The 144,179-nt window shown below is 36.6% G+C and overlaps 4 protein-coding genes and 6 pseudogenes across 5 annotated transcripts; 3 read left to right on the top strand and 7 right to left on the bottom strand.

Moving 5' to 3' along the window:
- Positions 1-9, bottom strand: part of LOC110218086 (olfactory receptor 8B3-like) — a 956-nt pseudogene extending 947 nt beyond the window's left edge.
- A 17,269-nt stretch (positions 10-17,278) lies between these two features.
- LOC110218087 (olfactory receptor 8B8-like) lies at positions 17,279-18,238 on the bottom strand (annotated as a pseudogene).
- Positions 18,239-28,541: 10,303 nt separating this feature from the next.
- On the bottom strand, positions 28,542-29,504 carry LOC110218089 (olfactory receptor 8B3-like). Its single transcript, XM_021000626.1, has one exon. The coding sequence runs from the start codon at positions 29,496-29,498 to the stop codon at positions 28,542-28,544; it is 957 nt and encodes a 318-aa protein (XP_020856285.1). The 5' UTR covers positions 29,499-29,504.
- A 12,681-nt stretch (positions 29,505-42,185) lies between these two features.
- LOC110218173 (solute carrier family 52, riboflavin transporter, member 2 pseudogene) lies at positions 42,186-43,575 on the top strand (annotated as a pseudogene).
- Positions 43,576-49,050: 5,475 nt separating this feature from the next.
- On the bottom strand, positions 49,051-56,096 carry LOC110218100 (olfactory receptor 8B8-like). Of its 2 annotated transcripts, XM_021000634.1 has the most exons (2): positions 56,082-56,096; positions 49,051-49,986 (listed from the first exon to the last, which is right to left on the bottom strand). In XM_021000634.1, exons 1-2 carry the CDS (start codon positions 56,094-56,096, stop codon positions 49,051-49,053), a joined length of 951 nt encoding a protein of 316 aa, XP_020856293.1. The 2 variants fall into 2 exon arrangements, with proteins under 2 accessions (XP_020856293.1, XP_020856294.1); XM_021000635.1 differs by lacking the exon at positions 56,082-56,096 and having other exon boundaries at positions 49,051-49,992.
- A 16,194-nt stretch (positions 56,097-72,290) lies between these two features.
- Positions 72,291-75,193, top strand: LOC110218102 (olfactory receptor 8G50-like; annotated as a pseudogene).
- A 1,983-nt stretch (positions 75,194-77,176) lies between these two features.
- On the top strand, positions 77,177-92,073 carry LOC110218090 (olfactory receptor 8G50-like; annotated as a pseudogene).
- Positions 92,074-104,771: 12,698 nt separating this feature from the next.
- Positions 104,772-105,737, bottom strand: LOC110218091 (olfactory receptor 8B8-like; annotated as a pseudogene).
- An 8,838-nt stretch (positions 105,738-114,575) lies between these two features.
- On the bottom strand, positions 114,576-135,036 carry LOC110218092 (olfactory receptor 8B8-like). The gene is made up of 3 exons (XM_078146181.1): positions 134,968-135,036; positions 122,964-123,026; positions 114,576-115,217 (listed from the first exon to the last, which is right to left on the bottom strand). The coding sequence occupies exons 1-3, from the start codon at positions 135,034-135,036 to the stop codon at positions 114,576-114,578; spliced, it is 774 nt and encodes a 257-aa protein (XP_078002307.1).
- Positions 135,037-137,301: 2,265 nt separating this feature from the next.
- LOC110218099 (olfactory receptor 8B8-like) lies at positions 137,302-138,243 on the bottom strand. The gene has a single exon (XM_021000633.2). It carries the CDS (start codon positions 138,241-138,243, stop codon positions 137,302-137,304), a length of 942 nt encoding a protein of 313 aa, XP_020856292.2.
- Between the last annotated feature and the right edge of the window lie 5,936 nt (positions 138,244-144,179).

The raw sequence follows: 144,179 nt of genomic DNA, 5'->3' as shown, positions 1-144,179 counted from the left end.
CAAAGCCATTCTCTTCTTGAGGGAATCTATGAGGAGAAGATAAAAGTCATACTAGTAGAAAAATAAGTACAATGAACCCTCTTCCCCATTTATGAAAAAGGAACAATTCTGGAAATGTCTGGAAAGCTCATCACCATGCTATGCAAGTTCTGTTCCCAAGATATCCAGAGATTTTGATTGGTCTGAGTAAGTCTCCATGAGCTTGATAAATGCAGAAAACTGTTCCTGATTTCCTCTGCAGAATAACAGTTGACATTCCTCAGACTCCAAAGCACAAAGAAATCAGGAAAAGGACAGTATTTTCCCTCCTCTTCCACAACATCCAGTATGGTGGCCACTTTGGGTAAATATTTTAACCACTGTCCTCATTTCAGAAGTGATGAAGTAGTACCTCAAAGAGTTCTGCAAATGCCTATGGTTCAAATATTACTATTAACATTAGTTATACTTATTATTGGCAATATCACTAATAATGCTATTTGTAATAAAAATAATAATTGGCAAGCATTTCCATAGGACCGCTTATGTGTCAGGTACTGCCCTAAATCCTTTACAAATACATCATTTGAATCTCAGAACAACTGGGAAGTATTATTATCCCCAGTTTATAGTTAAGGAAACTGAGGCAGAGATTATATGACATTCTTCAAGATCACAAAGGTAGTAAGTGACTTAACTAAATTTGAACTCAGGTCTTTCTGACTGAAAGCAAACTGTTCTTTCCATTGCACCACCTAGTTTTTGGCAGACTGGGTCTAGAGTCCCTTTTTCTAAGTATAGGGTCCTAAGGAGGTAGGAGACTAAGGATCAAAGGACAACATTTTCTTTGCATGTTCTCTTCTCCACTCTCACCAAAAGACCTACACATGAGTCAGTGAGAGAGGACAGGGATATGATTTTGTGGAATCCTGATATCTGCTGGTTGACAAGGCAGAGAAGAGAAAATAGTAGTAAAAATCAAAATGTGTTGCATACTCACCCTTCTCCTGCCCAGACACTTCACTGTTGGTCCTTACTACTTTAAAGCCCCTGTGTCCCGAAGGAGAAATTTTTCTGATAAGGGTGATCAGAAATTCATCCTTTGAGACACCAATATTAACTTTTCCACTGAGGCAATCATAGCACACTCCTCAGCCTCTGAACTGACCTGGGAGATATTTTGAGCTATAGAGATCACAGGTTCTTACTGTGACTTCACCTGGAGAATCTGCTTCAGCTACTGGGGAGGAAATAACACCTAAAAATGTCAACCAGAGTCAACAGGTGATAGCAAACTGAAGGTTTTATTTTGCGTATGAAAATCTCATAGACCCAACTGGAAACAGAGTGGATCCAGCAAGTTCTCTCCCTGGGAGCACAGACTCTTCTGGGAGAAGGAGTTACAAAGTCCTTGTTTAAATGCTATACCACAGAGGTTATTTTTTCTCTTAAGGGATTTAATCCTCTACTCAAACTTTAACTTCACACAAGGGATTGTTGATTCCCAGACTCTTTCACCTCCTTCCCCAATTTTTTTTTTCTAATCTTGGTTCTAACTGAGAATTTCTCTCATGAACAATGTCTTATGCAGGCACCATTTCTAGGACTTTCCTATATGTTTCAGAGAATAGAGGGAAAGTATGAGATCAGAGTATAAGGGACCCTAACTTCACTCTCAGGAGCAGTCTATATGCTCCTGTCAACATGGAATCAGGATAGTTAGAGAAAATTGTTCTACTTCTTTATTCAGTGTCAGATCAATGAAACTATCAAAGGATGACCTCAATAAGAAAATTCATGTGGAGGAGCAAAAGGTAAGTAATGACAAAGGAAATCATGAAAGGGGGATATAGAAAAAGATATAGGTAAACCAGATCTCAATCTATACTACAAAGTAGTAATTATCAATATGATTTTGGATTGGTTGATCAGTGCAACAGATTAGTTATTCAGCATATAGAAGTAAACAAATACTATAATAAAAGAGCAGCATAGTTTTTGATCAATCCAAACACCCCCAACTAAAAGGGTAAGAATTTACAACAAAACTTCTGTGAAAACTGGGAAGTAGTTTGACAGAAATGAGCTTAAAACCAATACCTCGTGTTCCGAAATAGATAAGCTCCAGAGGGATATGACTTAGAAAGAAAAGGTAACATCATCAGCAAAGTACAGGAACAAAGAAGGAATTAATATTTTGGATCTATGGATAGAGGAAGAGTTTGTTACCAAATGAGGGATAGAGAGGATCTAAGATGATAAAATGGGCAATTTGATTACATAAAATTGAAAAGATTTTGTACAAATAAAATCAATGCAGTTAAGATTAGAATGGAAATAGTTAACTAGAAAAAAACCTTTGCAGTAAGGAGCTCTGATAAAGATCTAAAATTCCAAGATATGTAAAAAATTGGTTCAAATTTATAAGAATAATAGACAGTCAACTATTGATAAAAGGAAAGGCATAGGAAGATAATGTATTCAAAATTCATACTATCCAAAGCCATGTGGAAAAATGCTTCAAATCACTAAGAACTAGGGAAATACAAATTAAAGCAACACTAATCAGACTATCATATTGGATAAACTGACAAAAAGGGAAAATGACAAATGTTGTAGAGATTGAAAGAACAGGCACATTTAAACACTAATGGTAGAATTATGAATTGGACTAACCATTCTGGAAAATAATTTGAAATCATTTCCAAATATTACTAAACTGTGCATACTTTTCAAACCAGCAATGTCTGTGCTAGGTATTCCCTGAAAAGAGATCAAAGAAAGAAGAAAATGATCCATAAGTATAAAAGTATTTAGAGCAGCCCTTCTGTGATAGTAAAGTAATGAAAACTGAGGGGGCTCCTATCAGTTGGCTAATGGTGGAACGAAATATGACATTCAGATATAATGGAATAGTATTATGCTATAAGAAATTATGAAAGGGACAGTGTCAAAGAAACTGGGAATGATTTGTATCAATTGATAAAAGACTGGAGTGAGCAGCACCTGAAGGGCAATTTTTACAAAAATAACAATGTAAAAATAAACAACTTTCAAAGACTTAACTCTGATCTTTGCAATGATTAACCATAATTTCAGGGGACTGATTAAAAAAAAATTCTACCCACTGCCAGACAGAGAGACGACTGACTCAAGAAGAATTTTGATATAGCCCATATGAAATTTGTTTTGCTTGACTGAATATTTGTTATCAAGTTTTTATTTTTCTTTCTTCTTTCTGAATTGGAGGTGGAACAATGTAAGAGGGAGAGAAAAATAATGCTTATTCATTTTTAAAAATTCATTTTAAAATGAAAGTTATGCCTCAGTGATAAAAATAAAGCCATTCACTATCTTTGAATGGAGTTGTAGAGACAAGGAAGTATAAGAGGGGAAAACAGATGACATAAAAACAAAAGATATCAAGAAAAATCTATTATCAAAAAATCACTTAGGAATCTGCATTTGCAGGTTGCTAAATAGGCTCCTCAAATGTTCACACACTTTGTGTAGAGACCATGTGAATGGAGTGGGAAATCCTTGGTCTGTCTTTGGTTTGGAAGAATTATTATTATTCTCTGAAATGCTAATATGGAAAAATAACACAAGAAAAATGGCTGCCAGTTACACTTTGTGTAAGTTACCACCCCATCTTCCTCAATTTCCTCAACTTTAAATAGAGTAATTGATCTACACGTTCTCCAAAGCCACTTCTAGGCCGGATATTCTATTATACTCCTTCCCTTTCTCATATCCTTTCATTCACCAACTTCTTGATATCACTTTTGATTCTTCTACATTTCCTCAGAAATGATTTTCATCTAAAGTTAATTTTTTAGTTTATTTCCTTTATCTTGTTGGGGAACCTCTCCTGAGCATACAAAGGCTTATTTGAAAGTCTGTCATCAGTTAGATGAATGTGACAGAAAATTATTGTATGGTCCTCTAATACCATGATATTTTTATCTTTCTCTCAAAAAAATCATTTGGCTTATGCCTAGCTGGTAAATGACTTCATCAAGAAGAGAAACATTGCAAAAATTTTTCATGTCACTGGAAGGATCCACTTGTGCTCTGAATTTCCTGGATCACAAGTGGAAATGTTTCCTTTTGTATCTTCCCATATTGATTTACATTGTCGACTGCCACCATGAATGAACCATGCCTTTTTGGAACACTTGACTTTGCTTCCAAATTTCTCCCAGGCCCCTAGGAGGCTGCTTTCAAGTCCATCTCTTAATTCTCTTCTCAGCTATCTTTATTCTCTTGATTCAATTCAACAAGCATTTAATAATTCTCTACTATGTATCATACACTGTGGTTGATGCTGAGGACTAAAAAAACAAAAATGAAACCATCCCTGCCTTTGAGGAGCTTACATTCTACTAGGTGGAAAATAACAGGTCCACAGAAAAATATAGATGAAAGTAATTTGAGAGAAAACTAGAAAGGTCAATAAAAGGCCTTGTACAAGAGGATTCTTTCAAGGTCCTCCTAATTGCCTATAGGTCTCAGTGTGGATGAAGTTCAGGATGATACAGAGGTCCAAGACAAGTGATTCTTCATGAAGGAAGTCCCTTGGCAGATACCTTACCTGAGCACTCTAGGGTATTTCTTCAGTGAAGATCTGGTTGTCACACGGAAATTCTCCATGTCCTCCTGGCTGGCTCACCCGAACTGTGAAATGAAGACACTGAATTATATCCAGACAATTTATTCAGCAAGGCATGTGATTACAAAAATAATTTTGTTCTTGCAAAATTAAGATTTCAATGCAAGTGTAAACATCTACTGGTAGCATTAAATATGAGATCATGACAGCAGGAATCATTATTTGTTTGTTTTTATTTTGTTATTAATTGTTTTGCCTCTTTGTATCCCTAACACTTAGCACAATATCTAACACATAGGAGATACTTAATAATTATTTATTTAATTGAATTATCTTGAAGTAAACATTTCTAACTTCAATCTTTTTACTTTAACCTTATAACGTATCTTTTTTATATCCTCACAGTGTCATCCAGTGTGCTAGTTATGCTTTGATAAGCATGCCAATAATGTCTTTATCTTTAAAAAATATGTGTTTAATAGCATTGGACTGAGCCTACATGTTGTTGACCAGTGAGTTCCTATAAAATTGACATTGAAAAAAATAACAACTGCTCTTTTACTCTGGCTATTAAACCAATTCTAAATATAGTTAATTGCAATTTGTTTATCTTATATATGCCTCCATCTTTTGTGGTTACATGTCTTTTTATAAATCTGAGAATATTTAACATACTGCTTTTCCAACAATTCATGGCATTTATAAAGAAATGTTTCATCTCAAAGGTTCCTTCCTTTCTCTTTCTTTCTCTTCCTTTTGCTTCCCTTCTCCTTTCCCTTCTTTTCACATCTCTCCTTTTCCTCTTTATTTCTTCTTTCCATTCCCCTTCTTTCCCCTTCCCTCTTGTCTTCTCCCACACCTTGCTTTCCCTTCCCCTTTTCCTTTATTCTTCCTCCCTTTTATATCTTGCTCTTTTCCTTTCCTCCCTTATTTCTTCCCTTTCTTATTTCCATTCCTCTTTCAGGAAAGGAAACATGGCTTGCTGACTTAAGTACTATATCTATCATATGTTTATAATTGTATTGTTGTGTGGTATTAGTGAATAAAGCTAACCTCCCTGTCTTCTCATTTTAGGTGTTTCACTAATACTTATCTATTTGATATAACATGTATATTTCCTACTCAACAATTATGCAAGTTCCAAATGTAAAGTAAGACATAATTCTGAGGTGAATATATGTGGATATATACATAATGATAAGAGATTTTCTGACAACTTTCTTCCACTATTTATTTAAGATAAGCATGCCATATAGTTATCTAGATTCTGCAAATTCAAGCATGAGATAGCAACCCCAGGTCTGGGTTAACCAGCTAGTTTCTTATTTTACCTAAAAAAAGATCTTCCCTTTGCCATATGTTCTTTGATCTATAAGTCATTATCTTCTCTTATCTACTTTTTGAGTTGAATCTTAAAAACAACTAGAGATTCCATGAGGTGGAAGATAGAAGGATAAGTATTACAAGCATGATGTACAGCCTGTGCAAGGGACTTAGAGATGGCAGATAGAATGATATCTATAGAACAGCAAATGAGCCAATCAGGTTGTAACACAGAGTGAATGAAATGCAGTGATGGAAATTAGTCTAGACAGGATTTCTTTTTTGGGCCAAGGATCCCTTTGGCATCATTATGGTGCCTGTGGACCCCACTTAAAACTGACATTTTTAAATGCATAAAATAAAATACATAGAATTACAAAGATTATCAAGTATTTTGAAATAAAGTTATCCCAAAAAAAACTCATAGACCCCACCTTAAGAACTATTTATATAAAGACAGTCTGGAGCTAGATTATAAAGGACTTCAAATATTAAACAGAGCTTCAATTTTAACCTAGGATCAAAAAGAGCTACTGATACTTCTCAAGCAGCAGAATGGCATTGTTATGCCTATGCTTTAGGAATATCAATTTGAAAACTGAGGGATGGAAAGGGAAGGGACTAAAGCCAGGGAAATGAATTATTCTAATTTGGAGACTATTTAGAAAGAGGTGCGGAAATTATGAATTCATTAGGTTTCTTACTGTGTGTGTAGAGAGAAGAGGGTGAATTTGACAAGTACTATAAATATGAAATTGTTAGGACTGATTACATTGGGAGGAGGAAGTAAGGTGGAATTGATCTGAAGGCTAAGGGTTCAAACCTGAGTAACTAGGAGAAGAGTGGTACTTTCAACCACTATTAGAAATAGAAAAGCAAGAAAGAAACAGTAGATTTTGGAGAGAGGGTAATGAGTCTTGTTTAGTACTTCTTAAATTTGATATGCCTCTGGGACATCCATGCAGAGATGTGCAACAGACACTTGGTGATTTAGAATTGGAGTTCTAGAAAGAATGAGGACTAGATGTCAATCAACAAATATTTATTTAGTACATACTATGTGCCAGTCACTGTGCTAAGCTCTTGGGTTTCAAAGACATGCAAAAATGAAGAGTCTACCAATGAGGAGCTTACATTGTAAAGAGGATGTAAATAAATAAGTAGACAAATAACAGATAACAAGACACATGCAGAATAGATAAAAGATTACCTTATAAGGGAAGACTCTAGTATCTGAGGGTACTAGAAAACTCTTCCTGCAAGAGTAGGTATTTGAGTTAATATATAGATATATAGATACAGGAATTATCTGTGCAGAGATGATAATTAAGCCCACTACCTATGGTATTCCCCAAAAAACAAGTATAGAGAGCACAAAATGCCCAGGAAGAAGCCCTGAGATACAATATGGAAGGGGATATGGATGATGGCTCAGTAAAGGAGAGTGAAAAGTATTAGTCATATAGGTAGAAAGAGAACCAGCATAAAGCAAAGTCACAAAAATACAAAGAGTAGACAACAGGAGGAACAGGTGATTGAGTTGCAAATGCTATACAGAAGTCAAGAAAGATGAGGAGTGAGGAAAAACCATTGGAGTTTGCTATTAAAAGATTGTTAGTAATAGTGGTGGATGCTATTTTAATAAAGTAAATGGCTCTGGAGCCAGATTTAAAGTGGTTGACAAGGGAACAGAATACGAAGAAGAATCAATGAGAATACATTTCCAATATATAGACTAAATGAGATAAGAAGGATAACAGGAGGAAAATTGGACAATTTTGATTAGATAAAAGTAAAAAGTTTGTGTATAAGCAAAACCAATTCAGCAAAAAGTAGAAGACAAAAAGGAATTGAGAGGTTAATCTTTGCAGAAAATTTCTCTAAGTCTTATTTGAAAGACACATAGGGAACTACTTCAAATTTATAAGAATAAGAGGGGATCATCTCCAGTCATCCTGATCAATGTCTTGCCACTGGACCCAGATGGCTCCAGAGGAAAAGTGAGGCCAGTGACTTTGCACAGCTCTCCTCACTTAAATCCAATTCACTTGCATGTCATGGCATCACCTTCCTGATGTCACGGTCTTCTTCTAGAATGAAGGACAAACAACAACAACAATGAGAATAAGAACAATTCTCTAGTTGATAAATGGTTGAAAAATGTGAAAATAAAGTTTTCAAAGGAAGGAATCCAAGCTTTTAACAGCTATATGAAAAAACTCTAGATCACTAATATTTGGAGAAATGCAGATTAAAAATAACTCTGAGGAATAAACTCATACACTTCAGAGTGGTAAAGCTAACAAAAAAGGAAAATGACAAATGGAAGGACTGTGGGAAAGCAGTTACATTAATGCATTGTCAGTGAAACATTTCTCTATGACCACAAAAATATTTCTGTACATATGAGTCCATTTCCCTTTTCTTTGATCTCTTCGGGATACAGACTTAGTAATGGTATTGCTGAGTCAAATGCTATATACACAGCTTTATAGCCTTTTGTGCATAGTTCCAAATTGTTCTCCAAAGTTATTGGACCAGTCCACAATTCTACTAATAGCACATTAGTGTCCTATTTTTTTCCATATCCCCTCCAGCATTTGTAATTTTCTTTTTCTGTCACATTAGTCAATATAAGTGTGAAGTGAACCTCATACATATTTTAATTTGCATTTCTGTAATCAATAGTGATTTAGAGTATATTTCATGTGACTACTGATTGCATTGATTTATTCTTCTGAAAACTGCCTGTTCATATTCTTTGACCATTTATCAATTGGAAAATAACTCTTTTTTATAAATTTGTCTCAGTTCCTTATGTACTTGAAAAGGAGGCCTTTATCAGAGAAACTTGCTATAAAATTTTATCTCCATTTTGTTTCCCTTCTAACTTTTGCTGCACTGATTTTGTAAAAGTTTTTTTTTTAATTTGATGTAACAAAACTATGTATTCTATCTCCCATGATCCTCTCTATCTCTTATTTGGTCATAAACTCTTACCTTACCTATAAATCTGACAGGTAAATTTTTCAGACCATTCAATTTCTACACTAATAGACTAGGACCAAATTTCTTCACCACTTTAGTGAACTAAAATGAAAGGTTGACTGTGAATCTCCAAAATGTGATGAAAATGTGGTTGGAATATTTTAACAAATGCTAAAAGATCATAGTAGGTTTGAGGTGTTGTGGCCCCCTCATACTAAGGCACATACAAACAGAAGAACCCTCTGTCACCCTCTCTTTCCTGGATAATGACAGATTTATTTTTTTAATGGAAGGGAAGAAGGTGATTTCACCAAGTAGAGAATATAAGAACTGAAGCTAGTTTGAAAGTTTTACCAGTGAATTCCAAAAGTAAATTAAGGGGGAGAAAATGAAATATTAATCCTTATCTGGTGTTTAAGAAACACATTATGAAATCAATGAATTCAGTTCTCTGACTTGGAAAGGAAGAAGCTTATTTAAATCAGGAAGCAAATAATTTGAAAATAACTAAAATTTAATTTTAGGGGAATGTTTACTTTACCACTATATTTTTCTGTGAATGATTTCATAGAATTTAACTGTTTAGGGAAATCAGAAGCTAAATCTAAAAGGAATTGCAAAAGACTATACAATTGGAATAGGCTAAGCTAAAAATCCCAAGGTAAAAGTTTTGCAGTTAATTGGTATTGTATAAGAAAACTTGTGCCAACTGGCAAATGTGAGATTCAATAGAGGGAAGAAAACTAGTTCTGTAGACAGAACAGGATAGGATTGGGAAATACAGACATGAGAGACTGAGAAAGTAGTGAAGGTAAGTGAAGTGTTGAATTAGAGTATGGAAAGAGAAATACAGTTTAGAAGTTCTTGGGGCTTTAATCACATTTCAGGGGGGGGAGAAAAATAAAGTCTGAAGAAATTGAGATAAGAGGAAAATGGCAAAAAAAAACTTACAGAGAGTTGGAGACCATTTGCATTGGTACAGCATGAACATGAAATTCAATTAGTGGGTGATTTGAAGTAAGAGTCTTGATTTCCTGAAGAATAAGAGTGTAGAGCTGGTGATTTTTTTGAATACCAAAATTGATAGATAATGGAATTATTTTTCTATTCAAAATAATTCAGAAATGCCTTCAGCTAGATTATTATTCTTTGACTACAATAACTATTGTGTCTATGTTTAAAATCCATGATAGTGGATTTTTAAAATATTTTAATTTTCCCCAATTACATGTAAAAATAACTTTTAATATTTTTTATTTTAAATTCCCCTACCCTTTTATTGAGAAGGCAAGCAATATCTATTGTGTGTGTGTGTGTGTGTGTGTATATATATATATATGTCATACACATAGTCATAAAAGACATAATTCTATATAGTCACATTATGAAAGAAAACACAGACCAAAAGGAAAAATTAAGTTTTAAAAAGCACATTTCAATATATATTCAGACTTCCTAAGTTCTTTCTCTGGTGATGGATAACATTTATCATCGTAAGTCCTTCAGAATTGCCTTGGATCATTGTATTGCTAAGAATAGCAAAGTCATTCAGAGTTTATCATAATACAATACTGCTTTTACTGTGTACATTGTTCTCCTGATTCTGCTCATTTCACTTTGCATCAGTTCATATGTCTTTCCATGTTTTTCTGAGAACATCCTGGTACAATAATATTCTATCACAATATTATGCCACAACTTGCTCAGCCATTCACCAGCATGTGGGCATCCCCTCAATTTCCAATTCTTTGCCACCACTAAAAGAGTTTCTATAAACATTTGTGTATATATAAGTTCTTTTCCTTCTTGTTTTTTGTCTCTAGGACACAGACCTAGTACTGGTATTTCTAGGTCAAATTGTATGCACAGTTTCATAGCTTTTTGAGCATAGTTGGGCATATGCAGCTTAGGGGTAAAAGTCTTTGGTAAAACATCTGTTTCATTTAACAACAATGTATGCTAAAATTTAAAAGGAAGAATTCAGTGAAGTAAAGATTAGAGCTATAGTATGGGATGCAATTAAAATATAGATGATTTAGAAATTGAGCTAGTAAAAGAAAGGTTAGGAGAAGAATATTAAAGAAATAAGGAAGGTATGGTTTTTCACAACCAATGGAAGGATAGATAGATACAGATATAGAGAGACATATATATGTGTGTATGTATATATACATATGGAGAAATGTTAGGAAGAAGTTTAAGTATGTTGGAAATAGAGGTTTAGGGGTTCTTCACTGAAATAAAAAAGATACAAGAAACTTTATGTGGTTATTCCTTATGATATGGGAAGTATAGTATTATATTGGCAATATGAAGTTTTATGAAGATGGTTTACCAAACTTCTGTCCTTAAAGGACCATTGGAAGGATATGTCTTAGTTATCATGTGAGGAATATACACTACAGAGGAGGACAAAATTACAAAACTGTTGCTTTAAATATTTGGCAGTAGACTTATCTGAGAGTGCCCTTGGGAAAATTAGAATTTTGATTTTATGATTTTAATTCCAAATTTGCTGTGGTAAAAGTTTGTCCCAGACTCAAAATTATAATGAATTTTGGCATTAAGATAAAATGCTGAAAGATCATAGATCTGAAACATATGAGTTAAAAATCTGGTTTTTATAAATGTGTTAGCTGTGTGATTTTTAGGCAAATAATTTTGTATCTATTTACCTCAGTTTCCTGATCTGTAAGGAGAAAAATAATACCATCTATCTCCTATGATTGTTGCAAGGATCAAAAATGATATAATGATTGTGAAGTGCTTAACAGAAGACTTGGCATATGGTAAACCTTGTATACTTGTTAATTATTGTTATATCTTTAAATGCAATTATTCCATACTAGAAGACTATATTGGATTTTAAATGTGATTGTTATAAAATGCTACAGTTGATAAAATGAATGATTTTCTGTATCATTTGACTACTTATAATTTTTGTTTCAGGTTTTAAATTCATGATATTGTGAATCTTATTATTTGGGTTTCTAAATTCTTTGGTATTATAAATTCTAAGAAACCACTGTATGAAAAATGCTATTTAGGGAATGATAAAAAGGTTGTGTCATTGGAAAATTGTAACTCCTTCTGATTCAGATACTGTGAAATTATTAATTGAGTTATTAGAGGATATGGTCATTATGTTAAAATTATGTATTTAATTAAATATATTTTAAAAGGAAGAATAATAATTGGTTATTTTATTTTAAAAAAGAAAGAAAAGGAGAAAGACCTCGTAAAAATCTCTTATTTATAAACTTGCCAAGTTTCTTCATATCATCTGATTGAGCAAAATCAGAACATTTTATCAGCTCTGTGAAAGAACTTGTTGAATATAAAAAATAATTGGTTTTTTATGAACATAAGATTCCCCTCTTCCATTTCTTGTAAAACAAAGAGGGGAAGAGAATAAAAAGACTTGATAATATTGATGATCATTATTGTACTATTTTAGCTTTTGTTACATTATATCCATATTTGCTGAGCTTTCTTTCTCATCTTGAGACATGTAAATCTCTGCTCTGAACTTAATCCATGATGTCATATATTCTTGTTATGGTTTGTGCTATGTTTAATCTATCTTCTTGTTCTTACATTACTATTTTGTTCATAAATTAACTGATCAGGAAAATTGTAGACAAATGGAATCCCATTTCCTGGGTCATTTGGCTGCAGGGAAATAGCCTATTGCCTATACTTGGTGAACAGGCCCTTCTTGCCCTCTGTCTTATTATTCTTTTTAGACTTTGCATTAGTTACTGCATTGAAGTCTATTGCGAACTTATACTGAAAAAGCTTGTGCTGTGCCCTACAGGTAATGACTATATTGAAGATCTTATAGGATTAGCTTGTAGATAAGTGATGCATGAAAGACATATGTATCTCTCACTGATCAAAGGGAGAATTAAGAAGATTAAATTGATTCTGTATCATTTTTGTTGATCTTATTTACAATTAATTGATTTGTCCTATAACTACCTAAGTCATGGTTCTTTGTCTCTGAACTTAGTGCAGAAATCCAATTGGCCTGCAATAAATTTTGTAATCCAGTTCTCTTGCTTATCTCTGTCCTCTTCTTGTCTCAAGGAATTCTGTTATCCTTGAGAGGCATGGGGAGGCTCACCAAAGAGTCTGGTCCAGTATCTTTACATTACAAAACTATGGAAAGAAGCCTGGCCCACTATCTTTCAACCTTGCAGGTGAACTCAAACAATTATTTTTTTTCTTGGTTGCAGAAGGTAAGAAGGGAGTTTATTGCTATCCCCCCCATTTCCAACTTCCAAACAATTATATTGTTCCCCATGGCTCAGCTATATAAACAATCATTTTGTCCTTAACCCCCTGATGTCACCTAAGCTGGTCTTTTTTTCCTAACTTAGTAAAAATGAGTTAAGTTTTCATCTCAGCAGATTTGGCACAAATTGAGGCAAGCCATTGACATATTTATTAACAGGTTTGCACCTTGTTAATAAACTGTTATATGGCTAGGAGAAAATTTTACTCAAAACAAGGGCCTTGGAAACATAGATTAAAAATTAACTGGAAACTAAATAGCCTAATCTCAAAGAATAAGTGTGTCAAAGAACAAATTATGGAAACAAACAATAACTTCATTAAAGAGAAAGACAACAATGAGACAACATACCAAAATCTATGGGATTCACCCAAAGTAGTACTTAGGGGAAATTTTGTATTTCTAAATGTTTACATAAATAAAATAGTGAAAGAGCAGATCAAAGAATTGAGCATACAACTGAAAAAAAACTAGAAGAAGAACTTAAATCTCAAATAAACACCAAACTAAAAATCCTAAAAATCAAGAGGATTAATAAAATTGAAAGTAAGGAAATCGTTGAAATAATAAATAAAACTGAGTCAGTTTTACGACAAACAAAACAATAAAATAGATAAACCATTGGTTAATTTTATTTAAAAAAGAAAGAAGACCAAATTACCAGTAACAAAAATAAAAAGGGTGAATTTGCCACCAATGAAGAGAACACTAAAGTAATTATTAGGAGCTATTATGCTTAATTATATGCCAATTAATCTTACAATCTAAGTGAAATGGATGAATAATTACAAAAATATAAATGGCCCAGATTAACAGAAGAGGAAATAGAATACTTAAATAACCCTATCTTAGAAAAAGAAATTAAGCCAAAAATAAGCTCCCTAAGGAAATATCCCGCAGAACAGAAGGATTCACAAGTGAATTCTACCAAACATTTAAAGAACAATTAATTCCAATACTGTGGTATATAAACTATTTGGAAAAGTAGGCAAAGAAAGAGGCCTACCAAATACCTTTATGACTATGGTGCTGATACCTAAATGAGAAAGAGCAAAAACAAAAAAGAAGATAATAGACCAATTTCCCTATTGAATATTGATGCAAAAATTTTAAATTAAAAAAATGCTAACAAGAAGATTACAGCAATATAACACTAAGATTATATACTTTGAGCAGGTGGGATTCATGTCAGGAATGCAGGGCTGGTTCAATATTAGGAAAACTATCAGCATAGTTGGACATTTCAATAACAAAAAATTACATAATTATCTCAACAGATGCAGAAAAAGATTTCGACAAAATACAACACTCAATCCTGTTTAAAAACAGAGGAAAGCATAGGAATAAGCGGAGTTTTCCTTAAAATGGTAAGAAGTATCTATCTAAAATCATCAGTAAGCATTATCTACAATATGGATAAGCTAGCAGTCTTCTTAATAAGATCAGGGGTGAAGCAAAGATGCCCATTATCACCACAATTATTCAATATTGTATTATAAATGCTAGCTACAGCAATAAAAGAAGAAAAATAAATTGAAGGAATTATATAGGCAATGAAGAAACAAAACTATCACTCTTTGCAGATGATATGATGGTACAATTAGAGAATCCTATAGAATCAGCTAAAAAACTAGTTGAAATAATTACCAACTTCAGCAAAGTTTCAGGATATAAAATAAACCCACACAAATCATTCGTCCTTCTATATATTACCAACAAAATTCAGCAGGAAGAGATAGAAAGAGAAATTCCTTTTAAAATAACTGTTGACAATATAAAATACTTGGGAGTCTGTCTGCCAAGAAAAATTTAAACTATACAAACACAATTACAAAACACTTTTTACACAAAGTCAGATCTAAAGAGCTGAAGAAATATTAGTTGCTAAAAGGTAGGCGAAGTTGGCATAATAAAAATGACAATTCTACCTAAATTTATTTATTAAGTGCTATAACAAACCAAAGTTGTTTTTACATAGCTAGAAAAAAATAACAAAATTCATCTGGAAGAACAAAAGATCAAGAATATCAAGGGAATCAATTAAAAAAAAGGTAAAGGAAGGTGGCCTAGCAGTACCAGATCTCAGACTACATTACAAGGTAGTAATTATCAAAACAACCTGGTACTGACTAAGAAATAAAGTGGTGGATCAGTGGAATAGATTACGTACACAATACACAGTGGTCAATGACCATAGTAATCTCGTGTTTGATAAGCTTTCAGGATAAAAACTCACTAGCTGACAAAAATTTCTGGAAAACCTGGAAAGGATCTTGGCAGAAACTAAGTATAGACAGAAGACCTCACACCATATACCAAGCTAAGGGGGAAAATGGGTACATGATTTAGACATAAATGGTGATATCATAAGAAAATTAGAGGATAATGGAATATTTTACATGTCAGATTTATGAATAAGTGAAAATTTTTTGACTAGACAAGAGATAGCATTATGGATGCAAAATGGATAATTTTGATTATATTAAAAATGGGAACTCAAAACTTTTAAAAGTGAATACTAAAAATGTTTTACACATAATTGAAAAAATATAAAAACTTTCAAAAATAGAAAAGAAATGCTGAAATCTGTGACAAGCATCATTGCAAGATTTAAAAGTTTAGCACCTATGAAATATCTACCGACATGACCTGGTGGCTTTACTTAGACATCAGAGGCCCATTAACTTTTATTAATTGAAAAATGACATTTAAGAAGGAAGTTTAGATGAAAAACATATCTGCAGAAATGAAAGAGAAACAAAATGTGTGTGTGTGTGTGTGTGTGTGTGTGTGTATACATACAGCATACATACAAAATAAATATAAAATGCTTTTGTGAGAGGAGGCATAAATTGCTAGGAAGATTAGGAAAGGATTCAATTAGAAAGTGGCACTCAGAATGAGTTGAAGGAAACCAGGAACTATGAGAGTTTGGGGTAAACATGGAATGCATTCCAGGTAGCTTGGATAGGCAATGCAAATCACCAAGATGAAAATGGAATGTCATGCATAAAAGACAAGTAGGTTATTATGGTTAATCCATGGTGTGGGGAGAGGAGTAACATCTAAGAAAATTAGAAAAGTAGGAAGGGGCCAGATTGTTAATAGATTTAAGTGACTAACATATTTTCAAAATTTGGTATCATCCAACGCTTCTAAGCAGCTTGTCATAATAAATGTCATAGGACAGTAAAACAAAAATACCTTTTAATCCTAGGGGCTCAGTACATTTGACAAGAGAAAGGAAACTTCCCTCAGGAAAGGTACATAAGTCAAATCAGCTTGCTCCAATCTCTCACATATTGTAACTTTTATAAGAACCTTTCCTACCACCAATTGTTTTCAGAAAATAGAAAATGTTTTCCCTCAAAACTGGTATCTTAGTTGTCAATTTCTAAGCATATTCTATTTGTGAATAGACTGCCATTAATATTACACTGAAAATGCATAATTACTGTTCTGAGGCAGAGGAGCAGTATGTCTATTGTGAGTCAGAAAATATCTGTATCACCTTCCAATAGAGGCAGCTATGCCTAGAAGCATAAGGGATTCAGTTGGGAAAGAAGTGAAAGGAAATTATTGTGGGTTTTCATATTGTGGACAAATTAAGCTTTGTGTCGCTATCCAATTTTTATTAAAATCTTGAGAAAGAAAAAAATTAACAAAATCGCAATACCAAAAAGGACTGTGAGATAAGTTATGCTTAATTTGCTGGGGGGGAGGGGGCGGAATGAGGAGGTTGTATTAGGTCTACATCGTTTGTACATTTTATTACTATTTCCTAGAAACCCACTTTCATGTATTGTCTACGTGTTTAAAATGAAAAAAATTGAAGCCCAAAAAGGTTAAGGAATTGCCTAAGGTCACAGAGAAAGAACGTCCAGAATGAAAACCCTGATCCTCTTACTCTGAAGCCAGCACACTTTCCACTGCATCTTTAAATGAAAGGAACTAAGTCCTGTTGGTAGAAAGTTGGGCAATAGAGAACAGGGAGAAAAGAATTTGGGTGGATTCTTCCTAAGAAAATTTTAATTAATCAAAGGGAAAAAGGAACTTTAGGTCCTTGAATTCAAATCACATCAGGAATATCTTGTTCCTGTCCTGGAAAACATTCTTCGCCTCAAGGTTTTCCTCAAGGCAGCATGAACATCTTTATTCCTCAGATTATAAATGAGGGGGTTTAGCATGGGCCCCACATTTGTGTAAAACACTGAAGCTACTTTACCCTGGTCTACAGACTCTGATGAAGAGGGCTGGAGATACATAAATGAAGCTGACCCAAAGAAAAGAGTAATCACAATTATGTGGGAGCTGCAGGTGCTGAAGGCTTTGGACCTGCCTTCAGTGGAACTGATGTTCAGGATACTGGATAGGATGAGACCATAAGAGGTGAAGATGGTGACAATAGTCACTATGACATTAATGCCCACAACAATGAAAACCACCAGCTCATTGACACAGGTGCTGGTGCAGGAGAGCTGGAGAAGAGGGAGTACATCACACATGTAATGGTTTATGATGTTGGCATCACAGAAGGACAGCCTCAGCATGCATCCAGTGTGAGCCATGGCACCAGCAAAACCCATTACATATGCCTCACCCAACAGCCATGAACAGACATGATTGGACATGATTACATTATGCAGCAATGGATTATAGATGGCAACATAACAATCATAAGCCATTATTGTCAGCACATACCATTCAGAAATAACAAAAAAACCAAAGAAATAGAGTTGAGCCATACACTCTGAATAAGAGATGATATTTTTTGTTAGGACAAAATTCATCAACATTTTAGGGGTAAAGACAGAAGAGTAGCAGAGATCTATGAGAGGTAAGTTAAAGAGGAAATAGTACATAGGAGTTTGAAGCTGAGAATTCATCCTGATTAAAATGATCAGTCCCAGGTTTCCCATTATGGTGATCACCTAGGTCCCCATAAACAAGAGGAATAGGGGTAGCTGGAGCTCTGGTTGATCTGTTAAGCCTGCAAGGATGAACTCAGTCACTGAAGAGGCATTTTCCAAAGCCATTCTCTTCTTGAGAGCTCTATGAATAGAAGAGAAAAATCAGACTAGAAGCAAAGTAAGCTCTTCTCTTGTTATGAAAAAAGAGCAATTCTGGAAGTCTTTGGAAATCATCATCACCATACCATGTAGATATGGTTCTTATCATTCCCCAAGATATCCAGGGATTTTGATTGGGCTAAGTAATTGTCTTGATGAACTGAACAATTGCAAAAAAAACTGTTCCTGATTTCCCCTGCAGAATAACAGTTGAAGTTCCTCACATCCCAAAGCAAAAAGAAATCAAGAAAATAACAGCAGGTTCCCCCATCCTCCATAATACCCCTCTGCTGGTCAACTCAGGCAAATACTTTTAACTACTGTCCTCATTTAAAACGTGAAATGATACCTCAAAGATGTTCAACAAATGCCTGTGGTCAGTATATTATTATTAGCATGTTATATTAATTACTAGTAATATTACTTATAATGTTATTAGCTATAGAAATAATAACCACAAGCATCGACACAGCACTAATTATGTGTCAGAAACTGCCCTAATTTGATCCTTACAACATCTCTCTGTAGGTGCTATTATTATATACAGGTTATAGTTGAGGAAATTGAGGCAAATAGAGATTAAGTAACATTACTCAAAGTCACACAGATAGTAAATACCTTAACTAAATTTGAACTCAGATCTTTCTGACTCAAAGCCCAGGGTTCTATTTATTATGCCACCTAGCTTTCTGCAGACTGGGTCCAGAGTACCTTTAGGAGGTATGGGACTAATGATAACAAGGGCCCCATTTTCTTCGCATGTTCTCCTTTCCACTCTACACAAAAAGACCAATATATGAGTCAGTGAAAGAGGACAGGAATATGATTTTATGGAATCCTGATATCTCCAGGTTGGCAAGGCAGAAAGGAGAAAATAGTCATAAAAATCAAAATGTGTTACATACTCACCCTTCTCCTACCTAGACACTTCCCTGTTGGTCCTTACTGGTTTTGAGTCCCTGTGTCATGAAGAAGACATTTTTTCTGATAAGGGTGATCAGAAATTCATCCTCTGAAACACTGATATTAACTTTTCTACTGAGGCAATCAGAGCACACACCTCAGCCTCTGAACTAACCTCAGAGATGTTTTGAGCTATAAAGATCACAGGTTCTTATTGTGATTTCACCTGGAGAATCTGCTTCAGCTACAGAGGAGGAAATAATACCTAAAAATGTCACCAGAGCTGATAGGTAATAACAAACTGAAGGTTTAATTTTGTGCATGAAAATCTCATAGACCCAATTGGAAACAGAGAAGATCCAGCAAGTTCTCTCCCTGGGAGCAGACTCTTCAGGGAGAAGGAGTTACAAAGTCCACGTTTACACGCTATACCACAGAGCTTATTTTTTTCTTAAGGGATTCAATTCTCTACTCCACTTTTAACTTCACACAAGGGATTGTTGTTTTCTGGACTCTTCCATTTCCTTCTCCAATTTTTTTTTCTAACCTTGGTTCTAACTGAGAATTTCTCTCTTGAACAATTTCTTATGCAAATACCATCTCTAGGACTTTTCTACATGATTCAGAGAATAAAGGGAGAGTATGAGATCAGGTGGTAAGGGATCCTGAGTTCTCAAGAGGATACATGGCAGATTGAAAAGTCTATATGCTTCTGTCAACATGGAATCAGGATAGTTAAAAAAACTTCTTCTTCTGTTCAGAGGAAAACATTCTCTACACCATGTGTAATACTAAAAACACGCTCATTCAGGTTTTAAAAAATTAGACCCTCTACACTTGTGCACCATTTGGATACATGAGAGTTTATGTTAACTACATGCACGTGCGCGCGCACACACACACACACACACACACACACACACACACACACACACACATTGAACTTGCTTCTCTAGGTATATTTTACATACATCCACCCCCACACTCCAACAAATTGTAAGTTCTTTGAGGACTACTCTTGTTTTGTTTTTTGAATAAATAAAGGAATGCATAAATAAAGGAAGGAGTTACAGCTTGAGATATCAGTTAATCATGCTCTTTGGTAAGAGTAGGATAGTAATAATCCCCATATTATGATGCGACCTCTCTTACTATGCACCCCATCATGGTTCCTAAAGAAAACTTTTAAAACACTTATTTAACCTCAGTTAAAGATCTAAATAAAAATCCTGAAAAAAACAGATTACCAAAACTGAAAACAAAAAAAAAACTCACTGAATTAATAAATGACTAAGAACTACTGAAGAAAAAATAGATAAACTAATATCTAATTTTTTAAAGAAAGTAGAAAATTCAATTACCAGCATCAAAAATGAGAAGGGATAAATCAAAACAAATTAAAAGGGAATAAAGGAAACTATTAGGAATTATTGGGTCGAACTATATGCCAATAACTGAAAATTTAAATTAAATGCTTTTAAAATATAAAATGATCAGATCAATGAAATAATGGAGAATTTAAATAATGCAATATCAGAAGAATAAATTGAATGAGCCAAAAATTAACTCCAAGAGAAAAGCTCCAGGATTAGGTGGATTCATAATTGAATTTTATCAAACATTCAAAAAACAATTAATTCTAATAATATACAAACATTTTAGAAAAATAGGAAAAGAAAAATCCTACCAAATTGCTCCTATGAGAAAAAAAGAATATGCTCATGATACATAAATCAGAAAGAGTCAAAACAGAAAAAAAGCAAAAAATAGACTAATATCTTTAATGAACAATATAAAAGTTTAGACAAAATGTTAGTGACAAGGAAGACTACAACAGCATATAAAAATAATTATATGTTATCAACAAGTGGGATTTATACCAGAAATGAAGGTTGGTTCAACATTAAGAAAACTATAAACACAAAATATCATATTAATAACAAAAAATTATTATTACATAACTTAATGAAGAAAACACTTTTGACAAAAGACAACACCCCTTTCTAATAATACATGGTAATAAATAGATTCTTCCTCAATATGGTAAGTAATTCCTATCTAAAACCAAGAGGTCTAATTATATATAAAATAAGAACAAACTAGAGACTTTTACAGTAAGTTCAGGGGTAAAATAAGGATTCCACTATTTACCACTACTCTTTAATATAAAAATACTAGTCTTAGCAATAAAAAAAAGAAAGAAAAAATATGAATTAATGGAAGCAACAGGAAACAAAAGTATCACTTTTGTATAATATAATGGTTTATTTAGAGAATCACTGAGTCAAATAAAAATTTAATCATAACAATAAGTACCAGAACGTAAAATGAAGGTCAACATTTCTTTATGTTACCAAAAATCTCAGCAGAAAGAAATAGAAAGAAAAATTCCATTTAAAATAACTACAGAATTTCTAAAATAATTGGAAGTCTACCTCTTCCCTGCTCTATGCACAGGAATTATATGAATATAACTACAAAACACTCCTGACAGAAATCAATAAGGGCCCAAATAATTGGAGAACTATTAATTGCTCATGGGTTAAATAACACCATATAACAAAAAAATTACCTGTTTATTTGTTTCAGTGTCATATCAGTCAAACTACCAAAGGATTGCTTAATTCATAAACAAAATTCATCTAGAGGAGAAAAAGGAAAGTAATCTCAAAGGGAAAAAATAAAAAGGGGTATAGAAAAGACTGTAGCAAAACCAGATCTCAAATGATACTACAAAACAGCAATTATCAATATTATTTGGGACTAGTTAATCAGTGTTACAGATTAATTATTCAGCATATAGAAGTAAGGAAACATTATAACAAAGAATAGCATAGATTTCGATCAATCCAAAGACCACAACTAAAGAAGTAAGAATGCACTATTTAACAAAAACTTCTAGGGAAACTGGAAAGCAATTTGACAGAAATGAGCTTGAAACCAATACCTCATGTTCCAAAATGGATAGGCTCCAAAAGGATATGATTTATATATAAAAGGTAATAGCATGAGCACATTACAGGAGGAAAGAAGAAATTTATCCTCTGGATCTAAGGATAAGGGAAGAACTGGTGACAAAACAAGTAGTAAAGAAGATCTAAAAAGATAAAATAGGCAGTGTGATTACATAAAATTGAAAAGAGTTTACACAAATAAAAACCAGTGCATCTAAGATTAGAAGAGAAATAGTGAACTGGAGAAAAACTTTTTAGAAAGGGGCTCTGATAAAGATCTAATGATAGGCAAAGAAATGGTTTAAATTTATAAGAATAAGAGACAGTCCTCTACTGATAAAAGGTAAATGTATAGGAGCATGAAATTTTCAAAATCTAAGCCACCAATTGCCATATGAAAAAAAATGCTTCCCCACCCCTGGTAGAGTATGGAAAGAGAAGTGCAGTTTCGAAGTTCTCAGGGCTTTAATCACATTTTGCAGGAGAAAGAGAGAAAACAAGAAGAAAATGAGATGAGGAAAATGGCAAAAAAAAAAAAAAGACATTTGGAGACTATTTGTACTGACAGAGTGTGGATGTGAAGCTCAACTAGAGGATGATCTGAAGTAAAAGTCTCAATTTCCTGAACAGTAAGAATATAGAATTGGTGATTTTTTAATGCCAAAATTAATAGAATAGACAATAGGATGATTTTTCTATTTAAAATAATTCAGAAATGCCTTCAACTAGATTATTACCATTTGACCATAACAACTGCTGTGTCTTTTTAAAATCCATGATATTAGATTTTATGTTGGTAATATGCTTATAATCTTCTGCATTGGGATTTTTGGGAAACCATGATATAAGAAATATTACTAATTTGGAAAATATCTAGAAGGTGATGAAATTATATCATTAGAAGATTTAATTCAACTTTTGATCTGAATGCTGTGAAATTATGGTTTTAAACTATCACTATTAGAGACTTTTATCATTAAGATTAAAATAAACTATCAATTATTTGGGTACATTTTGCTTTGAAATTAATAACAATGATAATTAGTTGGTATTGGAGAAAAGTGCAAAAGACCTTGTAAATTCTTATTATCTGTAAAGTTCTTCAGAAACTTGCCAATTCTTTAATCCTCTGGATCTCCAGCCTTAGCAAGATCACAAAATGTTTTAGTTCTGTAAAAGAAGAACTGCAAGAATGTGTAACTACAAAGAATCTTATAATTCTAAAATAGTGTTTACCAAAAAACTGAGATCCTTCCTCTATCACAAACATTCTCAGTCAAAGACCTGTTGGAGGGAGAAGAGAGAACATAGAAGTTCATTTATAGTATAGAAGTGATTTCCATGGTGATCTGTCTGCCAACTGATTATGGAAATTATAAAATTGTTCCTGGAATAGTATGTATTAAAATCATATATTTACATCAACTTGGCATCAACAATCACTTCAGTTTAAAGGATTTTTCTTTTTACTTTAGACATTACTATGCCATGCTTCAAAGATATCCAGATCAATAGTGTCCCTATTTTTCTGGGTTTTCAGTAAACTGTCATGTATTCACCCTATGTGCAAAACTCTAATGTGATTATTTTCTTCATTTTTAATGATTCATTTTTACATCAATATATGTAAACTAGAAAGGAAAAGAAGAAAAGTATTGAATGACCACTACAGAAACTTTTTATATACCTAATAAGTACTTTAATTTATTTTTATTCAGAGTTAACTATTATTACAAAATGGAAAAATAATCATACTTTTCTTTAACTTATTTGGAATTAGTTATTTGAGGTAGAACTATAACTTGATTTGCTCTGAATTTTAAATTTAGGTATGTGACTGTTTTTAAGACAGTACTCTACATTCAGGAGAAAATGTCAGAAGTTGCTAAAAGGGAGTGGCAACTGAAAAAGCTACAGATGAATGTAGATAATTCAGAAGGTTGAGAAGATGCCCTTATGAAGATAATGGCAGCATTCTTTTGACTTAGTTTCCCCACTGGGCTAGTTTCTTTCTGAACAGGAACATTCTCCACTTGGTTGATTCTCGGCCTTGTTTTGATGCCCTGTGAATAATACCACACTCTATTGCATGATTGGTTATTCCAAAAGTTGTATATGACTTATATCTGAGATCAGAGTTAAGGGAATTTTGTCCTAGTATAGCTATGGTGGGTTAGTCTGTGACTTTGGGCTTACACCTGATCTTAGTTCCCTGATCTGTTCCAACCATGTCTTTCCTCCTTCCATGGCAACCCTCTGTGACCATGGCAGAACTGCAAATTTTTTATACCAGCTCATATTGTTACAATCATCAAGCGTCTCTGAAGTACTATAATGGGATGCAAGTATAAAGAATCCTATTGCTTTGACCTTATTATATTGAATTTATGACCAGCAACTGTCAACTTCCTAGCCTAGACAATTAAGACAAATCAGTTCTTGGACTTGCCATCTCCTTGCTCATTGGTTTCATAGTTATATATTCATGTATAATATAAGGTCTCCTCAGTATCATATCTTTCCTAACTGAAATTTCCAAGGGAAACTATTTTCTAGAAACAGATAACTTCATGAAGCAGATGGCTAAACCCAAGACTACAGATAAGAAACTCATTGTTTAAATGGATATTAAATGAATGTTGCACATGTGTGCTTGCCCAAGCTCTTAATATTACTCAGCACCTGAATTGCATTGTGGACTTCAGGAAATGTATATTTTTAAGAGATATTCCCTAAAAGCAAATGTTGTTCTAAAATTTTCTGATTTATCCTACTGTACAATTGCAAATCAATATGGCTGTTGAGAAGATTTTAATTCTCTAAGTATGTAATATATTAAATTAGTATCTAAAGGTGTTTGAAATAGTTAAATGTAAAATATGGAACCCTAGCATGCAGTTGCTTAAATTTCACAAGGACTGACACACGCAATTAAATTCAAAATAGAATATTGTTATCTTTATTTTTATTATTAATGATTTAGTTGCTCTTTCAGCTGTTAATAATTCACAATTCTTTCTTCTTTAAAAAACTGTTCACAACCTCTGACCATATATCTGCTGAGAAAGGAAGATATATAGGTATATGTGTATTTGTGTGTGTATATCCCAAAGCTCTTCCTTTCCCAACAAACATCTATATAACATATATAGGCAAGTTATTTTTCTATATAGCTTGGATTTCAGAGTCTTATTAAACATATTTGAGACAAAGTTGTTTTTTTTTTCTCATTTGGCCACTTTCCTTTTTATCATAGATGCATTAATTTTTATTCACACAAAAGCTTTTTAATTTCATAGAATTGAAATTATCTATTTAAGTTCTTATATTTGTGTTTATTCCCTGTTTAATAAACAATTCACTCCCAATCATAGTTTTAAAAGGTGTATTATCTGCATGACTTCTGGTTTTTTTTCCAAATGGTACAGTCTTTAACATTCAGGTCACATATCCAACCAGAACTTATGGTATGGTATAAGAACTTATGAACTTACATGCTGTGAATTTATATTATAAACTTATGTGGTATGGCATAAGATGTTGGTTTAAACCCAAATTCTATTGGACATATTTCCAGCTTTCCCAGGAATATTTGTCAAATATGGTTCTTTCCTAGACAATTTATACTCTAAGGTATGACAAATACTGAATAACTGAGTTCAAATATTTATTATTCTTATCAATGCTTTTCTGTTGCAGAAGATCTAATTTTCCACACATGTCCTCTAACAAAATCTAAAAAGAGCATAAGACCAAATAATGATTGAAAATTTCAAATATAATATCAGTTTATATAAGCATGACATTGACTATAATTGTGTCACTAGAAAAATGCATGGACACGTGCTCATTTTACACATATTCCTAAAGTCTCATCAATTCAAGGTCATTTAACTTAAGTGATGTAGCATGTCTTCACAGACTATATTCAAAAATCAATATTTTCATAAGTCCATCTTTTGAAAAATAAAGTATAAATTTATAGAATTAAAACAAAAACATACTTTGGTTACACTGAGGATATTTAGGGTTGAAGATCAAAAAGCGTGTTCACCAAAATGAGAATTAGTTCAGTTAATAGGTATTTACATGAAGGGGTTAATCATCACTCAATAAGCATTTATCATGGGTCTATTATATGCCAGGCATTATGCTTAGTAATGGGATACAAAGACAAAAAGGACAAAAAGTCCTTACTCTCTAGAAATTTATGTTCTAATGTGAGAAGCAAAATGTGTGTCTACATAGATACGTGGGAGAACACATGCGTATATACAAAATGAATACAAGGAGTTTGGGGAGGGAAGGCACCAACAGCAAGGGAAATCATAAAAGGATTCCTATAGATGGCTGGGGATTCCAAGAGTATTGATTAAGAAGGAAGTGTATGCCAGGCATCAAAGGCAGCAAGTACAAAGGCATCAAAATTGGAGATAGAGTGCCATGCTTGAAGAAGAGCAAGTAATCCATTGTGGTTAAATGCATAGTGAGTGGAGAAGAGTAATGTATGAGTAGATTGGAAAAGTAGAAAGGTATATGGTTGTAAAAAGCTTTAAATATGAAGCAAACACCTCATAACTCAATCTCTTCCTTCCCTTCCAATTAATTTCTGATCACATAGTGCCGTTCTGATCACATATTATGAGATAAAATAGCATAATAAAAATGGCTCTTCCATTCTGGATGTTTAGCCAATTTGACAGTAGAATGGAAATTTCCCTCCACAAAGGCTTAAAAGGCAAATCAATTTGTCTCAATCTCTCAAATATTGTAACTCCTACCAAAAAAAAAAATCTATTTCTACTAGCAATTTTTTTTCAGAACATGAAAATATTTCTTCAAAATTGGAGTCTCTTGGCTGTCCATTTCTTATCCTTTTCCAGTTGCAAATGACTTCCCTTTATACTGCACTGGGAGTGTTTAATTATTGATCTGAGCCAGACCAGCCCTGAAATGTTTATTTTGGGAGCATTCAAACAGCTGTATCACCCTTCAATAGAGACAACTGGTCCCAGAAATAAGGGGGTTTTGATAGGGATAAGAGTAAAAGGAAATTTCTTAGATTTTCATGTTAGGAATAGATTGTACTTTGTGCCCCTACCAGGCACAATAACTATATGAAAAAGAAAAAACACAAAAGCAGAGTCTCAAAAGGGGCTATAAGGCCAGTTATACCTGACTTGCTTGGGAGAGCAGAGGGAAGGTTACATTATGTTTGCACCATTTGGATATGTTACTACCATTTTCCAGACAACCTCATCTATGTTCATTGTCTTCCAGAATTACTGATCAGTGACTACAGGGAGAGGTTGAGTGAGCCAACACACTTAACTTTTCATATGATTTTTCATGTGATTCCATGGGATATTTACATTTTTACAGAGGCTCAAAGATCATAGATTTATACCTGTAAGGGATCTGAGAATCTGCCAAGTCCAAACATCTCATGTTTATAAATGAGAAAACTGAGGGCCAGAGAAGTTGAATGACTTGCCCTGGTCACACAGGTAGAAGATTCATGACTAAAGCCCTGATCTCTGACTCCAAATCTGGCACACTTTCCATTGTACTACTGATCTGTTGCTAGCTGAGAAAACTAAAGTAACTCCATTTTGTCTGCAGTGCCTCTCTCTTGCCCCTCACCCTGTTGGTATTACAGCCTCTGCCCTGTTTATGGCCTTCCTTTCTGCTGAAACAACAACTATCCAAAATAGCCCTATTTATTAGGGTGGAATAACAAGATGACCTAAAGAAGGGCCTTTACTGGTCCTAGCCCAAACAATAAGCACTGTCCAATCCAGAGGTGGTTGTTTTTCAGTGATTTTCAGTCTTGACCAACTCTTCACAACCCCCTACAGGGTTTTCTTGGCAAAGATACTGGAGTGATTTGCCATTTCCTCTTCCAAATCCAGAAGTACTCCATATCCAATTCACCTTCTGCCTAAATTAAAACCTGTATAAGCTTTGTCCTTTTGTTCTTTTAGGGAGTCTTCCCCTGTGTGGGTGGGGCTCCCTTGCTGGCAAACTCAACAAATCCTAATTGAGTCCTAAATTTTTGGTTTTATTTTGACTCTGGTTTGTTCTGGCACTGACAGTTTTACTCACAAAGAAAAGGAAATAATTCCTGCTTATAGAACATTAGACAATAGAGAACTGGGAGAAAAGAATTTGGGTAAAGATCACTTCATGGGAAAACTTCAATTAACAGGAAAGAAAGAGAGAGAGAAAGGAAAGGAAGAAAGGAAGGAATAAAGGAAAAGAGAAGAAGGAAGGAAGGAAGGAAGGAAGGAAGGAAGGAAGGAAGGAAGGAAGAGAGAGAGAGAGAGAGAGAGAGAGAGAAAAGAGAGAGAGAGAGAGAGAGAGAGAGAGAGAGAGAGAGAGAGAGAAAGAAAACTTCGGGCCCTTGAATTCAAATTTCAACATGAAAACCCTGTTCCTATTCTGGAAAACATTCTTCTTAATGTTTTCCTCAAAGCAGCTTGAACATCTTTATTCCTCAAACTATAAATAAGAGGATTTAGCATAGGTCCCACATTTGTGTAAAACACTGAAGATACTTTGCCCTGGTTCATAGACCCTGATGAAGATGGCTTGAGATACATGAATGAAGATGACCCAAAGAAAATAGCAACAGCAATTATATGGGAACTGCAGGTGCTGAAGGCTTTGGACATGCCTTCAGTGGAGCGGATGTTCAGGATATTGGACAGGATGAGAGCATAAGAGGTGAAGATGGTGACACTAGGCACTATAATATTAGTGCCCACAACAATGAAAACCACCAGCTCATTGACATGGGTGCTAGTGCAGGAGAGCTGGAGGAGGGGAAGCATGTCACACATGTAATGGTTTATGATGTTGGCATCACAGAAGGACAGTCTCAGCATGCATCCAGTGTGGGCCATGGCACTAGCAAACCCCATTACATATGCCTCACTTAATAGCCATGAGCAGACTTGTTGAGACATAGTAACATTATACAGCAATGGATTACAGATGGCAACATAACGATCATAAGCCATTATTGTCAAAACATAGATTTCAGAAACAACAAAAAAACAGAAGAAATACACCTGAGTCATACATCCTGAATAAGAGATGATGTTTTTTGTTAGGACAAAATTCATCAACATTTTGGGAGTAAAGACAGAAGAGTAGCAGAGATCTATGAAAGACAAGTTAAAGAGGAAATAGTACATAGGAGTGTGAAGCTGAGAATTAATGCCAATTAAAATGATCAATCCCAGGTTCCCCACTATAGTAACCACATAGATCCCTAAAAACAAAAGGAATAGTGGCAATTGGAGCTCTGGTTGATCTGTTAAGCCTGCAAGAATGAATTCAGTCACTGAAGAGTCATTTTCCCAAGCCATTCTCCTCTTGAGGGATCTATGAGGAAAGGAGAGGTGTTATATTGGAAGCAAACCAGTCTTCACAGACCAACTGAAATGAAAATGGAATTGTGGAGGAGGTGGATGAACCTGCATACTATAAGTTTTGGGAAACCATCTGCTCCTCAGATAAAGTAATTTCTGAGACCAAGGAAACAGAACTGTATAGTGCTTGTATTTTACTCATGCCCTATTGGCAACAAGTAGATAAACAAGAATGATTCTATTTTAAAAGGAGCCTCCACCATCTTAGAGATTTCCTGCCAATGCAAGGAATTCTGATAAGTCTAACCACAAAGAAATGCATTTCCTATAGAGGACCAAACCTGATCCTTAGTCATTTCTATGATATTGAGACTTGCACACTTCTCTAATTTCCATTCTGCCACAGAATGTCTCCAATTAGCAGTGTATTCTAAGCAGGCTTTACAGCCCATTCTGTACCCTCAAAATCTGAAGCAACACCTAGCCCAAGCAGTCTTCTTTAACACACAAATAAATTCATTTTCCTTTCAGTCAGGCTACTCATTTTTGACCCTTAGTCTTGAAGAGCTCAAAGTGGGTTAGATTCTTTCTGAGATTTCATGGACCTCAGACTAGGAAACTCCCACAATAATTTGGTGATAGTGATGGGATGACTGGAACTCACCATAAAAGTGGCTGAATTCACCACCAGCCAGGACAGCTAGAGAGTGCACAAGATAAGATTTTACCCAACTAGCCTCCTATGGTGACTGGTTAACTCTCCTCATTCAAAGGGGCAGTAAGAATCATTTTCTCTTTAAATTTGTCTGCAAAAAGGCAAACTGAAACAAAGGTTGACTGTGGCAAGCATATGACTCAATCTCCTTCTATCTGTTTTGATAATGCATCAGGAAACTCTTCATCTTATAAATCATTACCCAAGGCTGAGTTTAGCTACCTGACTGCTGTACCTGCTTCCTGAGTCTTTGCCCAGAGATAGTAGAGAATAAGGGCTACGTGAGTAAACTTCATGTCTCAATGGTAAAGATGTCTTTGTCTACTCTGACTGCTGTCCAGATTGGGACTAAGGCTTTCCTTGAACCTCATGTCCTACAGCATTTCTTTTTCCCACCCAAAAACATAAGTAGTATCTAACCCTCTATGTCTTATTGTCTGAGTGCATCAGTGTGAATGCATGGTCAGTAAGTGATGATTAAAAGTTGCAAGATTAGACAAGAAGACTACTTTGCCCTCTGTTTATTTTCTCAATCTTAAGGGAAACCCTATGGAAAGACATTCCTGCGGCTGAAATTTGCCCTTAAGAAAATCTACTGTAGTGTGATATCTGGAGATAGAGACTTCAATTCAGCCTGATAATAGATTGAATTATCAGAATAAGCAAAATTAACAAGACTTCACTGGCAATTTTTTATTATAATAATTTTAAGCTAGCCACAAACATTCCTTGAATCTGAAATATTTTCCTTTAAAGCACCTGATTTTTTTTATTTTAAAATCTATAAGTTGAGGCAATTTTTTCCCTGCTATCTAAATATTTGCAGTGCTCTGTAAAAAGAGAACATAGAACTTTAGTAAAAGTTTTCTCCTCAAGTCTACAGAGAGCAAAGTTGTGTTTTTGCTTTTATTATGTAAAATATATGCTGTCAGCATTCCACATTTTTGTAGTGTGTCCTGGCAAATCTAACTGATATTTTCCCTGTAGTCTAATAAGCCAAAGAAAAAAAGGTGAAAAGAGTGAGAATTTTTCTGCTAAAAGGTTCAAACCTTTCAAAAGGACATCATCTTCTCTCTGTGTTCCTAATTTTGTCCATGTTAGAAATTCAGAAATTTATGGTATTGGAAACTAAAAAGATACTAACTTTGAGATTAAAGTGTGATCTGTTTAAAGTGGATTTCCAAATTATGATGGGAGTGTGGTTTCAATATTATATATGCTGAAATATACTAGTGGTTTTTGGGGTGCAGATCCTTCAAAGTGTTGAGTGGAGACTTTCTGGAATTTGCATATAAGTAACCCCTAAAACTCCTCTATAACTCTCTCCCTTCCCTGGAGAGTGATTTACTGCTTTAATGTAATATCACTCTAATTTAATGATGATTTCACTGACAAGAACTTGTTCAGTCCTAAACAGAACAATAGTCAATTTAAAAGGTTTGTGTCTAGGGATTCCAAATTCAAAGGGGGAAAAGTAAATGTATTTGCATTTTTAAGTTTCAGAGTCTCCTCTGGTGCTTAAGAATAGCCTGGCATAAATATTACCTTTTCTCCAGTTTGGAAAATAAGAGGCTTTTCTAAGCTTTATTTCATAGATTCCAGTATTCTTGTGGATGTGGAAAAGTAGCTGGAATTACTTAGCAAGTTTTAAAACTGAGCAGTATAAAATTTGAATTTACATTGGGTTAGATACAATAATTGGGGAAATAATTATCCACAAAATGGTTGATCTGTGCTCTGAATAGTAAAGGAGTACCACAATTTTGTAGCTATGAGTTAAAATGATGATTACTCTATATCGATCTCTGAATGCAGCTAGTATAGAACATTAAAGTTGGTAGATGATTAATTCAACTGGATTAATGTCATTTGACTAGCAACAAGTTTTATTTCACATTTCTTGTTTTAAATCCATGATATTGTTTCATAAGAGTGTTGTACTTTTAATTTGCTCATTCTGGTTTTGGGAAATAAAGTGCTATTGATATGTGGAATGACACCTAGAGTGAGATTTACTTATATCATTAGAGTAGCTCCTCTTGATGTGAATGTTGTGTAATTATGGCTTTGAACTATTATTTATTAGAGAATTTCATCTGAAAGACAGAGTGTTCTTCTGGTTGAAGACCATCTCAAGAGTACAAATGGATATAATCTGGTTTGTCAAAATCAATTCTCTAAGAACTTACCAACTGCTCTCAATTTTCAACCATGGTAAGATCCCAATTTTTGTCATCTCTGTAAGGAAAAAAAGAAACAGCAGCTACAGGAAGTATATTGGCTTACAGAGGAACTAAGCCCCTCCCAACACAAATGCATACTCACAAATGCAAGGATGCCTTAAAATTTTGCTTATATGGTTAGAAATTATTGATATAGTGAGTCGTCTGAGTACTGGTTGTGAAATCTATGGAAACTCTCAAGATAAATTGGTACATAATTAATATATATCAGCCTTATATCTATGAGTCAACTTTGGATCAACAGATCTCAGTTTAGAAGAAGTTATGTATTTATGTTATATAATATTGTTTTTAACAATTTTACATTCTTTTTGTCTGAGTGATCTTTTCCCCCTCTCATAATCTGAAGTTAGGATATCAATTTACAACATATCCTCAAATAGAGAGGACAGGAGAATAATAAGAGATATGAAAGCTCAAATATTTAAAAGTCATAAACCTTAGCTTGAGAAATACATGGTTAGACTATTTTCCTTGCGAATTGGAATACATGTGGTTGGCTTCCAAATGTTTCCTGATGAGTAAAGAATATACTAAATGGGCTCCACGATAGGTACAGCTATATTAGGAATCTTTGAATTTCTGCTTTGTTGTCTTGATGAAAACAATGACAAAAGGTCAAGTAAAGATAGTGGTCAAAAATTGTACTATATCTGGTTTGCAGAACTTACTGATATTGCTGTTCACAAGATAGTGAGGAATAAAACTGAAAAGGTGGAACAAGGTCCTGAACATCCTCCAGCAGAATTATTTTAATATCCTCAGGCAAATTTAATATATATACCTAAAAACATGGGCTTTGATTCTGTTTTAGTAACTGTGTATAAATTTTCAAGTTGCAAAGAGACTTTTACGTTGAAAATTGCTCTAGTGGTGTAAAGAAACTTTTAAATTATGCATTTTCTTGCTTGGAGGACTCTCAGATAATATTCAATGATCAACTCATTTCATGGGTCTGGTCCTCAAGAATCCTTCTAAAGATTCTTCCTTTTACCTAAAGATAGCATTGTCCATATCATTTATGGGGCTTGCATAAGGTGGAAAAAACAAATGGTGTATAAAAATTGAAACTTTTAAAAACTTTCATGTGATTTTTAGTAATCCTGTTTTAATGTTCATCCAAAATACTTGACTTTCACTGATGAATTAATTACTAGAAGACTAATGTAATTAGGTTTTGTCAGGCCCTACTAAATTACACTAACATTTATCATGGAGAGGTTTGAGTAGCATTTCCTAAAGAATAACCCAAAGGTCATTTCTTGACTTGGAACCTAGCAAATGGAACTACTGGAAGAAATATATCTTTGAATCTGCCCTAGAAACTAGGTGCAAAAGCTCATCCCAGGTACTATTAACAAGTGACACTGCAATGAAAAACACCAAGGCATTGATTCATGAATAAAAGCCTCTCAATGTAAGTAGGCTAGACTACAAAATTTGTAGACTATGGTTTAGGGCAGACCCCTTTAACTCAGAATTTCCAAGGGAAAAAAGTCTTCAAGAAGCAGATGACTTCATGAAAGAGACAGCTAAACCCAAAACAACAGACCAAGAAACCTGTTGCCTAAAGACACATTAAGGTGCATCTGCTGTTCCTTTTCACCTTCCTCATTATAATTACATTTATTGTCAACTTTCTTAAAGTGTCCAAACCCTTTCAGAAGGTTAAGACCTAGGTCAGATTTAATACAAAATCTAGAAGCTTAGATTCAGGGCCTCCATGTTCTGATTCCTTATAAAATTACCAACAATAATGTCTCAGTCTCTGGCTGGAAGCATATTGGGTACTACAAACATGGTGCTCTTAAAATCTAGATTGCCACTTCTAAGTGTGGATATTTTTTCCCAACAGTTACTACTGTTCAAAACAACAGCTACAGAAGATGTGGGGGGAAATACTGAGTTTTGCAAATTATTACAACTCTCCAGTCTTGCTCAGAAATTTTTTCAAGCTTCCTTCCTTATGACTTCACAGATTTATTATGGTATAATATGTTGATTGATTCTTGCTATTTAGTCTTTAAAAGAATGTTTTAGATTTTGTATGATTTGTCAACCACATATTTTTGCTTCATAGCTGCCACAATCTTTTTTGGAATAAAATTCCTATTTTACTGCACAAACTATTTTGTTGTATTGTGAACATGTATATTGAATAGTCCAGATTTGATGATACTACTGAGGAAATATCAAATGAAGAAATTGAGGAGGTGGATGGACCTGTGTTCTATGAGTTTTGGGGAAACATCTGCTCCCCAGGTAAAGAAATTTCTGAGATCAAGGAAAAAGAGCTGTGGGTTTTGTATTTTATTTCTCTCCATGTTGGCAACAACTGGATGAACAAGAATGATTTTTAAAGGAGCCTCCACCATCTTAGAGACCTCCTGCTAATACCCGGAATTCTGATGAGGCTAGTCACAGAGAAATGCATTTCCTACAGCAACAGACCTGACCTTTAGCAACTCCTGTGATCCTAAGGCTTGCACACTTCTCCTTCCATTCTGCCACAGAAGCTACTAATTGTCTGTGTACTCTAAGTGGATCTAAAAGGGTATAAAAGATGAATCTGTACCCTAAAAAGCTGAAATCATTCCTAACTCAAGTAATCTTCCTTAATGCACTAATGAATTTATTTTTCTTTCAATCTGTATGACTTGCCCTATAACCTCACAGACCTCATGTTGGGTAAGATTCTTTCTGGGATCTCATGGAACCAAGACTGAAAAATTCTCACAACAGGGCAATACTATGAGCCTCCAAAAATGATCACCGCTGTGCCATTCAGGATCTGTTTTTATCATCCAAAAGATGCTCAGGGATGTACTCTTATGTAACAGTCTCCACACGCTGAACGATTGTAGAAAATTCTTCCTGAGTTCCCCTGCAAAGAAACTGTTAAAGCTGCTCAGACTCCAAAGCAAAAGGAAATCAGGAAAATGAAAGTAGTTCTCCCATCCTCCACCCCACTCCCTGTACAGACCCTTCAGGTGAAGATTATAATTATATTTGACATTTCAGAGATAAAGAAGCAGTATCTCAGAGAGGCTCTGCACATGCCTATGGTTAAAGGGTAAAGAAAGTGAAGCATGGGGGCCTAGAGTCTTATGGCATCCTGATGGGGTAGGGGATTAATGGGGCTGGGACTGACATTGTCTCTGCATGTACTCAACCCTTCTTACCTAGTCTGTACCAAAGAGTCAATTGGCAGAGGTCAGGAATGTGCTGTTTTATGGAATCCTAGTTTTTCATATTTAGCAAAGCAGGGAAAAGAAGATAAAAGTAAAAACAAAACAATGTGTTACACACTCACCCTTTCTTCCAGGTCACTTCAGTGTGGGTCCTTATCACTTTTCACTACCTGGGTCCTGCAGTGGAAATATTTCTGATAAGGGTAATCAGAAATTCTCCTACTGAGACACTGCTACTCTCTTCTGTACTAAGGAAATCAGAGCACAAAGCCCAGACTAAGATACTCCGGGAGTTTTTGTGAATTATACAAAACACAAGCTCTAACTGTGGCTTTGCCTGTAGAGTCTGCTCCAGTTGACAAGGGAGGAAATGGTGCCTAGAGGTGTCACTAGAATCAACAGATGATAGGAAACTGGAGGTTTTATTTTGGATATGAAAATCTCATGGACCCAATTGGAACATAGAGAGGATCCTCTCCCTGGAATCAGATTCTTCAGGGAGAAGGAATTACAAAGCTTATGTTTACACACTGCACCACAGAGCTCTCCTTGGGAATTCAATCTTCCACTCATACCTTAACCACACACAGGGAACTGTGGACTCTAACACTCCTCCATTTCTTTCCCCCATTTTCTTCAACCTTGGTTCTAACTGAGAATTTCTGTCTTTTTGTAAATGTCTTATGCATCCATCATTTCCAGGACTTTTCTACTTAAGTCAGAGAGTAGCAATAAAGTATAAGATCAGAAGGTTATGGTCCCTAAGTGAGCTCCCAAGTAGATATATCTGAGTTTGAGCAATCTACATGCACTTGTAAACATGACAAGCAGGGCTGTTCTGCTCCTGTTAAGAGGAAAGTATTCTCCCCATCATGTGCAATCCTAAAGCCAGTTTCATTGAGGCTTTCAAGAAGTTAGGTTTTCCTCTCATGTGCTAACAGACTCAAGGGATTTTATGATGCATGAGTATATAGATAGATAGATAGATAGATAGATAGATAGATAGATAGATAGATAGATAGATAGATAGATATAGATAGATATATAGATATATGCGTGTGTGTCTGTGTGTCTGTGTCTGTGTGTCTGTGTGAGTGTGTATCTGTGTGTGTATAAAATATGTGATATATAAAGCCTATATGTGTGACATTTCTATATGTGTGCATATACATCATGTGTGCATTTGTGTGTGTTTGTGTGTATATATACATGTGTGTATGTTCCACACACATCCCCAACTCCAAGAAAAATCTAAGTTCCTTGGAGATAAAGAATCTTGTTTAGACCTTCAGGAATTAGTATTTCAAACAATGAGGCACAATACAAAAAGGGAATTAGAAGCATAATCTATACAACAGTAACACAAAACTATTTAGAAGAAGAAACCCAAAAATAGGTAGTACAGGTAGGTGGCACAATAGATAGAACACCAGGCCTAGAGTCAGGAAGATCTCAGTTCAAATCTGGCCTCAGATACTTAGTAGCTGTGTGACCCTAGGCAAGTCACTTAACTCTATTTGGCTCAGTTTCCTCATCTGTAAAAATAACTGGAGAAGAATAGGCAAACCACGCCAGTATCTTTGCCAAGAAAACTTCAAATGAGGTCATAAAGAGTTGGACATGACTGAAACGATTGAACAACAACAAAATAGGTATCTTTAATTCCACAAGGAATAGAGAGAGAAAAAAAGAATAAATAAATATGAAGGATATGAATCAAAGAGAAAAAATCTAGAAAAGGCAAGAAAGGAAGATAACAAAGAAGAGAGAATAGCTGAGAATCAATCATCCAAAGCACACAAAGGCTTGTATATATCTATTATAAAGTCCTCCTCAAAGAAACAAAAGTCAACTTAAATGGCTGGAAGAATATTTTGGTGCTCATAGATGGACTGCGAATAAAAATTAAAATGAGAACACTGCCAATGTTAATATTTCTAACGTTATGCCAATCAAATTATAAAAGGGATAGAACTTGATTTAAAAAATTTTAATTCATTTGGAAAAATAAAAAAAAATCTAGAATGCCAACGGAAATGATGAAAAGAGATATGGACAAAGGGAGAACAGCACCTCAAGACCTCAAACTATACTATAAAGCAGCAGTAATCAAAACCATCTGGTACTGGTTAAAAGATAGAAAGACAGATAAGTGGAACAGTCTAATAAAGGAAAGGAAGGGATAAGCATTTGTTAAGTGCCTACTCCATGCAAGGCATTACATTAAGGGTCTTACAAATATTATCCCATTTAATCCTCATAACAACCTTGCAGGACAAGTGCTATTATTATCCCCATTTTACAGGTAAGAAAACTGGGGCAGACAGAAGTTAAGTGGTTTACCCAAGGTGACATAGCTAATGAATGTCTGAGAATGGATTTGAACCCTGGTCTTCCTGACTCCAGGACCAGCACTTTATCCACTCATCCATCTTGCAGAATCAGACACAATGGAACTCATTAACCAAGTGTATTATAAACCTGAAAACATAAATTACTTAGCAAAGAAATTTTATTGTAATCCAAATTTCTGGGAAAACTAGAAATCAGTATGACCAACACCTTATACCATATTCCATAATACATTCTGAATGAATATATGACATTAACATACTATAAAATGGAGCATATTATAAAAAATAGAAAAGGAGCAAATCATATATCTCTCAGAGGTACGGGTAGGAGGTGTATTCTTAACCAAACAAGGGAGAGAGGCTATTACAGAAATAAAAGAGATCGTTTTAATTACATGAAACAGAAAAGTTTCTGCACAAACAAAATTAAAATACCTAGGATAATAGGGGAAATAGTTAAATAGGATACAATCTTGGTATCATATGTATAAATGATTAATGGATAGGTATATGTTATTTTATATACGTATATGGATATGTATATACAAATACACGTATCTATATGTATACATATATAGTATGTGTGTATATGTGTGTATATAAAACCAGAACCCATTCTCCATAGATAAGTGGTCTAAGGATGTGGAAAAAGTGCTTCTCAAAAGAAAAGTTGTAACATATTAACAGCAACACAAAAGAATGCTTGAAATCACCAACAATAAGAGAAATGCACATCAAAGCAAGCCTGATATTTCACCTTACACTTTGCAAATTGCAAAACATGAGAAAAGATAACAAAAGTAAATGTAAATGCTGTAGGAAGATACGCACACTAGCACATTATTGGTAGAATTGTTTTGCAAAACAATTTGGAGTTATGCAAAGAAAGAGCCTAAAATACCCATGACTTTTGACCAAGAGAACTCATTTCTAGGCTTATGCTCCCAAGGAGGTAAATGATGAGAAGAAAGTCCCCACATATTCCAAAATATTTACAATAGCATTTTTTGTGATTACAAAGACTTAGAAACAAGATCCATTTGAGATTAGCTGAACAAATGATGGTGTGTGAATGTAACAGAAGATTAATATGTTGCAACAAATGATGAATGTTAAGAATACAGATGAATTGATGCAGATTGAAGTAACCAGAACCAAGAAAACAATTTGCATAATGATCACAATAACGCAAATGGAAAGAAAAACCTTTAAAATAATCAAAAGTGAATGTTTAGGGGCAGCTATACAGCACAACTGGAGTCAGGAAGACCTGAGTTCAAATTCAGCCTCAAACATTTGCTAGCTATATAAGCCTGGGCAAGTCACTTAATCTGTTTGCCTCATTTTCCTCGTCTTTAAAATGGTCATAATAACAGCACCTTCCTCCCAGGGTTGTTGTGAGAATAAAATGAGATAAAATTACAAAGATCTTAGGACAGTGCCTAACACTTATTGAATGCTATATAAATGTTAGCTATTACTAAGATGATGATGATGATGTTGCAAAATTACAAAAACTAGCATGGCTTGAGAAAAGGGACATGAGAAGACACAATTACGCCACTTCTTTGCAGAGGTGAGAGGCCCACAAGTGCAGCACATTGTACATATTTTCAGTCTTTCTTAATGTATTGAACAGTTGTGCTGATCATATTCCTCTTCCTTTTTTAATCTTCATAATATACTATTTTTAATGGAGTCTCTTAAAAAGGGAATTACAAATGTCTTTAGTAGCAAGTGAGCATTGCTGTTGCCATTGCTGTTTCCAACTCCATTCCTCCTAAGGACTCCGTTATGTCATAGTCTGTGCCTAATTTGGCGTTAAAGTCACCCAGAATTACAGGCTTATCTTCTTTCAGTATATTAATGATAAAGGTCTCCAGGTCTTCATAAAATTTTTCTTTGACCTCATCAAGGTTCAGTGGGAGCATAAACTCGAATAATTGTAGCATGGTACTTTTCCACAAATGGCAACCACATTGTCTTGAGCCTGTCATTCACTCCTTTTGGGAGGCACACAAGCCTGTTGACTAGATTAGATTTGATTGTGAAACCTATGCTAACTTCATGGTGCTCCCCATCACTGCAGCCACTCCAGAAAAACGTGTATCCAGCCCCAACTTCACTAAGGCACCCTTCTTTTGCCAGCCTTGTTTCACTTAGGGCTGATATTTGGATGTGATACCTGCTGAGTTCTCTGCCAACAAGAGCTGTTCATCTTTCAGGTTTACTTATGTTATACATAACTGTGTGCATATTCCATGTACCAATGGTGAGTAGAATCATCTTTGCAATTTTTTTGTATTTTTTTTTTGCATTTTGATGACAGGATAGGATCCCTGCCTGCCACAGTAAACAAGCCACAGTTAGACTTTGTGAAGCAAACAACTTTTAGGGCATCTTTTAAGCTCCTTCATGCCAAAAAGTGAGCAGTACAGTCCTTCAAAAAGGCTGCTCAGATACCCAAGGGGCTGCCAAATCCCACTGCTACTTCAGTCCATGAGAAGATGACCCTATGACCTAGGCACCTGTGTGCAAGGTTGTGACTACAGCTCCCAGTGTATCCATACCTGCTGCTTCATCACTTTCCTATTGCCACAGCACTTTGAGGTAAGTAAAAATGGTAAAATAGTATGGGTGATGCCTTTCGACTCACGCATAAATTGGATTTAAGTGAGGAAGAGTTGCACAAAATCACTGGCCTCAATCTTTTAGTCACTGAAGTCCAATGGCAAGAAAAAAAGTCAAAATAACTGGTAATGGCTCAGGGTGCAGTGGATGACCTTGGTGTCTTTGATGTCTGACCAAGCTTTACGTACTCTACAGCACCTGCTTCAGCTGCCTTCATGGACATTAAAACAAATTGTTCTTATCTGCCCATTCTGCCAGGGGAAGTCTTCACATGCTTGGGGCAGACATCCCCCAACTCACCAATGGGTCTGAGACCTCACAGTTACCCTCAACCTGGTTTAGCCCATCTGCCAAAAAAGTTTACTGGGGTGTGGCTGCTGCAAATGCTACAGCTTCTTGGAGCCACAGGTGAGAGGGCATATCAGTTAGACACCAAAGGTAGAAAACAGCCCAGTAAAGGACTCTTCAGCCCTCACACCAAAGGAACTAGTCTTCCCTGAACACCCCTACACACCCTTAATATGTTAATAACTATCTAAAACCAAAAGGCATGATTATGTGGCAAAATGGGAATAAAATAGAGACTTTTCTCTGACTACTTCTATAAGTAGGCCCTATTCTCCAGAAGCTCACAATCTAGAAAGCAAGTCTATTCAATGTCTGATAATATCACATTCTTAACTTCTTTCTTGTAATTCCTTTTGCTCTGTCCTATAAAGAACAAAATCCATTGTTTCTCCTTTATGTCAATGTGTGTCCTCATATTTCCCAAGGGTTGCCTCCCAAGGAGCTGCCATATAGAGTCTCTCATTCTTTCCTGGGAATGTCAAACTCATATATCTAGGGCATTTGGAAAGAGGTGGTTATGGCACAATAAAAAGAGCAGTGCCTTCAGAAGCAGGGGACCTGAGGCTATTGCTCTAATTCTTCTAAAATTTATCTGTATAATTTTCACATAGCCCCTTCTGGGTATCAGTTTTCTCACCTATGAAATAAGTGTGTTATACAAGGTACTATATGAGATATATATACTATATACATATATATACACATATATAGATACATATACACATGTACATATATACACATATATATATAATATAAGGGGGTACATATAGTGGTATATGAGGTCATATGTGCATTTAGCCATATTGTATGAATTGAAAATATTGCAGTGAAATTCCATTCAGGACTTAATGTGATTAAAAAAGACTAGATCCAGCAAAACTCTTCATGGTCTCTGTGTACCTTACAGGTCTGAATCCAGTAATATATAATCCACAGAGTATCAACATATGGTTTCCCTCTCTTCTTTGCACACAGCAAATCCTGTTCCTTGTATGAAATGTATAACTATAGTGCAATGATGTCTTGTAAAGCTTAGCTAATTTGTTTATGTTTAAAAAAAAAAGGAAAGAAAGAAATTACCGTGGACACAGGTGGAAAGGGAAAAAACCAAACAATTAAAAGTATTTAATCCAGCACCATTAAAAACATGGGTGTCGAGGGCCCCAAGGAGCCGGCTCCAGGGTTGCGGCACACTAGCTGGGATGGCAGCCCTCAATGGCCAGACAGAATTCACACACATCCTGGTGGCCCTCTTTGCCATGGATTCCGGCATTGCCATCAATGGGATCTGGGTAGAGTTGCTGGTTCTGGTAAAGGACCTGTCTGAAGGGTGGAACCTTCCCTCCTACCTGTCAGTGCTGGTAGCCTTTGGAAACCTGGGACCGCTGGATGTAACACTGTGGGGTCACCTGTCAAAGGGTGAACTGGGCCCAATCCGGGCAGTTCAGGCTCTGGGTGTGGTGGGCATAGCGCTGCTGGTTCCTCTGTGGTCCCATGGGTACCACATGGCAGGGAAGCCCCATGCTGTGGCCTTCCTAGCATTAGCCTTTGCACTGGCCCTGAGCTGTTGTGCCTCCAACGTCATTTTCCTTCCCTTCATGTCCCATCTGCCCGCATCCTTCCTCCGATCATTTTTCTTGGGTCAGGGTCTTAGTGCCTTGCTGCCCTGTGGGGTGGCTCTGGCCCAAGACGTGGGCCACCTAGAGTGCCAACCAGCCTCCTCTCCCAACCCTAGGGTTTGCACCTTGCAATCCTCATCAGGCCCCAATGTTTCTCTGTCATCTGGCATCTCCCCATCAGGCCCCATGGTGCCTATCTACTTTGAGGAGCACTTTTCAGCCAGCACCTTCTTCTGGGTGATAACCAGCCTGCTCGCTATCTCAGCAGCAGCCTTCCAGGTACTGCTACTCTTGCTGCCATCCACAAACACCACAGTTACCCCTAGGAATGAAGAGCAGGGGCAGGGAGCCACCCCAGAGGAAGAGGCATCTCCACTTCCGAAGCCAGGACAGGAGATTGGGACACCTGAGCCAGAGTCGGAGGAAAGAGCCCAGGCTGCACTGAAGCTGTGTTCAGTCAGAGGAGCCTGCCTGCTAGGGCTGCTGGGGGCCACAAATGCCCTGACCAATGGGGTACTGCCTTCTATACAGAGCTATTCCTGCCTGCCGTATGGGCGCTGGGCCTACCACCTGGCTGTGGTGTTGGGAAGTGCCTCCGGTCTGCTCGCCTGCTTCCTGGCCATGGCCGTCCTCTACAGGTCACTGCGTGTTCTGGGTGCCCTTTCACTGCTGGGCACCTTTTTTGGGACCTATGTGATGGTGTTGGCAGCCCTAAGCCCCTGTCCCCCCCTAGTGGGCACCTCTGCAGGTGTAGTCCTTGTGGTGCTGTCCTGGGTCCTATGACTGGGCACTTTTTCCTATGTGAAGGTGGCAGTGAGCCCACTCCTGCATGGTGGTGGCCGAGTTGCGCTGCTGGCAGCAGGCATTGCAATCCAGCTAGGTTCTCTACTGGGGGCTCTTGCCATATTCCACAGCGAGCATCTACCAGGTCTTCCACTAGAGCCAGGACTGCGTGGACATGTGTAGCCCCTGATGATCCGTAAGGGGTTTGTTGGGAGTGCTCTTCCCTTCTCCACCCCCTACCCTTCCAGGAATAAAGTAACTCCATCCCTGCTAGAGCAACATGTCCCTTATTCCCTTCGGTGGGTGAGGTGTTGTCCCTAGCATAATTCCTATCTCCCAGGGAAAGACCAATTGGCTTAGGTGCCACAGTGCCCCTACCCCCCAGGAACCCTTCTCCCCAATCAAAAAGAAAAAACAAACAATCAGGCCCAAACCTTAGGAATAGAGACTGAGGACCAAAGACAGAGATTCTCTTGTTTTCCCTCCTGGGAGGCTTCCCCACTGGCCCCCTCAGGTCACTTATCCTCTTGGTCCTAGAACTGAACAAAGTTCAGCAAACCTCTTCAGAGACTGGCTGTGTATAAGGCCTTGGGCTGGGCATTACAGATAAGACAGCTGACAAATCCTGGGCATGTGGGAGCAGGTGACACTCTACACAGTGTCCCTCAGACTCAGACCCCAAGTCCAGTTACAACTATAGTTTTAGAATAAAAGTTCTATTTTCTAAAAAAGAAAAAAAAACACATGGGTGTCAATCTGTGGTGTAATAACTGGGTATGCTCTAATTTTAGAAAATACTATAAAATATGTTTATAGCCTTTAATTTAGAGAATCCACACGCAAAAAGACACCAGTGTCTCCGAATCAGAATTATTATCATTATCCTAAGGCAGAAAAGCACTGCATCACTGAGAATGAAGATGCTATGACCTCTGTTAAGACTCATAAGTCTCAGAATTTGCTACACTGTGACGAAAGGGAAAGGGCACTAAAATTGGAGTCAGGGAACTTTGTTTCAAGTCCATTAGGTAAACTCTAAGATCTATTGTCAATTTTTTATATAGGCTGCTCTCTATGCCTCGATTGCTCTCCCTTCTCATCGTGGCCTCTTCAATTCCTGAGCTTCTTTCAAGATTCAGCTCAAGCACCATCTCCCACATGTTCTTCCCCTTAGTTATCTGGGTCCTTCCTCAAATTATCTTCTACTTCCCTATCTATTTAAATGTTGTATTTCCTCCTCTCTCCCCTATATATCAGAGGAGTTTTTCCCCTGATATCTAGCACAATGTCTTACAACCATAAAGTGCTTAATAAATGTTTGTTCAATTGTTTCAATTCACAAAAGATCCAGAATCCACACTTCATGCCACAAGAGACTCATTAAATCCTATGATTCCATTATTCCCAAGAAATGTTACTGCCACTTCCTGATGGTGTCTGAAGTCAAGTATCTAGGGAACTTGGGAACAAGCTTATTCCCAATCTAGGAAACAACTCTGCTTCATATACCTACACATGGAATCCAGGGGAAGTGTGAAAACCAAGTGACCTATACTAAAACCCTGGGAATTCCTGAGTCCTCTAAACTAGGCATACCAGCTGGATGCTAACGAGGACTTTAAGCACTCACTATGTTCTGAAAACCAAGAAAGGAAGAACTTTTACTCTACAAAGTGACTGTGTGAAGACATAAGGGCAGAAAGAAGAAAAGAAGTTCATCCAACCCACCAAAACGCTATCTGGAGTCATTCATGAGAAGCTATTTGTATTTGTGTGATTGAGCTTTTCTTAGAATGCCAACCAGCCTAATATTGAATCCTCCAGTGAATAACAGGTGTGATGAGGCTATAATTCTAGGGACAAGGAGAGCAGAGGAAAGGAAAGATTAAAGAATTAACTCCCATTTAGTACAGTTCAATGGAAGCTTCGGTTGGGGCTCAAGTCACAACCAAAAGTGAGGAACTACTGATCTAAAATCTTCCTCATACGTATCCCACCTCATCTTTGCACTCTTCTTTCTTAACTTGGGGGCAGTCCCTTCATGTGTCTTTACAATTACTTTTGGTGAGGCAATTGGGGTTAAGTGACTTGCCCAGTCACAGAGCTAGTAAGTGTTATGTGTCTAAGACTGGATTTGAACTTAGGTCCTCCTGACTCCAGGGCTGGTGCTTCATCCACTACCTAGCTGCCCCTACAATTTTTGGTAATTTTATACTTATCAATTTAAATAGTTGATGTGAGATGTTTTAGGGCAAAAATTGTCTTTGCTTTTGTATTTGCATCCCAGATACAATATACTATGGTAAATATATAAATATATATATACAAGCTATACATATATATACATATACATATATGAACAAATGTTACATATATATATAAAACATTTAATGATATTTTTATTCACCCATTCATATGCACCATAGTTACTACAATTAATTCCAATACCTGTTCAACCACTATTATTGTTGTTCAGTCATTTTTCTATCGTGACTGATTCTTCATGACTCATTTGGGGTTTTCTTGACAAAGATACTGGAGTGGTTTGCCATTTCCTTTTCCAGCTCATGGAGCTTATCATCTCTTTGATCCCAAAATTGTGTATTTCTATACCAGATCCCCTATAGATATTTAAGCACTAGATGAATGATTGAATGAATGAGAGAATATTTAAGTGTCTACTATATGCTAAGTATCATGTGTTAAGGTTACAAAAATAAAAATAAAAATAGTCTCTGCCCTCAAACAAGTTACATTCTGCTAGTGAAAATATGGGCAGAGATAAATTACCACAAAATAGGTATGAAGTAAATAGAAGGGTAATGTGCTTTTAGAGGGTGTCTGGTTATTTCAGTTCCTGTGGCCTAGAGACTCATCAAACTCTAGACTAACAAAGATCAGGTCTGGTGATGGGGGCTGACCAAAAAGCATCAGATCACCCATTGCCCCCTTTGCAGGGTTTCATGTGGGAAATATTCAAAATCTTCATGTCTAAGTTTCCATAAATATGGGTAATGGGAACCCCACCTCCCAAACAAATGTTCAAGATAACAAAGAACACAGGTTTAAGGACAGCTTTTATTTCAGAAAATGCAGAAGTCTTGAAGGACCAACTAAAATCCATAAAGAGACAGAAAACACATAAAACATGCACAGTAAGCCCTGAGCTCCCCTTGGAAGAAAACCCAGCCTAGAGATATTGTCTTCAGGACAACACGTTGGTATTTCAGTTAAACCCTTCTCTCTTAAAGTGCCTCCCATATTTGTAGTGTCTCAGTGATTTGGGCTCCTCTCTGCAAAGCAAACACCTTGTGGCTACAAGATAGCATGTCCCTTCCCATCAGACTTGCATTATCTGAATAACTCTAACAGTGAGGCTGTCAAGGCCTAATTTTCTTTTTTCTCTCCCCTGTGTGACTTTACTCCCTTAACTGCTCAGGAATTTCCATCCTCCAATTGCAGTGGTCACCTGGGTGGTCTTTACCTTTCTCCTATAGGTATGAAAACAATACATCTCCCTCTCACTGTAAATGCAACTCTATGAACTCTTACACTTGGATTTATGTTCGACTGACAAAAACCAAAAAATTTTTCTTCACTGCTAGAAGACTAAATTCTGGGATTATTCTGCCTACAAAATATAGGCCCTCTTTCTCTACCTAGAAACATTGGGATTCACAACACTGTTTTGAACTCCTCTTTGGGGTTATGTGTTCAAGTGCATATCTATCTCTGCAATGGGCTTTTTCAGGAACTCTTGATACTCTGCAATTGCCCCACTAACCAATTATGGTGCCTCCTATGGAGACAAATAATACTGCTACGTATATGTAAAACATTGCTAGAGATTATTAAAACACATGAATGAAAATGAAGACCTTACACACACATTTAGTGATTTTACAACTGATGCTACCTATTGAAGGCAAGGACTTTAGCAGAGAAGGGGAAATTTAGGAAGTGAACAAAGATGGTGTCTGGGAATAGGATTTGGACTTCATCACCTTAACTCAAAAAATAGAATTTATGAACTGCTGTACACCTCTTGGACACCTCTTGGAATTTAGTTCACTTAAGAAGGACTGGCCAAAAAAAACACCCACAATAGTAATAACCCCTTCATGTTAACCTACTGAATTTTCATTTTTCAAAATCTACCTTATATATGAGCTACTAAAGTAGAAAATAAAATAAATCAATCTTTCTCACAAATTCACACTAAGTACACAGATTAGCAACTATTTGTCTAGGCTCTGGAGAAGGCATTCAGACTCTATATAGGGGTTGAATCCAACATCTGAGATACCTGCTAACTCTCAGATTCTGGTACATTTTCTAACAATCTCAAGAATGTGAAGAAGAAGGCTTTGAAAGAAAGAGAAGTTGGAGAAAGAAAACTGCCCATATGTAGAACACTGGTTCAGATATATGAGGACTCAGATTGAAATCCTCCCTCTGAAACTTAAAACTCTGTGATTGTGGGGAAATCCCTTCAACTCCCAGTGCCTCTAAATTCCACGTCTTTGAATTGAGACAGTCAGACAAATGGCTTTCGAAGTCCCCTCCAGCTCTAAATCTATGAGTATATGATCTGCTAAAGCAGGCATGACAGATAGCAGAAGGTAAAATACAAAAAATGACCATATAAGCAAAAGGGACTGCTAATATACAAGAAGTGGGAGCAATGAAGATTTAAAAAATGGCTTCAGACATCTATACACAATGCTTTATTACACTTTTATTAAACTAGAGCTATGATTTCATTAGCATCAACAACTGCTCAGCAACTTATTACCCTAATGAATTTACTGAGGCACTGAGGGATTAAGTGACTTCCCAGAGTATACAAACAGAATGGGATGGGTCATAGAGTCACAGATTTAGAGCTTCAAGGTACCGTTAAAAAAATAGAGATACGGAGAAGTTATGTGATATGTCTGGGTCACACAGCCAACACGTGCCAGAAGACGAACTTAACCCAGGGCTTCTTGACTTCAAGATCATCTTTCTATCTATTCCACCATGTTATGCTTAGGAAAAATTCCCTGTTTCTTGTCCCTCTTAATATTGCATCACACGTCAACACTTCCTTCTGATCTTTAACACACAGAATCTTCCCCCAAACCCTGGAGTAACTCAGAATATTATTTTTTCTTACCATCAGGATAATGAATCCACAATCCTCACCCAAATCTAAAACTCTTCCACAGCTTCTCATATCACTTGGCCAAGGAAAGCCTGCTCTAACTAGTTGTATGACATTGGACAAATTAGAAGGAATTCATGATACACATGAATGAATGAAACCTCTAAGGTTTCTTTTAACTCTAAAATTCCATATGTCAAATCTGTAAGTCTTCTTAGCCCCACCTATTTCCTCAAAAGTTATAGGGTTTTTCTCATACAAAAGTTGTTTTTGAAAAGCTATGTGTAATGTTAATGAATTTAATGAATTAGGAATAGCACTAAAGAGACCCTGTGTGTGTGTGTCTGTGTGTGTATGTGTGTGAAGACAAGAATTCATGCATAAGGTAGAAATTATTTTGTACAAGGAAAACAAAGATTTGCTCCTCCTACAGAGAAAAGCCTTCAAATCAAGCTCACTCCATGAAAAAACTCCAATAAAACACATAGAACTTTGTATCTTCTTATTCCCTGGTCCTATTCAGGATATCCTTCTACTCAGAGTTTTCTTCACAGCCAATTTGACATCCTTGTTTCTCAGGCTATAGATCATGGGATTCAGCATAGGCACCACAATGGTGTAGAATAAAGAAGACACTTTCCCTTGGGTCATGGATAGAAGGGAGGAAGGTTTGAGATACATAAATGCTCCTGAGCCAAAGAAAAGAGAAACAGCAATTATGTGGGAGCTGCAGGTGCTGAAAGCTTTGGTCCGGCCCTCAGTGGAGTTGATGTGGAGGATGCTACAGAGGATTAAAGCATAAGAGACAAAGATGGTAACAGTGGGGACACCAATGTCAATTCCTACAACAATGAAAACCACTAACTCATTAACATGGGTGCTGGTGCATGAGAGATCTAGGAGGGGGAGTATATCACACATGTAGTGATTGATAATGTTGACATCACAGAAGACTAATCTTAGCATGAAACCTGTATGGGCCATGGCTCCAGAAAACCCCATTATATACACCCCCAACAATAGCAGAGAACAGACTTGGTAGGACATGGTTACATTATAAAGCAGGGGGTTACAGATAGCAACATAACGATCATAAGCCATAGCTGAAAGAATAAAGGACTCAGAAACCACCAAAAAAAGAAAGAAATAAAGTTGAGTCATGCACCCAGAGTAGGAGATGACGGTTTCCTCTGAGACAAAGTTTGCCAGCATTTTGGGAGTAATAACAGTAGAGTAACAGAGATCTATGAGGGACAGATTAAAGAGAAAATAGTACATGGGGGTATGAAGGTGAGAATTCAGTCCAATCAAAGTGACCAAGCCTAGGTTCCCCACAACAGTAAGAACATACATCCCTAGGAACAGGAAGAAGAGGGGAAGCTGGAATTCTGGTTGATCTGTTAACCCCACAAGAATAAATGCAGACACGATGGAATGATTTCCTATGACCATTCTCTTCTGGGAGTGATCTATGGGAACAGGAGGGGAAAAAAACAATATTTAACTGAGGTCCAGCATTATATTCCCTATTTGGCATTCAAGGCCCTTTACCACCTGGCCCATCCCTATCTTCCCAGTTTTCCTCCACATTCCTGCAAGCTATGATCCAAATATAATGGCTTGCTTGATGTCGTTCACACAGGAAGTTCTCCAACTGCCACATCTAGGCCATTGCACAGACTGCCCCCTATGCCTGAAATGTTCATTCCTCCTCGGCATCCCTGGTTTCTTTCAAGGCTCAACTCAAACAATAATTTCTCTGCTTCCCCACCTCACCCCAAGCTGCTACTATCTTCCAACTGCTCTTTATCTCCCATGTACCCATTTATGTTTGTGTCTCCACTTTCTTAATGGGGAACTCTCCCTATTCATGTCTATGTCTCCCCTTTCTTAAGATGGGGATTCTCTTTGCTTTTTCTTTGTGTCCCCGGTGTTTAGCATAGCAACTAGAACATAATAAGGACTTAATAAATACTTGACTTAATGATCATGAGGTAAAATGATGGTTAGGAGGCTAAGTCTAGTCCTCCATTAGCCCCCTGGCACTGGGCTCAGGGTCACGAACACCCAAGTTTAAATCTAGCCTTAGAACTTTATTAACTGTAGAACTCTAGGTAAGTTGCTTAACCACTGTCTGACTCTGTTTCTTCAAATATAAAAAGGAGGTAATAATGGCACCTACCTCAGAGGGTTGTATGATGATAAAATGAGATATTAGTACTTAGCACACTATCTGGCACAAAGTACTTGCTTAACAAATCCTGTTCACTTCCCTTCCTCCTTCTCGTCTTGCTATCAGAAATCTCAGAGACTCAAAACATTCTGACTTACAGTCTCTATTAGGTGAAGTATTTCAATGAGTTCCTCCTGACTCTGCCTCTATAATCACATGTGGGGACAAATAACAGTACCTTTCACAACATGAGCAGAAAATATATTTAGAAGATCTAATCATTAGCCTTCAACAACTCTTTACTGCAGGGGTTCTTAACCTAGGATTTATGAACTTGGGGGTTTTTTAATTATATATAACATCAATATAAATTACTTCCTTTACAATTCTATATATTTTATTTTATGCATGTAAAAACATTCTGGAAAAGGGTCTATAAGTTTCACCAAACTGTCAAAGAAGTCCATTACACAAAAAGTATTAAGTCTTCCTGCTTTACTGGATTCTTCTAGGATGGCAATCATTTCAGGGGAAGAAGAAAATTCCTCTGAGAAATTCAGTCACTCACAGTGTTCACAAAGAAAATTGCCAGGAGCAGGAAATGGAAGGAGCATCCCTTGTTTTTGGAGAGTCCTCAGGGGCTGAAGCACTGGGTACACCTGGAGGCTCCTTGTCTCTTCTCATTGTCCAATGCACTCTCATGGACTCAGTTTAACTGAGTTCCACAAGGAAGTGGTATTCCCATGAACCCTGGCACCTCATGGTTGTGGATTTGAAAGGAAAATTTCAGGAAAAAAAATCAGGAAAAAAAGGAAAAAAATAGGTCATTCACTCACCTTCCCTCAGGATGGGTTCTTATTGTTTGGTTACTCTCCTAGTCCTAGATCCTCAGTGTTGACAGACTTTACAACTTTCTTTCTGGCTAAGGGAAGTCAGAGCCTAGATCACAGTTATTAAGCTAACATCAGAGTTGTTTTGAGTGAGGGATACTAGCTTCTAATTATTGCTTTATTTCAAGGATCCTCTGGCTAGGGGAGGGAACAACACCTAATAAATATCTTTGGAATCACTTAATGATACGAAAACAGGGTGTTTTATTCTGGGTGTTGGCCTCCCAGGATTAATTTGAGAGGTCACGAACTTCAGGGAGAAGAAATGGGGTTTGTGTTTTTACTTGGGATCATTAAGTGCACATTGGCTGCTTGAGCACTAAATCTATGCAAACTCTGACTTCCCGGTAGGGATTTCACATCCCCCCAGTGCACAGAAGAAAGGAACCTCACTTTTCTCTCTCCAGTTTTCTTCATATAACCAATCAGAAAGCATATATTACTCTCAGATACTATATTAAGCAATGCAGATACAAAGATAAAAGTGAAATAATACTTCTGCCCAAGGAGCTTATATTCTATTGAGAAATACAGCACATATGTGTATGCATGTATAATTATAATAAATACAAGGTATTTGGGGGGGTAGAGGACATCAGCATCTGGGGAGGGGAAATCATGAAATGTTTCATGTGGAAAGTGACACACCTGAGCTAAATTTTGAAGGAAATGGGGGATTTAGAAGTTTATTCAGGCAGGGGAGACAGCCGATACAAAGGCATAGAAAAGGAAGAAGGATTGTCATTTGTGGAGGTAAAGAAGAAGCCAGCCAATCTCTCTAGGCTGCAGAGCACAGGAAGGGGAATCTGTATAATAAAGCTGGAAATGTAAGAAGCAGAGTTTGAAGGGTTTTAAAGACCAGAGAAGTTTATGTTACAACCTAGAGGCAATAGAGATCCAGTAAAGTTTATTGGGTAAGGGAACGCCATGATCAGACCTATGATTTAGAAAAAAATCACTTCAGCAGCTATGTGGAAGATTGATTGAAATGGTGGAAAACAAGAAAGTCAGGGAAACCAACGAGGAGACTACTGCAATAGTTCAAGCAAGAGGTGGTAAGGGCCTGAATTAGCATATTGGCCATTAGAGTGGAAGAAAGGAAGGGGACAGAGTAGAGGTAAAAAAAAAAAAAGACAGTAGTATTCTAGTATCAAAAAAATCTCAAAGGTCATCAAGTCTATTCCTGTCTCATTCTACAACTTACCTCTGAAAAGCAGCCAAATTTATGTTTGAATACTTCCAGTTACTGATAATTAACTTAATGAGGCAATCTACTCCATTTTGAATTGCTCTAATAAAGAGAAGGCTGAGAGCAAGGAACTGAAAATAATTATTTACTGATAATGGCACCCATTAGCTATTACCTCCAACACTACAGAATCTGAATCTGTAACTTCCTAGTATATTATTTTCTTCTACAAAGTTCCTCTGCATCCTCAACCTAATCATTTTAATACAATTTTCAGTCCAATTATAAATGTATAAATGTAGATTAAATTAATTCTGTATAATTTCTTATTGATCCTATTTTCTATTAATTGGTTTTGTCCTGTTACTACTTAAGTCATGAATTAAATTTAGAAATCCAGTTCTGTTAATCACCATTCTATTCTTGTCTCAAGGAAATCTGCTATCCTTGGAGGAAGCAGATAGCACCATGGAGTCTGGTCTAGTATCTTTACACCAAAAGGCTGTCTTTCAAGGATGTCTGATTTGCTACCCAAAGAAGTCTGGTCCATTACATCGAACCTTGCAGGTGAACATTTCCTAGTCACAGGAGGGAAGGAGGGGGTTGTTGCTAGCTTCTCGTTCCCAACTTCCAACCCATCATATTGTTCCCCACCACCTCAGCTATGTAACCAATTACATTGTCCTCATCTCCATGACTTAACCAACCCTATAACCAATTATATTCTTTCCTCACCTACCCTGTTCTGTCATTTCTTCTGTGCTTATAAAGAGGAAGTTGCACATTCATTTCATGGTCTTTTGGCTAACAGAGGCAGTCATTAGACACCTTTATTATCAGATTAGCACCCTGTTAATAAATTGCTATGTTGCTCAGAGAATCTGTGCCTTAGTCTACCTTTGCTGAATTTCACTTGCACCAATATCTGGCCTTAGTCTTGAGGCACTTTTAAGGGATGTCAAGTCAGCATGGTATAGTGGCTACAGAGCTGGCCTTAAAACAAGGAAGGCATGGATTAAAGTTACACCTCTGATAAATATTGCTTATGGGTATGGGGGTGGGTAGGCTAGTATTTATTAAGCACCTATTATATACGGGCACTGTGCTGAACACTTTACAAATACTACAGTATTTGATCTTCACAACAACCCTGGGAGATAGGTACTATTATGACCCCTATTTTATAGTTGAGAAAATTGAGGTAGACAGAGGTTAAGTGACTTGCCCAGGGCCCCACAGTTAATAAGTGTCTGAGGTCAATTTGAACTCAGGCCTTCCTGACTCCAGGCCCAGCACTCTATTCACTGCACCACCTAGACATCCTTAAAAAGTCCCTTCACTCTCAGTTCCCTAGTCAACCCGCTAAAACTTTAAGTTGCAAATAAAGTGCCAAACTACATTGGTAGAGGGAGTTTCCTGACCCGGGAATTCCCTATACCAGAGAAATCACAGGTGCAGTCTCTTTCCTTATAACCTTAACTCCTGTTTAGGAAACCCCTTTACTGAATGCCTCATTTTCAACCTTCATTAAGCTAATAATAGCTTGCCTTTATTTACTCCCCTGAAAGCATAGGGTTTACTATAGCTACAGAATACTGTAAGTTTTTGAGGACAATGGAAGGAATATGATTGTCAAAATCCATTCTCTCATTAGTCCAAGGACTGGACTGGGTGTCCTGGGTGTGAAGGAGAGAAAAGCATCCATATCTCTTCTCATGATCTACCCTTCCCTTGACCACTCTTATAGATATGAGAAAAAGGATGAGATAAAACATATAGTATGTACACTTTCTATACTGTAAGAAAAATAACATAAAATATAAATCAAAATATTTCAATAGAAGGAAACATCAGGAATGACTTCTTTTCAAAAAATATAAAAACCACAAAGTTAGCTTAAAGGACATTATGTCTTTCTCTTTCCTCCCTCTTGGAAGAAGGATGCAATGTGGAAAGAACCCTGGAAAACACTGAGGAACTGAATATCACAGAAATGATTCCCTAAAGCCCAATACTCATTGTAAGAGCTCAGTGACAACATGTTGTAGTGAATGCTGACATCAAAGTCAAGTTCAAAAAATTTCTCTATAAATCAGGGAAGATAGTATTGGTGGAGGGAATAGAAATAAAATGATAAGAATAGTCAAGAATTAGAAAAATAAAGAGAAACATTTATATTTTATGATTCTAATGTTCTTTTTAAAGTTTATCATAAAGCAGTACTACCCTTAGAAGTGAACAAGGCAAGCCCCCTACCTGTCCCAGAACTGCACGGGCATTTTTGGATCTTTGGAGGATCACATTCATCACAAGTGCAAAAAAAAAAATTCTTAAGAGAATAATGAAATGCATAGAATAAAACAAAATAATTACGAATGACCTACCCAACCAAGTAAATGTTATCCTGTTTCTATGGGATATATTGCATGGCATTTGGGAACATGTGAATACACCTAAATTAAGCCAGTATGAAGGTAGCAGAAGTGTGAGTACCATGACTGGTGGGGGAATATGGCAGTAGAGGGGAGAGGCAGAAAAGATCTCCAGTTTAGAGCTTAGGTGGTTGGTTGCCACATCTGTGCATGGGGCAAGCTTAGCTCAGTCACTATTCCCAACTCCAAAATGAGCAACTGTGGCTTACTCAAGTGAGTTTAATTTGCCCTGTTCTAAAGCCACCACTACCACCTCCAGAGCTTCAAGATTGGGATAGGTGAGGGGTGATGGAAATCCTAGTACTGCCCTAGAGCCCTTTATCTGGGCTGGACCCCACTCCACTTGGAATGCAGACCTCTCTTCACTGTACCACCTAGACTAGACATCTCAATCACTTTGAAACCAAATAAATTTGGATTTGAAAACAAACTTTTTCATTTTCTGTTGCTCAGTGAGGGGAGGGTGTTGTACAAGAAATAGCGGGTATAATCCACAAGAAGACGGATTTCAAGTAAACATAAGGAGCTATCAACAGGCAGCTTAAATTAGAGCACATCAGCCTCAGATACATGCTTACTGTGTGATCATGGACAAGTCACTTAAAGTCTTAGTGTGCTAGGTAGGCCAGGGTTCTCCAGACTATTTTAATAGGGCACTCTATCAGTAAAGTATTTTGTTTATTTATAAACTATATGCATATACTATACTAATGTTACCTTATGAAATACACAAAAATAAACATTAAAAAGAAAAATGAAAGAATTTAAAAATATCATTAATGATCCAAAAATCATTTTGCTCATTAAAATATTAATTTGTAATCTTTAAATACTAATAGCATACTATGTTCTAAGCAGTTAACCACTTTTGCTACCTTCATTTGTTTCTTAGAATTTCTAAAATACCTCATATTGATTGCTTAAAAATTGTGAGAGCGTTACCTAAATTCTTAATGATTCACAAGTAAACCACTATTCTTCAAAGAACTGTAACATTATGGTCACATGACCTAAAATAGCAAGTCAAATTTAGAAAGTCATTTCTCCTCTATAAGATTTGGTGTTCTAAATCACAACATTTGTTAAGAAAAGGTGAAAGTTATAAGATAATTATTCTAAATCTCCATTGGTAAATCAGTACACCTCATGTGGAATTTGTAGTACATTTTAATCAATTATTAATATAGATAGTGTTATCAGAGGAAAAAAAATTATTTACCTGAGCCCTGAGCATGCTAGATATGGCCCTGCTTTAAAGAGCCATCTTTGAATTAAGTATTTTGAGGCTTGTATGTAGATGTTATAGAATGTTAGCACTTGAAGAAACTTAACCTTCATCTAGGCCAACCCTTTTATTTCATATATAAAGAAATTGAGATCCAAAAAGTTGAAGTGGTTTCTCCAAATTCACACACAGAATTTAGTGGCACAGTAAAAATCCAAACACAAGCCATCTTGACTTCCAGTCCAGGGCCATTTCTATTATACTATGCTTACCCTTCGGTCTTCAAACAAAGCAATATGATTAGATGTTTTTAAGAGCCTGGGATTATAAATATGGGTAGGCATGATTAGGAAGCCCCATCTTGAATTTGAAAAAAGATATGTCAGATCATGGGACAATGGCACACTACTGTCATTCCATGGTGCATATTTAAATTTCAAAGTTAGTGATTCAGGGGTTGATATAAGACTTGTGCTTCTCAAATAGTTATAAAATTGCAGGAGCATTTCATTTGATGAACAGCATTGACCCTGCTTCAAAACTTTCACTTAGGATTCTGCTACTCCACATTTAACAAATAATCGAATCCAATTCCTGCTTTTAATCCTTTGAGTAAATAATGCAAAGAGAGATCAACCAATTTATTTGTATCCCCTAAGACAGGATCTCCTGGGATCCTGTTGGAGATGAGGAACTTAGTGATTAATTAAAACTTGGATTTGCTAGAGGAGTGATGAAAGGCTCTTATTTGAGCATTTCAAAACTCAAGAAAAGTTCCTGTGAATTTTATTAATTCTAATTACATTGCCACTGGGGTTTTATTCAGAAAGATCCAAGTTATAATATGCTCACTGAGGTTACATTAATCCTTTCGCAGGTGCTATCTCCAAAGGAAAAGCAGAGTAAGTCTAAGGAAAAGACACAGCTTTCCTAGGGCATGATCATTATGCTCCCTCTATGTTCCCCATCCCATACTAAAATCTCTCTCACTTGCCCATACTATGGGTCCTTTAAATATATAAAAATCATTGTAAGGAAAAACTCTAAAAAATTAGAGCTCTCTCTACCTGGAATGGCCTGACTTACCTAGTTCACCATCACTTGAGTTCTTCAAGGAGAGGCTGGATGACTAGTTATAGGGAATGCTGAAGAAGAGATTGGATTCTGTGGCCTTTGAGGTGCCTTCCAGTTCTGAGATTCTATGCTTCTATTAAACATTAGTTCTACTTCTAGACCTCAAATTCTATTATAAACTAAAAATCTTAAAAATCATTTCAGTATTGGTTAAAAAATAGAAAAGTATATCAATGGAACAAACTAGACAAGGGAGAATCAGAAATAATCAAACACAATATTCAATAAATCCAAAAATATAACTTAGGGATGAACTCCCTATTTGATAAGAACTATTTAGAAAACTGGAAAGCAATATAGCAGAAATTAGGCTTGAGATCATCAATTTACACCATATTCTGTGATAAATACAATGTGAATACACAACGTTAATATTAAAAATAATATCTATTTGTAACTCCTGAAACCTTTGTCAGTATTAGGGTAATTGGAGGGGAAAAAATTATATGTATGTATGGGGGGGGGGACAGGCTGAGTTGAAGATGAAGAGGTAATATCTGGAGAATAAAATTAAGGGGTAAGAGAGGACTATACTGGGAGAAGGAGAAAGGAAGAGGTAGAATGGGGCAAATTATGTCACATAAAAAAGACAGAAAAGGCTTTTACAATGGAGGGGAAGTGGAGGAAGGTGAGAGAGAATGAGTGAATCTTATTCTCATTGGATTTGCCTTAAGGGGGGAATACCACACATTCTCAACTGGGTATGGAAATCTATCTTACCCTACAGGAAAATAGTGGGGAAGGGGAGAAGAGAACAGAGGAATGATAAAGGGGAGAGCAGATTTGGGGAGGGGGTAATCAGAAGCAAACACTTCTGAGGATAAACAGGGTCAAAAGAGAGAATAGAATAAATGGGGAGTGGGATAGGATGAAGGGAACTATAGTTAGTTTTCTACAACAAGACTACTATAGAAGTGTTTTGCATGACTACACATGTATAACCTGTATTGAGTTACTTGCCTTCTCAATGAGGGTGGGTGGGGAGGAAGGAAGGGAGAAAATTTGGAACCCAAAGTTTTCAAAACAAATGTTAAAAATTGTTTTCACATGAAATTTGGAAATAAGATATACAGGCAGTGGGGTATAGAAATCTATCCTGCCCCACAGGAAAGTAGAAGGGGAAGGAAGTAGATAAGAGAAGGGGGAGGCAGATAGAAGGGAGGGCAGATTAGGGGAAGGGGTATTCAGAATGCACACCATCTTGGAGTGGGGCAAGGGAAGACATGGGGAGAAAATGTGGAATTCAAAATCTTGTGAAGTGAAGTGAAAATATAAATTAAAAATAAAATGATAATAAAGGAAAAGGAAAGAGGAAAAAGGAAGGTAATCATTATACCTTTCACAGCCATAAGTAGGAGATTTATGATTAACCAAATAAAGGATAAAGATAGATGAAATAGATCATTTTGATCATACTAAATCAAAAAGCTTTGGAACAAAAAAATTAGTGTTTAAACAAAATTCTAAGATAGGAATGTAAATAGACAGCTGGGGAAAATGCATGAAATTTCTCAGATAAGGTTTTGGTTTCTAAAATATTTAGAAAACTAATAGAAATATAGACAACCAAAAGCCTTTCTGCAATGGATAAGTCGTCAAAGGATGTGAACAGGGACTTCTCAAAAGAACTGCAGACAATAATTATATGAAAGAATGCTCCAGATCACAAATAAGCAAAATGAAAATAAAAACAACACAGGTTTCACTTCATACCCAGTAAATTAGAAAAGATGACCAAAAAAAGAGAATAGTAAATGTTGGAGGAGTTGTAGAAAGACAGGAACTCCAGCACATTGTTACTGGAGTTGTAAATTAGTACAACCATTCTGGAAAGCAATAAAATACTTGCTGAATTAATGAATAAATGATGTAGATTCAACAGCTCAAGAGCTATTAACTCATTTTACCAAAAATGTAGAGAAGATACCAAAATGCAAGCAGATGTGGTAAGAAATCTTGGAGGCATTAAGTACAGATTATTTTAGGAAAAGTTGGGATTTGAAGGTGAGGAGAGAGTAGCTGGATGAAGTGGGTCAAAATGGGTCAAGAGAAGGCTTTTTTAGGACTGAGGATTGTAGAAAGATGGAAACCTCATCCTGGATTTCAAGGCTTTCTGCAATGTGTCTACAACCTAAATTTTCAGTCTTATCTCACATTACTCTACTTCATCTGCTTTATATTCTAATCCAACTATGTTACTCTCCCACTTCTATTTTTATCTTGTATTTTTCAATCTCAGTGCCATACTCCATGCCAGGAATGGTCTTTAAATGTCACCTCTTCCTTATATCCTTCCTATACCCATCCAAGTAAAAATGATGTGTCTCTCCTAAGATTTTTCATAGCACTTTGCTTGAACCTTCACATTAACACTTCCATTTCAAAATAATTGTTCATAGATCGATGGAATTACGACAGACCTGAGAGTTCATGTAATCTAATCAAAATGATTGCCATTTCAATATCCCTGAGAAGTAATCAATCCTCCTTATGATTTCTCAAATCAGATCATCAGTATTTTGGATAGTTCTAATTATTATTCCCAGACCTCCAACAATGTCAATGCCCCTCCAGAATGTCAACCCTGCTTCCAGCTTAGTCCTTTCAGCCATCATGGAAAGAAATAACTCTTATATGGAAAGTGCCCTCCATCCCCAACACGAATGGTCAATCAACTAACAAAGAGTAGTTTAAGAGTTCCAGGAACAGCAAGCAGCACAACCCAGACCACCAGCCCTGATTCCAACCTAGTCCCCATAGCCAAAGTCTAGAGTAGCAATCCTTGTGGAAATTTAACTTGGCAATTGTCTTTACAGGTGCTACAATCCCTCTATCTTCAGCAGCCATAGTTACCGAACACCTGAAAAGAAACTTAGCAAAGTCCTTGGCACTGCCATATGGTTTATCATCAGAAACAAAACTTTATTAGTGGAAATACTATTAAATAAGATATTTTGCCACTATACCCTAGGAACCACAAGGCCTTTTGGTTCTTGGGGTGCAGTGGAAAATTATCCTATTTAATGTTATTTCCACTAATACAAATTTTGTTTCTGATGATGAACCATTTGACAGTAGCTAGTGCTGGGGTAAGTGCCTGTGATCTGAACTCTACAGAGGCCCTCACTAGAAGTCTCAGAAAGAAAGAGTTAACATTAATAGTTCACAATTTGGGATGAAAGTGGAAACTATTTCTCTTTTTAAATTTCTTAAATTGATACAGTATCCTCTGTTCTTATCAAATTAACTGGGCTGCAATTTGTCCATATCCCCAATTCCAGAAAGGATTCTTAGCCCCCAGAAAGAATCAAGTGCTTTCCAAAAGAGTCCACAAGTGACATCCCAAGTGCCACATAAAAACTTCCAAGCAGTTCCTTCAGCACAGTTTCTCAGACTATTCCAAAATTACAGTTTGGGGCCCTGGAGAGGTAGTCCCTGACTCAAGCTAAGGACTAGGCCTAACTGATGGGTCTGAAAATACTATCACTCCCAATTACAAGAAATTACACAAATTCAATCAATAGTCTGCTGCAGTTTTTTCAGGGTACAATTCTCAGCAACACAGAGCATATTTATATTGGTCTCTCCTTGCTGAATGGCCACAGGCATTCTCTAAACTTCCAGATTTGAAGGAGGGAACATCTCATGCTAAGCAATCACCATCCCTAGAGGCAACACCAAAGTAACCATCAAAAATATAAAGGCCAACTCAGGCTCACTTTCTCTGTACTACCTTTCTCTCCCACCTTCAACAAGATAAGATCATTTCATTCCAATCTTGAAGAACTATACCAATTGTTCTGGGCTAGACCTGACTCAGTCCAGTTCTCAGGTAGTTCAATATTGGAATAAAATGAGACACTTATAGACCATTCAACAGTTAAGAAAAGATTTACTTAGCCATAGAAGAGGAAGGATGTTCAATAAGGATATCTATCAAGCACACCACTACTTCATTCAACTAAACAAATTTCCCCTGCCTCTGAGTTGTCTACAAAGCTCTATCAGTTAAACCTCAGAGCTGAAGCGCTTTGTGCCTGTTTTTACTCCGATGACTTAGACATCATGTCAGCTAACCAAACCCTGGAGCCAATCAAGTCCTGAGGATAGTCTCAGTATCTTTTAAGAAAAAATTAGCCCAACCTAGCTGGGAGAGGCTTAAGAATTACCCCAACTACACCAGTCTAAACACTTTGTTGCGTACTCTTCCTACCATGTTCTCTGTTTCCCTTGTTACAACTTCATCCCTTTCCAAATTCCTTACAATCAATATTCCTTCCCAGTGTTTGCTCATGAGCCCTCTTTTCACTCCATACTGTCTTCTTTAGCAATTTCTTTTGTTCTCACTACTTACATTATTGCCCTATCTTCTCTACCAAACTGCCAGCAAAAAATCTCCAAATGCCAGAAAATATATCCACTTGCATGTTGCCCTAGAACCTCAACCTCAAAATATATAAGACTGAGAATATTTTGCTTTCCCTGAGGCCTGTTCTTCATTCTTACTTCATTATTTCTGTCGGCAGTACCATCATTCAACATATATCTCACATCTAAAACCTTGCTGTTTCCTGTTTATGGCAACCTTCTTGAAGGAGAAAGGCATATTTCCTCCTCCCCCACACGCAGGAAGAGCAGCCTAGATCCATATAGACTCCCAGGATTTTCATTTCCTCTCATTTCCAATTGCCAACAAAATGTCACATGGATCTGGGATGTAAACAGGACTTGAAGAAACTCACAGAACAAGTAAAATCTAAGAGGGCTAAAGGGAGGAGCAGCTGGCTCTCCCTTCCCGGTGGCAGTGGTAGCAAACATGAAAATAGGTGACAGTGGCCTTGTACCAGCACCAATGGTTTACCCTCGCAGGCCCCTGGGGAGAAATAAAAACAATGGGACTATCCAAAAAGTATAAAGATTGCTCTTTATTTTTTTCAGCTTGCTCATGTGGCTAGAGCTCTAGTAAACATAAATATGTTGCAGGGAATATGGAAGAATTTACTTCTTTATCCCCCTCATTTTATCATCCCTTCAGCTGGGCGCTCCTGATACCTGTTTTTGAGCTCAGTCCTTTATTTGATAGTTTTTTTTAACTCACCTAGTTTTTTGCTAATAAATATCTGCCATTGACCCAAACATATATTTTTGTGTGTGTCCCTTTTTTGTGTTATGAGAATGCAATGATAGCTCTGATAGTTTTAGCCACAGAAGGACATTGACTTGCAAACCTTCTTCCTAGTAAAGGCCCGCAAATCCCAGTCCCTGGTCCATTATCAGAGAATCTCTCTCTGATTATAGGCACATGGATTATAAGCCATATAGCCAGTACACTATAAAATTATCGGCTCTCAAAAGCAGAGTTTTAAAAAGGGAATTTGGGGCTTTTCACTTTTAAAACTAAAGATCTGACCAGCAGGCCCCTAAGGCAGCTACAGGAAAAAAGAGTAGGAAAAGCAATTCTAACCTCAGTTTTGTTTTCACCCTATCTAAACATTATTTTTTGAATAATATTTTATTTTTCCCAATTACATGTAAAAACAATTTTTAACATTCTTTTTTTCAAATTTTGAATTCTAAATTCACTCCCTCCCCCTACTTTCCTCCCTGAGATGATAAGGTATTTGATATAGATTATACATATGCAATCATGTAAAACATATTTCCACATCAGTCATGTGGTGAAAGAAAACAAAGACCCCCCCAAAAAAAAATCATCCTCTAAACATTTTTATACATTGACCCCTCATTGTTACATTTGGTTCTTCCCTCTCCTTTATCTCTCATAGCCAATCAGTTACCAAGTCTCACTGATATCAAATCTGGTACTAGGCAAAAATTCGATCATTGGAACAGAATAGTGATTCCATATATACAACTACATATATAGAAAACTTTAATGTTTTTCATATACCTGTTTGTGTTCAACTTCAGGGAAGGGAATCATTCATTATTCAGTCAATGCTGCTAAGAAAACTATAGCAATATGGCAAAAATAAATAAATTTAGATCCATATCTGATACCATTTATCACAGCTTCATCTATATCAACAAGTTAACCTTTTAGAAGCTAGAAGAAAAAGAATAGCATATTTATCCCAAATGCAGGTGGGAAATAAATTCTTATTTATCGAAGAAATTAAAGAAATTATTGACTCAAGACAGATAAGTTTGCACATTTACTATCATTATACAATAAAACAAAACTTAGAAGTTGTGGCAGGGGAAGAGATTTGGGGAAAATTTCACATAAAACCAAAAACCCTAAGAATTAGAACTCAGAGGTTGATGCCAACCTATACCGTAACAGGAATTCCCTCTATCACCATCCCTGGAAAGTCATTATCCAGGCTCCAATTAAAGACCTCTAGTAAAATGATATTCATTATCTTTGGAGGGCAAATCTATCTTTACTATCTTAGAATCCACCCATTCTGCCTCTGGATAGTTTTTATTATAAAGAGAGGCTTAATTAGCTTCTCTGTAACTTTTGCCCAACACTCCTCATTCTCCCTCGGTGTTGTAAATCATAACAATTTTAATTACTTTTTTCATATCCTGACCCTTCAAATACTTAGGTAAACAAATAGCAATCCTGACCCACATCAGTTTTCTTTTATCCAAGTTAACATCACCAATTTTTTTTCCAACTGATCCTCCTATGACATCAATTTTGATGGGGGACAAATCAGAAAAAAATATATATTTGTAATTTATATGGAACTGATGTACATTTATACAAGTAGATTCCAAATTCCTCTTGACAAATAGTCAAAGGATATGAATAAGCATCACAAGATATTAAAAAGTAATGAATATTCAGTCACACTAAAAATCAAGAAATTAAAAATTAAAAAAGTACAAGGTATATCACCACTAAAGCCCAACACCAAGGCTTCTTTGTGTCATAGAGGTGAAACTGATTCTCCATAGGTTACGCAAGTAAGCAAAGGCGCTGACAGATCCCAACAAGCTGAAAAGTCATTGAACACAGACCCTGTAATGCACCAGATATCAGTTGTCCAATGACTAACCTAGGCAATGTCAGGAAGCTCATCAACAGGTTGCGTGGCAAATGATTGATTTTCTGGCCACAGAACTTTTGAAGAACGTCTACTAAATTATAACAGGATTGCAAATCTGCATCAATGGAAGGAGTACTGCTGCCAATAAATTACAGCTCCTTGAAGTGTTGAAGTATAAATTATCACCTCATACTCACCTCATTTTCAAAAATAAATAACAATTTTGACATGGCCATGAAGAAACAGCTACACTAATGCATTTCTGATAGCATTATGAACTAGTGCCATCTTTCTGGAGACTGCTTGGGCAAGTACACAAGAAGATTCATAAATGGCCATACCCTTTGACCCAGTAATCCTATTACTGAGAATAAACTCTCAAGAATTACAAACGGTCAGGAAAGAAAACCATATATAGAAAGTTGCTTATAGTTGTTCTGTGCAATAGAATTTTTTAATAAATTATAAAGAGCTTAAATGAATGATAGTTGGGTAATAGTTAGCTGTGTGGCTAAACAAGACCTAAAGTGAACTGGTCCAGAGTGAAAGTGTTGGGGTAATAAGCCCACTAGAAAAGCCTAAGAACAACAGAGGAAGCAAAAGAGAAACCTAAATCGCTGAGTCAGGAAGCCCAGTACAAGGAAACTGTGTCTAGGAGCTAAAATATCAAGAGAAAAACCAATGAGATTTCCTCTGAGCAAAGTCTGAGGGGTGGGATTAGAGGGAATAGATCAAATCATTGGGTCATTGGTTGCAAAGAGATGGTGACCATTCAAGCTAAAGATGATGGATCTGGGTCTCAAATGGGAAGAATAATCTCCTTAACCAGAAAGCTAAGCAGAAAAAGATATCTCAGTCTAAGCTTGGGCACAGGAGTAAAATGGACTATCAAGGCAACAATTACATATCTCTATGCAAAAAACTACTCATTCCCCTGAAAATACTTAAAAATATAGGTCCTTATTAATAAACATAGACCCTATAAGAAAGTAAGTTATAAAATTACTACATGTTTTGTATTCTTATGGATATAAGAGGCCTCTACCTTAACCACTATAGGGAAGGAACTACCTTCCACTGGGGCACAGGCACCAGAATGCATGCTGTCTTTGGGTTGAGAGAGGAGAGTGATGGGGAGAAAATTTCAAACTCAAAATCTCATGGAAGCGAATTTTGAAATCTAAAAATATAAAACAATTATCTAATGGTAGAAATGCCTAGGGAGGTAGTGTATTTACCCTTAAACACATGACCTGATGATAGGTCCTAGCCCTGGTCAGCAGTTAGTGGATCTAAGGGATATGATTGGAGAAGAATTCCCTGTCACTGAGGCAAGGGGTTCAGACCCTCAGGCCTTGTTCTCTTCAGTAAAGGCAAAAAGTACTACACACAAAAGTACAGCTACTGAAAGCCCTAGTCCTAGCCTTGGTCAGTGATTCATTGATCTAAAAGGAAGGAATTGTCTATCACTGAACCATGAGATTCAGTGACCTGGCCCTTACTTTCTCTGGAAAAAAACAGAAGGTGCTGCATTGTCTTACTCTGGCAGAGGTGCAGTTGCCAAGAAGCTTAGTCTCAGCTTTGGTCAGTGGCTCATGAGCTACCTGTGGCCCAGTCTTGGCTTATTAGCCATCTAGCTTGTTTGGTTAGATTCTACCAGGAAGGGACAACTCCCAGAGTCCTTTCAGAATCAAAGTGCATACTGACACTAGCCACTACCAGAGGTCAGTGATGGATGAAAACAAGATCCAGAAACCAGAAGGCACAAGTAGCAAAACCTATAGGATGAAAGAGAGGTAATCTCTGCACTTTGAAAAAACCAATGGAGACAACTATGCTGCCACAAGGCTATCAGCAATTGTTCTACTGACTAGAGATTTGAGTACGGTTTTGATAGGCCTCTTCAAGGATATCTCCCTGCCAAACTTGCATAGTAATGGGGTCCTAATTCCTAGTGCAAGGTAAGCAAAAGGCCACCCAATTTTCTGAACTTGACCATCTCAGGCAGTGAAGCCTTCTCTCAGGTGCAGATTAAGTGAAAGCCTGTTAAATGTTCTGACCTTGGCCACCTCAACAATGATGACCTTAGGCCAAGAGATAGTGTAGGATATGTTAGTCAGGATATGTAATATGTATATATGTAATCAGGGAAGGCCAAGGCATTGGCAAGGTGGGAAAACTCAAGTAGCAAATAGGACAATGGAAATGTTATATACCTCTTCTTCTCCCCTCATGATATGGATTTCTTCTGCTAGATCTCTATATTTGGAAAATTTTTCATTCCACATTGCTTAGAGGGAATAAATATTCAGTATGGTGATATCAATCAAAACCATTCTCCTTCAACATTTATTAATCAAAGTTATGTGCAGGAGACCATGGGCAACAATTTTATCTGCGATGATGCTTCAGTTCTCATAAAATTTATTTCTTGAATTCTCAAGGATAGTGGATAATTGAAGCAAAAGGATTTGTTGTGTCTAACTTCACAAAGGATAGTAAGCTTCTGGTGTATGATTCTGGCCACCTGCTCATTTCTTTCGAGGTGTTTTCTAAGTGCTAAGTTTTTGCAATCAACAGTGATATGTGCTCAACTGTTTATATTATTTCCTTACACAATCTGCATTAATCAATAAATCTTGTCCCTTAAGAATAACATTTCTGTAATTTCTGGTGGTTATAACCTGACCTGAAGTGCCTTTACATATTCCCCCTTCTCATTTCTTTAAAAGGTTTATTCATGCGTTTTCTTTTTACATTACAAAAATTTACAAATTATTTCCACTTCTAATAAAGGAAAAGAGTTAAGAAACTAATACTTATCTCTTCTGAAAATTCATTGCAACCTTTCACATCTGTAGCATCCCCACCTCTATTTTTTTAATTAAGAGAAATCTATTTTCTCTTTCTCCCACCTCAATTAGAAAAATAAAAGAAAAACAAATTTCCTATTACACACACACACACACACACACACACACACACACATATATATATATATATATATAAAATAGCCAAAAAAAACCTCCTTCAAAGGATGTATACAAAGCTTATGTCTCATTTTGCATTATAAATATGTCATATCTCTGCAATAATTTCATCATTGGTTGTCTGAAATTATGAATTATTTATCATTGTTCTTACTACTTTCAAAGTTATTTTTATACTCATAATTATATAATTTATTCTCTCAGTTCTCTTTATTTCATTCTTCATCTGTTTACTGAAGTTCTCAAAATTGGTCATTTATACATTATTGATGTTCAATGTGTAACTCAACTATGTGGCTCTTCTTTATCAATGTATTGTTGATTGAATTCCTGTGGATATTGTTTTTTAAGTCCCATTTTAGATCGTAGCTGTTTTGTAGGCTCTGTCCAAAGGTAAACTACTTTCCTATATATTACCTATATATTACCATCAAAGCCCAGCAGCAAGAGGTAGAGAAATTCCATTAAAAATAACTATTCACAATATAAAATATTTGGGAGTCTAGCTGCCAAGGCAAAACCAGAAACTATACAAACACAATTGCAAAACACTTTTCACACAAATAAAGTCAGATCTAAACAATTGGAAAAATATCAACTGCTTAAGAGTAGGCCAAGTCAATATAATAAAAATGACAATTCTAGCTAAATTAATTTACTTATTCAGTGCCATACCAATCAAACTACTGAAAAAAAAAGTTTTGCAGAGCTAGGAAAAATAACAACAAAATTCATCTGAAAGAACAAAAGATCAAGGCTTTGGATGTAGCAGTTTTGACTTTGTTGTCTTCTGACTGTGTTTTGATCTTCTTTGTCACCATAGTAACTTTCTATAATAAGATTTTGTTCTGTTGTTCATTTTCCAGCCTATTTCTTGACTTCTAACTATATGCTAAAGTGGGGCTCTGCTTCCATGGTGAAGGGTGCAGTTTCCAAAGATTTATGGGTTTTCTGTGCAGCTGTTTTCAGAGATAGCTTTGGGGGTCTGTAAGATTTCAGTTTTTCCAAGGTGGGATGATCTAAAGAGAGATATATTTGCTACTCTCCTGGACTATGCTCCTGTCTGTGAGTAACCAAAAAGCACTCTTATCTGCCCTGAATTGTACCCAGGGTGCCCACTTCTGTGCTAGTGCTCCTCCTTATGCTGGGACTGCAACCCAGATTTGAACATGGGCAATGCAAAAGAGTCCTGCCCACAATGCTAAAAAATGGAACCTTGTAATCTCTTTCTAACCAGTTGTCTGATCCCCTTACCACTTGTGGGCTGAGAGCTCTGGAAGGTACTGAAGCTGCTGATTCAGTCACTCCCAAGGCCCGCTCCTGGTTTGCTGGGGCCCAGTCTGTACTGGTACAGCCTGCACTGCACTGCACTCTGCTCTCACCCTGGTGAGACACACCTTTCCTGCCGACCTTCTAAGTTGTCACAGGCTGGAAAATTGTTTCACCTCAACATTTTACTGATTATGCCACTCCAGAATTTGCATTGAGGTATTATTTTGAAGGTATTGGGAGGGGAATTTGGGAGAGCTCAGCCAAGTCCCTGCCTTTTCTCCATTGTCTTTGGCTCTGCCTCTCAACATCAATTCCTGACAAAATTAAAGGATATGCAAGAATCTCAAGGGAAATAATTTAAAAGGCCGGAAGGAAGGGGACTTAGCAATATCAAATCTCAAAACTATTCTACAGAGCTGTTACCATCAAAACAATGTGGTACTGGTTAAAAAATAGATAGGTTAATCAGCGGATTCTTGTCCACTGAGGAATGGCTGAATAATTGTAATACTTCTCTCTTCACATTGTATCAGTTCACATAAGTCTTCTCAGGTTTTCCTGAAACTATACATTTCGTCATTTCTTACACAATGATATTCCATTACAGTGATACACACAATGATCTTTTGACTTGAGTGACCCACTTGATCTGTCTTGTCAGTAAGATGATTTTTTTCCCACAAACCCTAAACTCCTTTCAAATGTCAACACTTCTTCTAGAATGGTCTTCCTCCTGAGTAACATGCTTAATTTTACTGCAAGCTATGGGCATGATTAATTTCTGAGTTTTCATAATGAGTAATGGCTTATACCTACTTGCCAATGCTTATTTTGTTCCTATCACCAGGATTACTTTCTTTTCTGTGTTCTGAATGTCCATATTTTATCTACTCTTCAAGGCACAAATTAAATTTTACCTTCTCCATGAAGTCTTCCTTGGATTCTCCCACATATGACAAGGTTCTTACTTTTTTTAACACATAATTTTACAGTATTTTGCTGTGTCCCAACAATATTAGCCTAATCTTTATAATAGATTTTATTCTTCTCTTGGACAGAGCCAGATGTATATTTCTAGTTAATCCCTCTTAGTTCTTTGTTGAGCACATAATTCACTTTGAATACATATTTCTTTATTCATTAATTAACGATCATACAGTGATAAATAGAGAATATAGGAGTAGATGCAACCATATGGAAAAGTCATTTTAATTCATAGCAAATTCATGAACAAATGGTTGAGATTACATACCATCTTGTTTAACATGGAAGCATCACTGCTGTGAATACAGGACAAAGATACTTGCCCCTCACTCTCCTGGACCCAGTCATATAGCTCTGCACCAACTTAAGTACTAGAGGAATTCTGAGGAAAGGAATCAAGTTGTCTTTTTACACATTATTCATTGGTTCATTAAACTCCTTCCCTGGAGAAAGATGATAATTGTTGTAATGGCTATGACTCAGAAGATTAAGAGATTTCTCAAAAGCATAGGGAAAAAGGACACTCAATGTCTGATATAAACCAAGTACAAGACAGTTGTTTATTCTCTACAGAGAGAGGATGCTAACCATGTAGAAATCACACTCTTAACTAGCATTCTTTATGGTACCAACATTGATTAAGTAGCTAGTTATAGCTCTGACAATAATCAGGGTGATAATATTTAAAGAGTCATAAGATTATACAACAATTATAAAACACTGCTTATTAGGTATTTCAATTTCATCTCTGCATTAAGCACTCTCTGATCAAACAGCTAAGCTATTGGCTTCTCTTTCTGAAGTAGATGCTTCCCTTACAATTAGCCACTGTTGCTATGGTGGGCACCATCATAATAGCCATTTGGCTCTGTCAATGGAATATTTAATGGCACCTCCAGATTTTTTGTACTCTCAAGAACTTCAGGGAGAGTCTATCTCAGGGTCATTCATCTAAGATCAGGAGAAAACAAACACAAAAGTTCACTGGCCACCATGGATCCTATGTACAAGCCAGGGTAATTGAGTCCATACCTGACATGGTGAGTGGAAGCAAGGTGATCATGATTTTAGGGTAGAGAAAGGACCATCCTTCTCCATCCTTCGTTGGAATCATATTACCTACAGAAATCAATCAAGAAGCCTCAGACCACAGTTTTCTCTTCTTTTTAAAGCTCATCAGCCCTTCCAGGTCAGCAGCCATTGAGGGGGTTCTTTGTCACCTCTTATTGCAAAACCATGTGAATGACCAGAATTAAACCTCTCTTATCTTCAACATAGTGGACTAGAAGCAAGTTAGCTATAACCTGCATATCCTCCCTTCAGCCCACCAGAAATGGTCATTTGGGGTATGCAGCCTGCTTCTTACCTCTGCTACACATGTAAAAATCAAAACTTAATCCTACTCTTTCTCTCTATATACCTGCCCACAATCAGGACAGTTACTTCCTGTACACATGCTTAGAAAGGGGGCCTTCTTTGGACATTATTAAAAATACCTTAAAATATTTTTTCAGATATTTTTCCTCAGCTTTTTTTCTGTAGCTGCTTGATAAAGTGGAAGACAGACAAAAATTCAATACTTTTTTCTTCTTTCATCTTTTTAGTGGTGTCTTCTCTTCTCAAGTGTTTTTTTGCTTCTCCCAAGTAAGCGAGAATAAAAATTCCAAGATCAGAGGATCTTAGGATCCTGCCTATAGAGGCAGAAGAAGGTCCTTCAGAGGCTCTCTAGTCTAACTCCCTTTTTATTGCAGATGAATAATAGGAAGCCCAGAGTGGTTAGGTGACTTACCCAAAGTTATAAATGTTTTAATAGTCAGATATGCAACTGGAAACCAGGTCTTCTGAAGGCTTCAACGAGCACTTCACAGAGCCACGTTCCAAAAACTTCCAGGGCCATTTTTCTGAAAAACATTCAAGGATAAATTATAAATGTTTATATCATTCAATTATTCCATTTAACTTTTAAATATAATTTGATTTAACTACTTTAAAAATCAATATACCAAACACAACTGACAGCATAGTATAATGGATAGAGAGTTAGTCTCAGGGTCTGTAATCTTAGGTTCAAGTATTACTCTAACATATATTGGTCTTATGTTTCTGAGCAAATTACTTAATCTCTCGGTGTATCCAGAAATTCGCTAAGATGAGAATGAATGAAAAAGGATTTATTAATAGCTATGTACTAGGTACTGTGCCAAGTACTGCAGATACAGATGTGAAAGAGTAATAGTCCTAACACTCAAAGAAGTTACATTCAAATCAGGAATACAATACCTATGGGGGAGTAGTGCCCAGAGAGGGGAATTTTGTCCTGAGAAATAACAGGGATGGTGAGTGGAGTCAGAGGATCAAATGATCCACCCTTTCCAGAAGCAACGGTAACATTGATTTGATTTCTATTCCCAGAATAAACTGTGGAAAGCAGGGTTTAGGGGATTATTCATGGGCATAGTGGTGTGGTAGGCAGATGGAACTGTCTGAGATTGGGAGTCAGCTAGATGTAGTGAGCTGACTTCAATCAGAATGGACCCAAGGTGAGAGACTGAGGAGCCATGTCAACAGTGGTGGCCCTCTATAGCAGTGGCATCAAATTCAAATTAAAGTAAGGACGATTACACTATACAAAAGGATCATTGTGGGCAGCATATTTACCTAGAAAACAACATGGTAACATTTTCATGTTCTATTGTATTTTTAACAATTTCATGAAATATTTCCCAATTACATTTTAACCTAGCTCCTATGCCCTAGGAAGTGTTGCAGTTTTACATTTGGCAATTCTGCTCTATAGCATAGCAAGAAAATGGGAGGTTAAGGTTTAAAGCTTATTCTGTATAGTGGGCTCTCTCCATTTAGTGAGGCACAGGGTTAGGAACTAGAGGTCCAGCTAGAAAATTGCAGAACAAGTTTTTTACTGTAAGATAAAGGGTGTTATCCTACTTGGAGCTCCTTATAACAAGAAACAAAAACACTTTGTGAGCAAATTAAGGTATAAATGAATGGTTTATTTATTGAAATTAACACTGACATTAAAGTTGTAAAAGAGCTAAACAAAATAGTATAGAACATTTTTTTCATTTTCTTTAGTTTCATTTTTCCCCTAAAAATAAAATTAGGATTTTTAAAAAATTTTCATTTCAAAATCTGCAGAAATATTATACTTCTGGAAGCCATCTAATTACCAACTTAATCTGGTATCTAAGCATCTGATCTGTTTGACTCTCACCTCCAGAACTTATGAGAGTATGAGAAAAAGACTACTCTATAAGAAAACTGACTAAATGGGCAAGAAGCTAATAAAGCTTCCTGGCTAGGGCTGAGCTGTTGGGTGGTTGGAGGAAGGGTGACTATGGAACATGGTGGAAAACAACAATTTATTCCCAGAAGAGCCTAGATCTCTGATGAGGTAAGACCTTGGGCAAACTCTATGAGGTTCTAATAAGGTCCCTGGAAACTATCCATTAATAAAAATCTCTAATATCCCATCAACCAGCAGTTACAGTGAAATTAAGAGATGATATTTTCTATCCTAAAGTTAGAGAGAACCAATGAGTTGAAGTAATAAAAAAAAAATTCTTCTCTTGGACTCCTAGGGCAAATAAAAATTAAAGACCATGCTTGTATTTCAACAGAACAAAAGGAAGCAGAAGGGTCTACGAAGATATCCATTCCTGATTTCACTGCTACTTGTTCCAAAGACTCTTTCAATGAAGATCCAGCAGTGGAAGGTGAGTACCTTAATTCAATGGCCCTGATCCTTTCTACCTAACTCACCATTATGGGAGCTGAGTCCTTAGTGAAATCTCACCTCCTTATCTTTACTGGCCCATTGCTAATCCTGAGTAGCATAGACTGGAAATGTATCTATGGGGAAGAGAGAAATAACCAGAGAGACTGGGAACCATAGAAGCTTCAATACCCCCATTGGATAACTGTTTAAATAGAGAAGGCAATTGTGTTTTCATTGAATGACTACTGACAATAATTGATTCTCCCCAAGAATCTGTTTTCTTTTCTCTGAAAAAGTGGCTGAAGTCATGTTTCCCATCTGGATGGAGACCAGGTGTCTTTAATGTCCAGCAAAGGTTGTTTCTGTGTAGAGTTTCAGAAATATGAACAATAGCTAGATAGATGAGGACCCCTGAGTGGACAAATAGACAGCTGGAAGTCATCCTTTCTTTCATCTCTGAGCTCTCATTGTTGCCAGCAGATTCAACTGTCTGTAGCAATAATATATTCATCCCTTGGGTAGAATAAGGAAAAGAATAAGGAAAAGGCCCCAGGACCAAAACAGTCCGGGATTCCAGGATTTAGAGTTGCCCATTCTGTGTAAACATCCTTTGTTTGTGGAGGGAGGGAGGGGAGAAATCCTCTCTAATGTGCTACTTCTTTTTCAATCCCACAGATCCACCATCCAGAGAAGGGAAATCACTCTACAGTAACTGAGTTTATCATTGTAGGCTTAACAGATCGACCAGAGCTCCAGGTTCCACTTTTCTTCCTCTTCCTAGGGATCTATGTGGTCACCATGGCAGGGAACCTGGGAATGATCATTTTAATTGGGCTCAGTTCCCATCTTCACACTCCAATGTACTATTTCCTCAGTTGTCTATCCTTCATTGACCTCTGTCATTCCACTGTCATCACCCCCAAAATGCTTGTGAACTTTGTGTCAGAGAAGAACATCATCTCTTACCCTGAGTGCATGGCTCAGCTCTATTCTTTCCTCATTTTTATAATTTCTGAATGTCATATGTTGGCAGTGATGGCATATGACCGCTATGTTGCCATCTAGCCCTCTGCTATATAATGTCATCATGTCCTATCACTTGTGCTCCTGGTTGGTGGCTGGAGTGGGTACAATGGCTGTGGTTGGTGCCACAGTTCATACAGGCTGCATGCTTGGAGTTTACTTTTGCAAAGATAATATTGTCAATAATTTCTTTTGTGATGTCCTTCCCCTCCTGAAGCTCTCCTGCTCCAGCACCTACATCAATGAAGTCGTGCTTCTGGCTTTTAGTTCATTTAACCTTTTTGTCCCAACCCTAATTATTCTTAGCTCTTATATTTTTATCCTCTTAAGCATCCTTCGCATCCAGTCCACTGCAGGCAGGTCTAAAGCCTTCAGCACTTGCAGCTCCCATATCATGGCTGTTTCTCTATTCTTTGGATCAACTGCATTCATGTATCTGCAGCCTTCTACCCATTCCATGGACCAGGGGAAAGTGTCCTCTGTGTTTTATTCCATAGTGATCCCCATGTTGAACCCCCTGATCTACAGCCTCAGGAATAAAGATGTCAAGGTTGCGCTGAGGAAAATTCTAGAGAAAAGAGTCTTCTCATGAATAGTAGAAAGGTCATTGCTACTTTCTTTTAAAGGGATGGGTCATATTGCCTTTTCAAGTGGCAAGATCTACTCACATGCCCCTCCTCACAACTCTTCTCCCCCTATCTCTCCAACCTCTTGTTTCCCTGCTTATGCAAGCAAACTTTTGTGGGTGAATCACAATTAGAAGCTCTATTAACAATTAATAGCAGAGTGGCATGTATTACAGAGATAAACTACTGGCCCTTTAGGATCAAAGAGTAGGGTAGCTGTGAAGCCACCCCATCAGTCTACAATTTTCCTTTCACGTAGATCCGTTGCTTTTCTGGATTTTTAAGAGGATGACAGATATAGGGCCGGAAAGGATAACACTTCAAAGTTTACAATAATTTTATAAATATCTCATTTTATTCAGACAACAACCCTGGGGGAGATATTATTATTATCCTCATTTTATAAATGAAGCAATTGAGGCACACAGGGGTTATGACTTGCTAAGGGTGACAGAACTTGTAAGAGTGTCTTCTAACCCAAACCCCTCATTTTTACAGATGAAGTTGGGGTCTGGATTCTTGAGCTAGTTCTTTCTATTATACCACACTGCTGACCAGGGTCTTGTCTCTCTCTTTGGACTGTTGGTTGTTTTATAAACCAAGAAGACCTGGGTTAAAGTTCCATTTCTGATCCATATTGGCTGTGTGACTCTGGATAAGTCACTTAACTAGTCAGTGCTCTTGGTAATACTCTAAGTTGCTTAGAAGGTGTTGAACTGCATTGAGGGAGGGAATTTCCTCACCTGGGAATTCTTTATATCATTGAAATCAGAGATCCAGTCCCTCTTCCTCTTTTTATTTACCCATGGCATGTTATTTTTTTTTAAACTGTGCCCTTAGGTAAGATATATGATTCATTGTGGCAGCCAGGTGATACAGTGGATAGAGTGCTGGCCTTAGAGTCAGGAAAATCTGAGTTCAAATCTAGCCTCACACACTTACCAGATGTGCGACCTTGGGTAAGTCACTTAATCTTTTTGCCTCAGTTTTCTCAACTGTAAAATGGGGATAAGAATAATACCTAACTCCCAGGGTTGTTGTAAGGACCAAATGCAATAATTGTGAAGCATTTAGTGCAGTGCCTGGCACATACTAAGGTATATATAAATGCTATTATTGTTGTTGTTGTTGTTGTTGTTTTTTATTTCTAATGTAGGTTTAAACTCCCTATTTGTTCATTTTTCTGATCAGACGTTTTGATCCCCTTATTTCTTTCAATTGCTTTTCAGTTCAATCTAAATAAAATAAAATCCTTAAGAGGTATAAGAAATTATCCTAGGATAGAAAAAACACCGACGAACCAGCCCTAGCTCTTAAGGACCTTGTAGTCTACTTGTGTGGGTAATGGAGTTGTGAGGAGGAGGAAGAATATCATGTGTACACAATTTGGCAAAATACAAAATAGAATGTCATAGGAGCAAAGGGGAGATGGAGATCACAGGTGTGAAACATCATATGTAACCTGCAACACTCCCATGTGGCAGGAATCAGATTAAAGTGCAGTTGGGAAATAGTTTAATAAGTAAATAAAAATACAATAAAACTAGATTACATTATAATTTGATACTAAGTCAATACATAGCCCATAAGGATCCCTATATATGAATTAGTGGCTCCACATCTACCTGATTTTGACACCAGCGATCTAGGTAATATGCCTTGCCTTATGAGGATTAGAGTACACAAAATTTCCAATAACTGAATGTCCATGATGGCCATTCAGCCTGGTACTACAGTAATTTCTGACAGTTTGATAATAGCAATGACATGTGTAAAGTACTTTATGAAAATCTGTTAGCTTATTGACCCTTCCACAAAACAAGTCGATGGGGCAACACAACTTCACTAAAATTACCTTAGTCTTATATACAATGTCACTTCAGAGATAAAATAACAAAAATGTTAAAAACTATGACATTTTGAAATGCAATGATACAATAGTTATTCGAATGAACCTGCCTGGACTGAAGGTAAGTTTACATTTCAAAAAAAAATACTATTAAATCACATCCTAGTGGTGGAAAAAAATCTCTGTGGTTTGAAAAACCACAAACACAAAAAGAAAGAGAGAGAGAGAGAAACGTGTTATTTGTGAAGCTACTATAGTGAAATTTTACTGGGAAAAAAGCAAATTGCAAACAGAAGAAAGTGTTTTCAACCATGTTTATATAAATTTCTCTGATAATTGAATTCAGCATACAAAGTATATCTTTTTTAATTTTATTTTTAATTTATGGAATAAAACAAGCATTTTTATAACATGGTACAATAAAAAAGACAATTGTACATGAAACTGCAAATCTACTGTGCACAACTTGCTGTCCCTTTCAAATATACAACAAATTCATCCCACAAATTTTTTCTTTTTTTCCACCCCCCTCCCTGTGCTAGAGATGGTTAGAATTAGATAAAAATAGGCATGAATGTATATATGTATGTATATATATATACACATATATGTATATGTTTATGTGTCTACTATATATGTAAAAAAGTATTCTACACATATATCTATCAGTTCTTTCCCTGGATGCAGATGACATCTTTCTTCATGTGTCCTTTATATTTAATTTGGGTATTTACAATAGGCAAAATAACTAATTCACTCAAAGTCTTTCTTAAAACAATATTGCTGTTAACACATATAATGTGCTCTTGGTTCTCCTCATTTTGCTCTACGTTAGTTCATGTAACTCTTTCATGTTTTTCTAAAATCATTGAGCTCATCATTTCTTAAAAGTATATCTTTTTAAAGTACAGTCATTACATTCCATATCCACACTTTTTCTTTTGGAATTGCCCTCATCTATCTCATTATACTGGACAAACTAGGAGTAAATATATATATTCAATTTTTACAGAAAAGGAAGAATTGTCCTAAGCAAAAGTTGAGAAGTCAAATACTCAAGAACTTCATATATTGTTAGTATCCACAAATATTTCTAGGATTTTTCAATGTTCTAAAACAGGAACCTCAGTATGTGTTGGCCATTTAGCATAATTCTTCAATTTCAACTCTCATTTTATTCAATACTGTAAATGATGTTGGCTCATGAACCAAACTGAGCACAATGTCTTTCTATTGCAGAAGCCACCTCTAATCTCAATTTCCTCAGTTTCTGCTTCAACTTCCAATACCTGTTTGCCCTGTAGAATCGAGGCAGCCCAGATAATATCTGAGGAACTTTTTACTTAGGGACAAATCTCCAAATAATTTCATTACATTTCAAATCATATTTTAAACAAATTCAAGTTAAAATTAGAAAAGATCATCTCAGAAGAATAAATTGCAAAGAAAGGGAATGGATCAGTCTTGCTTTCTATTCTTGGGTGGTAGGAAGAATTGTGGCTCAGTTATGTATTGATATATGAACATTTTAGCATAAAACGTCAAAGCCACCTGTTCCTGCATGGGCTTGTAGCCACTCCCTAGTTTCCTGGTACCCAAATAGTCCATGGTCCTCCAAGGGAAAATTTTCTGGGATAACACTAATTTATCTAACTTAAGCAATAGTTTTAGATCCTTTACTTTCCCACTTATGATTTCTTCAGGTGATTAACAGTGCTACCTCCAAACAAAGAGAACAGGAAAAAAATCTCTCATACTGTCTCAAGCAGCCAATACTTTTCCTCCTTTGTCTACCAATTGCCTTCGCAAAATAGTGGATGAACACTGCTTACATTACTGTTTTGGTGTATTATCATTTCATTGATTCATTCATGTATGTGAATTCCATCTCACATATGATTCCAGTTCAAAATGTCCGTCGTTCAACATCCCCCTACTGATTTACTTGTACAATTTCTATTTCCTGTGTCAGCCACTATTTCCCTTGAACTCCTTATCATAGTGAAAATGTCTCTTTTTTTAGATCATGTAGTTCAGTAAGGCCCTTATCAGTGACAATAGGAGACTTCTACTACAACATAATCTATACAAAATTCTGACATCTGAGCTCCAACACCAAGGTTTTAGATCATTGGCCAATAATTGAAGTGACTACCCAATTTCTTATGCTCTTAAATGTGTTCCTTGTGTTCCTATAATGATTTTCAATGGGATCTTAGATATAAATCCAGAATCCTTTGTCCCCACTAATGTTTTGTTCTAATATGGGTGCTAGAAACCCATAATGCTCCTCACTACATCATTGAAATTTCACCTCAAACAGGAAGAAGTGTTAGGATCCAAACAACGACCATCTCCCCACTGTTTAGAGCTTTTCATATTTCTAACATGCCATCTAAATCTCACCAGCAGCTTCTCTTATACTTTGCCAAGACAAACAGAAAAAGATTTCTAATTTTTGATTACCCTGTTTTCTTGGAAAAAAAAAAGTTAAGATTTGGTGTGGAGCCAAGATGGCATAGAGAAGCCAAGTAGTTGCCTGAGCTCTCCCCAGTTTTCCTCAGAAACAATATTAAATCAAGCCTCTAAACGGATCTGGATCAACAGAACCTACAAAAAGATGGAGTGAAATAACTTTTCAGCTTAAGATAACTTAGGAAGACTCTGGGAAAGGTCTATCTCACTTGGGTAAAAGGGAGAGTGCAGCCCAGTGCAGATGGTGTTTGAGCAAGCCAGTAGAGACTCTTGACCACAGCAAGATGACCAACTAAGACCCCTCAGTCCTGGCTCATCAGGCCAGTGGCACAGCAGGCTAGCTGTGAGACCTCCAGCCCCAGCACAAAAGGCAAACTGCCAGCCACAGAACCCAGAAAAACAAGCGCATCTAGGTTGGGCCACTAGATGAGTGCAGTGGGCAAGCCACCAGCATCAGAGAGCCCAGCACAGAAAGCCAGTGACCAGGCACCTAACCCCCAGCATAAGAAGACTGAGACAGTGTCCTCTGTGCCACAGGAGTAGAGCTCAACTTTAAAAGTTACAAAATGGACTGAAAATGATCCCCCCAAAAAAAAAAGAAAAGAAAAAAGCATAACCATAGAAAGCTACTATGGCAACAGGGAAGATCAAAACACATACTCAGAAGAGGACAACAACGTCAAAATGCCTACATGTATAACCTCAAAGGGGAAGATGAATTGCTCTCAAGATCAAAAAACCTTCTTTGGAGAGTTCAAAAAGGATCAAAAAAAATCGAATAAGAGACATAAAAGAAAAACTGGGAAAAGAAATGAGAATTATGCAAGAGAGAGTAAACAGCCTGGAAAGGAAGGACAAAAATTGAATGAAGAAAATAAATCCTTAAAAAATACAGTTGACCAAATTGGGGGGGGGGTGAAATCCAATGAAGAAAACTATTCCTTAAAAAGTAGAAATGGCCAAATGGAAAAGAAGGTACAAAAGCTAAAAGAAGAAAATAATTCCTTAAAAACTAAAATTGGGTAAATGAAACTAATGACTCTACGAGACATCAAGAATCAGTTAAACAAAATCAAAAGGATAAAAAAAAGAAGAAAATATAAAATGCCTCATTGGAAAAAGAAATGACCTGAAAAATAGATCAAGGAAAGATAATTTAAAATTATTGGAGTATTGAAAGCCACGTTCAAGAAAAGAACTTGGAGAGTGGGCTAGATATCCTAGATATCCTAGAATCAGAGAGTAAAAGTCATTGAAAGAATCTACCAATCACCTCCTGAAAGAGATCTCAAAATGAAAACTCCAGGGAATATTACAGCCAAATTCCAGAATTATCAGGTCAAGAAGAAAATACTGCAAGCAACCAGAAAGAAATAATTAAGATATCAAGAAGCCACAGTCAGGATTATTTATGACTTAGCAGCTTCTATATTAAAGGATCAGAGGGCTTAGAATATGATATTCAAGAAGTCAAATGAACTTGGATTACAATCAAGAATTAACTACCCAGCAAAATTGAGCATAATCTTTTGGGATAAAAAATAGACATTCAATGAAATAGGGGACTTTCTAATTTTCCTAATGAAAAGACCAGAGCTGAACAGAAAAATCAGTTTTCAAATACAAGACTCGAGAGAAGCATAAAAAGGTAAACAGGAAAGAAAATAAAAACATGTTATTCAATAAGATTAAACTTTATATACCTACACAGGAAAATACTTGTAACTCAAGAATTGTATCTCTATTAGGGCAGTTAGAAGAAGTATATATAGACAGAGTGTGTAGGTATAAGTGGACTTTGAAGTGATGATATAAAAAAATTAAGGGGTGAAAAAAAGGATAGCACTAGGAGAAGAAAGGGGGGAGCACAGTAGGGTAAAATGTATCACATGAAGAGGCACAAAAGACCTATTACAGCAGAGGGAAAGAAGGGAAAGGTTGAGCATTGTCTCAATTGTCTCAATCTCATTGGATTTGACTCAAAGAGGGAATAACACGCACTCAGTTGAGTATAGAAATTTATCTTATCCTATAGAAAAGTAGGAGAGGAAAGGAGGAAAAAAAGGGGTAAGGAGGGGCTGATAAGAGGTAGGGCAGAAGTAGAAGGGGAAAAGTGAAAGAAAAGGGAGGGGTGCTGATAGGAATGGAGGGCATATTGAGGGAGGCAGTGGTCAGAAACAAAACACTGGTGAGGAGGAATAGGGTGAAAAGAGAGAGAAAAGTATTAATAGGTGGGGGTGGGAAATAGAATGATGGGAAATACACAGTGAGTAGTCATAGCTATGAATGTGAATGGGATGAACTCTTCCACAAAACAGAAGTGGATAGCAGAGTGGATTAAAAACCAGAATCCTACAATGTGTTGTTTACAAGTAGCAACACATTTGAAGCAGAGAAATACGCACACAGTAAAAGTAAAAGGCAGGAGGAGAATATATTATGCTCTAGTTGAAGCAAAAAAAAAGATAGAGGGGCCGCAGTCCTCATCTCAGACAAACCAAAAGCAAAAATACATCTAACTAAAAGAGATAAGGAAGGAAACTACATCTTCCTAAAAGGTACCATAGACAATGAAGTAATATCAGTACTAAATATATATGCACCAAGTGGTATAACATCCAAATTATTAGAGAGGAAATTAGGTGAATTACAGGAAGAAATAGTCAATGAAACTATAATAGTGGGGGTCATCAGCCATCCTCCTCTCAGAATTAGATAAATCTAACCACAAAATAAACAAGAAAGAAGTTAAGGAAGTAAATAGAATTTTAGAGAATTTATATATAATAGACATCTGCAGAAAACTGAATGGGGTAGAGAGGAATATATTTTTTCTCAGTGGTACATGGCACCTATACAAAAATTGATAATGTATTAGAGCATAAAAATCTCAGCATCAAATGCAGAAAAGCAAAAGTGTTAAAATACATCCTTTGTAAATCATAATGCAATAAAAATTACAAGCAATAAAGGGCCATGGAAAGGTAGACTAAAAATTAATTGGAAACTAAATAATTTAATCCTAAAGAATGAGGAAGTCAAACAACAAATCATTGAAACAATCAAAGATTTTATCAAAGAGAACAACAATAATGAGATGGGATACAGCCAAAGCAGTTCTTAGGGGAAATTTTATATCTCTAAATACTTACAGGAATAAAATAAAAAGCAGATTAATGAGTTGAGCATGCAACTAAAAAAGCTAGGGGAGGGGAAACAAATTAAAAATCCCCAATTTAAATACCAAATTAGAAATTCTGGAAATCAAAGGGGAAATTAATAAAAATTGAAAAAAAGCTATTGAACTAATAAATAAAACTATGAGCTGGTTATAAGAAAAAACTAATTAAATAGATAAATCTTTGTTTAATTTGATAAAAGGAAGGAAGGAAGGAAGGAAGGAAGGAAGGAAGGAAGGAAGGAAGGAAGGAAGGAAGGAAGAAAGAAAGAGAGAGAGAGAGAGAGAGAGAGAGAAAGAAAGAGAGAAAGAAAGAGAAAGAAAGAGAGAGAGAGAGAGAAAGAAAGAAAGAAAGAAAAGAAAGAAAGAAAGAAAGAAAGAAAGAAAGAAAGAAAACCAAATTACCAGTATTAAAAATGAAAAGGGTGAATTTGACACCAATAAAGAGGAAATTAAAGGAACAATTGTGAATTATTTTGCCCAACATATGCCAATAAATATGACAATTTAAGTGAAATGGATAAATACTAACAAAAATATAAGTTGCCCAGAATAACAGAAGAGGAAATAAAATACTTAAATAACCCAATCTTAGAAAAAAGAAATGAACAAGCCATCAATGAACACACTGGGAAAAAAATCTCCAGGGCCAGATGGATTCACAAGTGAATTCTAACAAACATTTTAAAAACACTCCATTCCAATAATATATAAACTGTTTGGGGAAATGGGTAAAAAAGGAGTCCTACCAAATTCCTTTTATGACACAAATATGGTGCTGATACCTAAACCAAGAAGAGCCAAAACAAAGGAAGAGCAATTTCACTAATGAATATTGATGCAAAAATTTTAATAAAATATTACCAAAGAGATTAAAGAAATTTATTGCAAGGACAATACACTTTGAACAGGTGGAATATATACCAGGAATCAGGGTTGGTTCAATATTAGGAAAACTATCAGCATAATTGACCATATCAATAACAAAAATAACAGAAATCATATTATTATCTCAACAGATGCAGAAAAAGCTTATGACAAAATGTAGTTCCAATTCTTATTAAAAACACCAGAGAGATGGGGCAGCTAGGCAGCACAGTAGATAGAGCTCCAGTCTTGGAGTCAGGAGGACCTGAATTCAAATCCAGCCTCAGAGACTTGCTAGTTACTAGCTGTGTGAGAACCTGGGCAAGTCACTTAACCCCAATTGCCTCATTGAAAAGAAAAAAAAAACCACTAGACAGTACAGAAACAAATGGGGTTTTCCTTAAAATGATAAGCAGTGTCTGTCTAAAACCATCAATAAGCATTATATGTAATGGGAAAAGCTATCACATCACACCTATTCAGATTGGCTAACATGAAAAAAGCAGGAAAATGATAAATTTTGGAGATGTGGGGATATTGGGACACTAATGCATTGTTGGTGGAATTGTGAACTAATCCAAATCATTCTGGAGAGCAATTTGGAACTATGCTCAAAGGACTATAAAATTGTGCATACCATTTGACCCAGTAATATCACTTCTAGTTCTGTATATCAAAGAGATCATAAAAATGGGGAAAGGAACCACACGTACAAAAATATTTATAGCAGCTCTTTTTGTGATAGCCAAGAATTAGAAATTGAGGTGATGCCCATTAGTTGTGGAATGGCTGAACAAGTTGTGGTATATGAATGTAATGGAATACTATCATGCTATAAGAAATGATGAGCAAGTGGACTTCAAAAAAACCTGGAAAGATTTACATGAACTGATGCTGAGTAAAGTGAGCAGAACCAGGAGAACTTCGTACACAGTAACAACAACATTGTGCAATGACTTTGATAGATTAGCTCTCCTTAGCAATGCAAGGATCTAAGACAACTCCAAAAGACTCATGATAGAAAGTGCCATCCATATGCAGAAAAAGAACTATGAAGGCTGAATGCAGATCAAAGCATACTATTTGATTTTTTTGTTTCTTCTTTCTCATGGCTCCTCCCATTGGTTTTAATTCTTCTTTACAATATGACTAATGTGAAAGTATGTTTAATAGGACTGTATATGTAAAGTCTATATCAGATTGCATGCCATCCATCTTAAGGAGGGGGAGGGGAAGAAGGGAGAGAAAATTTGGAACTCAAAATTTTATGGAAGTGACTGTTGATAACTAAAAGTAAATTAATTAAATTTTTAAAATAACTGACAACTTTAACAAAGTGTCAGGATATAAAATAAGCCCATATAAATCATCGACATTCCTATATATTACCATCAAAGCCCAGCAGCCAGAGATAGAGAAATTCTATTTAAAGTAACTGTAGGCAATATCAAATATTTGGGAATCTACCTGCCAAGACAAACCCAGGAACCTGATAAACACAATTACAAAACATTTTTCACACAAATAGTCATCTAAACAACTGGGAAAATATAGATTGTTCATAAAGAGGCTGAGCTAATATTAAAAAAATGACAATTCTACCTAAATTTACTTATTCAGTTCCATAACCAATTAAACTACCAAAAGAAAGTTTTATAAAGCTAGAAAAAATAACAGCAAAATTCGTCTGAAAGAACAAAAGATTAAGGCTTTGGATGTAGCAGTTTTGACTTTGTCGTCTTCTTCTGTCTGTGTGTTCTGATCTCCCTTGTCACCATGGTGACTTTTTATACTCAGAATTTTTTTCTGTTGTTTGCTGATTTTTCCAGCCCATTTCTTGACTTTTAACTCTATGCTAAAGTAGGGCTGTGCTTCCAGGACAGAGGGTGCACTTTCCCAAGCTTCAGGGTTTTGTGCAGTTGTTTTCTGAGCTACTTTTGGGGGTCTATAAGCTTTCAGTTTTTCCAAAGTGCTATGATATAAGGAGAGGTATGTTTATGGGCCCCTTACCACCTGTGGGTTGAGAGCTCTTAAAGCTACTGAAGCTGCTGATTCAATCACTCCCAAGGCCTGCTCCTGGTTTCCTTGGGCCCAGTCTGTACTGGTACAGCCTGTACTGCACTGCACTCTGCTCTCACCCTGGTGTGACAGACCTTTCCTGATGACCTTATAAATTGTCACAGGCTGGAAAATTGTTTCACCCCCATCATTTTGTAGATTATGCCACTCCAGAATTTGTGTTGAAGGTATTTGGAGGGGAATTTGGGAGACCTCAGGCAAGTCCCTGCTTTTTTCCCACCATCTTTGACTCTGGCCCTCAATATCAATTTCTTAAAATTTAAAAGTGGGGAGGAAGGGTACTTAGGAATACTAAATCTTAAACTATTCTACAGAGTTGTTATCATCAAAACAATGTGGTACTGGTTTAAAAAAATAGATAGGTTGATCAGGGGATTCTTGTCAATTGGGGAATGACTGAACAAATTATGGTAAATGGATGTAATGATTCTTCTCTCTTCATATTGCATCATTTCACATAAGTCTTCTCAGGTTTTCCGGAAACCATACATTTCATCATTTCTTACACGATAATATTCCACTGCATTGATATACCATAATGATCTTTTGACTTGAGGGATCCACCTCATAAGCCTGCCAGTAAGGTAGTTTCTTTCCCAAAAACCCTAATTCTAATGGTCTCCTTTCAAATGTCAACACTTACTCTGGATGGTCTTCCTCCTGAGTAACATACTTCATTTTACTACAAGCAATGGGCATTATTAATTTCTGAGTTTCCATAATGAACAGTAGCTTATTCCTACTTTCCAATGCTTATTCTGTTCGTATTACCAGAATTACTTTCTCTTCTATGTTTTCCCTACTCTTCAAGGCACAATCAAATTCTACCTTCTCCATGAAATATTCCTTAGATTCTCCCACCTACAGTAAGGTTCTTACATTTTTACCATCTAAAATTTACCATTTAAAATAGTACATAATTTTGTAGTATTTTGTTATGTCCCAGCTATTTCTTGGCTATTTATTAGTCTTTCTCTTTAATAGATTTTATTCTTCTTTTGGACAGAGAGCAGATTGCATATTTCTATTCAGTCCCTCTTAGTTCTTTGTTAAGCACATAATCCAATCTGAATAAATATTTCTTTATTCATTACTCAATGATCATAAAGTGATAAATTGGGAATTTGGGAGATGTAACCCTATGAAAAAGTCATTTTGATTCACAGCAAGTTCATGAACAACTGGTTCACTTTCCATATAGTTATGTTTAACATGGAAGCATCACTGCTATGAATATAGGACTAAGGTATTTGCCCCTCACTGTCCTCAGCCCAGTCATATAGTTCTGGACCAAGAACCTTCCCCTAAGTAAAGGAATTAAGTTCCCTTTTTACACATAATTAATCGGCTCATTAAACTCCATCCTTGATGAAAGATGATAATTGTATCAATGGCTATGACTCAGAAGACTAAGGGATGCCTCAAAAGCAAAAGGAAAAAGGATACTCAATGTATGATATAAATTAGATATGAGAAAGTTGTTTATTCTATACAGAAAGAAAGGATGCTAACCACAGAAAAATCACAGTGATAATTGGCGCTCTTTATGGCATCGAGATTGATTCAGTAACATTTCATAACTGGTTACAATCAGTTTGGATGATAATATTTAAAGAGTCATAAGGTCATACAATAATTATAAAATACTGCTTATTAGGTATTTCAACTTCATCTCTGCATTAGGCACTCTCTGATCAAACAGCTAAGCTACTGGCTTCTCTTTCCAAAGCAGATGCTTCCTTGTAATGAGATACTGTTGGTATGGTGGGCCCCATTATAACAGTCATATTTGGCCATTTAATGGTACCTCCAGATTTTTTGAAGTCTCCAGGACTTCAGGGCAAATCTATCTCGGAGTACTCATTCATCTAAGATCAGGAGAAAACAAATACAAAAGTTCAAGGGCCACCACAGACCTTGTGCATAAGCCAGCCTAATTGAGTCTACAGCTTACATGGGGAATGTCAGCAGAGTCACCATGATTTTAGGGGATAAAAGGATCATCTTTTTCCAACCCTCACTGGAATCACATTACCTAAAAAGATGCAATCAAGAAGCTTCAGAATAAACTTGTCTCTTCTTTTTAAAGGTCATCAGCCCTTCCAGTTCAGCTGCCACTTCGGGGGCTCTTTGTCACCTCTTATTGTTAAACCATGTGAATGATCAGAATTAAATCTCTATTATCTTCAGTGTAGGTGAATGGAAGCAACCATTTACAATTTGTACATCCTCTGTAGAACCCACCAGAAATAGCCAATTTGAGTATGTAGCATGCTCCTTTCCCATGCTACAAACATAAAATCCTACCCTTTCTCTCTACATCCCTGCCTATAATCAGGTCACATGCCTAGAAAGGGTGTCTTCTTTGGACATTATAAAAAATGTCTTAATTTTTTTTTTCAGATTTTTCCCTCAACTTGTTTTCTGTAGCTGCTTGATGATGTGGAGGACAGACAAAAATCCAATACCTTTTTCTTCTTTCATCTTCTTAGTGGTATCTTCCATTATCAAGTATTTGCTTGCTTCCCCCAAGTAACTAGGAATAAAGATTCCAGGATCAAAGGATTTTAGGATCTTGGCTACAGAGGTAGAAGGAGGTCCTTCAGAGGGTCTCTAGTCCAACTCCCTTTTTTATTGTAGATGAATAATAGGAGGCCCAGAGGGATTAGGTGACTTGACCAAAGTTATAAATGTTTTAATTGTCAAATATGGAACTGGAATCCAAGTCTTCTGAAGGCTTCAGTGAGCACTTGACAAAACCAGATTCCTTGAAATTCCAGAGCCATTTGTTTAAAAAACATTCAAAGATAAATTATACATGTCTATATCATTCAGTCACTGCATTTTAACTTTTAATTATCATTTGATTTAACTAATTTAAAAATTAATATACCAAACACAACTGACAGCATGATATGATGGATAGAGAGCTAGTCTCAGGGTCTGGAATCTTGGATTCAATTTTGACTCCAACATATATTGGACTGTGTGTTCTTGGGCAAATTACCTAACCTCTCAGTGTATCCAGAAATTTGCTAAGATTAGAATGAATGAAAAAGAATTCATTAAGTGATTGCTATGTGCTAGGCACTGTGCCAAGCACTGGGGAGACAGATACAAAAGAGTAGTAGTCCTTAGCCTCAAAAAAGTCACATTCAAATCATAGATATGATACACATGGGGGAGTAGTGCCCAGGGAGGGGAATTTTGTTTTGGAAAATAACAGGGACGGTAAGTGGAGTCAGAGGCTCAAATGATCCACCCTTTCCAGAAGCAATGGTAACATTGATTTGATTTCTGTTCCCAGAGCAAATTGTAGAAATCGGTGTTTAAGGGATTGTTCATGGGCATAATGGCATGGTAGGAAAATAGTATTTTCTGATATTGGGAGTCAGCTACATACATCTATGTAGTAAGTTGCCATGAATCAGCATAGACCCAAGGTGAGAGTTAGAGGTCCAGTTGGGAGGAGCCTTGTCAAAAATGGTAGCCCTGTATAGCAGAGGCATCAAATTCAAATCAAAATAAGGACCACTAAACCACACAAAAGGATCCCTCTGAGCTGCATATTGACTTAGAAAACCACATGGTAATATTTTTATGTTCTATTGTATTTTTATTAATTTCATGAAAAATTGCCCAACTACATTTTAATCTAGTTGCTGTGTACTAGGGAGTATTGCATTTTATATTTGCATTTCTGCTCTGTAGCATGAAAGAAAATAAGAGGTTGAGGTTTAAACCTGGTTCTGTATAATAAGCTCTCTCCATTTAGTGAGGCACAGGGTCAGTTGGGAAAGTTGCAGAACAATTTCTTTACTATAAGATAAAGGTGGTTATCCTACTTGGAGCTCCTTATACCAATGAAATCAAAGATATAGTAAAGAAAAGTGTGAGCAAACTAAGATATAAATGAAGGGTTTATTTATTGAAATTAGCACTGACTTTAAAGTTGTAAAAGAGATGAAACAAAATATTATAGAAAACGTTTTTATTTTCCTCATTGCCCCTGAAAAAAATTAGGATTTTTAAAAATTTTTCTTCATTTCAAACTCTGCAGAAATGTTATACTTCTAGGAACCAGCTACTTGTAAACTCAGTCTGGTATCTGATCTGCTTCACTGTGACCTCCAAAACTTAAAAGAGTATAAGAAAAAGACTACTCCACAAAGAATACAAGATAGTCAAGGAGTTAATAGAGTTCCCTGGTTAAGGGTGAGCTGTTGGGTGGTGGGAGGAAGGGTGACTATGGAACATGGTAGAAAACAACCATGATTATCTCCCAGAAGAGCCTGGATCCCTGATGAGCTAAGACCTTGAGCAAACTCTGAGTTTCTAATAAGGTCCCTAGAAACTATCCATTTATAATAAAACTCTAACATCCCATCAACCAGCAGTTACAGTGAGATTGAGAGATGATATTTTCTATTCTAAAGTTAGAGAGAATCATTGGCTTAAAGTAATAATAAAAATTTCATCTCTTGGAACTCCTAGGGGAGCTAAAAAATTAAAGACCATGCTTGTATTTCAACAGAACAAAGGGAAGCAGAAGGGTCTACGAAGATATCCATTCCTGATTTCACTGCTACTTGTTCCAAAGACTCTAAATGAAGATCCAGCAGTGGAGGGTGAGTACCTTAATTCAACAGCCCTCATCCTTTCTACCCAACTCACCACTGTGGGAGCCCAGTTCTTGATGAAATCTCACCTCCTTATCTTTATTGGCCTATTGCTAACCCTGAGTAGCATAGAAGTGGAAATGCATCTGTGGGGAAGAGAGAAATATCTAGAGATACCGGGAATCATAGAGGCTTCAATACACCTATTCAATAATAGCTTCAACAGAGAAAGCTCTTGTGTTTTCATTGAATGACTTTGGACAGTAAAATTGACTCTCCTCAAGAATCTGTTTTCTTTTCTCTGAAAAAGTGACTGAAGGCATGCTTCCCATCTGAATGGAGACCAGTTGCCTTTAATGTTCAGCAAAGTTTGCTTCTGTGTAGAGTTTCAGAAATATGAACAATAGCTAGATAGATGAGGACCCCAGTGAGTGGACAAATAGAGAGCTAGAAGTCATCCCATTCTTTCACCTCTGAGATCTCAGCAGATTCAACTGCCTGTATCAAAAATCCCTTGGGTAGACTGAGGAAGAGTTGGGTATGACTCTTTTCCAACAGTTCTGTTCACAGGTCCCATCACAGTAATACTAAGATATGATGATAATGATATTGATACTCTCACACAGTGACTAGTGACAATGGCCATAGGCCCCCAGGACCAAAACAGTCCTGGATTCCAGGATTTAGAGTTGCCCGTTCTGTGTAAACATCCTTTGTGTGTGGAGGGAGGGAGGGGAGAAATCCTCTCTAATGTGCTACTTCTTTTTCAATCCCACAGATCCACCATCCAGAGAAGGGAAATTACTCTGCAGTGACTGAGTTTATCATTGCAGGCTTAACAGATCGACCAGAGCTCCAGGTTCCACTTTTCTTCCTCTTCCTAGGGATCTATGTGGTCACCATGGCAGGGAACCTGGGAATGATCATCTTAATTGGGCTCAGTTCCCACCTTCACACCCCTATGTACTATTTTCTCAGTTGTCTATCCTTCATTGACCTCTGTCATTCCACTGTCATCACCCCCAAAATGCTTGTGAACTTTGTGTCAGAGAAGAACATCATCTCTTATCCTGAGTGCATGGCTCAGCTCTATTTTTTCATCATTTTTATAATTTCTGAATGTCATATGTTAGCAGTGATGGCATATGACCGCTATGTTGCCATCTGCAGCCCTCTGCTATATAATGTCATCATGTCCTATCATTGTGCTCCTGGTTGGTGGCTGGAGTGGGTACAATGGCTGTGGTTGGTTCTACAGTTCACACAGGCTGCATGCTTGGAGTTTACTTTTGCAAGGACAATATTGTCAATAATTTCTTTTGTGATGTCCTTCCCCTCTTGAAGCTCTCCTGCTCCAGCACCTACATCAATGAAGTCGTGCTTCTGGCTTTTAGTTCATTTAACCTTTTTGTCCCAACCCTAATTATTCTTAGCTCTTATATTTTTATCCTCTTAAGCATCCTTCGCATCCAGTCCACTGCAGGCAGGTCTAAAGCCTTCAGCACTTGCAGCTCCCATATCATGGCTGTTTCTCTATTCTTTGGATCAACTGCATTCATGTATCTGCAGCCTTCTACCCATTCCATGGACCAGGGGAAAGTGTCCTCTGTGTTTTATTCCATAGTGGTCCCCATGTTGAACCCCCTGATCTACAGCCTCAGGAATAAAGATGTCAAGGTTGCACTGAAGAAAATTATACAGAAAAGGGTCTTCTCACGAACAGTAGGAAGATCACTGGTGATGGGCTCAAAGGCTTTGCTGATGCTACTTTTCTTTTAAAGGGATGGGTCATATTGCCTTTTCAAGTGGCAAGATCTACTCACATGCCCCTCCTCACAACTCTTCTCCCTCTATCTCTCCAACCTCTTGTTTCCCTACTTATGCAAGCAAACTTTTGTTGGTGAATCACAATTAGAAGCTCTATTAACAATGACTAGCAGAGTGTCATCTATTAAAGAGATGAACTACTGGCTCTTTCAGTTCAAAGAGCAGGGGAGCTGTGAAGCTATCCCATCTGTCTGCAATTTTGCTTTGGTGTAATCAGTTGCTTTTCTGAGTTTTTAAGAGGATGTTAAACAAAGGACAGGAAAGGATAGCACTTTAAAGTTTAGAATAATTTTACAAATTTTATTTTAATTTGCTTAGATATCAACCCTCAGGTGGAGGTACTATTTTTATCTCAATTTTACAAATTAGGCAACTGAGGCACACAGAAGTTATGACTTGCTAAAGGTGACGGAACTTGTATGTGTTGGGCTGGATTTGAACTCGTATTCCCGACTCGAGGACTAGTGTTCCTATATGCCATCAACCTATCTGCTAACCAAAACCCCTAATGTTACAGATGAAGAAGTTGAGGCCCTGATTCTTTCTCTTATACCACACTGCTGACCAGGGTCTTGTCTCTCTCTTGGGCCTGTTGGTTGTTCTAGAAACGAGGAAGACCTGAGTTCAAGTTCTACTTCTGATCCATATTGGCTGTATGACTCTGGATAAGTCACTTAACTAGTCAGTGCCCTGGGTAATACTCTAAGTTGCTTAGAAGGTGTTGAACTGCATTGGGGGGGAGGGATTTTCTCACCTGGGAATTCCTTATATCAATGAAATCAGAGGTCCAGTCCCTCTCCCTCTGCTTTTACTCATGGCATGATTTTTTTTTAAACTGTGCCCTTACGCAAGATATATGATTCATTATGGCAGTTAGGTGGTGCAGTGGATAGAGTGCTGGCCCTGGAGTCAGAAAGATCTTAGTTCAAATCCAGCCTCACACACTTACCAGATGTGTCACTTAATTTCTATTTGCCTCAGTTTTCTCAACTATAAAATGGGGATAAGAATAATACCTAACTCCCAGGGTTGCTGTGAAGACCAAATGATATAATATTTGTGAAGCATTTAGTGTAGTGCCTGGCACATAGCAAGGGATATATTAAATGCTATTATTGTTGTTGTTGTTGTTGTTGTTTTATTCCTAATGTAGGTTTAAAGTCTCTATTTGTTTATTTTTCTGGTCAGCCTTTTTGGTCCCCTTATTTCTTTCAATTGTTTTTCAATTCAATTAAAAAACATATATTTGTCATTTAATAGGTATAAGGAATTGTCCTAGGATAGAAAAACCATAAACAACCTAGCCCTAGCCCTTAAGGACCTTGTGGTCTATTTGTGGAGGTGAGGGAGTTACGAGGAGGAAGAAAAATATCACATGTACACAGACTGGCAAAATACAAAACAGAATGTCATAGGAGCAAAGGGGAGACCAGAGGTGTCAAATATACCACATGTGACCTGCAACACTCCCATGGGGCAGGAACCAGATTAAAATGCAGTTGGGAAATATTTTTACAAGATAAATAGAAATATGATAAAACATAGATTATAATTTGATACTAAGTCAACACACAGCCCAGGAGGATCCCCATGTATAAATTAGTGGCTCCACATCTACTTGATTTTGACACCAGTGATCTAGGTAAAATGCTCCAGGAAAATTTAATTGGGGAGAGAACACTTTTAGCAAGAAGAAATAACTGATAGATTTATTGTATTTAGAGAATAGTAACTCTCCCAACTGTGCTAGAATCCTCCTGTCCTACCTATAAGCACAAAGCTCACTGAAGTGGTAGACAAAAGTCATCTATGTTCTATGCAAGTCGCAGAACAACCTGCAGATTTGCTTCAAATCAGAGATTCTCTTTTTAAAAGAGTGTCCTCATGGTTCAAGCAAAGTCAGGAAATCCCAGACTCCAGGATTGCTGACAGCTGCTGCCACATTAAGCTCTAATGTTATAAAGATGAGTAGGGCTATTGGAAGATTTGCATTTGCTTGCACAGACGTCATATGCATGATTATTACCTATGTAGTATGTGTGAAGAGATTCCTGGCAGAACAGCTCTTCTAAGGACATTTCTCACCATTGCAAAAGGTTCTCTGCATGTAACAGCTGTCACTTATGTGGCTGGCTTTCCAACTAAAAAGAAATGTTGTAGACGGATCTGAACCCATGTACATGTAATCCAGCTCCATCTTACTATGGCTTGTGAAGTGTGGCCACCAGAGCTGGCTCCCCATTGTAGAAAATCTGTGCTGAGCAGGGATTGTTTCTGGCTGTCACACAGAGGGTATCCTATTGTTGGAATCTCCATCATCATGTTGTTTTAGAAATTATTAGTGAATTTTGAACAGAATGGTAGCATAAATTTTATTTAAAAAAAAAAGCCTCAGCACAAGAACTCAAAGAGTTTTATTTTAAACTCTGGCCACATTAAGACTTTAAAAAAAGAGTTCCTGAAACTAGCAGGTGACTTTCTGAAATTGCCAGAAATGGGCTCAGCTATTTTGAAAACTCTAAAGGATAGAAAATGAAAAGCAACTCTCCTCTGAACATGCAGGGGCTATGGAGGTCGATTTTTTCCAAGGCCAATAGGGAAATCTAGCTTTGCCTTTCTTTTTTCTCAACCTATTGATTCCCAGCATTTTTTGAGTTCTGTTAGCTTATCCCTTTCTACCAACTCCATGACCCTCCTTGTCTCAAACCTTCCATAGTTGTGCGTTGCACAAATTGTTATTTCAGTTAAAATGAAATAAAACAACTTGTTTTGAGACCTTTACTGTAGCCCTTCTAAGCCTAATGCGGTGTTGTAAAAATAGGGGTAGTATTCTTTCTCCCGTAAACATTGTCCATTAATATCATTCAGTTTGACCATCTGGTTCCACTATCACTGACCCTAACGTCCTGCACTACCATATGAACCTTGCTTTCTGATACCTGATACTTCAATCTGTCCTGAGTGAAATGAAGCAATAAATGAGCCTGGGCTGATAAAGGCAGGACTGGATATAGTTGTGTTTAGATAAGTACTCATCAAGGAATTAAGGAATGTGGAGACCTTAATCTTCAAACCATCAGATGACTATGAATCCTTACGGGTATAGGCGTAGCAATGGTAAAGTTAAGTTAAATAGCATATACTGTTTTGGAACTTTTGATGTTAGTTGTACCCATGCACTGGTCTACTAACAGAGAATCAAAGTGTCTGTTTTCCAACAGTCTTTCCAACATTTATTATTTTACTTTTTTGTCGTCTTTACAAATCCGGTAGGTGTGAAACTCAACTTTGCTTTACTTTGCATTTCTCCAATTAACAGCAATTTGGAAGATTTGTCACATAATTACAAAGACCCTGAGTTTCTTCTATTACCACTGACCAATTATACTCCTACTTCATTTATCAATTGGGGAATGACTATTATTCTTCTATATTTGAAATATACATGTATATTTGTGTATATTCTTATATGTATGTTCATAGAAATTTTTACATATCTTGAAAATGAGACCTTTATCAGAGAAATTTGATACAAAGATTTTTTTTCACATAGTAATCAGTTTTATTGGATTTAGTTGTACAAAAACCTTTTTAATTTTAGATAATCAAACACCCATTTTTTTCTTCTGTAATTCTAAATCTTAGTTGTTCAAGAACATTTCTTAGATCTGCTGAGTGATATTCTTCATATTTCCCTAATTTGTTTATTATATGACTTTTTATATCTGGTCACCTATTCATATGCCACTGCTAGGCCTATAGCTAAAAAAGATCAAGAAGAAAAAGGCTTTATATGTGGAAATATATTTATGGCATCTCTTTTTGTGATGGCAAAAACATATCTAAATTAAACAAATACCTATCAACTGGGAAATCACTAAATAAGTTATAGAATATGAATATAATGGAATGTTATTTTGCTATAAGAAATGAGGAAATAGATGATTTCAGACATAGAAATACTTAAATGAACTGATGCAGAGTGATATGAACAGAGCCAGATGAAAAATTTGCATTATAACATCAATTTTGTAAAATGAACAATTATGATGACTTTCCTAAGCTAATGAAGAATGAAATGTGGAGGACCAGAAGAATGCTGTACACAATAACACTGTAAAGACAACTTTTAAAGCTATAAGAACTATGATCCAATGGCCATCCATGATTCCAGAAAATTAATGAGGAAACATATTATCCACCTCCCGACAGAGAAGTGATTGAATTAGGGTGCAGAATGAGACATACCTATACATACATATACACACATCATAAATACACATTATATATACACACATTTATAGATAATCAATGAGGGAATTTTTTTGCTTGACAGTGAATGTTTTTATAAGAAATTTTCTTTTCTTTTTTCTTTTTTTTTCCAGTAGGTTAGAGGTGGGAGAAAGAAAAATAGCTTTATGTTCATTAAAAATGATATAAAAACATAGAGACGGAGGTACTACAGAAGTGGGAATGCTGCATGCATTTTCAGATGAGGTCACTGTATTATTAGTTTTGCTTAATAGTTTTACTTTGTTACAAGAGACCTCTCATGAAATGGGTGTAATCTATAAATTTTAGTAATGTAAAAACAAAATTCATTATTAAAACTTAAAAACAAAAAGAATCTGCAGGTGTATGTGGAAGTTAAGAAAATCCCAGACACAGCTCTGAACTTGGGGTCTTTCAGGGACAACCCATTAGCATTTAGAGGATTTTAGCCCACCTGGTAAAGCAAAGAAACATGGTCTGTGATGAAGAACTCCATAGCCAACATAGAACCTTCCCTGTGCCTTCACCAGATCACACAAGGGGACTCTGGAGTGAGACAATCAATAGGTTTTTTGGTAGTAGGAGAAGCAGATCTAGCCATGTCTTTTTCTAAGGAGAGCTATTCAAGGATATTTTTTTTAATTTTATTAATTTATTTTGATTTATCAACAATCATTTCCATATGCTTTTGAGTTTAAAATTTTTCTCCCCCTTCCTCCCCACCACCCTCCTGTTAAACATATTTTCACATTAGTGAAGTTGTAAGTTAAAATTAAAACCAATAGGAGGAACCATCAGAAAGAGGAAACAAAACTCAACAGAAGAGAAAAAAAAGATAGCGATTCAACTTTCACATTTGTGATTACTATCTGTGTCTTTTTCACCATTCTTTTTTCCCTGTTTATGCTTTTCTTTCTCCTCTCTCCCTTTCCCCCCTCACCAGAACTTTGCTTGTGACCACCGCCTCCTTCAGTCTCTCCTCCCTTCTATTATCCCTTTCCCTCTTCTTCCCCTTCACCCCCACCGCTTCTTTCCTCCCTTCCACCCCTTCCCTTTTTTTCTCCTTTTCCCTCCTACTACCCATATGGCAAGTTAGATTTCTATACCTAACTGATTATGTTACTCCCTTCTTGAGCCAAATCTGATGAGAGCAAGGTTCAAACAATGCTCACCCCCCTCCCTTCTTTCCCTCTGCTGTAATAGGATTTTCTGTCTTTTCCTGTAATGTAATTTACCCTTGTCTGCCTCCTCTTTTCTCAGTATATTTTCTAAGATCAGACTAATTCACTTGGATCCATTTAACCCACTTGATTAGATTTTTTTTTATCATTACATCAAAGTCAACTAATATCCACCCCTTTATGTATACTCCTTTAACATGAGTTGCAAGTGTCATCTTCCCTTGTAGGGATGTAAACAGTCCACCCTTATTAACAACATTTTGTATCTTTCTGTCGCATTTACCTTTTTATGTCTTTCTTGAATCTTATACTTGAGCTCTGGTCTTTTTGGAAGTCCCCTATTTCATTGAATATCCATCTTCTCCCTTGAAAAATCATGCTCATTTTTGCCGGGTAGTTGATCCTTGGCTGCAATCCAAGCTCCTTTGCCTTAAGGAATATCATGTTCCACGCCCTGTGGTCTTTTAATGTAGAAGCTGCAAGGTCCTGTGTAATCCTGACTGTGGTTCCATGATGTTTAAATTGTTTCTTTCTGGCTGCTTGCAGCACCTTCTCTTTCATCTGGTAATTTTGGAATTTTGCTATTATATTCCTTGATGTTGTCAATTTGGGATCTCTTTCAGGTGGTGAGGAGTGCATTCTTTCTATGGTTATTTTCCCTTCTGGTTCTAGGACTTCTGGGCAGTTTTCCTTTATGATTTCTTGAAAGATACTGTCCAGGCTCTTTTTTTTTATCATGATTTTCAGGTAGTCCAATGACTTTTAAATTGTCTCTCCTGGATTGATGTTCCAGGTCAGTCGTTTTACCGATGAGGTATTTTATGTTTCATCCATTTTTTTCATATTTTGTTTCTGTTTAACCGATTCTTGCTCTCTCATAGAGTCATTACTTTCCATTTGTCCAATTCTAGTTTTGAACAGATTGTTTTCTTCTGTTAGTTTTTGTACTTCCTTCTTCAATTGGCCAATTGTATTTTTAAGGGATTTGTTTTCTTCAGTGTGCTTTTTTTCCAGTTTGCCAATTGTGTTTTTTAGGGACTTGTTTTCTTCAGTTCACTTTTTTTCCAATTGACCAATTGTATTTTTTAAGGACTCTTCTACCTCTCTCATTAGACTTTTAAAATCCTTCTTGAGCTCTTCTAAGAAGGCTTTTTGGACTTCAGACTAGGTCATATTCCCTTTTGATGTTGCAGATGTGTGTTTGTTGACAATGTTGTCCTCTTCCAGAATTTCTGTCTTGATCTCCACTCTTCTCATAATATGAATCTATGGTACATTTCTTTTTATTCATGATTTCTTTATTCCCTGGCCTTTAAAGAGATTAAGCTCTCCTGCTGAGGAACAGAGGGCACTGACCCACACTTGTGTTGGGAGCCCTGAAACTTTGCTGGTTATAAATTGCCTCATTTAGTATCTTTGCTGATTCCCTAAGATTTTCCAAGTAAACTTTCATAGGAATATATGACTATATAGTTCTAACATAGGACTACAGGAATAGTCTCATCTCCTCTTTACTTACCTTTGTTCTTTTATTTTCTTTCTCTTGTCTCATTGTTGCTAACATTTCTAGAACTATAGCAAATAATAGTGGGGATAGTGGACATCTTTGCTTCACTCCCATATGTATTGGAAAGGGTTTTAGTACATGCCCACTGCATGTGATGCTTACTTAGATTTAGATGTATGCTTTTATTGAAATTTTTTAAAAGTCCCTCTATCCCTATACTTTGTAAGAGTTAGCTTGTTGGTTTGATTTTTGAGAGCTTTAGTTTGAGGTTCTCCTTCAGAACATTAGACCATTGACAACTCCTCTTTTTTTCTATATCCTTAGAAAACTATTCTTCTAGGTCCTAGAAGGTCTCTTTAATAAAAAGATTTGTTCTGTAAAGTTTAGATTTAATCAAAGGGCTGCACTTGAGGACCTAGAGGGACATGTGACCTTGAGGTTGTAAGTTCCTCACAACTGTTTTAGGATCTAGAGTACACTTTAGGACTTTAGGATTGTCCTCTGCTTGGTTATCACAAACTCTATAATAGAATCTTCACTCTTCTTTCCTCTTGCCCTCCACTCACATACATTTTTTTATTTTGTTCTAGGTAGAATTTGAGATTTGTCTCTACTGTAAACTTAATAGATAAAATATTCTACATAAAATATCCATATTTAAAGTTATTTTATTCCATTTCATTTGATGTGAATTGCTTTTGGGGTTTATTTAGTATGGCACTTATTTGATTTTAAAAATTGACAATCTGGATTTTACCAATTTAGATTTAATTAATAGACCAAACTAAAGTTTTGAAAGTGTTTCAATTATTTGTCCATTTACAAATTGTTTGTCAGTATAATGCTCTTGTAGGCAAAATTGTCTCCCAGGGACCCAGTTTAAAAGCAAAAATGAAAGACTGCATAATTCTTTATGGTAATTGAAGTATGACAAATATATCATATCATATATTGGAGTAGTATAAATATATTCCAGCATATTCTGATAATGATTTAAATCTTAGAAAACATGGCAGCATTTAGTTACACAAATATCTATTGAATATATATTGATATTTGAGATGTATAAAAATTTAGTGGATTAATTTCATGTGACTGGAGTTTATTATTTAAAGTTCAATATTAAGGTGCTCATGATGAGCTAAGCTGAAGTGTTGTTCCCTTCTAAAATTATTCTTGCTTCCTCAAATGTTCCCAGAGCACTTGTCTCCCAAGCCTAGAATGTACTCCCTCTTCACCTCTACCTCTTGAAATCCTTAGTTTCTTTCAAAGTTTAGTTCAAGAACTGCCTCCTTCACAAAACTCTTCCTGGTCACTCCCATGGTCAGTACTCCTCCTTGAAACCACTTTGTATTTGTTGTACATGTTTTGTATTTACTTACCTGTGCATACATTATTTTCTCCCAGTAGAATGTAAGCTCCTTGAGGGCAGGGGTTTTTTTTTCATATTTGTCTTTGAATGCCCAATAACCAACCTAATACAGTGCCTGGTACATTGTAGGCATTTAATAAATATTTGTTATTCAATATATTTATATTTTTCCCCTTTATCTTTAAAAATGCTTTTTGTTGTATAGAATGATTCTCTAAGAAGGGGAGAAGGGAGAAAGAAGGGGGAAGGTATGGTCTATAAAAAAATCAATAAAAGTTTATTTTTTAAAAAATTGTGGCTGGCATTCTTATAATCTAGCCACTGCTTACCCATGTTCAGACTCCTTAAGAGTCTGCCTAATATGACAATGTTCTAATAAACCTTGTCTTTGGCTGAAAGGCTTGGGTTGAATTCTTTCAGGCCAGATCCGCATGTTGTGATTTTGGGGTCCCAGGACCCCTGGACCCCTAAACTGCATCATTTTGGTGCCCAGTACAGGGAAACTGCCTGACCTCAAGTTCTACTCCAGCCAAGACTGGAAGGTATGTAAGCCTCCCCCACCCCCCACCTCCTTTCTTGCTGTACAGTTAGGGTTGCTCTCCAAGCAACCTTAGAGGTGCTTTTCAGACAGACAGCTCTGAGGCTGTCTCTCACTCGGCCTGACACTCTCAGGCTCTCGGTCCACTGGGTCGGTTCAAGGCCATGGACTTGGGTACACCTTCTGCAGCATAGAGGACAAGGACACCCTATCTGAAAGTGTATGCTCAATTTTGTTAATTTCCTTGGCCCTAGGAAATTGGGGAAAACTGCAGTTGCTTTTTGGTTGCCTGAGGCTTACCTACTCCCTTCCCAACTCTGAATACTCTTTCATGGAGGTTACAGGAAAAGTTAGAACAGCTAAAAATATCTTGGCATATTCTAGAGGTTTTGTGATTGATCATTAAGGAGTTTTGAAACACCTGTACCCCTCACCTTTAATTTCAACCTCCCCCACCTGGGAAAGAATGGGGGGGGTACAGCAGCTACAGCCTGGGTCCCACTAGCAATGGCCTTGGGTCATGGGGTAACCTTTGCCTGGAAGCATCACCCAAGTTCACCACATCCTGCTCAAGGTAATGAAGCTAGCCTCCAAACTTGGATTTATGTCTTCCAGACTATGGGTAGCAAACAGCAAGTACCAGTCAATGTCCCCACATCATTTCCTGGATGCAGCCTGCGCTCAGTTCCAGTCAACCTCCTCTTTGGGATCCCCTCAAGGCAGGGAGAGCTCTACACTCCTTGCCAGCAGGAAGCAGTTTCAGAAGCCAAGACCTTCACCCCTTACTCCAAAAGAATTTGGGTTCCATTTGTTTGGGGGGGGAATGATGGGATTGGGATCTGGGCCCCAGAAAGGGTCTTTCCCACATGGCCAAGTCTCTGGCATTTGCCTGAGGCTATAATCCCATCAACTGGCCTTTCATTGTGGCTACACCCAATCTCCCCTCCATTGTCTTACCTCCCTATGGCCCCTGGCCATTTCCCCTTCCCCTCCATTGTCTTACCTCCCTATGGCCCCTGGCCATTTCCCCTCCCATCCAGATCTCCTTAGGCCCCTCCTCCAGTCACCCCAAACTACTTGGCCATTCCTAGATCCTTCTCACAGGCTTTCTGTATACAAGGTCCATGCTGTCTCCATTAAAATGCTGGGATTCTTACAATCTAGCCACTGCTCAGATTCCTAAAATCTAGACACTGCTGGGATCCTTATAATCTAGCCAATAGCCCACAGATGGTCTCGGCCCAATATGATGAATGTTCTAATAAACCTTGTCTTTGGCTGAAAACAAAATTGCCAGAAGGATCTCTCTTTCCCTAAATCCCTTTTCCCTGAGTGATGCATTCTTTAATCTAACACCACAGTTTTCATCCTTGTTCTCAGCAGCACATAGTACTTTCTTACATTTAAATGATCCATAGGACTGTGAGTTAAGACTGTGAGGATAGTGTAAGAGGCACTAAGTGTCCAAGAGAACAGACTCAAAGGAAGAATGATTAATTAATGGGTTTTATCAGTTTTGACAACTATCTTTGTCTGCAGGTAATCATAAACATATTCTTTAATGTGTTTTTTGCCCCCATCCCCAGAAATACCATCCAGAGAATGGCCACAGGAAATTACTCCACAGTGACTGACTTTACCTTCACAGGATTAACAAACCAGGCAAAACCCAAGCTCCTCTTTCTCTTATTCCTGTGCATCTATGTGGCCACTGCTGTGGGAAACTTGGGCATGATCAAACTGATTTGGTTCAGTTCCCACCTTCAAACCCCCATGTACTATTTGCTCAGTTGTTTGTCTTTCATTGATCTTTGTCATTCCATTTTCATTACTAGCAAAATGCTTATTAACTTTATGTCAAAGAAGAACCACATCTCCTACAATGAGCATGACTCAACTCTATTTCTTTATCATTTGTATTGTTTCTGAGTGGAGTGACAAAGATCCACCTAGGTCAAGAATATCAAGGGAATTAATGGAAAAAAGTGTAAAGGAAGGTGGGTGGCCTAGCCATACCAAATCTAAAACTATATTATAAAGCAGCAAGCATCAAAACTATTTGATACAGGCTAAAAAAATAGAATGGTGAATCAGTGGAATAGGTTAGGTACACAAGACATAGTAGTAAACGACTATAGTAATCTCCCGTTTGATAAACCCAAAGCTTCTGGGACAAAAACTTCTGGGAAAGCTGCAAAATAGTATGGCAGAAAATGGGCATAGGCCAACATCTCACACCACATACCACTACTAGGTCTATATGCCAAAGAGATCATAAAAATGGGAATTGGACCTATACGTAATAGTAGTTCTTTCTGTGGTGGCAAAGAATTGGAAATTGAGAGGATGCCCATCAACTGGGGAATGGCTGAACAAGTTATGGCATATGAATGTCATGGAATACTATTGTGCTTTGAGAAATGATGAGCAGGCAGATTTCAGAAAAACCTAGAAAGACTTACATGAACTGAGGTTGAGTGAAGTGAGTAGAATCAGAACAACACTGTACATAATAACAGCAACATTATGGAATGATCAACTATGATAGACTTATCTCTTCTCAGCAATACAGTGATCCAAAATAGTTGCAAAAGATTCATGATGGAAAATGCTATCCATATCCAAAGAAAGAACTACGGAGTCTGAGTGCAGATTGAAACATACTGTTTTCACTTTTTTTTGTTTTTTGCTTTTTCTTTCTCATGGTTTTTCCCTTTTGTTCTGATTCTTCTTTCATAACATGACTAATGTGGAAAATGCTTAATGTAATTGTATCTGTATAACCTTTATCAGATTGGGGGAGGCAGGAAGGGAAGAGGAAGAGAGAAATATTTGGAACTCAAAATCTTATGAAAATGAATGTTGAAAACTATCTTTACATGTAATTGGAAAAATTAAATATTAAGTGAGGTGAAAAAGAAAGAAAAAAGTAAGACTTTTCTGCCTACAGAAATATGTCTGAAGCAATATACGGAATTATCATGAATAGCAGCAGATTAACTGTGCTGCAGATGCGTCATTTTTTTTAAAAAAAAAGCATTTCAAGAGAATCTTTTCTTTTTCTTTTGCATTTTTGTGAGGCAGCATGGTGTAGTAGACGATGACCCTCAGTATACAGAAGATCTGGATTCAAGGCCCACCTTTGGCACATAGAAGTTTTGTGTTCCTAAATAAGTCATTTAACCTCTCTGAGCTTCAGCTTCTCATCTATAAATCAGAGGGTCGGAATAGATGATCTCTGTGGTCCTTCCTAGCTCTCAATCTATGATACTATTAATCTAATTTTAATGAAAATTTCTCTATAAATTGACCTGTCTGAGAAGAAAGGTAAAAATTCCCATCTCCTGTTGAGGAAAAAAGAATCTGTAATAAAATGAACAGATTATATAATCCCTTTATTGACATCAGCACTCTACCTGGTTGGTCCATAGTAGTTGCCACTTAGCCAAGAAAAACATAACATGTGCTGTAAACTTTATATCACCTATCTCCTTGCAAATGTTTTTCTAATTTTCCTTGTATACCAGTCTATAAAAAGTCATGTGAAATTTCTAGGATTAGAGTAAGAATTAAATTTTCTATAGAAGTACACTCCTTAAAAGACCCTTTCCCAGGAAACTTTTGGAGAATAAATCATCCTATAAGACATAAGCTGTTTCAGAAGATTGGTTAAATATTCCTATGGTGGGGGAAAGCATTCAAGTCAGTATCCTCAACAAGATACTCCAATAAAGCCAACAGAAATTTGAGCACTTTTAATGACACTGACCCTGGTCCTCATCAGGGGATCATTCTTTGTCTCATGGTCTTCCTCATGGCCAATTTGACATCCTTATTCCTCAAACTGTAGATCAAGGGGTTTAGCATAAGCACTACAATGGTATAGAACACAGAGGACACTTTTCCCTGGTCCATAGACCCAATAGAAGAAGGTTTGAGATACATGAAAGCTCCCGAACCAAAGAAAAGAGAAACAGTGATTATATGGGAGCTGCAAGTGCTGAAGGCTTTAGATCTGCCACCAGAGGAGCTGATGCAGAGGATAGTGGAGAAGATGAAAGCATAAGATGTGAAAATGGTGGCACTGATCATTCCGATGTCAATGCTGGCAACAATGAAAGCCACTAACTCATTGATATAGGTGCTAGTACAGGAAAGTTCCAGAATGGGGAGTATGTCACACATGTAGTGGTTGATGATGTTGTTATCACAAAAGGACAGTCTCAGCATGCATCCTGTGTGGGCCATGGCACCAGAAAACCCCAACACATATACACCAGACACTAATAGGGTGCAGAACTGAGAAGACATCATGATGGTATAAAGTAATGGGTTACAGATAGCAATGTAACGATCATAGGCCATGGCCGACAAAAGCAAGGATTCAGAAAGTCCAAAGAAACAAAAGAAATACAGCTAAGCCATGCACCCTGAATAGGAGATGACATTTTTCTCTGACACAAAGTTCATTAGCATTTTGGGAGTGATGACAGAGGAGTAACAGAGATCTATAAAGGATAAGTTGAAGAGGAAATAGTACATGGGAGTGTGAAGATGCGAATTCATTCTAATCAGAATGATCAAACCAAGGTTCCCTACCACAGTGACAACATAGATCCCTAAAAATAGGAAAAAGAGAAGGAGCTGGAGTTCTGCTTGGTCCGTTAAACCTGCGAGAAAAAACTCTGTCACTGAGGAGTCATTTCGTGTGGCCATTCTTCTCTGGGAAGGATCTGTGGGGACAGGAAAGAACCACATAAGAAAACAAAACACTTCCTTACCCTACTGACAAAGTGGGGATATACACTTGGAGACTCTAAATCCATTCCTCTCCTGTCCCCATCAAGCCTGTCCTTGTTGCCAAGAGAAAAGACAATGGATCTGACTGTTCTTTATAATAGTCTCTGAAACAAACTGTTGCCAAAAAAAAAAAAATCTTCTGACCCTACCTCCAAACTAAGGCCTGGAAGAGCTGGAAGACCAAGAGGGTAGGGCAGAAGCAATGGCTCCCTTCCTAATGTAGTTACTATTGTGTGGTGAGACTACCTAGAACTCTTCAGCTCCCCTGTACAGGAATTTGTGAGGATGGGGACCATAATTTTAGGAATAAGGAAATGGGCTCTCTGAGATGATTATAGAGTGAGAATTCCTGTGTCCCAGGACTGCCATCAAGACTCCCTCTCTCTGTGGCACATACTTAATTAAAGCTCTATGTGCACTATAAAGTTAATTATCTCTCTATATTCTCCATAGAACACTCACCAATCCGCTTTAATCAGCCTCTTAGGGAAGTTGGCTTCACAGAACTCTGGGATCCCATGGTCATGACTTTAGAAATAGGAATCAGGAGAGACTCTTCTAACGTTCAACCTCATTCTAGCTCACATCATCAGCAGTGGGCTTTCCTGCCTCCTCACTCCCTTGGTTCTGGGGGAAAATGGTTTTAGTGAGGTTGACAGTGGTTTACTTATAGGTCCTAATTCAGTTACCCAACCATGGAGCTCAGTCTCAGATTCTCTAGTAGAAATTCTGAGCTAAGCACAATTCCAAAATATGGCTTTACTAGCCAGATCTTGTCTTTTTATTGTTCCCATAATCAGCATATGACAGAACACAAGAGACTTATTCTGGGTCTGGAGATCAGAATCAAAACTCCCCTAGGGTTCCCAAAGGGAACAGTCTCTTCAGGGAGGAAAAAATAATAAATCTGCCTTCTACCCTTAGGACTGCAACTCTTACATTGGCTCCATAGAGAGTTAATCTTCTACTCAAATTTTGATTGCATAGTTAGAAGTGAAGATGAGAGAACAGGCTCCTCTGATTCCCTCTTTCTTTTCCTGGAGGCAAGACTTAATCTAATGGGAAAAGCCACTCCTATTCTAAATACAGAAGGACTCTCATACAGAAGGACCTAGTCTAGTAACTATTAGCAGAAGAAACTCAATCTATAACAGTCTCAATAAAGGGTGGTCTGGCCTGTGATTAAGCCCCTCCAGTAATGAGAAATTCATCGCCCAAAGAGTCACTTATTCTATTTTTATGGGATGACTGTAATGGTGAAGGTGTTTTCCTAAAAATTAAACCAAAACATCACTTCAACACCATGGGGCCACATAGAATAACATTAATTCCTCCTTGACATGACCCTCAAACATCTGAACAAAGTGTTCATGAACCTACATCAACCTAAAAGAGTCTTCTTTGGACTAAACAATCTCTGTTCCTTTAAGTCAATTCAGTAAATGTTTATTAAGCACCTTTCACGTGAAAGACACTGTGATAAACCTTGAGGATCAATATGGCACAGATCTTGTCCTCAATAAGCTTACAATATTATTGAGAGAAGACAAGTAAACAAATAACCGATATGGCAGCCTCCAAGGATAAGGTGGCAACAAAATGGGGCAGCACTTTGCCAAGAGCAGCGTCAAAGTGCTCAAAACTGAAGTTATTTGTACCATTAATAGGGATATGGGGGAGTAGTGCACTGGGGAAGGTGAGTAAAGAGGAGAAGTAAGCAGTAACAGTATTGACAACACCACCAACAACAGTTAAGTAAAGCCAAGAGTGATAGCATTCAAGGACAGTATCATTGGTTGGCCTCCTACTTGTATGTCTGTTCTTCTCAGTCTTTGACAGATCTATATCTATGACACACCAACTAAGCCTGGGTATCCTCTGAGACTCTCCTGGGACCCCTTCTCTTTTCCATCTGTACTATTTCACTTGAGGATCTCATTAGTTCCTAGGGGTTCAGTTATCTCTATGCAAATGACTCCTAAACGTAGATCTTCTTGACTCCAGGCTGTATCCACTGCATTCCTGAACTGCGTGGAGTTTAGATCCCTTCTTAGACACTTACTATTTATGTAACCCTGAACAAATCACTTAACCTCTCTCAGCCTTAGTTTTCTCATCTGTAAAATGGGGATAATAATAGTGCCTGCTTTATAGGGTTTTGTGAGAAGGCTATGAGATTGAAGATTAAGATCAAATAAACCAATACTGCTATATCTTTTGATCTTCTCCAGGTAAGACACATCACACATAAATTATTGAGGAAAAAGCTGGCATCTTGAAGTCAAATTTTAATAGACTACATTTAAAGAAGTTAATACTGATGCAATACCTGTCAATGTACACTCACAGCACAGTAAAATGACAATGGATCTAAATGGCATCCAAATATAAACTCACACAATATTAAAGAATCATAAGACTCATGACAACCATAGAACTAGGACCTCGAGGCTACTATAGAAAGACCTGTCAAAAAGGAGAAAGATAACTAGACATTTTGAGAGCATATAATAAACATATGAAAATGTAGAGAAATACTTTTAGGACAAAAGACTTCATAAAGCAACAGTAAAAGCTAATAACAGGTATATATCAGTGGATTTGTCAAATGCGATCAAAAGTAGTTTATCTCCAGATGGAACCTAAGAAATGGCTAAAATCCAATAGGGAAATCAAAAGGTACATAATATGTGACTTCTACATAAATTTAACCAACAATGTGAAAGAAGTTCCAAATTGTTGAGTTATGGATTTGTTTATAGAAATACAGAAGTTTGTAATAGTTTTTCAGGACCAGATCAGTACCAACAAAATTTATAGAAAGATTATCTTTAAGGAGCCCAGACTTATTAATTGATGCAGATCAAGCAATAAATTGGTGGAATGTGTACTACTGCAAAAATTCAGCATTAGATATTAGCATTTAGAATTATACATAAGTAGCCCACTTTCTTTCATAAAGTAACAAACAAATCATCTTCACACTACAAGTACAGACCTCAAAATATCCTTAAGAAACCAACAAATAAACTGTCCTGGAACAGGAGCGTGATCACAGACATAACTATTGTACACAATCCCCCAGACATGACTTACATCCACTAAAAACTCAATGATGTTTTTAATAGACATTATAATACTAAATGCTCATAAGCTATAAACTACATAGGACAAAAAAAGTTTTCAAACTATAGACCTAGAAGAAGAATTAACTAGGTTACAATATAGGATTCTAATGAAGTTGTCCCAATGATGCTTTCAGTGGGTCTAGGGAAGATAAGTTTGCATCCCAGTTCTCTTATTCAATTACCAAAAGTAGGTAGTTCATCCATCTAAACAACAGACTGCAGAATCTTAAACATAAAAGAATAATAGCGAGAAAGTGGCTCATCTTATGACTATTCCTATCTGAATTTGATCAAAAAAGCTAAAAAGAGCAAAAAAAGAATTACCATATGAAGAAAATGTAAGAATGGACTCAAAAAGTCTTTTGCTGACAACAGTCAAATGAACACAACTAAAAGTATTTATTAAAGAGTGTTAAAAATGTCTCAGTGATGAGACATTGGTTATAAAAATGAAGGAATTTATGTTGGCAATTCTGGATCAAGTCAGCATTACTAGAAATTCTATAAAGGTAAGGATCTCAAACTTATTTATTGATGGATATTACCCATGGAAATGGTTAGAAAAACAAAACAACTACAACACATATGCAGGCTGCAAAAATTTCACACCTACTGAATACGTTCCATGTAACAATTTAGTGGGTAAAATGACACACCAAAAGTTCACTATTTTTCATAAGTTAAATAACAGTAAATCCCTATACTACATATATAAACTTCAAAATATCCTTAAGAATTCAACAAATATACCATACTCAAACTCAAGCCTTAACAGGGGATGAACCCGTCGCTCACAAACACTCAGACATAACACTGATCCATAAAAATTGAAGGACAATATTTTAATAGATGTTGTCATTACCAAATGGTCATAATTCTCAAGCTACATGGAATGAAAAGTTTTTGAAATATCATCAATAGCTATGGTGGGGGAGCCAAAATGGCAAAGTCACAGGAAGAAGTACTATAAGCTCCATGCTCTCCCAAACTCCTCTAAACAGATCTAGAAAATCCACCAGACCAAATCCCGATGGGAAAATCTAATAAAAATACACAATATGTCACTTTTCTACATCAGGTTGACAAAAGGAAACAGAGAGATCTGGGTTTGGCCAGGAGTAGCTAAGGATCACTCTAGCTTCCTCTTTACTATAGGCAAGTACTTCAGAATATTAACAGTTTGCACACATTTTTCCCCTTTTTTTTAACAATTAAGCACATAATATGTAATATTATACATGAGTAATGTAGCACCATCTAGATTAGAAAGAAGTTGTGATCCTAACAATATCATAAACAATATTATGGATTTGAAACATAAAATGAAACCCATTTCTAGTTAAGGTACCTCAATTCAGTGGAATGCATTTCTAAATTGCACAGAAAATCATTCTAAAATTTAAGAGGAACTTACATAAACTAATCTATGAACTTCCTACTTATAACCCTGTCAAACATCTTATCAGATAAAAACAAAGGAAATTTCATTACTATCCGTATAAAATACTAACACCGAATTAATGAGCTAACAATATTCAAATTACAAGAGAATCAATTTTTCTAACTACGTTGGTGTTACCAAGTTTCATAATATAAACAAATACTTAGATTCAAATTTAAAATACTAGGAAATACACAAAGTTTTACAAACAGTTTGAATTCATACTTGTTATCATTGGGTTAGCTTAAAGTACACTGGGCTAAGTATTATAAGTCATTGTCTTTAGAATATCTTAACCTAAGATTCTGGATGACTGATTTTTGGCCCAGGTGGATAGCTCTAATGAATTATTCACAGGATGTGACCAACTTTCTCAGGCAGAAACTTTTGAGTTTTCACAGAGTTAAATTCTCAATTTGAACAATACAAGTTAAGGTCCTATATAACAGCTGTAGCTCACAATAACCGATGTTTTTACCACATCTGATATTTATATAATGTTAGGTTTATAATATGGGCTGCCTACAGACTATCCTGAAAGGTGGGTGGACACGACTTACAGATGCTTATCTAACCTTAACTCATAAACCAAAACTGCAGAAATTTTTAAGACTTTTATGGTCCAATGGTTAGAGACATATATATATAATATATATACACATACACACATATATATACATATATACACACATATATACACATATATATATACACATATATATGAATAAGAATATTTTCCTTCCAATTTCTGGTTCTTCACTAAAATCAAATCACTGTGTTTTAACCTAAGCGAGTGGCTAGATCTTGAAGCCTTAAAATATTGACACCCTACTCAGTTGCCTATCTTCCACAAAAGCGAGCACCCAATGTTACTTTAAACTATCAGCAAGTCTAGTAAGATTTTAGACTTTCACCTTTCACAGATGAGGATACTTTAAGGGATCCTTGTTATGCCAACCTTACAGAAAACCATTATAACCATCCCCTATATTTCTAAAGAGTTTTTATAACATATTTACATCAGTCTTTTAACAATTAAATCCATAACCCAAAGGAATGAAAGAAGAGTTCGTTTTTCTAACAATATTTCTTTTTTTTTGGGGGGGGGATTAGGCAATTGGGGTTAAGTGACTTGCCCAGAGTCACACAGCTAGTAAGTTTTATGTGTCTGAGGCTGGATTTGAATTCAGGTCCTCCTGACTCTAGGGCTGGTGCTGTATCCATTGCACCACCTAGCAGCCCCTTCTAACAATATTTCTAAAACAATGAATTATCAAATTAATGTTAGGCATTATCTTTAACACATTACAAATCATAATAACTAGGGTAACTTGTCTTAAAATCACACGGTTAACATGTTTCCTGATCTATATAGTATTATGAGAATAATAATAACAAATTTCACTTAAAATGACACCAGAATTCAATTACACCTAGATCTATTTTCCAAAGAAGCTTAGAACATATAGAACCTTAATTTATAATTTAAATTATTTAATCTTATATTTTATATAAGGGCTATTTATTTCAAGCATTTTATATTATGGGATTCAATATTTCCAGCTAATCCACTGCAAAAGATTTTAAAAGTAACAGTATTCTACCCTAATTATCATGCGTAGGAACACCTTGCTTACCAAATTCCTCCTAACCTTCTATATATGTCAGTATTGGCTTTCTGTAGCTAACAAGCTTCACAATTTTCCTTCTCAATCTAGCTACTCATACAAAAGTCAAACTTGTTCATCTGAAGCTGGCACACAAGCTTCCAGAACAACTGTCCAGGGTAAAGAGGGGCTTGGCGTATTCAGCCTTACTGCTGCCCTCCTACTGTATGAAGGGTGTGTTCCTTATTTGTCTCCAAACCTTCTTATCTATATTCCATATTTTCCCTCCAGTATTTATTTCTCTTTCCAAATCTTTCAAACCAATTACACAGACCACACAACTTTCCTTTAAATTTCAACCATATCCCAGACTACTTATTGTTATTAAACATTCCCAAGCTATAGAGTTACATTCAACCCAGGTGAGTGTCTTCTTTCATGTGCCTATCACAACTATATAACCTGTTACTTGATTAGCTGCAATTGAGGCATTATCTACTAGATCAACTAGCTCTAAACCTTTCTCATTCTCCCAAAAGGAGATAGAAATCTGAGCAGCCTATCTCTACTAGTCCCAGAAGAAATTTGTAGGACAACTCTTTTTTTTTAAATCCATTAAGATATTTTAAGTAACCACAAAAAAAAATTTTAGGCCTGTTCAAGCCCAGGAGTGGGATTCTGGATTCTCCCAACTACATTAACAGCTCATAAAAAGCTTTACTGCCCAATTAACAACAGAGATCTGTTATGTTTCCCCAGAGTTCAACTCTAAGGAGTTTTCCAAATTAAATCACACTTATTTCTCTTTTCTTCTGACTCTTCACTTTTTAGAATCTGGAGAGAGTTAATACTTAACAATTCATAAATCAAGACAGTTGTGTTTCTCTCACAATTTTTACCCATATTATTTATACAAACAGCTTTTGCAAATTATAATATACATTTTAAACACATTGCTGAAATTCTGAAGTGATGGCATTTAAAGCTATGATAGAAAAATCTTAATCAAAGTGTCTTAAAAGACAAAAACTTATTTTGTGGTTTTAAGCATGTTTCCCTGATATCAGATATACTGGGTAGACAAAGACAGTTTCCCAGATTGAAATCTACAAACTTTAGTTTTGGAATCCAATTAAAAATGAATTTATAAACTTTCAGTTTTCAAGATCATTTTTCAACTAAAATTTTTAGCCTAAAAAGCAGGAAGAGCCCTTACCCTCTAGCTGCTTCTGAGTTAAAGCAAAATTTCTTTCCACACACAGCTTCAGATAGCACTTGTTAAATTCCTACTTGGATAATTTATCAATAGAAAGATTAGTTATTCAATTTAAATGGAAATGGATCTTTGAGATTCATAGTCCTTACCTCTCCCTCTTCCTATATAATTGTTCCTTCAGTAACCCTTAAAAGCATTCCCCTTTTGACTTCTAGGATCCCTTTTTCTCTTAAAAAAGAGTTTTGAGTAATGTGATTTTTCCTTCCACACTTTATGGCCGGATTCACACTGCAGTGCTGTCTATGGGCAGCTTGGTTTGAGATCTCATCAGCTTAGAGCTAAGTACAAGCAGCTGCTGTACCACTCTCAGAAAAAAAAAAAAGTGGCTGGATTTTTACTTCAAGGAAGTACTCAAAAGAAAAATTCCTTCTTTAATTCTACTTTCAACTTTTAATTCAAACTTTTATAAATTGGAGGAAAGTTCCCCTTTTTCTCTCTGTCTCAGTTTTGGCTACAATCAAAAGACAGAAAGAATTTTTTTAATTAATTTTCTCCTTAAATTACCCTTTAAATTTTAAACATAGCCTGAGGGAATCTTACTGTCCTGGCTGATTAAGACTTCACCCTACTTCTTGAACCTAGCATATATAGCCTAATTCTGCAAATCCCATAGAAACAAAGAGACACAAAACACAGACGAGAACACCCAGAGTCTTAGTGACCAGAAATTAAAGTTCAGATGTAAAAGTTACTTCCTCCCTTGTCTTGCTTACCTCACTTACTTCTACCATTTATTCTACTGAAGCCATTTTTTTTTCTCAGATCCAGTTACTTACTTGAAAACCTGACAGCAAGAATCTTTTTAGAAAAATTATGACTCTTGTATGGACTGATGCTGAGTGAAGTGAACAGAACCAGGAGAACGTTGTATACAGTAACAACCGTGTTGTGCAATGCCTAATTTTGATAGACTTAGCCCTTCTCAGCAATGCAAGGATCTAAGACATCTCTAAATCTCATGATGGAAAATGCTATCCACATCCAGAGAAAGAATTATGTATTTTCAATGCACATATTATTTGCTCTTTTTTTTCTTCTGTTTTATTTTGTGTCCTCTTTCTTGTGGTTCCTCCTATTGGTTCTAATTCTTCCTTACAACATTACTAATGTGAAAATATATTTAACAGTAATGTATATGTATAGCCTACATCAGACTGCACACCATCTTGGGGAAGGAAGTTGGGAGGGAGGGGGAGAAAAATTTAAAACTCAAAAGCATATAGAAATTTATTATTGAAAACTAAATAAAACTATTATTACTGATTATTGAAAACTAAAAAGAAATTAATAAAAAAAGAAAAAAGAAAAATTATGTCTCCTTGCTTATCTTACCTAGCTTCTTATTCTGCTCACAGTATTTTTTTTCCTCAGAATGCAGAGGACAGTGGAAAAGATTAATGCATAAGAGCGGGAAATCACTCCAAGGTCAATGCTTATTGCAAGGAAAACTACCAACTCCTCGATGTAGGTGCTAGTGCAGGAGAGTTCCAGGATGGGGGTGGAGGGTGGGGGGAGGACAATGTCACACACATAAAGGTTGGTGATGTTACTATCACAGAAGGATAGTCTCAGCATGCATCCAGTGTGGGCCATGGCAAGAGTAAATCCCATTACATATACACCAGTCACTAGAAGGGAGCAAACCTGAGAGGACATGATGCTGTTATAAAGCAGTGGTTTACAGATAGCAACATATTGGTCATAGACCACGGCTGACAAAAGAAAGGACTCAGAATTTACAAAGAAATGAAACAAAGACAGCTGAGCCAATGCACCAATGTCTTCCTCACAGTCATGTTTTGAAACGAAGTTTATTAGCACTTGGGGGATAACGACAGAGGAATAACAGAGATCTATGAAAGACATATTGAAGAGAAAATGAAGCTGTGGATTAAGCCTAATAAAAATCATCAAGCCTAGGTTCCCAACTACAATTATCACATAGATCCCTAAGAACAGGAAAAAAAGAAGGAGCTAGAGCTACAAGATAAATTCAGTCATAGAGGAATAATTTCCTGTGGTCATTCTCTTCTGAGCAGAATCCATGGGGACTAGAAAAAAGAGTCAAATTAGAGAAGGAATCAACTCTTCACGGCATTATCCACAGTGCCTGGCACATAGTGGGTGATTAATAAATGCTTCTTGAATGAATGAATAAAAGAAAACAAACTTGAAGATCCTTAACCCAATCCCTTCCTGGCCCCACTGTTGTCACAAAGATTTCCAATAACTCTGACTACTCTCTGTAAAAGTTTCCATAAGCCAAACAGCTGGCATAAACAGCTTTTGAATCTGTCCTTAGAGTTAGGCAAAAGCAGGCAGGCAAGAAGAAGGGGGAGACAAAGGAAGGAAACAAGCATTTATTAAGCATCTACTATGGCCAAGCACTATACTAAGAGTTTTACAAATATAATTCACTTAATCTTCACAAGCAATCTTGAAAAGTAGGTGATAATATTATCCCTATTTTATGGTTGAGAAAGCTGAGACAAAGGTTCTTCAGGAAGTCTATATTTTACACTCTGGACTGTGAAATTTGCAGCTTTTTCACATGGACTCTTAACTGCACACCAAGAATTATAAACATACCAGAAGACTGTAAACATAAGCAGCAATTTCCTCTGATGCTTTCCTTTATTTTCTCCTACAGCCAAAGCTTGACCTAAGGGGGAGGTAGGCAGGAGATCCAATTTCTATTTTTTATACATAATATTTTATTTTTCCCCAATTACATGTTAAAATAAATTTTTCAATTTTGAGTTCCAAATTCTATCCCTGCCACCTCCCTGGGACAGTAAGCAATCCAATATAGTTTATGCATGTGCAATCATGTAAAATATTTCCATATTAGTCATTTTGTACAAGAAGACTCAAATTTAAAAAAAAAAAAAGAATGAAAGAAAGTAAAAAAATAGCATACTTCAGTCTGTATTCAGACAGTATCAGTTCTTTCTCTGGAGGCAGAAAGTATGTTTCATTGTTAGTCCTTTGGGATTGTCTTTGATCACTGTATAGCTAAGAAGAGCTAAGTCATTCATAATTCTTCATTGTACAATATTGCTGCTACTATGTACAACATTCTCCTAGTTCTCTTCACTTCACTTTGCATCAGTTCAAGTAATTCTTTCCAGGTTTTTCTGGAATCATCCTGCTTGTCATTTCTTATAGCATAATAATATTCCATCACAATCATATGCCACAGCTTGTTTAGCCATTCCCCAATCGATGAGTATTCTCTTGATTTCCAATTCTTGACCAACATAAAAAGAGCTGCTAGAAATATTTTTGTACAAATAGGTCCTTTTCCCTTTTTTCTTTTCTTTTTTTTTTGGTATCTTTGGGATATAGACCTAGCAGTGATATTGCTGCATCGAAGGGTATGCAGAGTTTCATAGCCCTTTGGACATAGTTCCAAATTGCTCTCCAGAATGGTTAGATCAGTTCACACTCCACCGACAGTACATTAGTGCCCCTCTTTCCCACATCCCCTCCGACATTTATCATTTTCCTTTTTTGTCATATTAGCCAATCAGGTAAGTGTGAAATGGTATGTCAGAGTTATTTTAATTTGCATTTCTCTAGTCAATAGTGATTTAGAGCATTGTTTTTTTAGGCAATTGGGGTTAAGGGACTTGCCCAGGGTCACACAGCTAGTAAGTGTCAAGTGTTTGGTCCAAGGCCAGATTTGAACTCAGGTCCTCCTGACTCCAGGGCCAGTGCACTATCCACTGCACCATCTAGCTGCCCCCTACAGCATTTTTTCATATGACTACAGATATCTTTAATTTATTTATCTGAAAACTGCCTGTTCACATCCTTTGATCACTTATCAATTGGGGAAAGGCTTTTATTTTTTATAAATTTGAAACAGTTCTTTAAATATTTGAGAAATAAAGCCTTTATCAGAGATACTTTTTACAAATTTTTTCCCAGTTTTCTGTTTCCTTTTTAATTTTGGTTGCATTGGTTTTGTTTGTGCAAAAACTTTTTTTAAATTTCATATAATCAAAATTGTCTATTTTACATTTTGTAATGCTCTCTATATTTTCTTTAGTCCTAAATTCCTCCCTTCTCCTTAGATCTGACAAATAAACTATTCCATGCTCTCCTAATTTGCTTGTGGCATCATCCTATGTGTGTAAATCATGTATCCATATTGACCAAATCTTGGTATATGGTGTGAGATTTTGGCCTATGCCTAATTTCTGCCATACTGTTTTCCTGTTTTCCCAGCAGTTTTTGTCAAATAATGAGGTTTTTGTACCAAAAGCTTGGATCTTTGGGTTTATCATATACTACGTTACCATGGTCATTTACTATAATGTAAATGTGTACCTAATCTGTTCCATTGATCCACCACTCTATTTCTTAGACAGTACCAAACTGTTTTGATAATTACCACTTTACAATACAGTTTGAGATCTAGTACTGCTAGAATACCTTCATTCACTGTTTTTTTCATTGATTCTCTTGATATCCTTGGCCCTTTGTTCTTCCAGATGAATTGTTGTTTTATTGTCAAGATCTACAAAATGATTTTTGATAGTTTGGTATGGCACTGAATAAATAGATTAATTTAGGTAGAATTGTTATTTTTATGATATTGCCTCAGCCTAGTGATAAGTAATTAACATTTTTCCATTTGCTTAGATCTTATTTTATTGTTGTGAAAAGTGTTTTGTACTTGTGTTCATATAGTTCCTAGGTTTGTCTTGGCAGGTGGGCTCCCAAGTATTTTATATTGTCTACAGTTATTTTAAATGGAATTTCTCTTGCTGCTGGAATTTATTGGCAATATTTAAAAATGCTGATGATTTATGTGTGTTTATTTTGTATCCAGCAATTCGCTAAAATTAAGTATTTCAAGAAGCTTTTTAGTAGATTCTCTAGGATTCTTTAAGTATAATATCATATCATCTGCAAAGAGTGATAGTTTTGTTTCCTTACGGTGTATTCTAATTCCTTCAATTTATTTTTCTTCTCTTATTCCTATAGCTTACATTTCTAGTACAATATTGAATAACAGAGGTAATAATTTGCATCTTTACTCTACCCCTGATCTTACTGGGAAGGCTTCTAGCTCATCCCCATTACAGATAATGCTAGCTGATAGTTTTAGATAAATATTACTCAACACTTTAAGGAACACTCCCTTTATTCCTATGCTCTCTAATGTTTTTAATAGGAATGGGTATTGTATTGTAGCATCTGCATCTACTGAGATAATTATATGATTTCTGTTGATTTTATTACTGACATGGTCAATTATGCTGATATTTTTCCTAATATTGAATCAGCACTGTATTTTTGGTATAAATCCCACCTGGTCATAGTGTATGATCCTTGTAATATATTGCTGTAATCTCCTTGCTAATATTTTGTTTAAATTTTTGCATTAATGTTCATTAGGGAAATAGTTCTATAATTTTCTTTCTCTGTTTTGGCTCTTCCTGGTTTAGGTACCAGCACCATGCTTGTATCATAAAAGGAATTTGGTAGGACTCCTTTGTCTATTTCCCAAAAAAGTTTATGTAAAATTGGAATTAATTCTTCTTTAAACGTTTGGTAAAATTCACTTGTAAATCCACCTGGCCTTGGAGATTTTTTCTCAGGAATTTCATTGATGGCTTGTTCAATTTATTTTTTTTAAGATTGGGTTGTTTAAGTATTCTACTTCTTCTTCTGTTAATCTGGGTAATTTATATTTTTGTAGATATTCATCCATTTCATTTAGATTGTCAAATTTATTGGCATATAATAGGGCAAAATAGTTCCTAACAAATGTTTTCCTGTCTTCTTCATTGGTGGTAAATTTACCCCTTTTATTTTTGATACTAGTAATTTGGTTTTCTTCTTTCCTTTTTTAAATTAAATTAAAAATGGTTTGTCCATTTTATTGGGGTTTTTTTCATAAAACCAGCTTCTAGTTTTATGTATTAGTCCAATGGTTTTCTTATTTTCAACTTTATTAATCTCTCCTTTGATTTTTCAGGATTTCCAATTTGGTGTTTAATTGGGAATTTTTAATTTGTTCTTTTTCTAGTTTTTTTAATTGCATACCAAACTCATTGATCTGCTCTTTTGCTATTCCATTGATATAAGCATTTAGAGGGATAAATTTTCCCTCAGTACCACATTAGCTGTATCCCATAAATTTTGGTATGTTGTCTCATTGTTGTAATTTTCTTTAATGAAATTACCAATTGTTTCTATGATTTGTCCTTTGACCCACTTATTTTTTAAAATTAGATTATTGTTTCCAATTGATTTTTAATCTATCTTTCCACTGCCCATTAATGAATGTAACAATCCAATATTAATATCAAACTACAAGTCTCATTAAACTACAAAAAATCTACAAATAACAGCATCTAAATTCATAAAGGAAATATTAACTGAGCTTAAAAAGATATAGACAGGAACATAATAGAGCCAAGAGATTTAAATGTCCCTCTGTCAGTTTTGGATAAATCCAACAGAAATATAAACAAAAGAGAAAATATAAAACTGAACAAATTGCTGGAGGAACTAGAGCCAAAAGAATTGTGACACCTTCTAAATGGGCCTGCTAAGGAATATATGTATTTTTCAGCACCACATTAAATTTGCACAAAAACTGATCGTGTGTTATGGTACAAAGATAAGGCAAACAACTGTAAAAGGTAAAAATAGTAAATACATTCTTTACAGACCATAAAGCAATAAAAATAGTAAGTTGCTCAGAAATCATATACAAAAGACACAGACCTAAAAGAATCCTTAACACTAAAATCCTAAATAATGAGTACATCAAATAACAAATCATTGTTGTTCAGTCATTTCTCAGTCCTGTCTGACTCTTCATGACCCCATTTGGGGTTTTCTTGGCAAAGATACTAGAATGGTTTGCCATTTCCTTCTCCAGCTCATTTTACAGAGGAGGAACTGAGGAAAATGGAACTTAGTGACTTGCCCAGGGTCACACAGCTAGTAAGTGTCTGAGGCCACATTTGACCTCGGGAAAATGAGTCTTCCTGACTTTAGGTCTGGCACTCTATCTACTGCACCACCTGGCTGCCAAACAAATCATATAAATATTTTAATAATTATAGGGGGGAAATGAAAATGATGAAACAACATATCAAAACTTCTGGGATTCAGCTAATGCAGTACTCAGAGGGAAAATCCTATCCCTACAAATGTACATTAACAAAATAAAAAAATAATAATGAACTATATATCCATTTTTTAAATTAGAAAGCTAACAATTAGTCTCCATACAACAGAAATTATATTCAAAAACTGAAAAAGAATGCACCCTACTAGAATCATTTTATAAGACAAATATTATCCTAATACCTCAATATCAGAGAAAAATAAAACACAGAAGGAAAACTATAGGTAAATATCATCAATGGTCAATTCAAAAATTATAAATAAAATCCTGTCAAACAGATTACAATGACTTATCCAAGAAATCATTCATTATAACCAAGTTGGATTTGCATGAGAGATACAAGGATTTTCAGCATTAGAAAAACAATATAACTATATTAAAAGCAAAAACATGCAAAATCACATAATTATCTCAATAGATGCAGAAAAGGCCTTTGGCAAACTGTAACATTCATCTGTGCTAAAAAAAACCCTATAAAGTATTGGCATAGAAGGACCTTTTTTCAATATCATAAATCTGAAACTAAAACCAATCATCATATGCATTAGGGATACACTAGAACCTTTTTCTGATAAATAAAGGAGAAAAACAGATAATCTAATCTCCCCATTATTATTTGATACAGCTTTAGAAATGCTAGCAATAACAATAAATCAAGAGAAAGAAATTAAAGGCATAAAGATCGGCAAGGAGGAGATAAAACTATCCAAACTTGCTAATGATAAGGTGGTATACTTGAAAAATCCTGGACAACCAGTAGCTTTAGCAAAGTTGCAATTTGCAAAATTAACCCTTCAAAGTCAAACGCATTTCTATATTTTGTTGTTCAGTCTTTTCAACCCTATCTAACTCTTTGTGACCCCATTTGGGGTTTTCTTGACAAAGATAATGGAGTGGTTTGCCCTTTCCTTCTCCAGCTCATTTTACAGATGAGGAACTGAGGTAAACAGGGTTAAGTGACTTGCCCAAAGTCACACAGCTAGTAAGTATCTGAGGCCAGATCTGAACTCAGGAAGATGAATTTTCCTTACTTCAAGCCTGGCACTCTAACTATTCAATGTAACAATAACAAAATAACAAGGCAATAATAGAAAGAGAAATCATATTACAAAAAAAACTATAAAATGCATTAAGTATCCAGGGATCATCTATTAAATGATTATTGTACATTCAATTCACTGCTATGGGTAGGAGATATATTCTTAAATAAACAAGGTAATTACAAAAGAAAGAACAGATAACTCTTATTACATGAAACTGAAAAACTTCTGAACAGACAAGTTTAATGCACCTAAGAAAAGCAATTGAATGAGAAAATACCTTTGTGTTTTCTGATAAGAGTTTGTTATCCAATACACATAAAAAATTAACATATATGTAATACCAAAAGCCATTCCCCAATAGGTAAGTGGTCAAAATTTGTGAACAAACCATTCTTACAAGAAGAATTTCAGCCCTGGAATCAGGAGGACCTGAGTTCAAATCCGGCCTCAGACACGTAACACTCACCAGCTGTGTGACTCTGGGCAAGTCACTTAACCCCAATTGCCACACACACATACACACACACACACACACACACACAAGGCTTAAAAAATAAAACAAAGAAAATACATGTAAAATTAGCATTAAAAAGCCTTTGAAGAAATCCCTTCAAGGAAATGTTGAGAATCTAATTTGACCTTTCCAATTTCTGAGAGAAACAGCTACTTTTATGTGCTCAAAAATAGGGGTGAGGTATACCCATGTCAACTACCAAGTTTTGAATAACATCACTATGAATAATATAACTAATATAGATATATCAGATACTTTTTTTCCATTGATTTCAGATTACTGGTAAGGAATAAAGGAGAGTAGATTTATACTATGCTGAAGGGCACCTATAAAATGATAGCTATTTACATAGTACCTTAAGATGTGCAGAGCGTTTCACAAAAATTATCTCATTTATTATTCACAATAACCCTACCTATTGTGCAATTTTAAATGGGGTTCAATCTCTCATTTCATACTATTCTAGCAGATTCCCCAGAATTCAATAACTACTTCTCCCTTGAAGGTCCTAGAGTAATACTGAGGAGCTGAGGTTTCTAATGTTTTCATTCAGAAGTCCCCATCCATTGTACCATCAATTAGCATTTTAAAGGATATTTTTGTCCTGAGAATTACAGCAAGAATGGTATCTACCAAACAGTTCCACCATGCCAGGAAGCATATTCTCCCCTTGCAAATACATATACAAAATTGCTGAGGACAGCAAGCTAAAACTTAAAGAAAAATGGGAAGATGTGTAAAGAACATGCATAGCCAAAGGGCAACTCCCAACTCCTGGCCCAGAATGCCCTTTTCTCTCTTTATAATAGAGTCCTCATGAGATGTCTTTTAATTGTAACTCTATGGATTGGTACCAGTCTGGGGTCCATAACCTTCATTCCTCTTTGTCATAAGGAGTCTTAACCAGTGAATCTGGTATAAGCCTCAAGGAATTCTCTTTCTGCCTCTGCATGTAAGCATTTTCTCTGTCACAGGCCACTATTGTTCTGGCAGACATTGCCACTAACTTGGATCGCCAGAGGAAAGCTCCTCTGATGACTGGGCATTCCCATATCAGTACAATAACTCACCTAAAAATCAGGAAAAAATAAACACAACAGAAGAGACAAGTACTTGAGGACACGCTGTGACCAGGTGTTAGATAAAGCAACCACTCTTCCCCCTATCCAGCAGCTTATGGTGATCCTCTTCACTCAAAAGACACTGCAGAAGAGAGAGATTTGGGAGCAAAGATTGCTACTTTGTTGTATCTACATAGTTCTGGTTCAGCAGTTAAAAGATCACTCACTCCCAAATATTGTGAACTCATGAGTCATCATGGCCAAAAGGTAGCAGTCACAAGATATTTGACGTGCTCTGAGACTAAGGGGAAGAGCCTTTCTTTGATGCCTGTCCAGAAACAGGCCCACCCCAAGCATCTATGTGCTTGCCTGGGATGTCTACTGGAATATTCCAAAAGAGGGGGGAACCCAGGAATGCTACACTATTTTTATCCCCATAATACAGATGACAATATTGAGTCTGAGAAATTTTAATGGAAATGTCCAGAATCTCATAGCTACTATCTGAGGCATGATTTGAACACAGGTCTTCCAAACTAAAAGTCCAGCACTCTAGCCCAATCTGCCTCTCCTTTCCTTAGATCTAACATTTTTAGACTGAGTACTGGGTCTTAGCAGGGAACAGGCTTCTTGACTCAGTTTGGACATTTTAAATACTTGCTCGTGCCTTTCAGATTGGGTAATGTACCTTTAACATTTGATCAGTGAACTGTTGGCAAATAGTCTCATTTCACCATCTTATATCTATTTATATTCCATTCAGATCCTTTTCTGGTGTGAAAGAGAGTACTTGTAGAGGTCTGAGAAAGACTGGTTAATCTTGTTGCTTTACCATGGTTTAGAATAAAAATTCAAGAAATACATCTTCCAGAAAAGCCAGGTAACCCTCCTGATATACATGACAGCGCCAGGTGGAGTACCAATGAACCCAGTGTACATGCAGGACTGGTTTCCAAGAGTAGGAATCATACAGTCTCAGAACTGGAAGAGAGCTTGGAAAAGAGAGTTGGATCTTTCCAACAAGGGTCTTTTCATATATATTCCAGATGAGTGGTCATCCAACTCCTGCTTGAAAACATCCAATTAGGGATGTCTGCTATCTCCTGAGGCAGCCCAGTTTTGGATAGCTCCAACTATTAAGCAGTTTGGTCCTTACATCAAGCCCAAATTTGATTCTTCACTCCTACCCGCTGCTCTTAGTTTTGCCTCTGGGTCTAAGCAGAAAAAAATATAAACCCTCTTCCACATAACAATCCTTTAGATCCTTGAAGACAGCTACCATTTTCCCCTAAGTTTTCTCTTCTCTAGACTAAATATCCCCAATTCCTACAAACAATCATCATATGTTATATCATCATCTGCCAGTCCCCTCATTATCCTGGTCACATCCTACTATACACACTCCAACTTGTCAACCTCCTACCCAAATGCAGAACCTGAAATTGAAGCACATATTCAATATGTAATTTGACAAAGGGGAGAGTATAATAGAGTATCTAAAAACCATGACTTTCTCAGTGAAATCTGAGATATTGGCTTTTGAGCTCCCATTTCATTCCATTGACATATATTAGGGACTCCAACTCATGTTTTAAAAAAGACTTAATCTTTCTCATTTTTTCAAATACCACTCTGTATGTACTAGCCTGATGGAACTTGGGTTCAAATTACAAGGAGCTGACAATGTCTCTATGAGAACAACAATTATTACAACACTATAGATATTTATTGAAAGATATAGTTATATGAATGTAATGGAAATATTACTATGCTGTAAGAATATATGCATATGATAAATACAGAGAAGATTAATTGATGCAAAATAAAGCAGGGACAGTAAAATTATATACACAATTACTACAATCCAAGTAGAAAAAAAACACCATGAAGCAATAGAAAATGAATGTTGCCAAGTTACAAAGAATAAGCTTGTTCTCAAAGAAGAAATATGAGAAGATACCTCCTACCCAATTAATTTGCAGAAATGGGGATCCACACATGTGAACTATTTATATAATGCCCAATTTTTGACATATTGATCAGTTTTGCTGAGTGTTTTTCTCTTCTTCCTCTTGTTTTAATATTTATTATAATGGATGGTTTTCAAGGAGGGACAGGGGCACACAGGGGAAATCTAGGTGATATAAAAACAAAAAATTCAATGAAAAAAAAATTTTTTTTAAATGAAATATACACAGGTCAGTTGAAATTTGACCTCCCTGTTGCCCAGTGCTACTAGTACTGAGGCAGCTAGGTAGCACAATGGATAGAGTGCCAGGCCTGGAGTCAGGAAAACATCTCTCTGAGTTCAAATTAAAGATGCTTACTAGCTGTGTGATCCTGGGTAAATCACTTAACCCTGTTTTCCTTAGTTCTTCATCTGTAAAATGAGGTGGAAAAGGAAATGGTAAACTACTCCAGTATCTTTGCCAAGAAAATGCCAAATGGGGTCACAAATAGACACAACTGAACAATAACACTAGTAATGAACATGGTATCAAGCAAAACTGGCATCAGCTTTCCACACTCTGAAATATGCTGCAGTAGCAGGTACAAAGGTGTGAGGCAACAAGATACTGTCCCAATTCTGAACTGACCTACTCCCCTTTGTTACCCATTCCTAGCATATTCTCATTCAATGAAATGGTGTCTCAAGGACAACAGTATATATAGTCCGTATCACTTGCTTCACTGATGACTTGGCAATTTCCAAGAGGTAACTATCCCACACCAAATAGTGTGGCTTGTGCTGATTCTATAGTTGTCCTGTAATTGGCACATAGGATAAACCCTAAGCCAATAGGGTGTGACTTCCCCCCCCCCCATTTTTGTTCAGGGAGTCAGGTAAATAAATCAAGAAGTTTTGCTTTACTAATGGGAAGCAGGTTCTATCTAAGTCTAACCACCAGGAGGAGCTTGTGAGCAAGTTCAGACACTGGTAGTGTTGCTAGGTTGCTATGGTAGAATCACTATGGAAACTAGGCACTTAAAACTGATGCCCTCCATCTGGGCTACTGAGCCTGCCCAGAGTCTTCTGTCCCATCCCTCATCACTCTCCACTCCACCTCCACAATCCATTGTGCTTTTGAAATTCTGGGAGCAAACTTACTACCCCAAGCCTCTTGAGTAGTGGCAGCTTTTCCCCACACCACGGTGATACTGGTTTTCTTTTTTTTTTTTAATGGAAATAAAACAGGCCTGAGAAATCCTTCTATATTTGGCCTCAGATAATATTGTAAGGCTTGTGGAAGACAATACTGGCTCCCTCTCTCTTTGTCCCTATGGTTAGAGCCCCAAGCCCAGCCTTGGGGGAGGAATGTTTTTCATCTCTGTAAAGAAAGGGAAAATTCCTTCTCTTTGGCTAATAGCTCTTTGCTCATGGATACATCCTCTTCGGGATCACTGCCTTGTCATGGTGAATGGGCTTGCATAGTTAAACGAAACTATGAGCTATACCGTGCAGTATTACTAGCTAGAAAGCTTAATAAAGGCAAACAATATTTCTCTTTATGTGGCTTTTCCTGTCAGTGTGCCTGAACAAACAGTTTACAAAAGAAGAATTGTAAACTACAGACAACAATCATAACAACTATCTTCAGTATCAGATATAAACTCTTCTGTTTGTCACTTAAAGCTTGTCACAATTTCACCCACTCCTACCTTTCCAACCTTATTATATGTCCTTCCCCTGTACATAATCTATAATCTAACCAAATTGGTCTCTTTGCTGTTTCTCACACATCACACTCCATCTCCTTTATCCTTGCCTTGACTGGCCCCCATACTGTACTCTCTCTCCACTTAGACCTCCTCAAGTCCCTGTTTTCCTTCAAGACTTAACTCATGCACCAACTTCTGCACGAGGTCTTTCCTGGTCCCTCCAGTTATTAATTTTCCAAGGTTCCTTATTTCACTTTTGTCTTGGTATCCCTAGCATTTAGTATATTGCCTGACACACAGTAGGTGCTTAATAAACACTCACTGATTGATTTGTCCAAGCATATCAGAACTGTACCTAATCACTAACAATAAGAGAAACGTAAATTTTTTAAAGCCAAGGCTTCACTTCACACCCAGAAAATTGGGAAAGATGTCAAAAGTGGAAATAGTTAATGTAGATAAAATTGTGGGAATATATGAAATATTGATGGTGCTATAAATTGTTCCACCCATTCTGGAAAGCACTGGGAATTTATGTTAAGAAAATGATGAAAATGATCCAGAGTTCCAACTGCTAGGCATATGCCCCAAGAAGGTCAAAGATATAAAGATATACATCAAATAGCTATAGCAGGACTTCTATAGTCATAAAAAACTAGAAATAAAGTAGATATCTTTCAATTAGATAATGAATAAACAAACTGTTGTACATGGATACAATGGAATACTACTTTACCATAAGAGACAGTGAATCCTGGGGGGCAGAGCCAAGATGGCAGAGTGAAAGCAGTGACTTGCTTGAGCTCTCCCCCAAACCCTTCCAAATACTCATAAAAAATGGCTCTAAACAAATTCTAAAGCAGCAGAATCCACAAAAAGACAGAGTGAAACAAATTTCCAGCCCAAAACAACCTGGATGATTGATCAGAAAGGTATATTGCCCCAGGCTGGTAGTGGAGCGCAGTGCGGTGTGGGCGCACAGCCACAGCGAACCTGGAGCAGGCCTCAGAGGACTACATCATGAGCAGTAGTGGCGGTTTCCAGACTCCTCAATCCACAAATGCCAAAGGCAACTTAGAAGGTCAGTGGGAAAAGTCTGTTTCTGCAGTGCTGACAGAGGAACGCAGGGTCTCAGCTCCATTCTCCAAAATCGTGGCCCTGGGGGGGGCAGCTGCCTCCTGAGCTTTCGGCCCACAGACTGAGGGGGAATCCAGTGGCTGATCAGAGGGGGATTACAGGGATCTCTTTGCCAGTGCTGAGGCAGGAATCTCTTGCTTTGCCTGTGCTTGGATCTGGGTTACAGTTCTTCGCGCGGTCCTGGGGTGAGGAGGCGCTCTAGTGTGGTGGAGCTTGTAGTGGCTTTGAAGAGGAAACCCTCCTCACAGTTACAGGACAGAAAGGAATACTTGTGGTCACAGGCCAGGAAAGGAGTAAACACCTTGCCCTTTATCATACCACCTTGGAAGAACTGAAAATTTACAGGTCCCTACAAGTATCTCTGAAAACAGCTATACAGACCCCTGAAGCTTGGAACATTCTCCACTTTGGAAGTAGACTCTTACCTTAACAAAGAGTTTAAAACTCAAGTAATTGGCTGGGATCATGAGCAAGCAGTGCAAAAAGAGTCAGACTATATTATCTTACTTTGGTGAAAAAGAAGATCAAAATATACAACCAGAAGAAGACAACAAAGTCAAAGCTCCTACATCCAAAGCCTCCAAGAAAACTATGAATCAGTCCCAGGCCTTGGAAGAGCTCAAAAGAGATTTTGAGAAGCAAGTAAGGGAAGTAGAGAAAACTGGAAGAGAAATGAGAGTGATGCAAGAAAATCATAAAAACAAGTCAACAGCTTGCTAAAGGAGACCCAAAAAAATACTGAAGAAAATAACACCTTAAAAAATAGCCTAACCCAAATGGCAAGAGGTCCAAAAAGCCAATGAGAGAAAAATGCCCTAAAAAGAAAAATTGGCCAAATGGAAAAGGAAGTCCAAAAGATTACTGAAGAAAATACTTCCTTAAAAATTAGAATAGAGCAATTGGAAGCTAGTGACTTTATGAGAAATCAAACACTGTAACAAATCCAAAAGAATGAAAAATTAGAAAACAATGTGAATATCTCATTGGAAAAACAACTGACCTGGAAAATAGATCCAGTAGAGAGAATTTTAAAACTATTGGATTATCTGAAAGCCATGATCAAAAAAAGAGCCTAGATATCATCTTTCAAGAAATTGTCAAGGAAAACTGCCCTGATACATTAGAACCACAGGGCAAAATAGAAATTGAAAGAATCCACAGATTTCCTCCTGAAAGAGATCCCCAAAGGAAAACTCCTAGGAATATTATAGCCAAATTCCAGAGTTCCCAGGTCAAGGAGAAAATATTACAAGCTGCCAGAAGGAAACAATTCAAGTAGTGTGGAAACACAATCAGGATAACACAAGATTTAGCAGCTTCTACATTGAAGGACCGCAGGGCATGGAATATAATATTCTGGAGGGCAAAAGAGATAGGATTACAACCAAGAATCACCTACCCAGTAAAACTGAGTATAACCCTTCAGGGGAAAAAATGGTCATTCAGTGAAATAGAGGACTTTCAAGCATTCTTGATGAAAAGACCAGAGCTAAATAAAAAATTTGACTTTCAAATACAAGACTCAAGTGAACATGAAGAGGTAAACAGGAAAGAGAAATCATAAGAGACTTATTAAGTGAACTGTTTACATTCCTGCATGGAAAGATGATATTTATAACTCATGAGACTTTGTCAGTATTAGGGTAGTTGGAGGAAAAAAATTATGTGTATGTATGGATAGATAGATAGATAGATAGATAGATAGATAGATAGATAGATAGATAGATGGCACAGTGTGAGTTGAAGATTAAGGGTCATATCTGGAGAATAAAATTAAGGGATGAGAGAGGATTATACTCAGAGAAGAAGAAAGGGAGAGGTAGAATGGGGTAAACTATCTCACAAAAAAAAACAGAAAAGTCTCTTACAGTGGGGGGAAACAGGAAGGTGAGGGAATGAGTGAATCTTATTCTCATAGGATTTGGCTTAAGGAGGGAATAACATTCACATTCAATTGGGTATGGAAATTTGTCTTACCCTACAGGAAAATAGGGGAGAAGGGGACAAGAGAGCAGGGGGATGATAGAGAGGAGGGCAGATTGGGAAAGGGGGTAATCAGAAGCAAATACTTCTGAGGAGGGACAGGGTCAAAAGAAAGAATAGAATAAATGGGAGGGCAGGATAGGATTAAGGGAAACAGAGTTAGTTTTTCACAACATGTCTACTATGGAAGTGTTTTGCATAACTGCACATATATTACCTATATTGAGTTGCTTGCCTTTTCAATGAGGGTGGGTGGGGACGGAGGAAGGGAGAAAATTTGAAACCTAAAGTTTTAAAAACATATGTTTAAAAAAAATGTTTTCACATGCTACTGGGAAATAAGAAATACAGGAAATGGGGTACAGAAGTTTATCCTGCCCTACAGGAAAATAGAAGGGGAAGGGGATAAGAGAAGAAGGGAGAGATAGAAGGGAGGACAGAGTAGGGGAAGGGATATTCAGAATGCATGCCATCTTGGGGTGGGGGAGGGGTGAGATGGGGTGAAAATTTGGAACTCAAAATCTTGTGGAAGTAAATATTGAAAACTAAAAATAAATTTATATTCTAAAAAAAAGAAAAAGAAATAGTGAATCCCAAGAATATAGAAAAATATGGAAAGACTTATGTGATAATGACAATAATAAGAATGACAAAAAATAAACTGGATTTTATATAATTATAATGATCAAGCTTGGTCCTGATGAATAGAATGGTAATGCGATTCACTCCTTTCTTTACAGAAGAGAAGGACTAAGGGTGTGGAAGATTGAATGCACTGTAAAAATGGATTGATGTTCTGGTTAGTTCACCTGAACTGATTTTTTCTCTCTCTTATTTTTTATTTCAAAGGATAGTTCTCTGGAGAAGGGAGAGCAGAGACATATATTTGGAAATGAAGATAACATGAAAATAAAACATATGAATAAAAATTTTTCAAGGTCATTAGTAACCTTGGAGAAAGTATTTTCAAATTAACAGTAAAGTCAGATACAGATTACATGGAACTGGAAAGAGAGCAGGAGGCAAAGAAATAAAATCAACAAATATAGGCAAATTTTTCTAAGTTTGACTCTGAAAGAAAGGACACAGGATGATATCTTAAGGTAATGGAATAGTTACTGAGGAATTTTTAAGTATAGAAGACACTTGGGCATGTTTGTAGGTAATAGAGAAGGAACCAGTAGATAAAAGACTAAAGATGACAGAAAGGAGATAATTGAAAGAGCAAATTATCAGAGAATATGGGAGAACATGGAACTAAAAGTAATTGGGAAAAATTAACTATAGACATAATATGACTAGATAGCCTTAAAAGTATTCCTCTCAAAAGGAACTATTTGTTCTTCATTCTTGGTATAGTCAGAATTTAATATTATCACAATTACTTGAAAGTTATTTTTTAAGTTCTTGAGACTATTATCACTCTTTTGAATGGTTAACTACTATCCTGTTCAAAATATAATCATTTCTAAAAGCAAATGATATTGAAGATTTCTACAGGAGAACTATAGCACTTATCCCCACAGTAGAGAGACTAGCCTCTCTACTAGAGAAGGGCCATCTCTTTGTTAGTGAACAGAAGAACAAAAGACAGAATGGGATATGCTATAATTGTGAATAGTAGAATAGAGAGAAAAACAAATCTCATGATAGATAGTCTACATCACACAGAAGGCAAGGTTCTCAGCTTGGAGGAAGGAGTCATATTGGAGATGCAGTGTATTTCTTTCACACAATATAACAGGAGTATCCTCTACCAAATTTGCCCTGAAGGAATGATCACTGCCACCCAACAGAGTCCAGATCCCAGGTTTCCAGAGGTCATGGAATAGTTACAAATTCCTCCTCATATTTTTCTCTTGAGAGATAGTATATTATAATGTAGTGGGGACAAGCAATGTACAAGGAAACAATAGACCTGTATACTTATCTCAGATCAACTAAGAATTGCCAAACAATTATTTGACCTTGAGCAGGCCACTTCATCTCTTTTATCTCAGTACCATCATTTGTAAAATATAGGGGTTGGATTAAATTAACTCTTTTTTTTTTTGCTTTTTAGTGAGACAATTGGAGTTAAGAGATTTGCACACAGCTAGTAAGTGTCAAGTACCTGAGGCCGGATTTGAACTCAGGTCCTCCTGACTCCAAGGGCAGAGCTCTATCCACTGCACCACCTACCTGCCCCTAGATTATCTTTAAAATACCTTCTTTTTTATACACTATGGAATAGAGAATGGTGAGTTCCCAGAGAATTAGAGCCTATCACTCTAGCCTGGCTGTAATCTAGGTGAAATGGTGACAACAAATTCTTCTTCATATTTTCTCCCATGGATCACAGGGGCACAAATGCAAATTGAATCTCAGCATCCATTGGATTCTGATAATTGCCCAAAGTAGCTATTTTCCAAAACCACTGAAGAAGCATTTATTAAGTGGTGGAACTATGGAAGAAGAGAGAAGAAAGAAGAGCATAACCCACCCATAAGGAAGTTTTTCAGGAAGAATAATTGTATACAACTTTAATAAGAGGGGCTATTGATTTGTGCTTCTCTGTGGTTTTCCTCATCATTCTTGCCAATCTGGTACCTTGAGCCAAGAAAAGCTCTTACATGGGCAATACCTAAGTAACTGATGCATTAATAATTGAAATAGTAAAGTAAGATTATTTAATGAATATACAATAAGTTAAAATGACTATCCTATATTATTTATTATATAAATGGAAAAAGAAACTGCAAAAAGTAGGTAAACTCTAAGGTTTCATTTCATACTCAGCAAAATGGCAAAAATGGAAAAAAATGAAAATAGTAAATGTTGGAGAAAGCTATGACAGGACAGAAACAATAACACACTCCTAGTGGAACTGTGAATTGGTCTAGCCATTCAGAAAAGCAATTTGGAATCATGCTCTTAAGTACTAAAAATGTCCATACCCTTTCACCTAAGAGATATCACTGCTAAGCATAAACCATGAGGAGGTCAAAGACAAAATGTCCCATGAACATCAAAATATTCATAGCATCAATTTTCATATAGCAAATAATAAAAAAGTAGATGTCATTGTTTGGAGAATAGCTAAACAAATTTTGGCACATAAATGTAATAGAATATTATTGAGTCATAAGAATATGTATATGAAGTGTTCATAAAAATATAGGAAGACATATGAACTGATAGAGAGTTAAGTAAGCAGAAGTAGGAAAAATATATACAACTACAGCAATGAAAAAAGAAAAGAAACTAAACACTATGTAATTATACTAATTGAGAATGTTGACCCTGAAGAAGAGCTAAAAAACTGCATTTCCCTCCCTTCTTTGAAGAGGTGGGGGACTATGGGTATAGAATATCCCCATACTGTCATCCTCAGTTCATGTGTATATAACTTTAGCTGGACTGCTTTTTCTTGTCTTGTTTATTTTTTTGTTACAAGGAATGGCTTACTGAATAGGAGATGGCAGAGGGATATATTCAGTAACAGGCGATCTTTTAAAAAGATATCAATGAAACAACTTTAATTTTTAAAGAAACATTAAAAATTACCATAATTCTAGTAAAGTAAGAAGTATTATTGTCCCATTCATATTTGTTAGTCTGTATGAAAACACTAATAATCTATGATTTCATCATGTGGGAATTTCCTCCAATGATGCAGATCAAAGTCTGTCCATTCATTCCTACCCAACTTTTGGGACTCTTGCCCATGTCCTCTCATAAATTATTACACAGAAAGTGCCCCCAGTCAATTACTCAAGAATTATTTACCAAGCGCCTGTTATTTATCAGGCACTGTGCTCAGTACTGGAGCTAAAAAGACAAAAAACTATTATAGTTCCTATTCTCAACATACTGAAGGCCTTATCATTCTCTTAAAATGACATGGATTTTAATGGAGTATGCATGCTGTCCATTTATTATCCCATTTCTCTCCCTATGTAACCATACCATCTTTTTTCCCAGTAATACATTTCTGTGACTTGCTTTTTCTGAATAATGCCTTGTTTGTAGTATGTTGTAGACTTCTCACCGCCGCCACGTACTCTCCATTATCTTTTGGGTGATTCTTTGTAACAATATAGTATTTCATGACTCATACAGTATCACCAGAATAATATTAGTGTTAAAAGAAGAGCCTATATTGTGGAGAGAACCTTAGGGTGAATAAAAGAACTGTGAGATTTTCCAATAGAAATCTATCCTGTTCTCCTTCTATGCCAATTCTGGGCCCAACTCATCAAAAGCTATATGTGAAAATTACAACATTACTAGGAAATTAAAAGGATCAAAGACTACACCAAATAAGAAAAAACAAATCACCCTCCTGACAAGGACATAATCTTACCAGGCCTTAGAACAATACATTATGACCAAAGATGAAGGATCCCATCCTGTCTGAGATAGTGTCTGAGACATTAAGTCATGGCAAAGGAAGATCCCATGCACAGGCTTAGAATCTACATCACACCATAGAAGGAGAGAGAAGTCTCAAACAAGGCTTTGATTGCACCAGCCTTGAGCAATTCATTATGAGAACTTTTTAAAAATACATACAGTGAAATGGAGTCCTGGGGGAATTGCAACCTGTATACCACAAAACCTCTTTGCTATATCCCAATGCCTACAGTAAGAATTCCCCTTTTCTAGGGATGGAAGAAAGTAAGCTTAGCAGGTATACCTCATATAGACAGCTTTTGCTTATTGTTCCATTTCTGGTGCAAGAAATGTGTGGCCTTAGAGGAGGACAACCCATTGTGAACACTTTCACTCACCACAATTAAGACATAGGGGAAAAAAGACTCAGGACCCCATATGGTGATATATCCTGATGAGCCAATGACAGACATAAGAGAAAGACATAAGGAGCAGCTGCTACATACCATATACCAATTATAATTGGCCTCTCTGACTACATTCACACCACTATCTCTTGCCATACACTCCTCCCAGAGAGAGGGAGAGAGAGGCTGGTCTGATTGATGCTACACTAGCTCTAGTCCCACTATCTGATTCCCCTAAATACCATAAGAGAAATACCAGTGCAATCAGCTGCCACTCAATTCAGCTGCTTCCAACAGCTCATGTCACAGTAGCATCCCATGAGAACGTCCCATCTGCAGCAAAACACCACCTGCTCTCTCTGTACCCCACAATGCCCAATTCTCCTTACTTTTCTGACACTATTGAAAGCTCCGTAATTCCCCCATTTCTCTGTGATGTCTCCAAGATTTACCCTCATCCTCACCCTCCATATCAAGTCACTGCTAGAAAGATATGAATGAATGAGCATCTTAAAAGTGTAAATGAGTGTCTGATGTTTCATTTTGTACTAGTGTATGTGAGAACTAATGAACCTTCTTAGATCACAAAATCTTACACAGTTAATCAATCTTTGAACATCTAATTCCATATCCCTTGGCAATTTGACCTAATTACTCCCTCCTTGAATCACATATGCTGAATAGAATTACCTAACTTGGAGCATCACCAGTTTGAGAGCTCTGCCTACTGATATTCATTTGAGGGACAAGATCTTCTGATGGGAAAATGAAGGATATAAAAGGAGGAGAGAATATAAAATAGAGGCACAGGTTTAGGGGAACGACATGACAAGTATCAGTTCTTATCCCCACACCACACCTTTTCAGCAAGAGAGGTGGTGGTCGTTGTGGTCAGAGAAAACACTCTATGGAAGGCCTGCTCTTACATTACCACAGTCCACCTGAACCTCCTCTGAGACCCTTCCCCTCCAACTTCCTGCACCACTTCATCAGCCACGTTCCTGGCTTGCTCCTCTTCTTACTACTTCCTATATAGGGAGATGGATATCCTTCCAAGATTTATCAAAATTGGAAAATCTTTTGTACAACTTAAGAACTGGAATCAGTCATTCAACAAATATTTATTAGAGCACTTACAACATGCCTGCCACTATGCTAGGTGCTGAAGATACCAAGACAAAAAAGAAAAGTCCTTGCCCTGAAAGGGATCACATGCTATCATTGGAGACAGCATATACATACACAAGTATAAACAAAATAAATACAAGACAAATGGAGGGAAGGAGACACTAGCAGTTGGAAGGATCAGGTACTATGCTTTGCACTGGGCATATAAATACAAAGAATGAAACAATCTCTACTCACAAGGAGCTCCATCCTATGAGAGAGACAAACATGTATAAATGTATACTGTATAAACATAAAGTGAATCTTCACATATATGCAAGCATATACAAAGTAGTTTTAGCCTTTGGGGGATCAGGAAAGACTTTGCAGAAGATAGTGCTTGAGCTGCATTTTAAAGGAAGAGAGGGATGCTTGGAAGCAGAGGTAAGGAGGGAGTGCATACTAGGTATGTTGTATAGCCAGTGCACAGGTATGGAGATGGGCAATGGGGTGACATGTGTGGAACACAGAGAAGGCCAGTGTGACTGGATAACAGAAACTGGGCTGGGGTGGGAGGAGGAGTAACATCCAATGACCCTTCAAAGATTGTCGAGGGCTTTAAAAGCTGAACAGAGGAATTTATATTTTATCCCAGAAGTGATAGGAAGCCACTTACTAGCTGTGTGACCCTAGGAAAGTCATTTAACCCAGTTTGCCTCGGTTTTCTCATCTGTAAAATAAGCTGGAGAAAGAAATGGTAAACCACTCCAGTATCTTTGCCAAGAAAACCCCAAATGGAATCATAAAGAGCCAAACACAATTGAAAAACAACTGAACAACAACAACAAATGAACTAAGATAACACTGGTATAAGTGGAAAGAAAGGGTCAGCTCAGGAGATGATTTGGCAAATGACTTGATAAAGGGTGAGAGATAATAAGGAGTTGAGGACAAAGGCAAGCTTACAAACCTGAGATACAGAAAGGAGAGTGTTGTCTTCAACAAACAGAAAGAAACCCAAAGAAAAATTTCTTGCAAAAGTATGAGATTTTTTCTCCTATAGGCCTCTTTCTAAAGAGTTGTATGCATTTTCTACGCTAGAGTAAGAATTCAATCCATCAGGGAAGCCCACTACTTAAAAGAATATTTTTGGGAAATCTTTTGATAAAACAAGAACTTAATTTGGGCAGCTAGGCATCACAGTGGATAGGGTGCCAGACCTGCAGTGAGGAAGACCTGAGTTCAAACCCAGCTTCAGACACTCACTAGTAGTGTGACCCTGGGAAAGTTGCTTAAACCTCTCTTTGCCTCAGTTTTCTCAACTGTAAAATAGGGATAATAATAGCACCTACCTCCCAGAACTGTTGTGAGAATCAAATGAGATAATATTTGTAAAGATCTTAGCACAGTTTCTGGCATATAGTAAGTGCTATATGAATGTTAGCTATTACTATTATTAATTTCTAAGGCATAAATGGATCTGTTTGAGAAAAGAGACTGATGTTCCCTTCCTCTCTAAAGGAAAAGCATTCAGTTGAAGAGATCTCCATGAAGGATTTCCAGTAAAGAAAAGGGAACCTTGAGTGTCTACTTGTTGACACCAATCCTCGTACTGTTCAGAATATTCTTCTGCTCAGGAATTTCCTCATGGCCAATTTGACATCCTTGTTCCTCAGGCTGTAGATCAATGGGTTCAGCATGGGCACCACAATGGTGTAGAACACAGAGGACACTTTCCCTTGGCTCATGGATAGAAGAGAAGAAGGTTTGAGATACATGAAAGCCCCAGACCCAAAGAAAAGAGAAACAGCAATTATGTGGGAGCTGCAAGTACTGAAGGCTTTAGATCTGCCCTCTGTGGTGTTGATATGGAGGATGCTAGAAAGTATTAAAGCATAAGAGATAAAGATGGTGACAGTGGGGACTCCAATGTCAATGCCCACAACAATAAAAACAACCAACTCATTGACATAGGTGCTGGAGCAGGAGAGCTCCAGGAGAGGAAGTATGTCACACATGTAGTGATTGATGATGTTATTGCTACAAAAGGACAGTCTCAGCATGCTTCCTGTGTGGGGCATGGCACCAGAAAACCCCATCACATAAGCACTAAATGCTAGCAGAAAGCAGACCTGATAGGACATAGTAATATTGTAAAGCAGTGGCTTACAGATAGCAACATAGCGATCATATGCCATGGCTGACAGAAGGAAGGACTCTGAAACTACAAAGAAACAGAAGAAATAGAGCTGAGCCATGCACCCTGAATAGGAGATGATATTCTTCTCTGACACGAAATTCACAAGCATCTTAGGGATAATGGATGAGGAATAACAGAGATCTACAAAGGACAGATTGAAGAGAAAATAGTACATGGGGGTATGAAGATGAGAATTAAGACCAATCAAAATGATCAAGCCTAGGTTCCCCACCACAGTGACCAAATAGATCCCAAGGAACAGGAAGAAGAGAGGGACCTGGAGCTCTGGTTGGTCTGTTAAACCAACAAGGATAAACTCAGACACTGAGGTGTCATTTCCTGTGCCCATTCTGCTCATAGAAGAATCTGTAGAGAAAGGAGAAAAGAATCACATTAGAGGGTTGCCTCGTTCTCTCTCACTCTATTGTCCATTGTCAAGAAGGGAAATCAATCTTGGAGTTGGGTTTTACTGGAGTCAGCTTGAAATAGTTCACCAGAATTGGTGGCTAAATTTTCAATGTGAACATTAACACATCAGAAATTGGCAAGTGCTAGAAACTGAGATTTGATTCATTCTCTTGTTGAATGTTTAGATTTAAGAAAATAATGGCAAAAGTGTTAATAATGCAGATTAAACATTAAAGTGTATCCTGTGTTCTTTTTTTCAGAGAGCTGATTGCTAAACTTATATTAACTTACCACTGTTCAAAACCTACCCCCTGCTCCATTGGGTCTACCATGGCTACCACCAAGATTACAGTGATTTCAATTGTTCTCTGTAACAGTTTTTTTTAGACAAATTGTTTTAAAAAGAGAGGGTGGAGATAAGCCTGACTCCAGAATGAGACCTTAGGATACAAGATCACTAATCAAAGAGACAATGGTACCCTTCCAGGCCAGCTCCTGTTAAGTAGTGAGACTCTACCCAGAGCTTATCACCTCTCTTGTATTGACTCTAACAGAGTGGGGACCAAAACCTATGGCCCCATTTTGGAGAGGAAAAAAAACAGTATATCTGAGTTGCTCTGAGCAAAACTACGTGGAAGTCAAAAAGGGAAACTGGGATCCGCCTCGATAGAAAGTCTTCAGAGCTTGGCCTAACATGACTTATTAAATAACACCATCTAACCAGCTCCTTTTGGCTTTTCTTAGTGCCCTAGGATCCCAAAGCATGGATTTGGAAGGAGAAAGTAGAGGAACTAGTCTGAAACTCACCTTACTTCTACCTGAAGATGTCAGCATTGGGCCTTTTTCAATCTTTACTCACAGAGTCCCAGAGTAGAAATGGTTTTGATGAGATTGATGGTGACAGAATATTATGCTCTGTTTCTGGCTAAGGTTTCTAGACCATAGACCTCAGTCAAGCAATTCTGGGAGAAATTCTGAGAATAGCCACAATTTCAGACTAGGCAAAGGCACAAAATGTCCTCTCCAGCTTCAGGAAAAGAAAGAAAACCAGTCATGTGGCTAGAATCAACAACTGATAGGATGAACAAAATTTAATTCAAAAATGCACTAGCAGACACTCTCCAAGGGTTTCCAGATTAAAGCAGTGGGAATAGAGATTACTGATAGTGTTTACACTCTGGACTGTTGAAGCTCTTTTGAGGTTTAAACTTGTACTCAAACTTTTTACTGCATGATGAGATTGCACATCCCCCAGTGAAGAAGAGGTGAAAACATCCTTTGGCCCCCTCCTCCTTTTTCTCCATAAGTCTATACCTGACAAAAAAAGTTCGATCCCTATAGAAGTTCCCTATACTTACTCCATTTTCAGTGAATTTCTCTGTGACTGTTATAGGATAGAAAGTGACAGATAAGGGTTCTGTCTTAGCTGGGCTCCCAGGAGGATACCAAGAAGCATGTATACCCTACATTTATTCCTGGCAATATGGTAGAGAAGCCAGACCCAAAACTATTCTGCTCCTGCTGAGAATTTTAAAAGATGCAATAATATGCCATATGCAATAATCTACCACAACACTAAGTAAAAGCCTTCCTTTTTAAGAAATGTGTATAATCCAGCAAAAAAAAAATTAATACATTGGCCATTTCTGAGAATATATGTCCCATTAACATGTTACTAGTTACCCACATTTGTACTCTAAGTAGGTATTAACTTCATTTATCTCCCTAACACAGTTCAAAAGAAGGTAAAATATTCAAATATTGTTTAACTAGCGAAGATCTTGGTTATAACACATAAATAGTCTATCACTTCCCTTGCAGGTGCAAGAAATAAAGAATGCCTTGGTAAGCAAGAACATGCAGAATATTGAGTCACTTCTTCAACATCACCAATGGATGATTCCAAGGGAGCATTATGGCACCTTACAGCAATAATAAGGAAAGATAAGGTGGTGATAGCTGTTAATTCTTTTGTAATGTATTACTTCCCCCTAAATGGCAAAACAGTGTTATATATTCTCTGTAATTCTCTGCTTGAAGTGGGGCCTTCCTATATGGAAACTGCCTTAGTCATTTATTCATTCAATCAATGTATATTTCATACCTTCAATGTGCAAAGTCATGAAGACGATAGAAAGATGAATAATACACAATTTCTTTCCTCAAGGAGTTTTCAGTAAAGCAGAAAAGGAAAAAACAAGACTACACATGATAATTAAGAATGATATTTCTACATTATATCCAAGATATATAGGAAATCGATATAAATATATGAGAACAATAGCCGTTCCCTAATAGATAAGGTCAACAGACATGAACAGGCAGTTCCTGATTAAAGAACACAACCTAACAACAACATACACTGGTTGTTGCTCCAAGAATATATTCGGAGAGAAAAAAAGCTCCAAATCACTAATAAAAGTAATGAAAAATTAAAACAAGACTGAGGTTCTACATCCCACCATATAGATTACCAAAAAATTACAAAAGAGGAAAATGGACATCATTTGAAGGGTTGTGGGAGGACAGGCACACTAATTCATTGTTGGTGGAGCTGTGGATTGGTCCAATAATTATCAAAAATAAATTGGAAGCATAACCTCAAATGTCACTAAATTGTATATATCCTTTCACCCAGCAATAATATTACTAGACATACATACTCATAGAGATAAAAGACAGAGGGTAATCACTTATATGTACAAAAATATTTTAGTAACACTTTTTGTTGTAGCAAAAACCTGAAAACTAAGAGGGGGGGTTATCCATCAATTGGGGAACAGCTGAACAAATTGTGGTTGAATGCAATCGAATATTATTATACCATAAGAAAAAACACATAGACAAATTTGGAGAAACTTGTGAAGACTTGTATGAACTGATACAGAGTAAAATTAACAGAACCAGGAAGATAATTGATATAATAACCACAACACTTAGCACATCTAGTGCTTATCACACTATGTGGAACATAACAGGTGCTTAATAAATGCTTGTTGACTACAACACTAGAAGGAAAACAACTTCAAAAAACTCAAGACTCGGGTCAACGTAATGACTGACCACAACTCCAGAAGACCAGTAATGAAGCATGCTCCCCATCTTTTGACAGAGAAGTGATGGATTAGAGATGCAGAATAAGACATAGCTTTGGAAATGACCATTGTATGAATCTGTTTTTCTAGACTGTGCTTATTTGCCACAAAGGAGAGAGATTTTGGAGGATGGGGGAGAACGGAGATGGGAAGAGGTAGAATAGTGATAGTGGTGCCAAAATAAAGAAAAGAAAGAAAAGAGTATTGATTAAACATAAAACCACAGAGAAGAAAACAAATGAGTTCCAAAGGGGGCACAAGCAGGGCAATTCTATTACCATCTTGTTAAATTTAATAAGTATTCTTTTCAAACAATCTAAAAAAAGTTCACAGTTTCTTATACAATTCTCATTTTTATTCTTCTTTGTGAACTTAAATGGTTTTTGGTTGGTTATTAAATTCATTGAAAATAATTAAATTAAAAAGAGATGTTCCTTTTGTGTGTTTCTTTGGAAACTGAATTAACCATTTATGAGGAATATTAAGCTGGTGGAGTGGTGCAAGATATTTCACTCAGTTTTAATAAGAGGCTGAAGCTATGCTGATTATTGGGCTCAGAGTACAGTCATATTAATACAGAAGGGCCCATGGCTCATTACTGGGAAACTGATGGGAAGAATGAGGAGCAAACAGAGTGTCAAGAGATGAAGAACAGTAATTTAATAGAACCGTTAGGTAGCACACAGTAACTAGAGCACTGGGCCTAAAATCAGGAAGACCTGGGTTCAAACACAGCCTCAGATTCTTACCAGCTCTGTGACCCTGGGCAAGTCACTCAACCTATGCCTACCTAAGTTTTCTCAACAGTAAAATGGGTATAATCTTATGTACTTCCCAGGGCTGATGAGAGGATCAAATGAGATATTTCAAAGTTATAAGAATAATAGCTATTCTCTAAGTTATTAATGGTCAAAAGATATGAATACACAGGTTTCAAAGAAAGAGATCTAATTTATCCACAACCAAATGAAAAAAATGCTACAAATCACTAACAACTATAGAAATGCAAACCAAAGCAACTCTGAGGTTTTATCTCATAGCCATCAAATTTTCAAAGATGGAAGAAGGAGAAATGACAAATTTTAATAGGGTACTGGGAAAGGGGAAAAAATGGTACATTGATGTACTGTTGGTGCAGCTATGAACTGGTACACACATTATGGAAAACAATCTGGAACTATGCCCCAAAATCATTAAACTGTGATTTAGACCCAGTTATGCCATTATTAGCTTACTCTCCAAAAGAGTTCAAAGAAAAGAGGAAAGGACCCATAAGTCCAAAAATATTTATAGCAGCTATTTTTGTAGTGAAAAATAACTAGAAACCAGGAAGGGAGAGAAGGGCAGAGTAGTGATCAACAATAGGGAAACAACTGAACAATTTGTGGTATATGAATGTAATTAAATACAACTGTGTTGAAAGAAGAGACAAATGGTCTTAGAGAAACCTGGGAAGACTTGTATGAACTAATAAGCAGGGAAGTGAGCAGAACCAGGAGGACAAATAATGCAGTGACATCAACATTGTAAAGACAAGCAGCCTTGAAAGACATAAGAACTCTGATCAATATGATGACAACCACCATTTCAAAGGAATAATGATGAAGCATGCTACTCACCTACTGATAGAAAGGAAGGACCCAAGGTACAAAATGAGAGATGCCTTTTTACATGACAATATGGACAACATTTTTCAATTGAGGGAGGAAGCAGTAAGAAGAGAAAATTATTTTTAACTGAAATTTTAAATTAAAGAAAATACATCATGAAATAATGAAGGAAGTATAAGTCTGAAAAAACAGATCATCATAGGAACTCTAAATGTTGGAGAAATTCCATTAAGATGATAGTTGTAGAAGTGAGAATGGGTAAAAGGCAGAAAGCTTAGACACCAGAACAAACAAAAAAGACAAAGCTACACCCTCAGACCAATCAATATTTAGGTTGATGAAACCCATTTGACATTATGCAGAACTTGTGACTCTGTCATTCCAAGTTCCTCCTTAATCACAAACTAATCACTAAGAATTAAAAGTTCAGCCAGATTTCAAATGTATATGTTTGGTAAAACCATAAAAGACCTTTGGAACATTTGGAACTTATTGTCACTCATGTACCTGATCTAATATCTTACTTTGGAAACCTAAGGTAAATCCTATTGCCCTCAGGATCTTATAATCTGTTAACATAGAATAGTAAGAAACAAGTAATTATAATATAAATAAGATTCATGGAAAAGTATGCATAATTAAGTGCTGTGAGAAAGATTTCTTTTGGTCCTAGGATTCTTTCCCACATGAACCAGAAGTCAGTAAATTGAATGATTCTAGTCAGTCTCTCTGTTATTTATTCAACACAGGCTCTAAGAAGAGAATAACCTCTTCTCATATCAAGTCTACACACTGCTGCCTCAGTGTCCCTTAGCAGATAGTCATTGACCACCATTATACATCTTTTTTGTTTGTTTGTTTGTTTGGGGGCTAGTAATGAATTTGCTCTTACTTGCTTAGGTATTTCCAGTGGTAGCATTTCTTCTCTTTCCCTTTCTCTTCTGTTGTATTCTTTGACTCACCAATACATCAATATGAATTTTGTTTCCCCTCTACCTCCTCAGAAATCTTTTCCATCTTGAATTTCATGAATCCTGACAAAGAACATTAAGTTTTATCTAACAAACCAAAGCATAAAAATATTCCTCAAGAATGTTCACCTTATCAAACAGAAATTGAATACACACCTCGTTGATAAATGTCTTTGAAAGGAAGACAAATATTGTATAAATTCTCTAGTA

Source organism: Phascolarctos cinereus, unplaced genomic scaffold (genome assembly GCF_003287225.1).
Source record: "Phascolarctos cinereus isolate Bilbo 61053 unplaced genomic scaffold, phaCin_HiC Scaffold_726;HRSCAF=1367, whole genome shotgun sequence".
NCBI classification, from domain to species: domain Eukaryota; kingdom Metazoa; phylum Chordata; class Mammalia; order Diprotodontia; family Phascolarctidae; genus Phascolarctos; species Phascolarctos cinereus.
This window is presented reverse-complemented; position numbering and strand designations above follow the sequence as displayed.

What these genes read in the sequence shown, in the direction of transcription:
- LOC110218099 (XM_021000633.2), bottom strand. Translation starts at nt 138,243, where the DNA reads ATGAGCAGAATGGGCACAGGAAATGACACCTCAGTGTCTGAGTTTATC.
- LOC110218089 (XM_021000626.1), bottom strand. Translation starts at nt 29,498, where the DNA reads ATGGCTTGGGAAAATGACTCTTCAGTGACTGAATTCATTCTTGCAGGC.
- LOC110218092 (XM_078146181.1), bottom strand. Translation starts at nt 135,036, where the DNA reads ATGAGGGTAAATCTTGGAGACATCACAGAGAAATGGGGGAATTACGGA. An exon ending in CTTTCAATAGTGTCAGAAAA is followed by an intron (nt 123,027 to 134,967) that starts GTAAGGAGAATT and finishes CCTGATTTTTAG; the next exon opens with GTGAGTTATTGTACTGATAT. An exon ending in GCTTTCCTCTGGCGATCCAA is followed by an intron (nt 115,218 to 122,963) that starts GTTAGTGGCAAT and finishes TTGTAGCTCTAG; the next exon opens with CTCCTTCTTTTTTTCCTGTT.